At 39.6% G+C, this 144,179-nt stretch overlaps 1 protein-coding gene across 3 annotated transcripts; it reads left to right on the top strand.

The window, feature by feature from the left end:
- The first annotated feature begins 34,345 nt into the window (after positions 1-34,345).
- On the top strand, positions 34,346-139,631 carry PRDM1 (PR/SET domain 1). Of its 3 annotated transcripts, XM_060753105.2 has the most exons (8): positions 34,346-34,425; positions 35,958-35,996; positions 109,597-109,845; positions 121,611-121,730; positions 125,287-125,539; positions 132,007-133,058; positions 134,359-134,487; positions 135,799-139,631. In XM_060753105.2, exons 3-8 carry the CDS (start codon positions 109,663-109,665, stop codon positions 136,372-136,374), a joined length of 2,313 nt encoding a protein of 770 aa, XP_060609088.2. In that variant the 5' UTR covers positions 34,346-34,425; positions 35,958-35,996; positions 109,597-109,662; the 3' UTR covers positions 136,375-139,631. The 3 variants fall into 3 exon arrangements, with proteins under 3 accessions (XP_060609088.2, XP_060609089.2, XP_060609087.2); XM_060753106.2 differs by lacking the exons at positions 34,346-34,425; positions 35,958-35,996 and adding an exon at positions 96,789-96,859; XM_060753104.2 differs by lacking the exons at positions 34,346-34,425; positions 35,958-35,996 and adding an exon at positions 107,655-107,964.
- The last annotated feature ends 4,548 nt before the right edge of the window (positions 139,632-144,179 follow it).

The following is a 144,179-nucleotide window of genomic DNA, read 5'->3' as shown; positions in this document are numbered from 1 at the left end:
TACTCTTCCCCAAGAATGCAAGGCGTTTCTTCTTGTTAAGATATTAAGACACTGCAAACAACAACACTTTAATCGATTTTGTTACTTTATACACAATTTCTTAATAAGGCTAAGAAGTTTCAACTTGTTGCAGAAGGAAGTATCTACTATATGCAAGGGAATTTTGTTAATATTCTTATGCATTGTTATGTCTCAGCCAATGGAAGTGGATATAATTTCTGTTTTTATTTTTGGCTTTTGTTTGACCAGATCCAAGAGAAACTTTGGTGGTATTTTACTGAAATTTACTGGATTTCTATACTCCGTTATTAGGGCTTTTAAAGACACCAAATAGTTTAAAAGAAAGTCATTGCAGTTTAATCCTGTATAAAAGGCTCCTTATCTCTTCAGGATGGCTCCAGATCTTTAAGAAATGGTCTTTATTTGAACCATAATGAAATGTGATTCACAAGTGCTGAAACCCCCTGATCTTCCTCCTCTCTCATCATCATCACCTGTTATAGCCTTAAGCATTTGTAACATTCACTAGGATATTTTCCACTGCCAATTACTTATATCCCAGGCCAGTTTAATAAGTACCTGAAAAGAGAAGTGGCCTGCCAGAGGGCCAGTAACCTTTCACCTGCAATGCCCTTGTTCCCCTGTCCACCTCAAACCATTAACTGTCCTTAGGAGAACAAAACACAGGGGCATATTGTATTCATCTGAACAGATTCATCACAGGCAGGGAAGAGTCTCTTCTGAGTAGTGGAGCAATCTATGGCTTTTCATTGTAACTGTAGGAACCTTGGTTATTACAGCTATGCAATAACTAAACTGAAGTTATATGGGTTGGAACTCTGTTTCCCTGCAATTTTTTTTCCTTCTGAGTCTTCGACACAGACTAAGTGATTAAATGCAAGTATCCTAAATATATGTATATGCATATCTCTAGCTTTTTCAACTGCCCAGGAGCCCCCAGTGGCACAATGGGTTAAGCCAGTGGTTCTCAACCTGTGATCCCCAGGTGTTTTGGCCTACAACTCCCAGAAATCCTAGCCAGTTTACCAGCTGTTGAAAGCCAAAACATCTGGGGACCCACAGGTTGAGAACCACTGGGTTAAACCTTTTTGCTGACAGGACTGATTACCAACAAGTCAGCGGTTCAAATCTGGGGAGAGCAGGTTGAGTTCCCTCTGTCAACTCCAGCTCCCCATGTGGAGACATGAGAGAAGCCTCTCACAATGGTAAAACACCAAAACATCCGGACGTCCCTTGGGCAACATCCTTGCAGACGGCCAATTCTGGCCAATTCTCTCACATGAGAAGCCACGACGTGCAGTTTCTGAAGTCACTCCTGACAAGAAAAGAAAGGGGCTCACAATTATTAGAAAGAAATCTCTCATCTGTTTCTTTCTTTCTTTTTTGTGCATCTGTTCTCTGATTGTGCTGCTGTTTGGTCATGCTGAATATAATTGTCTAGTATCCTAAATGCACAGGAATCTGTCTGATCTTGGAAGCTAAGCAGGGTTGTCTCTGGTTAGTACTTGGATGGGGGAAGCTATCAATAAGTTCCAGTTCTGTGAGTTATATTTCAAAGGGAGCAACTGCAAAACCATCTCAGAGTCCTCCTTGCTAAAGAAAACCCTATGAAATGAATGGGGTCGCCCCAAGTTGGCTGGTGACTCAGAGGTAGCTGGTATAAAGATATTTCTGCACAGTGGGGTGCAGTGTGCTGAAATCAGTAGAATCAACTAGAGTAGACTGATTAAATCAGTGGGATTTGAATGACTGTTGACTTTCCATTCAACAATAGATTGAATGGATAGAATTCTAGTTAGGGCTACCAGCAGGAGTTAAGTCATCTACCGCCTACGACTCCCTGTTGCATTTCCTCCCTCTGTCTATGAGCTTGCTAAACATTTTAAACATTTTATCAATCACCCATTTCTTCTATTCAATTGATTAGCTTTCATTTATAGCATTATACAATGAGCCCTTGGTATCTCTGCTGGAATTTGATTTCCAGGAGCCCCGCTTCCCCATGGAAACCAAAACGCTCTGTACAATGACCTAATAAACTGGTGTGCCTTATATAAAATGGAAAAATTAAGGTTTGCTTTTTGGATTTCTTGGGCAGGGAGGGTATTTTCAAGCTGTGGATAACTGAATTTGTGGATAGACAATCTGAGGATACAGAGGGCTAAACCATATTCCTCAAATGAGTGATAATTCAAAGAGGGCTAAAACCAGCAACTCAGAAACACAACCCTCATTTGGGAAACTGCCCATCTGCTTAGTGTTTATTGCATTTTGAACACTGAAAAGCCTAGGATTTTAAATGTTAATGATTTTGTGACAGAAGTGCACAAATTCATTATGGCCCACAAATGTGACGATGTGCATTAAGAGTGGTCTGGTAATTATTTGGCAGGGCACACACTAGAAAATGTGTATTCATCCAGCATCTTCAGTGATGTTCTTCTCATCTTACACATTTTTTGTAGAGGATATATTACCCCAATTTGTTTCTGTCTCATACTTTTCAAATGCAAACATCATGACCAGGGATGCTTCTTTTAATACTGAGTTTATCAACCTGGGGGGGAGTCACGGGGCGGTGTCAGAGAGGTCACCGAAGACCATCAGAAAAAACAGTATTTTCTGTTGGTCATGGGGGCCGTGAGGGAAGTCTGGCCCAATTCTATCATTGGTGGGGTTCTGAATGCTCTTTGATTGTAGGTGAACTATAAATCCCAGCAACTACAACTCCCAAATCTCAAGGTCAATTTACACCAAACTCCACCAGTGTTCACATTTGAGCATATTGAGTATTTGTGCCAAGTTTGGTCAAGGTTCATCATTGTTTGAGTCCACAGTGTTCTCTGGATGTAGGTGAACTGCAACTCCCAAACTCAAGGTCAATTGCCCACCAAACCCTTGCAGTATTTTCTGTTGGTTGTGGGAGTTCTGTGCGCCAAGTTGGGTTCAATTCTATCATTGGTGGAGTTCAGAATGCTCTTTGTAGGTGAACTATAAATCCCAGCAACCACAACTCCCAAATGACAAAAACAGCCCCCCTCCCAACTCCATCACTATTCAAATTTGGATGTATTGTGTTTTTGTGCCAAATTTGGTCCAGTGAAGGAAAATACATCCTACATATCAGATAGCAAAATTACAGTTATGAAGTAGCAATGAAAAGAATGTTATGGTTGGGGGTCACCACAACATGAGGAACAGTATTAAGGTATCAGTATTAAGGTATCGCAGCATTAGGAAGGCTGAGAACCACTGTCCTAATAGCTTTTTTTTATCATATAATGGAAAATGAGATTGGTCCAAAGGTTGTGTATTTCATTATGTCAAATGTGTGTTGAAGACAAATCATGCTGGTGCCATAAAGAGATGTATGAATGAGATGTGACAGTCAGTGTCTGGATCCAACACCAGATTTAACTTTGGCTGTTGATTTAGGAGGAATATACACAATTTTCTAAGTGGTAATTTACCATAGTGTACCTATAACTACATGCTAAGCTGTTTATCTGTCAGGCTGTGAAGAAAATGTTATCACACTTTAGCCTGAAATCAAAACTCTGGTTCTATAAGACATTGTAATTGTAGAACCAAACAGCTATAGATACACTTGGTAAATGAAAGGTTTGTTTTGTTTAGTTTTATTGTGCATATGCAGTCAACAGACTGCAAGCTGCAAGGCCATTCAGTGCTAATCAATGTGGCCAGTTGCAATATTCACACTTGCTTCATAGAATCATAGAGTTGGAAGAGACCTCATGGGCCATCCAGTCCAACCCTCTGCCAAGAAGCAGGAAAATCGCATTCAAAGCACCCCCAACAGATAGCCATCCAGCCTCTGCTTAAAAGCCTCCAAAGAAGGAATCTCCACTACCCTAAGGGGCAGAGAGTTCCACTGCTGAACAGCTCTCACAGTTAGGAAGTTCTTCCTAATGTTCAGGTGGAATCTTCTTTCCTGTAGTTTGAAGCCATGGTTCTATGTTCTAGTCTCCAGGGCAGCAGAAAACAAGCTTGCTCCCTCCTCACTGTGATTTCCTCTCACATATTTATACATGGCCCTCATCATGTCTCCTCTCAGCCTTCTCTTCTTCAGGCTAAACATGCCCAGTTCTTTAAGCAGCTCCTCATAGGGTCTCATAGGGCTTGTTCTCCAGACCCCTGATCATTTTAGTCGCCTTCCTCTGGACACATTCCAGCTTGTCGACATCTCTCTTTAACCAAGTCAGAATAGAGTGGTAGCATGACTTCACTGTATCTAGACATTGATGCAGGCCAAAATCCCATTGGCTTTTTTTGCCACCACATGACATTGTTGGCTCATGTTTAACTTGTCCACAAAGACTCCAATATCTTTTTCACACATACTCCTCTCAAGCCATGTGTCCCCCATTCTGTATCTTTGCATTTCATTTCTTTCTGCCTAAGTGGAGTATCTTGCATTTGTCCCTGTTGAACTTCATTTAGTTAGTTTTGACCCATCTCTCTAATCTGTTGAGATCATTTTGAATTCTGCTCCTGTCTTCTGGAGTATTGGCTATCACTCCCAATTTGGTGTTGTCTGCAAACTTGATGATCATGCCTTCTAACCCTTCATTTAAGTCATTAATAAAGATGTTGAACAGGACCAGTCCCAGGACACAACCCTGCGGCACTCCACTCGTCACTTCTTTCCAGGATAAAGAGGAGGCATTGGGGAGAATCGCCCTCTGGGTTCGTCCATTTAACCAATTCCAGATCCACCTCACCGTAGTTTTGCCTAGCCCACATTGGACTAGTTTCCTTGCCAGAAGGTCATGGGGGACCTTGTTGAAGGCCTTACTGAAATCCAGGTATGCTACATCCATGACATTATCGGCATCTATCCAGCTTGTAACTCTATCGAAAAAAGAGATCAGATTAGTCTGGCATGACTTGCTTTTGATAAATCTGTGTTGACTATTAGCGATGACCGCATACATTTCTAAGTGATTGCAGACCACTTCCTTAATTATCTCAGACAAGAGTTCTTTCTCCCACCCTGGACATTCCACAGATACATAAACCTTACTTGCCTCGTTTCAAACAGACTGCATAACCTCTGAGGATGCCTGCCATAGATGTGAGCAAAACATCAGGAAAGAATGCTTTCTGGAATGTGGCCATACAGCCCAGAAAACTCACAGCAACCCAATAGATTGCCAGTTTGAGTGTTCTGCTGCACCATGGGTTTCTAATGAATCCCAAAAGTCTACGCATCCATGCAAGTTAACAATAACATATCTATATAAAATTTCATGTGCTTGAGTTGCTGCTAAATGTGACAGAAATAAGGTTGAACACTGTGAAAGCCACCCACTACATGGCTTCCAGCCTCCTCCCAGTAGACTCAAATCAAGGAAAAGCTTTATGAGAACTACCACTCCTCTTGGTGTCCCTGCAACAACAGCAAGGGTATCCCTCTGGGCAGCTAAATCAGAAAATCCCAACTGGATGCCCCCCCCCCCCCCCATGAGGGTCTTCCTCCAAGAATGGGCAACCTGAAAGTCCCTGAATAGACTCAGAAGCAGAGTGGGCAGATCAAAAGACAACCTGGCAAAATGGCATTACCTAAAAGAATCCCATATCTTGTGTGACTGTGGAGCAGAACAGGCAACTCTGCATCTGTATGCTTGTCCATTGTCATGTACAGAGGAGGAATTGTTGGAGGCTACAGACAATAAGGTTCCTGTTGCCTGGTTTTGGTCAAAAGATCCGCCTGCACACCTTCTATTTTTGTCAGTTTTATGTTAATTTATGCAATACTTTTGATACAAAATAAAGTTGCCTGTGTGTTGTGGTGGGAAACTTCTTTATGTTCAAAAATGGTAAATAGCAATTTGTGTGCAGCTAGTCCCAAAGTTTCCAGTGTCACTCTGGGAACCCCTGGTGGCACAGCGGGTTAAACCGCTGAGCTGCTAAACTTGCTGACTGAAAGGTTGGTGGTTTGAACTTGGGGAGTGGAGTGAGCTCTCGCTGTTAGGCCCAGCTCCTGCCAACCTAGCAGTTTGAAAACATGCAAATGTGAGCAGATCAATAGCTACCACGCCAGTGAGAAAGTAAAGGCGCTCCATGCAGCCATGCCGGCCACATGACCTTGGAGGTGCCTATGGACAACTCCAGCTCTTCTTTGGCTTAGAAATGGAGATGAGCACCACTGTCCCTCTGGGTGCATCTACAGTTTGACACTACTTTAACTGCCAGTGCTCAATGGTATTATGTAGTTTTCCAGCCTCACTTCACTATAAAGGTCCACGCTTCCATAGCCTTAAGCTTTGGCAGTTCAAGTGGCCTCAAACTGCATTCATTCACGAATGTAGACGCACCCTCTACTGCCGCAAAAGCAACCAAGTGCCTCGTGGCACTTCAGCCAAGGCTGGCACCTTTGTTGTGGTGTAAATTTCGTGGGGGGGGGGGGCAGGCTCCATTCGTTGGAGGCAGCTTCTTCCTCAGCAGGAAGTCGCGGCCATATGCCTGGGGAAAGTAAACAACCCTCCTCCCTTGCCTTTCATCCCGCTCCTCTCCCTTGTAAATTCCAGGGGCCGGGGCAGCGCCAGGAGCCAGTCCGGCACGAAGCTGAGTCTTTCGTCTGACACCTGAGCATGTATGTGGCCCGCCCATTTCTTCACCTGGCGCGCCTGAGAGGTGTGGAGACGCGCGCGGGGAAAGCCATGGTCGAGAGAGGGAGGGAGAGAGGGGGAAGGCCTCCCCCACCCCAGGGCCGCTTTCCGAGGTTCCTCCCTCCGCGGGTCTGGATTGGCTGCCTCCCGCCTCCCCTTCGTGGAGTGGCTGCTCGCCTCGCGCGCGAAGCGGAACGAGCCTCTCAACTCCTTGGCGGGGAAAGCGGCCTCTCTCGATCAGCGAGGCCAATGCCATCCCATCCGCCGAAAGGGAAGCTGCCTCCGTCAGGAACCGCTTTTCGGTTTCGCTGAGTCCAAGCACGCTCCCTTTCGTTTCAATACCGTCCCAAAGAGCAAAAAATAATATTCTCCATAATTATTGTAAAGGTAAAGGTTTCCCCCTGCCATGAAGTCCAGTCGTGTCCGACTCTGCTAGCTTGTGGCGCAGGCATGGGCGAACTTCGGCCTTCTACGTGTTTTGGACTTTAATTCCCACAATTCCTAACAGCTGGTAGGTTGGAAGAAATTGTGGGAGTTGAAGTACAGAACACTTGGAGGGCTGAAGTTGGCGCATGTCTGCTGTAGAGTCTATCCACAGGTGTAGGTTTAAGACATCCTGGGATTATTCTACCTGTCTCATGTAGTGCTATATTCTCCTGCTTTGCGTGGACATAATATCCCCAAGAGGAAGAAAGACCAAGTTCGGTGCCACCTTGAAGACTATTTGCCACTCTTGATGACCTCTCCTAGGATATCACTCCACTGCAGTTTGACATGATGTTAACTGCCAGGACTCAACTCGATGATAATCTTGGGAGTTTCTAGTGTGGTGAATCACCAGCACTGTTGGGCAGAGAAGGCTACAGACCTTGTAAAATTGCAATTCCCATGAATCCATAGCCTTGAGCTATGGCAGACAAAGTTGATGCATGTAGTGATATAAATCATATAGGAGAAAACTATTGTCTGTCCAAATTATATAGTAATATCTATAATGCTCCAAAAAGGAAGGAGAGGTAGAGACAGCTTTCCTTATCCACGGATTGTGCATCCATGGATTGAACCACCCATGCCTGGGCAAACTTGGGCCCTCCCTTCCGGTGTTTTGGACTTCAACTCCCACCATGCCTAAGAGCCCCAGGCCCTTTCCTTTTCCCGCTCGGTCGCTTAAGCCTCCAGGAAAGGTTTGTGCGTGTGGCGAAGTGATTGCACCATAATGGCTTGGTTTGGACGCCCTCTGTCCAGATGGGAAAGTTTGGGGGGACCAATAAAGACATCAATGTTTAAAATCCCCAGCTGTGACGCAGGGAGGAACCCATAGGATTGTGGGAATACGCCAAACGCCGTGGCATTCCGACTACACTTCCGCAGGGAGGGAGCCTTCAAAAACCCTGCAAAGAACACTTTAAGGCAGGTTTGGGCCAACTTGGGCCCTCCCTCCAGGAGTTTTGGACCTCAACTCCCACCTTTCTTAACAGCCTCCGCTTAAGCGGCTGAGGGGGGAAAGGAAGGGTCCTGAGGCTGTTAGGAATGGTGGGAGTGGAAGTCTAAAACACCTGGAGGGAGGGCCCAAGTTGGCCCAGCCCTGGCTTATAAACACTCTGAGAGGTCTTTCAGGCACCTGAAAAAGTGGACTTGGGGGGTTTCTGCACTGTTGTGAATGTCCCACAGGAGTGTGTTGTTTTTGCAGTCACTGGCTGTTCTCTTGGATTTCTTCTGAAAGAAACTGAGGGTGAGGACACCAAAAACAGCTTCATAGCGAATGAGGTTCCAAGAAAGCCACTTTTAGTCCGATGTGTGTGTGTGTTTGTGTGCGTCCCCGCAGCCATGAATCCCTTCGGAGCCCCGCCAACGAGGCTTCCTTCCGCCCGCTTCTCCGGGGAGAGAGTCTGGCCGAAGAAGTCTATATAACCTCTCTGTATAATTAGACTGGAGACAGTCGGGGGCTCTTTCCGAAGGGGGGGGGGGGGAGGAGGAGCCCAAGGTGGCAAAACGGAGGAGGAAGAGGAAGAAGAAGGCTTTTCGTCCAAGCACTCCCTGCGCTTCTTCCACTAAAACAGAGCAAACCCAGGTTTTCCTGCGAGTATCCCCCCCCCCCCAGCATGGGCAGAGTGAAAACTAGAGAAGGTTCCTATAGATCTCATGGTTGTGTAGAAACAAATGTCAAGCAGACTCCTTCAACCAGTGAAGTCAGCCATAACAGAGCACCTGATGAACCAACCTGGACACAACATATTATTTGAGAACACAGAAATAGTGGACCACTCCAACAACCACCATGTCAGGCTACACAGAGAAGCCAGGGAAACCCTCAAGCATGTGGACAATTTCAACAGAGGGGAAGAAACCATGAAAATGAACAAAATCTGGCTTGCCAGTATTAAAAAAAATCTAAAATTATAACAGTAAATAAAGAGAAACACTCAAATGCAGGGGAATTCCAGACAAGAAACAATCAGGGACAGCTAATCACCTCTCAACAAAAAAATCCCCCAGGCAGTAACAAGGCACACCTAAAAACTGTCAGGCCATCAAATGCTAATCAAGGTGGCCAACTGAAACATTCACACCTAGCTCCAACAGGCAAGAGTTCTTTCTCCCACCCTGGACCTTCCACAAATATATAACCCCAATTTTCCTAGTTTCCAACAGACTTCACAACCTCTGAGGATGCCTGCCATAGATGTAGGCGAAACGTCAGGAGAGAATGCTTCTAGAACATGGCCATATTAGCCCGGAAAACCTAAACAACCTAGTGATGCCGGCCATGAAAGCATTCGACAATACAACTGCCAAGCAACCAAGCCGCTGGTTCCCTCTTCCGAAGGAGAAATAAGGATATTTGAATTGAACGGGAACGACTCGGGTCTTTGAGGAGTCGTTTTGCCAGCGCTTCTTTTGGAGAGGATGCCTCCAATCAGGCATGTAGCCCGGGGGGGGGGGGGCTTGAGGGGCTTCAGCCTCCCCCCCCCCCGAAATTCTCATGGTGGTTCGCGAAAAGGCCTTACTGGTGCATTATTTAAACTGTTATGTTTATTAATATCATGATCTGATCACCATACTCAATATATCCCCCCCCCGAAACCCTCCCTGAAAAAAAATTAACCCCCCCCCCCAGGCCCGTAGCCAGGATTTCGTTTCGGGGGGGGGCTGAGTCTGAGTGAAAGAGGGTCTAGCCTAGCAAACCTTTTGTATCATTACCCCAATACCCCCATACATATGGGATATATTGAGAATGGTGATCAAATCATGATATTAATAAACATAACAGTTTAAATAATGCACCAGTAAGGCCTTTTCGCGAACCACCATGAGAATTTCGGGGGGGGGGCTGAAGCCCCCCAAGCCCCCCCCCCCCCCGGCTACATGCCTGCCCCCCCCCAAACGAAATCCTGGCTACGGGCCTGCCTCCAATGAACTCGCCAATATTGTGACTTTTGTAATTGGAAAGGGACCTTTTTCTGGATGGGCAGGAAAGGGCATCGTCTAAAATACGGGGGAGTATTGAACTCTCGTGAAGTTAGTGCCTTCCTTCCCCGTCCCCCAGACTTCAACGCAGCCCATTCCTCCCAGCAGGTGCCTTCCCTCTTCCACTAGGAAGGATGTCTTCTGCTTTGTTTTAACAAACTTTTGTGTGTGTGGGGGGGGGGGGGGTCGTTCTGGAAGCTGAATTTTACTTTGAGTGATGGGTGGTTAAACTCCTCCCGTCTCTCCCCCCCCCCCCCAAAAAAAGGTTTCTAAAACTGTATGCCACTCACACATATTTCCGTGTATATGCGTGTGATTGTGTGTGTTTCAAACCCTCTTCCTTGGCGGTGGAGAGGCAATGATCCACTGAATAAAGTGAAATTCATCTTCAGAAATGTAACCCCAACTACAGAATTTCCCTTCAAAAAAATATCTCCACCCCTTGGTACGTCCTAGGGTCCTTCCACACAGCCACACAACCCAGAATATCAAGTCAGAAAATCCCACAAAGTCTGCTTTGAACTGGATTATCTGAGTCCACACTCAGATAATGTGGGATTGATATTCTGCCTTGATATTCTGGGATATAGAGCTGTGTGGGAGGACCCTCAGTCCACACAGTCATATATTCCAGATCAAAGCAGATCTTGTAGGATTTCCTGCCTTGATATTCTGGGTTATATGGCTGTGTGGAGGGGCCCTTAGAGGTGCATCTACGCTGTAGAATTGATGCAGTTTGACACCATTTTACCTGCCATGGTTCAGTATGGAATCCTGGGAGTTGCAGTTTGGTGAGGCAACAGAACTCTTGAGCAGAGAAGACTAAAGACCTCGTAAAACTGGCATGAGTATCGTGATACCACAGCATTGTGACAGAGCAGGGTGTCAAACTGCGTTAATTTCACAGTGTAGATGCACCCCAATACTAACAGTACCTTTGGATCTAGTGGTCTAGTGAGGCCCCTTCCACACAGCTGAATAAAATCCCACATTTTCTGCTTTGAACTGGGACATATGGCAGTGTGGACTCAGATAACCCAGTTCAAAGCAGATATTGTGGGATCTTCTGCCTTGATATTCTGGGTTTCATGGCTGTGTAGAAGCTGCTTTTTCAATGACATGTCTTTTATTCCTTCTGTTTCTCAACTGATTTTCTTTCCCGTAATAATAAAAAAGACATTAAGTGGAGGGAAAAGGCGGCAGTGCTGCAAATCCCAGGGAGATTCTGTCTCTTCCAGGCAAGGTCTGTGCGCGAGGCGAAGGGATTGCGCCACAGAGGCTTGGTCTGGACGCCCTGCTGTCCAGATGGAAAGGATTGGGGCGATCAATTAAGACATCCATTTATATATATATATTAAAAGAAACACCAGCTGTGACGCAGGAGGAAAGCCATAGGGTGGGGTTTTTGTTCGTTTTTGTTTTGGTTTTTGTGGTCCTGTCAGGAACGACTTGAGAAACTGCAAGTCGCTTCTGGTGTGGTGAGAGAATTGGCCGTCTGCAAGGACGTTGCCCAGGGGACGCCAGGATGTTTTGGTGTTTTTACCATCCTTGTGGGAGGCTTCTCTCATGCCCCCGCACGAGGAGCTGGAGCTGACAGAGGGAGCTCATCCGCGCTCTCCCCGGATTCGAACCTGCGATCTGTCGGTCTTCAGTCCTGCCAAACTTCTTCATATTCCGGCTACACTTCCGCGGGGAGGGAGCCTTCAAGAACCTTGCAAAGTTCATGTTTCCACTGAAGCTCTTTAGGAAGGGGAACATGCCTGGCCATTTCCATGGAAGGCGAGGCTATACTTGTTTATAGTGATTTAAACCATGTGTAAACATATAGATTCTCTCAGTGCTAGAGGACATATAGCAATGCAAAAGAGGCAGCGTTTCTGCATGTCTATTAGATGAGGGGTGAACCCGTGCCTCTGTTCATTCTCCCAAAAATAAAAAACAACTGCAAGAAAGTGAGGACGCATTTCTTTGGGAAGCAAACCGCCCGGAAGGGAAGGGAGGAAAATTGAGGAGATGGAGATCTTGGTTGGAAAGGGGGAAACAGGTGCGTTCAGTGACCTTCTATGATTGAGTATAGCGCCATTTATTTTTCCTGCATCCTTAAGGTAGTCTTCTTTTGAGGTGCTCCATTTCTGAGGTCAAGATGTATCGCTAAGGGAAAGATCTGCAACAAGAAAAGAAAAAGACACTAGCGTCGCTTTTTCAGGCGTCTTGAGGGAAAACCCCAGCTGTTGCTTCTGCCATATTATCCAGTGTGTTTACTTCTGTTTCTCTGGGTGCGTCGCATTGTATGCATGAATGCAGTTGACACCACTTTAAGTGGCTCAAAAGAGTTGGAGAGGACTCTAGAGACCCGGGTTGGAATCCCCACTCAGCCAAGGGGAGGAACTCACGGGGGGGGGGGGGGGGCTTGGGCGAGTCAGTCACACTCTCTCGGGCCCCAGCAATAATAATAATAAACACCCGTGTCATAATAATAATAATAATAATAATAATAATAATAATAAACACCCGTGTCTGCTTTGCAATCCCACATTGCCTACAGACTTGTTGGCAAGGAATTGATTCAACTGGCGTTAACTTTCTCAGAATAATAATAATAATAATAATATGATTGTTATCATTTACTTTATTATTATAATTATATGATTATTATTCACTTTATTATTATATTACAATATTTACTATATTATATTATATTATTTACGTTATTATATTATTATTTATTACATTATTGTTGTTGTTATGCGAATGATAACAACCCAGTTGTGACGTGAAAGTTAAAAGCACCCTTAAGCAGCACAGTTTGTAGAAACGACTTTTTGGTCTGAAGGGTGATCGAGGGAGGGATAAACCAAAGGTGCATCTACACTATAAAATTAATGCGGTTTGACACCACTTTAATTGCCATGGCTCAATGCCATGGAATCCTGGAAGCTTTGGGAGTTGTGATTTGGTAAGATGCCAGCACTCTTGGGCAGTGAAAGCTAAAGGCCTTGTAAAACTACAACTCCGTAGCATTGAGCCCTGGCAGTTAAAGCAGTGTCAAACTCCGTTTGGATGTAGCCAGGGAGAGGGAGGTCCCATGGCGTTGAAGCTTAAGGGAGAACTTGGGACATCCCAGTCATAAAGGCTCCTTCCTTCCTTCCTTCCTTCCTTCCTTCCTTCCTTCCTTCCTTCTTTTCATTTCTTTCTCTTCCTTCCTTTGTTCCTCCTTCCTTCCTTTTTTCTTTCTTTCTTCCGTTCTTCCTTCCTCCATTCCTTTTTTCTTCCTTCCTTCCTTTCTCTTCTTTCTCTTTCTTCTTTGTTCCTTTTGTCTTCCTTCCTTCCTTTTTCTTCCTTCCTTCTTTCCTCCCTTACTTTTTTCTTCCTTCTTCCGTTTTCCTTCCTACCTTTCTTCAGTTCTTACTCTTCTTTCTCTTCCTTCCTTTGTTCCTTTCCTCCTTCCTATTTTCTTCCTTCCCTCCTTTTTTTCTTTCTTTCTTCCGTTCTTCCTTTTTTTCTTCCTTCCTTTCTCTTCTTTCTCTTTGTTCCTTTGTTCCTTCCTTCCTTCCTTTCTTTCCCTTCCTTCCGTCCTTCATTTCTTTCTCTTCCTTCCTTTGTTCCTTCCTTCCTTTCTTCAGTTCTTTCTCTTCTTTCTCTTCCTTCCCTTGTTCCTTCCCTCCATCCCCTTTTCTTCCTTCATTTTTTCTTTCTTTCTTTCTTTCTTTCTTTCTTTCTTCCTTACTTTCTTTCCCTTCCTTCCTTCCTTCCTTCCTTCCTTCCTTCCTTCCTTCCTTCCTTCCTTCCTTCCTTCCTTCCTTCCTTCCTTCCTTCCTTCCTTCCTGTCTTTTTCCCTGGCTCGCCCATTGACTGGAAGAGGGGAGAGCGGCTTCCCTGTGACATGAGCCCCTTCCACGCAGCTGATTAAATTTTCTGCTTTGAGCTGGAATCTATGGCAGTGTGGACTAGATAACTGCCTTGATATTCTGGGCTAGATGGCTGTGTGGAAGGGCCCCGTGGCTTCCCGCTTTTCTTGCCCGGGAATGGCCTCCCACCGCAAGGAAACTTCCCTCTCTGTGGGGATCGGGTTGGGGAATCGAGCAGCTCCGGTCCCTGAAAGGAACCAACGGGGGGACGGCTGCCGGGAACAAGAAGCAGGAGGGATCGCTTGTGCTTTTCCCCGCTCGGAAGTTTTTTTTAAAAAAAAATCCCTTTAAAGTATTCCCGAATGTGAGCGACTTACCAAAAATTGAGGAGGGGGGTGGGAGAGGGGGGAGGATGCGATTCAAGCAAACCATCTCTATTCAGGGCAAGTATTCAGGGCTAGTCAGGAAAATGAATGAAGTTCTCTATTGAATAAGGAAAAGAACTCGCTGAAATACTGAAGGAGAGAACATTTATTTCCTGGCTCCTGGTGGATTTTATGAAGTAAAACCACTTTCGAACCCTTCTGTGGGTTGCAAACCCCAAAAGGCCATCGGTTTGTTGTTGTTTTTGTTAAAAAAAACCCGATGTTGTGTCTTGACTCCTCACCCCTTTTAGGGCAAGCCTGGTAACCTTCACACAGCAAGCAAGGTCCACTCCTTTGCCTTTCTTTGGTGAAGAGCATCACCATTTGCTTCAGATGTTCTGTGCCATTCTTATAAAATAGTTGCAATAATTAGGGTCGCTTTGTTTAATTTGAGACCCCCCTGAAAACATTCCATGAATATGGGTTGTTGTAGGTTTTTTCGGGCTGTATGGCCATGGTCTAGAGGCATTCTCTCCTGACGTTTTGCCTGCATCTATGGCAAGCATCCTCAGAGGTAGTGAGGTCTGTTGGAACTAGGAAAAATGGTTTATATATCTGTGGAATGACCAGGGTGAGACAAAGGACTCTTGTCTGCTGGAGCTAGGTGTGAATGTTTCAACTGACCACCTTGATTAGCATACAATGGGCTGATATATAAAGATATATACAGATATATAAACCCTTTTTCCTAGTTCCAACAGATTCCAGCCATGAAAGCCTTCCGACAATACATTGCATGAATAGCTTTGAAGAGAGGAGACAGAGGGGCCTTCCACACAGCCATATAACCCAGAATATCAAGGTAAAAAAAATCCCACAATATCTGCTTTGAACTGGGTTATATGTGTCCACTTTGCGACATATCTCAGTTCAAAGTGGGATTTTATTCAGCTGTGCTAAAGGGGCCAGAATAACATTCCTGTATGGAAACCATCCAGCAGTTCACTTGGGAACTCATTTGTTTCCTTGCAATCAATGGGATGGTTGGATCCCATTTTAGCCATGCTCAAGGATGATAGAAATTGAAATAAAATGGAATATGCCCAATCTAAAGGTGCAGTTATATTGTAGACTGTGTTGGGGAATCAGAGCTGTTAGGCTCAAAAATAACCCTCCCTTGGGGTGATTCCATCATAAATATAACAGAGCATCAGAAGTAAACTTCATAATCAGCAGAAACATATATGTGATGATCTGGGATAAGCTTCTATTCCTTAGAATGGCAACAGGATGGCAGAGTCAGAACTTTAGGCTCAAAATATTTATTGAAGGAAAATAAATATATTATTGATAGAAAAGGTCTGGGAGTTAACTAGCATACTAAATCTCTTCTAAAGGAGGTAAAAGGTAAAAAGTGCATGCAGCTACATTTTGCCTAGAGAGAGGCAAAATGCGTCCTTACTGGAAGGAAGAAAAGGCAAAAAAGTCTGGAAAAATGGTGGAGACAACATGGTCAACCCTGGGCAGTTTCAACTTAAAGAGAAAGTTATCTCACAGAATTCCATTGCTACATCAAAAAAGGGGGAGGAGACGGTGGCTAGCAGGAAGAGTAAAGACAAAGCCCTTTTTGGGAAAGGAATCCCTCAGTTTAGCCCTGTCTCTAGCCTGGCTACTCATCGAGAACTGGGAACGTGATGGCACTAGAGGGATGAAACCCAACAGACGGAGTGCAGTTTGATGCCACTTTGCCTGCCATGGCTCAATATATGAAATCATGGAAGCTGTAGTTTTCCAAGGCCTTTAGCCTTCCTGGTGCCTCATCAATCTACTAAATCCAGGATTCCATAGCATTGAGCCATGATAGTTAAAGTGGTGCCAAATTGCATTCATTCTACAGTGTAGATGCAACCTTTTTCCTATTGTTTTCAGCTCCTGGACTTAAAAGTGCTTATCCAACCCAGTGGATTCAGGCCTAAATCCCATTGTTACTCCTGAATACAGTAAAGCCACAAATCAGTAGGGGTTACCTTCATGGGAGTGGGTTGAGCTCCCTCTGTCAGCTCCAGCTCACCATGCGGGGACATGAGAGAAGCCTCCCACAAGGATGGTAAAACATCAAAACATTGGGTGTCCCCTAGGCAATGTTCTTGCAGACAGCCAATTCTCTCACACCAGAAGTGACTTGCAGTTCTTGCAGTTTCTCAAGTCGCTCCTGACACACACACATACCTTCATGTTCAACAGTAGGATTTATGTTCACTGTTCAATGATGATGACAACAACAATAATAATTCAAGTAAAATTCAGGCCTTCACTTCCAACTAGATTTAAGCAGAACCTTGCTATGAGTTAACTTTTAAGTCGTTTGTGAATCACATTCATAGTTGCTTAGCAGTCCTTGAAAACAGACCTGGTGTTTATACAGTTCCAAGCCTCTTCTCAGACTTTCCCTTAAATTATACAGAACCACCAGAGCTTCATTTATCACTCCTGAAAATGCCATCATGCTTGCCATAAACCCTAAGGGAAGTGTTAAAACAGCAAGTGTGTTTCCTCAGAGTTAAGGTACATGACCTTCGGAGCGGCAAGGCTACAATGACCCCCTTTGACAAAGCAAGATGAAACTTGTTTTGTTCTTTTTGAAATACCTGCTAGTTCAGAGATGCCGGAACCACAATTCCTGAGAGCTCTGCCTTTTTTCCCTTGCTACATTCACACTGCTTTGCAGGGTTTTAACTGCTATAATAATAAGTGTACACTCAAGACAAATGCTCACTCCCTTAAGAGATGCTTACTGGGAGATCCAGCTTTTTTGGAGAGCAGGTGAGATGTCTGTCTTCTTTATTTCTCCAGATGGAACAAATGCTTTATAATAATTGTGAGAACCATTTCCTGTCTTCCTTTACAAAAAAAGAATATTTTATAACCACTTCACCGCATATTTTCCCTACTGCTTGGACACGGTGTGTGTCAGCCCAACACCTTAAATCTTGGAAACAGATAACCCACTCGCCTTGATTACTTTATTGGAAAGATTTCCATTTGGCCTTCCTTGGTCTGTACTCCATTCTCAGCAAAATCATGCTTCTTCTCCCTCTTTCCCCCCTGTTTTTAACAAGCTGCCAGGTCTTACACTAACAGTTCAGCACTTCATTGGAAACACAGTATTTATTTAAAATCACATCATCTTTATGGCTGATTTTTTTTTACTAGCCTGTAAACAATGTTTCTCACTTTAATAGTAATCCAGAAGGAATAGTGTCTCCTTGGCTTGTATAAGGAAATCCAAACACAAGGACTGTTTCGGGTTAATTTTTTAAAAAATCAACTTCAAATGACAATAAATAAATAAATAATAAATTTCAGAGGGTTGAATTCTGATTTTGTTCTACACAAACTAAACCCACTGACATCATTACTAACTTCAGTTCCATGGAGCCCCCAGTGGCACAGCAGGTTAAACCACTGAGCTGCTGAACTTGCTGACCAAAAAATCAGCAGTTCGAATCTAGGGAGCAGGGTGAGCTCCCACTGTTAGCCCCAGCTTCTGCAGTTTGAAAACATGCAAATGTGAGTAGGTCAATCAGTATTGCTCCAGCAATAAGGCAACAGTGCTCTATACATGACCTAGGAGGTGACTATGGACAATACTGGCTTTTCAGATTAGAAATGGAGATAAGCACCACCCCCCAGAGTCAGACACAGCTAGACTTAATGTCAAGGGGAAACCTTTCCTTTACTTTTTCCTTTAAATAAGAGTATGGCAGGGAGTCTGCTTTGCATCCATGCAAAGCAGAACCAATAAATTGATTTATTTCTATTTTAATGAATTTTCTGAATTTTTCTGAATTCTAAATTTTATGTTACTGTAGCATATAATTCTAGACATATTGCTTCTAAAGAAGTTGATTTATATCCATGAAAGTGCATGCTAAAACAAATACTAGGTAGTCTTAAGGTGCTGCTGCATTCCTTTTTGCCCTTCCCTCAATTCTTCCTTTTTATCATGCAAGAGACTAACATGGGTACTCCTTTGAAAACTTAGCTATGATGTGTGCAACCTTGGTTGTATCCTATGTGCACTTTCCTGAGAGGGAAACCCATTGAATTCATTGGGCTTTCATTCAGAGCAAACATGCAAAGTTTTTCATAGTAAGTCTATGCATTTGCCACACATCATAGACCACTTGTCTGGATGGATTTAGATTCATACATTGCAGGTGTTTTGGTTTTTTTAACAATATATTTTATTCTTGCTTGATTATTGTGACTCTCTAATGGTGTCCCACACAATAGTAAAGGTAGAATTGCTGTAATGTAAACAGAAGATTAGAATCAGAAAAAACAAGAAAGGTTTTCAGGAAGCTCAAACTCAGTGAAGATAGAACTACTTCACACAACACAGGGATTAGCCCAAATGCACCACTAACTATATATTCAACAGATAGCTGTCACATAGCCTCGGTTCCTGGTGAATCTACCTGCAAGTATACACATTTTGCTATGAGTCTTTGTCTTTGCTAGTTATACTTTGAGGATTACACTTAAAATATCATACATCTAAAATAGAAATTTTAAGTTACACTTTGAAATATGTTTTTTATGTGTTAGTAATGCTCACAAGAATATTGAATTGTCTTATTCCACTTCCCATTCCAAGTATATATGTCATAAGACCCCCATAAACACAGAGCCTATATCTATGGTTTCACAGATATGTATTCCTACCTAGGGAAATTAATAGGTAACTTAATGATGGACCTGCACTTTCACATAACTGTAATCTGGCCAGAAATGCATCTCTTGGAGATACAGTAGGCCTCACTGCGTATAGAAACATTATGTCAGAGATACTTATCTGTGTGTCGAGAAAACAGGAACTGGACCTCACTATGATCTGGGAACAAAACTCGGAGGACTTTTCTTGGGAAATTGTAATATGATTTTCAGTGGTTAATGAGAGTGCTACATTAATTTCAGCCTAAAAACGTTGAATCATTGAAATGCTGTTTCTTTTTAAAAAGAAGCCCCTGTGGTTTTCTTGCATTCAGAAGTGTACAGCTAAAGGAAGATGTTAGGATTCCAGGACCATAGGAGACCAATCGCTTCCACAGTTTCTTGTGCAGCCAGCAATGGAAATGACTCAACATCTTTCTCTTCCTGTTACTCAAAATTCTGAAACTCTCACATAATCCAATGTAATCTATTGTCGGGAATGTTTGTTCATGTACAGCGATAGTTATAATGATAATTATAAAGTTCCAAGTTACTAATTGTTATCAGTATTTGTCTAAGTCAGAGGGAATTAATCCTATTGTGCATGGACAAACTAAGACTTTTTTTTAACTTATGTGGCCATTTTGCTCCCTGAAGCAGATATATAGAAAGTTTTTTATATGCCAGAATAGCATATCAGAGGGCCCTTCCACACAGGCCCTATATCCCAGGATCTGATCCCAGGTTTTCTGATTATCCCAGATTATTTGTCAATGTAGACTCATATAATTGGGTTTAAAGCAAAAAACCTGGGATCGGGTCCTGGGAAATAGGGCCTGTCTGGAAGGGCCCAGAGAAGGAGAAACTAAGACAGAATTAATGCAGTTTGAAACCACTTTAACTACCATGGCACAATGCTATGGAACCATAGGAGTTGTAGTTCTACAAAGTCTTTAGCCTTCCCTGTCAAGTAGTGCTGGTGCTTTCCAAACTACAACTCTCATAATCTCATAGCACTGATCCATGTCAGTTAAAGTAGTGTCAAATGGCATTAATTTTACAGTATAGATGTAGCCAATAACGTAATACTTACAATACTAAGAATGTGTAGCCTACTCCGGATGGGCTCACAGACATATTTTCACTAATCCAAAAATTTGTACAAAGAAGAAAAATTACATTGAGGAGTAAGTGTATATATTGAAATTACCAGCTTCGTTAACTGGATTCTTATACCCTACATTAAGAGGAGAATGTCTTATCTTTCAATTGTCATTCAAGCTGACCATACTGTAATTTACATAGAATGTAACAACTCCTCTATCACTGTGCTAATGCAACACAAAGAGAATGTAGAAGTCCATATGAATGTAAAGAATTACTTATACTGAGACAAACCCTTGATCCCAGAAGGCCCTTCCACACAGCCATACAACCCAGAATATCAAGGCAGAAAATCCCACAATATCTGCTTTGAACTGGGTTATCTGAGTCCACACCGCCATATATTCCAGTTCAAAGCAGAAAATGTGGGATTTTATTCAGTTGCGAGAAAGAGGCACGAGTGTGTTTGAGGGATAGGATTCAGGACCTTGGATATCTCCTTTGAAGCTTAGACTAAAGCCTGGAACAGATTCTCCTCTATATCACACTGGATCTCACAGTTCTCTAGACATCCACATAGTATATTTATTTATTTACCCTATTTATACCAAGCCTCTCTCAACCCTGAAGGGAACTCAAGGCGGATTACACACAGGCAATTATTCAATGCCTTAGACTCTTAGAGCATATCCATGGATACAGATTCAACCACTTGTGGTTTGAACATATTTTTTAACAATCCAAAAAAAATAAAGCTTGATTTTGCTATTGGATATAAGGGACACTATCATACTGTACTATTGTGTTTAATGGGACTCCACAGATTTTGGACAAAAGCAGATACCAAAGGCCCACTGGAGTGAGTTTAAGAGTGATTATAGTTTTGTAGATGAAATCCTTAGAACTTTATGAATCAAAACAACAGTTTAGAATGATGTTCCTCATCTGAGGAACAGAAGTTTATTGTTGCAAGGGCCAGAGCACATGCAGGTGCAATTGCATTGTGACGGAGTTTTGTACAGTACCATATCAATAGTAAAAGACAAAAACAAGAAAATACACAAATAAACACCAACCACTGTCCTAAAACTCCTGTAATAGTGAACATACATTAAAACATAATTAAAACTTGATTAAGTTAAAAGTTAAAAGTTTTAACTTGGCACTATCATCATTAAAGTGCCAAGGTAAAACTTCATACCACAGGAGAATTTTGTACAGTGTTTCTGGGTATGTACAATGAAAGTGATTCCTTAAAAAAAAGCTCTGCCAAAATAGAAGTTTTGGACTTTTAGTATCATGTGTTGAGTTTTGTGGTATTGTAATACATGATTATGCCTTGGGAACAGGGAAAGGAAAAACCTCTTGATACCATCATGAAGAGCTTATTTTTGCCATATTTGTGCTGGGCTGTTATATATGGGATATTTCTTTAAAATCTCAGTGGGAATTCTCCATATGGAAACAGTTACTGTTTCCTTTTTCACAAAAGGTAATGAGGAGTGACTTTCAGAAGAACTGACACCTGGTTAAAACAATAGAGAATTCTGGTTTACATTATTTGATAACACAGCCTGTAAGAGTTGTCTTGGCACAGTCAACAAGGCAAACACAGAACACTTATCTTTGCCCCATTTAGAGACAGGAAAACATCGAACACTTATCTTTGTCCCATTTTGTAAATGTAGTTCCCAAACCCAAGCACTGATAAAAACAGCAGGATTATGCTACAATTCAGCTAGGAAATATTATCTCAGACAAATTTCCATTTTCTTCTTTTTTGTACAATTCAAAAACATTAAATTAGTACTAGATTGAAGAAGATGCTTTTCAGAGATTGTCTTATTCCATCCTTCCCCATTCTCAGCTTGCATCTAGGTTACAATTCTCACCAGCGCATTCCCATATGTCTAATGATCAGGAATGGGAAACTGTATTCAAAAACATCTGGAAGACACCAGGTCAGGGAAGGTGGCTCATCCTGTCTTTCAACCCTGTGTATTATTCACACACAAGTTGTGTATTATTGAAAACATTACAAGTAAACATGTGGATGCAGAGGCTTTTGAATGAACAAGTTTGCTGCACAATCAATGTGAATTTTAACTGAAATTAGTGCAATTTATGTGCAGAAGTATATTGAATGGGACTTATTCCCATCCATAATACTCCCACATCAATATATTGTTTTTCACTTGTTTGCTGCCTTTATCAGTGGCTCTCAACCTGTGGGTCCCCAGATGTTATGGCCTTCAACTCCTAGAAATCCTAACATCTGGTAAACTGGCTGGGATTTCTGGGAGTTGTAGGCCAAAACACCTGGGGACCCATAGGTTGAGAACCACTGCTTTACATCCTGCCTTTCCTCCATTCCACTCAAGTACAGGGTTCTCCCCTTCACGCTTTTTTATTTTATAAGAGACCAACGAGGGAGGTCAGACTGACACTAACTGGCCAAATTTCCTCCAGTGGGGTTTCTGGCTCAATGGGGACTTGAAGCCAGATCCCCCAGTTTACAATTTAACAGAGCAGTACATGACATTGCTTTCAAACACCATTACAATATTAAATCCAGATTTTCTTGTCTCTTTTGTCTTTGTCTTTAACTTAATTTGTTATAAACTGGCTTGAGATCAACTCAGCAGAAAAGCAGAACAGAAGTGTATGCATGTGTGTGTGTGTGAGAGAGAGAGAGAGAGAGAGAACATATAAATATCTTCAGACAGTTCCTGAAATCATTTTTGAAATACATGATAGGACAAATGGGCTACTTGAGTCTCCAGAATCAAACCAGTCTCTAGAGCTTAAAATTTTTATTTGAAAACATATTTTTGTCAATAACTTTATATAACTATGGAACACAGTGTTTTAACCCAGCAGTTTAATGGAAAATCACCCTGCAGCCATCACAGTCTTTGACACAGACTCCGGGGGCGCCATGAAAACTAACAATTGTATTATCACTTTCATGGGCTGTAACCCACTTTTCCAAATACACATCGTGTTATCTAGAAATTGAAGTACATATACAATGTAGTACACACTTGTCTTGGACTGGGCCTAAAGTCATGTGTACTATTAAGAAGAATTAAATGCAGAATAATATTGACAGTGACAACTGAAGTAATACTGGCCATTTATGCCTACTGCTATGATTGGGACACTTATTTGCTCACAACCCAGTTGAAGTTCTGTGTCATATAAATTTCATTTGGCTTTCTTTCTTTCACACTGCACTCTGGCACCACAAGGTGCAGAACCAATCTTCAGATATGGGGTGAAAATGTGGAGTCCATGACATACGTGTGGAAAAGAGCAAACAACAGACCACCTGCTACAATGCAGCCTGAGCCCTGCCACATGCACAATGGAGAACCTCCTTACAGCAACCCCAGAGGCACTTCAAGTGGCCAACTTCTGGTCAAAGGACATTTAGTATAATGTCAAGTTTGTAACTTTGTTTGTGTTTTGAAATACATAACTGTACCCTCAATTTGCTTCTGACACAATAAATAAATACCAGCATGACTTTTCTAAAATTTTGTATTTAAAACTATTTGCCATGCTTGTCTCCTTTTGTACAGTAAGGTTTGTTTTAACTGCTTAATTGTCAGTGATTTTTAAAATTTGTAATTTATATTAGAAGTGCCTTTGATTACTAATCTAGTAAATTGAAAAGTTGGATATAAATTATTCTAATGCATATAAGTATGTGTATATTTACATAGATACACATAAGACAAAGGGTCTGTAAGTGTTTAAAAACAAGATATTGATTTATTAAAGAAAGAAACAAAGCATGTGCTTACATTTCTTCCACTAAAATGCCGAAAGCTGAAAGTGTTTATCTTTGTTTTGTTCAAAGAATAATGTATGCTCAAACCCGGAAATCCACGGATCTCCCCACAAAGAGGAATGGATTTTGAAGATCTTTGAAATGGTTGAAATGGACAAATTATCTAACTTGATCTGAGGGAAGTTGGTGGACCAATTTTTAAAAGACTGGAAGCTGTTTTTGATTTCTAGAAAGAACAAAGAAGGAATGATTATGCTCAGAGCATTTGGAATGATATATCTGGAAACATTTTTTGCTTTAGTCAGAAGAAAAGTAGTTTAAGTCTGATATTAAAGAGATGTTTAAGAATATTATAGATTTAGACTTTAAGGTTGGAGGATGGGAAGTCAACTTTTATGTACAGTATCTTTTTGTGGCAGTAGTAATGTGTTGGTTTGGTGTTTGGTTATTTTTTATTTGGGATATTATATTATTCTTTTTTTAATGTAGCAGTATTGGTATAAAGGAGCCCCCGATGGTGCAGTCGGCTAAACCACTGAGCTGCTGAACTTGATGACCAAAAGGTCGCTGGTTCAAATCTGAGGAGTGGGGTGAGCCCACGCTGTTAGCCCCAGCTTCTACCAACCTAGCAGCTAAAAACATACAAATGTGAGTAGATCAATAGGTAACGCTCTGGTAGGAAGATAGCAATGTTCCATGCAGCCATGCTGGCCACATGACCTTGGAGGTGTCTACAGACAACACAGGCTCTTCGGCTTAGAAATGGAGATGAGCACCAACCTCCAGAGTCGGACACAACTGGACTTAATATCAACCTATACATTTACTTTATTGGTATACAATATAGGGATTTTGCATGTGTTTGTAGAATGTTTTTTAAATTAAATAATAATTATGTGAATAAAAACCCTTTGTCTCATTCAAGGCCTTCCTGTATTAAATGTGAGGAAAATAAGGTAGTTATAAGGGCACAATGCACACTATAAAACAGGCCTACAGGGTGCTGGTACTTAAAGTGCTTTTATATAACAAAAGAGCATTAGAGAATGCTTGAATTAATGGGAAAATTAACAGTTTAGAGGAAATTCTTGTCATGCAAGACATAATTATTGCACGGCACTCCCTGCCACAGGAGACTGTAGATGTATTATAGAATCAGAAAGAAATTAAACATTTATGAGCAGGACTTTTAACTGCAGTTTCAATAACTACAGGATATAATTGAAGGCTATCAAGCCTCAGCGCTCCAAGCTCCAACCTGGTTACAAAAATAATTATTCTTTTACTAAAGCATTACATGTTGTTGGGCTCCTCCTCCTCCTCTTCTTCCTTTCCTTCCTTACCAGAAGTAGTGTTACTGGCAGTGATCATAGAAAGGAGTGACTTTTAAATACTATCTTTTCTTGAAAGCCCAGACTTTTATGGTCTTTGTGTGCCCAAACCACGCTTTCATGTAACATAATGTTTGTGGAACCTCAGAGACTGTCTCATTCATTAGCCTTGCCTCCTGTTACTTTAAAAAGAAGGGGAGGGGATGTGAGCCAGCCATCCTTTCTGATGCATCATCCCCTTGTTGTTTTGCAACATTCATATGCCACACTCAGCAAGACATGACGCAGGCTATGCTGACTATAACTGCTGTTTTTATGATGGGATCCGGAGGGAATATATGTAGCTGCATGTAACTGCATTCAAGGACGCAAGAAATGGGATTCCTGGCCTGTGTTGACGAAGGCCCAGGTGGCCTGCTAACATGATTCATGCTACCATTTTTAATGCAACTATGCTGTTCTGGAACTAGAAAGTTCCTCCTGGCAAACACGCCTCAGTAAGTAAGAAAGAAAGTGTTGTCGAAAGCTTTCACAGCCGGAATCATTGGATTGTATGGCCATGTTCCAGAAGGATTCTCTCCTGATGTTTTGCCCACATCTATGGCAGGTATCCTCAGATGTTGTGAGGTCTGTTTGAAGTAAGAAAGGCTGCATCACTGTCCCCATATTATAGGTAGGAGATACTGGCTATGAGAGCTCATCAATGTAATCCTTTTGTCCACACAGAAAAGAGCTACAGGAAAAGTCTTCCTGGGACAGAAGCACAGATTACTAACAACATTAATTGCCATTTATTGGTTTTCTGCTATCTACATTTCTTTGTTAACATTCATCAAGATAATTTTAGCATGCTTCTTTGCACTGGGCAACTATTTGGAGTTCAGGATTTTTTTCAGAGAGAAGAGTATTTGACACATAGGTATGCATTTCCTAAGTAGATATGTTCTTCAAACCTATTTTTCCTGTGCTTGAAATACTGTTTTCTTTGCAAAAAAGACACGTTAAAAACCCACATTCATTTTCAACAGAGAATATGTCCTCATTAGAATCATTGTCCTGTATTTGCCATTATATAATTTAATATCATTTCGGTTGCTGTGAGTTTTTTGGGCTGTATGGCCATGTTCCAGAAGCATTCTCTCCTGACGTTTCACTCACATCTATGGCAGGCATCCTCAGAGGTTGAGAGGTCTGTTGGAAACTAACAGCTCTCAACCTCTGAGGATACCTGCCATAGATGTGGGCGAAACGTCAGGAGATAATGCTTCTGCAACATGGCCATACAGCCTGGAAAACTCACAGCAACCCAGTGATTCCGGCCATGAAAGCCTTCGACAATACATTAATATTCTTTCCCTTGTTCCTTTAATATTTCTTCACTACCTTTTATTTAAACACAATTATTTTCATAGTTCTTGAACACCATTTATTTTTACTAACACCCAGAGAAAGAAAGACATATTGATAGACCAAAGTACAAACATTTTATGATGGGAAAGAAATATATATTTTACTGCCAAATGTATATAGTTTGTTGTTGTACCTATATGCCTTTCCAATTTATGGTGACTCTCAAGATGGCCTATCACAGTTGGAGGATATGAATTGGAGGAAAAAAATATCTCAGTTTGGGGAATCATCTGAAACCCTGAAAGGGGATCTACACTCCTTTCTATGGCCCTTGGAGTATTTTGAGGGACAAGGGCTACGCCTTAGAATTTAAAAGATCCTTCCTTAATCTATAATCCCAGTGTTTCAGAAAGTGAGAATGGCAGAAGATAAGAAATGATATGAAAACTGGGGAAATAAAAGGCTTGAATGCCATCAGTCAATCAAATCGGCTGGATGACAGTGGATAAGATTATAGTCAAACAGAGTTACGAGTATTTGAAGAGTTCAGGGTTTGTGACCCTAAATTAATTTCTTATGCCATCCCAACATGAGTGTTGTCCCGTAATCACCAAGTCTGGATCCGAAAATTTGTTATAATTTTGTAATAAACACATCTCAGGATTTGAAAAAAAAACATGAACTGCACAGATGTATACTGACTCTACATAGGAATTGTGCAATTTTGTGGAAATGCTTCAGGGAGGAAGGAGCTAGGAATTCTTTCAGAACATAGTCACCTGAGTGCTTCTCTGTAGTGACATTTCAAGGAGTATCCCAGATATTATTATATGAGTATCCCATATTATATTTGATCATTATATTATATTATATTTGCAGCAGAGTCTTGCTTATCCCATCATAAACATGTGGCAGAACATTGGATAAGTGAAAATGTTGGATAATAAGGAGGGATTAAGGAAAAGCTTTTAAAATTTCAAATTATGTTATGATTTTACAAATTATGCACCAAAACATCATGTTTTACCAACAAATCCACAGAAAAAGCAGTTCAACACACAGTAATGTTCTATAGTAATTACTGTATTTACGAATTTAGCACCAAAACATTGCAATGTATTGAAACAGCAGTGGATCCGGGCAGGAATCAGACTACGTTGGATAATACAGAACGCTGGATGAGCGAAGGTTGGATAAGCGAGACTCTACTGTATGTATACACACACACACACACACACACACACACATATGCATATATATGTATGTATGTATGTATTATATGAGTATCCCAGATATTATTATATGAGTATCCCACCTTTCTTCCTGAGGAGAGCCAAGGCAGCGAAGAGCTACACACTTTGATCAACTTAAAACATGGCATACAAAAAAAATTAAACAGTACTGTGTGTGTTAGGTTAAAATACAGCTAAAATACAATAAATACAATAAAATGCATTTTAAAAGACCCAATTATTTTTAATTACAAACTAAAAACAGCACCAGAGTTCAAGGTAGCTCCAGAACCTTCATGCCTTCTGAGGATGGGCAGAAATATTTGTTCACATTATAGACCACAGATGAGATGCTGATAACATTCAAGGAGTGAGCAGGGATTGAAATTTCTTCCTGTAGATGTTCTCAGCTATAAGCACTTATAATTCCATAAAAAAGGGTGCAATTTTAGGGAAAGCTAGCCAAAACAGGCATATTTCAGTGGCTGCTTCCACTGTCTGGAACGCCTTATCATGGGATACATAGTCTGGCCTCCTCCGTATTGTCTTTCCAAGACCTTTCAGGAATATGTATTGTCAAAGGCTTTCGGGCCATATAGCCCTAAAAAAAACCTACAACAACCCTTTCAGGAATACTTTTAGTAATGTGAACTACATTGTGTCCAATTTTAGTAAGAAAAAAGATAGAAAACCAACAAATACATACATGAACACGCATACCTACTCATCAACCAAGATGAACTAGAGAAAATGAAGGCAACTGGTAATTAAATAACATCCTTGTTCCCAACACTCCGCTCTCCTTAACTCTATGTCACTTGTTGCATTTCAACAATGTGGTGGAGACATCTTCTCTGGAAGTTTTTAAGCAGGGGCTGGGTGGCCATCTGTTGGGGGTGCTTTGTTTGTCTCTGCATAGCAGAATGGGGTCAGATTGGATGGCCCTTGTAGCAGCCCCTGACTCTTATGATTCTAAGCTGTTCAGACTCACAATTATCACAGCCTACCCTCAAAGGACTCTTTATTACAATATATTATAAGGCAAGTACTTTGGCCATATATCCCTTTTATTTGCAATAAAACAAGTTGGGATACAGCGGCCAAAACTTCATTTTTGCTGGCTGGTTATAACCCCATTCTGACAACAAAAGTTGTCCTTTATTTGTTTAAAGCTGCTAAAAGGAGATCTGATTACATAGATCAGATTGGGGTGCAGTGTAGGGGAGACGAGGATAGTTGATGCATATATCTATGGCTACCTGTATATTTGTATTTTATTTTAAGAGGACTAGATGTATGTTGTATGTTGTGTCTGCATTGTTTGTTTTTGATAAGGCCAACTGGCTAATCAATAAAAATTGTTGTTGTACTTTGGCCATATAATGAGAAGTCAGGAAAGCTTGGAGAAGATAATGATGCTGGGGAAAATGGAAGGGAAAAAGAAGAGGGGCTGACCAAGGGCAAGATGGATGGATGGTATCCTTGAAGTGACTGGCTTGACCTTAAAGGAGCGGGGGGGGGGGGGGGGTCATGGCCAACAGGGAACTCTGGCGTGAACTGGACCATGAAGTCACAAAGTCACAAAGACTTCCAATACTTTCTTCAAGAACTGAAATGGGAGTCCAGTGCTCGGGCCACTGGATTCAATCAAGACTAATACATAAGGTGACAATAAAGGTTCTGGGAACCCATTAGGTCCATTGTTTTTCTCATGCCAGGGATAATTAATCCCATTACAAGTAATTTCCTGCACCTATTGTTCAGGGGCCCACCAACCCCTCCTTCATCATTGGACAGAGCGAAACCTACATCAGAGGCAGGTGGCTCTCTCCCCTTGGCTGGACGTGTTGGGCTCCTGCCTCTGCAGGGAGACCTCATTGGCATAGGCAAACTTGGGCACTTCTGGTGTTTTGGACTTCAACTCCCACCATTCCTAACAGCATCAAGCCTCTTCCTCCCCCCCCCCCCCCCCTTAGCTGCTTAAGCTGAGACTGTTGGGAATGGTGAGAGTTGAAGCCCAAAACACCCAGAGGGCCCAAGTTTGTCCAAGCCTGCTATAGAATCATGATAGGTGTAGCTCTGCAATTTGTCCTTTCTGCCCAAGAGTGCTCTGCCTCCCCAAACTGCAATTCCCACGATTCCTTAGCACTGAGCCATAGCCAGTTCCAAATGAAGTCAGTGCATTCATTCTTACAGGGCAGATGCAGCCCAAGAGAACATAGCTGGAAGCATGAGCAGCTTTGAACTGGGTTATCCAAGGGTCCTTTCACACAGCCTTATATTCCAGAATATCAAGCTGGGAAATCCCACATTATCTGAGTGTGGACTCAGATAATCCAGTTCAAAGCAAATATTGTGGGATTTTCTGCCTTGATATTCTGGAATATAGGGCCCTGAGACCACACTGCTATGTATCCCAGTTCAAAGCAGATAATGTGGGATTTTATTCAGCTGTGTGGAAGGAGCCTAAGAGCACTTCCACACAGCCTTATATCCTAGAATATCAAGGCAGAAAATCCCATAATATGTGCTTTGAACTGGAAAAACTGGCAGTGCAGACTCAGGTAACCCAGAGCCCTTCCACACAGCCCTCTATCCCAGAATATCAAGGCAGAAAATCCCATATTATCTGAGTGTGGATTTTCTGCCTTGATATTCTGGGATAGAGGGCTGTGTGGAAGGGCCTTCAGATATCCCAATTCAAGGCAGATATTTTGGGATTTTCCGCCTTGATATTCTGGTGGACTATCAAGGCAGATGAAGGGCCCTGAGTCTTCCAACCCAGGAGCATGTGGCGTCTTCCTTGAAGCCCTTCAGCCCACCCACCCGTTTCCCAAGGAAGTGAAGCATCCCTTGGCCAAGGCCAAAGAGCGGGAAGGAAGTTCCCTCGCTTTCTCCCCCCCCCCCCCCCCCCGCCTCCCTCCCTCCCTCCCTCCTGGCTCAAGCCTGCCTTTCTCCATCCATCCCCTCCAGAGGGCTCAAAGTGAAAGTGAATGAATCCGGAGCCTTTTTTTGGGGGGGGGGGGGGCAGAGTGGGTAGAAGGAGGCACGTGACAGCTCGGAAAACTATCCAATCAGAAAATGAAGAAAAAAAAGTGGGGGGAGGTTGAGATTTTTAAAACTTTCTTTTAAAAAAAAGGTTGTCAGTGAGTGTGAAGTGGCCAGAGAGCTGGGAAAACTCTGCGCGTTGGGCCGGAGTCTTTTGGTGTTGCCCCCCATGCATTGAAAGGAAAAGGCGAGGAGGGGAGTGTGTGCGCGTGTCGTCCCCTCCCATCTTGCGCGTGAGCGGACCTCCCCCCCCCCCTTTCTCTCTCTCTCTGTCTGTCTGTCTCTGAAGGCGAAGGGGAGCGAGGGGCCGAGATTGAGAGGGAAGGAAACTCCCCCGAGAAGCCAAGGCGCCGGAGGGGAAGGGCCCACAGCCCCAGCGCCCACTGGGGAGGGGGAGGCACCGGAGCCCCTCCTGCCCCGCCAACGCCTCTGCCCAGCTCTTCTTCCCCTCGGCCTCCCTCCGCCCCGAACCCGGAGAGGGCAATGCCTGGACGGTAGTCTTGGGGGGGTCTTCCTCCTCCTCCTCCTCCTTCCTCCTCCTGAGCGCCTCTTCCCTCTGCCATGCCGCAGCCGCTGGATGGGATGGAGCCGGAGCCTTCCTGCGCTTGGGACACGGCTTAGGCGGGGAGGAGGCGGCAGGTAAGCCTCCCCCCCCTCCCTTGCTCCCTCTCCGAGGATGCCTTCTCCTCAAATGAACCCCGCGCGCTGTTGTGGAGTTCCCTCTGTCAGCTCCAGCTCCCCATGCGGGGACAGGAGAGAAGCCTCCCACGAGGATGGTAGAACATCAAACATCCGGGCGTCCCCTAGGCAACGACCTTGCAGGCGGCCAATTCTCTCACACCGGCAGCGACTTGCAGATTCCCAAGTCGCGCCTGACTCGAAAAGGAAAAAAAAACTGCAGTTGCCTTTCGCCTTCTCTGAACCGAACTACAACTCCCTGGATGCCACAACATTGAGCCTCCGAGCGTCAAACCGACCTCAAGCTATATTGATTCTTGGAAGGGGGTTGGACTGGATGGCCCACGAGGTCTCTTCCAACTCAATGATTCCCGAAGGCTTTCATGGCCGGAATCACTGGGTTGTTGTAGGTTTTTCGGGCTATATGGCCATGTTGGGAGATCTGTTGGAAACTAGGAGGATGCTTGTTATAGATGCAGGCGAAACGTCAGGAGAGAATGCTTCTAGAACATGGCCATATAACCCGAAAAACCTACAACAACCCAGTGATGATTCCAACTCAATCTCTTCCAACTCAACTGTAGAAGCACCCTGCTGTGAGTGTTTTAAGCCGCGAATCGAAACACTGGATCCAGGAGGCATGCACAGGATGGGGATGCGTGTCCCATTGAATGCGATTTTTTCCCCGTGTCAGGAGCGACTTGAGAAACTGCAAGTCGCTTCTGGTGTGGGAGAATTGACCGTCTGCAAGGACGTTGCCCAGGGGACGCCCGGAGGTGTTACCATCTTGTGAGAGGCTTCCCTCACGAGAAGCTGGAGCTGACAGACGGGAGCTCACCCCGCTCCCCGCATTCGAACCGCCGACCTTTTGGTCAGCAGTCCTGCCGGCACAAGGGTTGAACCCACTACGACACCGGTGCGGTGAGGAGGAAACATTGACCTTCATTCTCAAGTCTTCCAGTCCAAAGGAGGATTTGGAATACACAACATAACGTTGGAAGGGATCACAAGGACCATCCATATCCGAGTTACAAGACCAATTATGTTTCTCTGGACAATTTCGTCATAGGATTTTGTCCCCTTAGCAATTACTTCAGTTCTGTGTGATTTTGTTGGAAGCTTAATTCCGAGAGAGAGAGACAAATAGATAGATAGATCTTTATCTTTAGGTGATAATCTGTGAAACGCTATTCCTACTCATTTTAAAAAAAAACCTTGAGGAATAATTAAGCATGAATGGCTGAAAATACATCTCCTTGAATGTGATTTCTTTATCTTGCACACTCAAGTATTTATTTATTTATTTACCTAGTTACCATATTTATATAACTCCTTTCTCAGCCCAAAGGTGGCAGTTCGATGCCCCCTAACATATAAAATACAGTTAAAAACATTATGGACCAATGTTTTATATGCTAATGTTTTAACTGGTATTTTATATATTTGGGGGCATCAAATTGTGCTGATTGTAAACTGCCTTGAGTCACCTTTGGGCTGAGAAAGGCGGTATATAAATATGGTAAATAAGTAAATAAATAAATACATAAATAGAAGATAGCATTTCTATTGTGCACAAAAAAGAATGTCTTTGTTTACAGGCTGAACAGGTAGAAGTAGCAATTAACACAAAATAATCTCAGTTTGTAAATGGCAATTCCAAGACTTGACAGGAAATCTAAAGCCTCAAAGCACTTGTGATCCATGTCTTTTCAAACATAAAAACTGGCTTGTGAAAAAAAATATAGAAACTATTATTGCCAGTTCTATACCTATGGACATATATATAATTCACTGGTTCTACAATAGGAGGAAACTTAACTTCCTAATCCAAAACCGTGACCACGTTGCATTACCAAGGGAATGGATGGATGGATGCTAAAAAAACCTATTCTCATTTGAACAATTGAAACTTTTCTATGGTCCCTTCCACACAGCCCTATATCCCAGAATATCAAGGCAGAAAATCCCACAATATCTGCTTTGAACAGGGGCCCCTTCCACACAGCCCTATAACCCAGAATATCAAGGAAGGTAATCCACAATATTTGCTTTGAACTGGGTTATCTGAGTCCACACTGCCATATAATGCAGTTCAAAGCACATAATGCTGGATTTTATAGCTGTGTGGAAGGGACCTGGGTCCACACTCAGATATTGTGAGATTTTCTGCCTTGATATTCTGGGATATAAGGCTGTGTGGAAGGGCCTCGGACTACAAGAAAACAGATCTGCAAAGACCAGCAAGTTTTGTGGCTTACTAGTTGAGGCTTCACCTGTAGAGATACATGTTTGTGTTTGGTACATGTCAAGTTGTATGTACTTTAAATAAAGGATCTGACTTAAAAAAAATCTGTCAAGGTGAAATTCTGCAGGAAAGCACAGATTTTACTTTATTTAAGCATGTCTTATTCACAGAGGGATGAATAGTGGGTACACACACAGCACTCCTGTTGAATCCTCTTGACTGGAAGATTTACCTATGGAAGTTCACTTGTCCCTCCAGGTCCAAAACACCTGGAGGGCTGAAGTTTGCCAAGGCCTGATCGATCCTAGTATTTTAATTCCGGTCCCAAAGTAACCCCCCCCCCCCAAAAAAAACCCTGAATGAAGATGTGTTTGTGTAACTAGACACTGAGACTTGCTGTCTGATGGAGGATTCTCTCAGAACCAGAGTTTCCTTTGAATTCAATAGAGGTGTTTGTTTGTTTTTCAGGTTTGAAACTCCAGACTGAAGAGAAAGGAGTGAAAGAAACCACCTGAGAAACAACCACCAGGAAGAGGGTTTAAAAAAATTCTTTCCAGGGTTTTGGAGCAGGTGGGACGTACCGGACTGGAGGTAGGAACAAGGGAGAGGGGATCATGATCAACACAACCGAGAATATCCCAGTTATTCATTTTCTCACCAGGAACATTAAAACACACATCTTAAAATATACATCCCCAAAGTGAAGTTAGTTAGTTCTGTTGGTTTGAAAAAAATTCCCCTCTCTCAAGGATGAGTATTTTAAAATGTGGTGATGAGGTCTGAGTAACTGCTCTTGCACAACCTGTAAATAAAAGTGGCTGCGATGACAGTTTTGCCTGGCCTCAGGGCAAAAAAAGAGAACAAAAACATTCAATTCCTTCCAGGGAGCATCCATTCTTTGTGGGAGGGGGGCTTGGAGTATGTGGAAGAGGCAAGGAGCTTAACTATTAACTTTTATTGTTAACTTAATAGAGTCTGAAACTTCTCTTATCTTTTTTCTTCCAAGGAAGTGATTGGACTTTTTAAAAAATAAATTGCTTTTGATGGTACTCATTCCAAAATTAGGGAAGGTTATTGTGGTTATTGTGTTTAGGCATGAGAAGCTTATATGTTAGGGAGGAAAGCAACATATAAATTGAAATTTATTATTATTATTATTATTATTATTATTATTATTATATAAATACAATATATTCTAACATATACAATAATCTTATAATAATATTATAACATATAAATACAATATATATCATAATAGAATAATATATAATTATAATAACAAAATAATATTATAACATATATTAATATATAATAAATACTAATATTAAATCGTGCTGTTTATCAGTGGATTTTAATATAAATGTTATTATATTATCGATGTTTGATTTTTTAAGCTTTATGTCTAAATGTTCTTTTATATTTATGTTTTAATTTGGTTAGGTTAATTTATACTTATATGTTATTGTCTTGCTATTATCTTTTGGTTTTCACATGTATGTAAGGCATTGAATTTTGCCTTTATAATGTTGGAAACTGCTTTGAGTTCCCTTAGGGGGAGAAAACTGGTATATAAATGTAGTAAATAAATAAATAAAATTTTAATAAATATTATAACACACATATATAAATATTCTATTATAACACAATATAATCATAATATAAAATTATAATATTATACTATTATAACATTAATATAATATATAATATTATAACACATATATAAATAAAATATATTCTATTATCATATATATAATATAATAATATACAGTATATTACTATGGACTATGTTTTTGGGACTATGTGCTTTATTTTGAACTGCTTTTTAAAATGTATTTAAATGCACAATGTATTTTGTATGTTTTTTAATGTCTTAGTGCAGTATTGAATTATTGCCAATTTGGAAGCCGCTCTGAATCCTCCTCAGGGATGAGATAGAGCAGAGTAAAATACAGTAATAAATAAATAAAATATTAATGATCGGTAACATTCTTAATGTGGCAACAAGATACTTCCTGTTTACATAGTTCAAACAGTGGGGAGCTAACTTGCTTGTGTTGGGGGCACTGGGAAGGAACGTGGTATGAATTATGGTCTATTACAAGTCTGTTTGCTTTCCCTTTTAGATCATTTGTCCGAAAGCACTAAAAGAAGGTTTGGGAAACGTAAGTAAGATGTTCCAACAAAAGATTAAAAATCAAGGCCATGTCTTGTGTCTGCTTAGTTTATCTCTGCAAACTTTCTCTATTTGTTTAGCTCATCCTCTGGGTGAGACTGTACGTGTTGCAAGAACAAATTATCTATAATGCACGCAAGCAAAAATACATTAAAAAAACAAACCTCTAACATTTTAAACAAATAGCTCTTTAGAAATATATGCTTAATAACTGCAATAAAATTATTAAATTAATTTTGTATGGAAATAACTCTGTTTTGACTTCTTAAAGGAAGCCACGTTATCTTAGCTGGGTAGACAGCATTGTCAGTATCAGAACTATTGAAAGTATTACAATTATTCTATATTGAATTAATATTTTCATATTTAATATTTACAAAATGATTGTACTTTGAATTGTTGCATCCAAGGGCTATTTAAAAGCTGAAATCCTATGCATTGATAATTTTCTAGAGTCTAGAGAGACTTGCATTTAAAAAAAAACAACAACGTGTCTGCGTAATAATTTATGGTGAAAGTTTCATTGTGCTCGAGTGTGGCAAACTATAATAAATGGCAATGTTTATACATTGCTGTACTGCCAAGATAATCTGTTACATTTTGTTCAGCTACAGTTAAGTCTCATTCATTTTTTATTCTTTCACGTGGTTGTCTGCCAGCAGCAAGTGAACTCATATAGTGAGCTCAAAGAATTTGGGCATGAAGCCAATGTAAGCACTGTAATATGACATGGATAATATTATCTCTCTAGCCTTTATCATACAGTAGGCTTTAATAAGCTGACGTTGCATTTTTTTTCCACACTGATTTGGAAGTTAGTTGGCTCAGGCACAGAAAGACTTAACTTGGGAATAAATACGCACCAGATCCGATTGTATGTGCTTTCAAATGACAAATGAACTAATTCTGGGTTGCCTGCTCAAGACAATTTTGCTATAGACGAGGAAAAGGAGGTTTAAATATACCACAATAAGGGATTGTTAACATGCTTAAGGGAAGTTTTTAAATACAGTGTGGTTTTCCAAATTGTTTTTATATTTGATTGATAATATGTATAGAACAACTGTCATTTTTGGGAAAGTCTAAAATATAGGAATGCTTGTATTTAAATAATATTGTCCCTAACTTTCTGCATAGTTGATTCTGAAAAGATCTCTCCTTCCTCAAAGGCAATATAAGGAGTAGGAGAAAAACCCATAAAACAAACAATGGAATATACATAGTATTCAAAGTCATAGCTGTGTTACTGTACCATTGTACCAAAGGATCTTTGAGACTAACAACAGCTTTGAGACTAACAAACTTCTTTCAGTTACGTTCAAAGGTGCTGCAAGAGCTCTCTCTCTCTCTCACACACACACACACAATTTAGACAAATGGAGAAAACCAGGAAGTTAGTTTTATTTGCGATGTTAAAACAATATAGTTTCATTTTTTTAATCGTGTCAGAACCGACTTGAGAAACTGCAAGTCGCTTCTGGTGTGAGAGAATTGGCCATCTGCAGAGACATTGCCCAGGGGATGCCTGGATGTGTTACTATCTTGTGGGAGGCTTCTCTCGTGTACCTCCATGGGAAGCTGGAGCTGACACACGGGAACTCAGCCCATCTTGCGGTTTCAAACAGCTGACTTTTAGGTCAGCAGCTCAACCAGCACAAGGTTTTAACCCATTGTGCCACCGCGGATCCTCATATAGTTTCATGACTGTTATCTAAAAAATTATGTACCAGTTGCACATAAGTTAAATATTATAAGCAAGACGTAGACTAGGTACAGTATTTTTCTTCTGTAAAGATCAGCATGATCCATGGATTTTAAAAATATTTCTGGATACACACCATAATATTTAATATATGACTTGATACCAGTGCCATTAAGTGTATAAATATGCATTAACTAGTAGCTTATTAACCACATTGTCATTATAATGCTATACTGAAAGTATCCATTATTAATTGGTGAATAAGAGTTAGTCCCTTCATGTACCTTCATGGGGGACTTCAGCTTGACAGTCTTTATCTTAATGACAAAGGGTGAAAATTCTCAAAAAAGTATTTATAAATGAATGCAAATAGTATTTTAAAGATTCTCCATACCATAACAATATATATGGAAATTAAATTTCAAGAAAATCATACATAGTGCATGAAATAACTTGGACTGGTGCAAAACCATGTAATTACTTAGGCAAACAACAATGACAAAATCATACAGAGAAATGTAATTGGGTCTTGTATATCCAAAGTATTCATTTCAGCCCCTGGTGCTATAGATTAAGAGGTGCAATCCATCTAATTTTGACGGGACTTCTGCATAAACTCCTTTGAAATAAATGGAGTTTGTGGTTGGTAGACTTCTCCCTAAGTGATCCCATCTGATATAAATATAAATATCTGATAACTGTTAGTGTAAGCACTTTAAGTCAACAACATTTATTTTCTTGGCACTGGAGCGTTTAAATTGCATGTCAATTGCTTTATATCCTTTTCACTACTTTAAGTAAACTGTGTGGTAAATAGCTATCATTGATCTTTGGCTTTAAAAGTTGAGCAGTGATTCGCACCCTATATTTCCCCTTCTTCATTGCTGGCAGACAACTCAGCTCAACATTGTTTTGAATGTTAGGAAAATGTTCTCTTCTCTAATAATTCAATATGTGAATGAGCATGAAACCAGATAGGTAATTTAAGCATTTCCTCTGCTATTTCTGTGTGACATGTCTAATCACTTATTACATTGGGGGGGGAGGGGGAGGAAATGCAGTTATGTTAGCCGTAAGAAAAGAAAGTTAATGTTAGTGTAATTCCTTGATTAAAACATGTGAAGGGGAGGGGGGGAGTAGACATGCTCAAGACCTCCAGATCTCTTCATAGGGCAGGTTGCTACTGAAAGTGTGGGGAGGGGAGGGGAGGGGAGGGGGGGATTAAAGTTGTAGCTCTATTGCCATCAATATATCTTGAGACACAACACATTCTTGTATTACTTGAAGCCATTTACTCCACACTACCTTTTCCCAAGGAAGTGGAGCAGCATTTTGCCACAGCAAATGTTGTTGTTAGTGGGGGTGGGATGGGAGGGGGAGAATAAAAAAAATCTCATTGCTTTCAAAATGTCTTGAGACAGAACATGTTCCTGTATATTGTGGCTTATTTCTTGGGAGAATTAACCAACTATGCTTCCAAATAAGTGTGCCAATGAGCACTGCTCCAACAACTTTGCTTTATGGCACGTCTTACAAGGTTATTTTTGTAACAAAACTTAAATTTCAGACTCCACACTTGAGTTTTAAGTTGTACATAGAGCTCTTAGACAGCCCCAATGGATATTTGTTTGTGTGTTTGTTTGATGAGGCACTTCGTTCAAACAAGTTACATTTAATATGTTGTCAAGGCTTTCATGGCCGGAATCACTGGGTTGCTGTGAGTTTTTCTGGGCTCTATGGCTATGTTCCAGAAGCATTCTCTCCTGATGTTTTGCCCACAAGCATCCTCAGAGGTTGCTGAGGATGCCTGCCATAAATGTGGGTGAAACATCAGGAAAGAATGCTCCTGGAACATGGCCATACAGCCCAGAAAACTTACAGCAACCAAGCTACATTTATTTGAAGAGGCCCCACTAACTACTTTTGAAACTCATATGGATTTCAATAGGAATTTGCTATAGATCAGGTGCCATATTAAGAACATTTTAGGAACTTTTCTTTCTTTTTGCACAGACAAAATCTGAATTCTTTTCGCATTCTGTTTTGCCCATTAAAGCATTCTCAGTTAATTGTTCATGGAGCACTTATCCGCCAGTAATCTTTATTTCCTGGAGGATGGACTGGTTGGATCTTCTCGCAGTCCAAGGCACTCTCAGAACTTTCCTCCAACACCACAGCTCAAAAGCATCTATCTTCCTTTGCTCAGCCTTCCCTAAGGTCCAGCTCTCACATCCGTAGGTTACTACAGGGAATACCATGGCTTTGACTATGCGGATCTTGGTTGCCAGTGTGATGTCTCCACTCTTCACTATCTTATCGAGATTGGACATTGCTCTCCTCCCAAGAAGCAATCGCCTTCTGATTTCCTGGCCACAGTCTGCATCTGAAGTAATCTTTGCACCTAGAAATACAAAGTCTGTCACGGCCTCCACGATTTCTCCCTCTATTTTCCAGTTGTCAATCATTCTTGTTGCCATGATCTTGGTTTTTTTGATGTTTAGCTGCAATCATGTATATACAGCCTGTATATTTTACATTTATTTGGCTAATTAGTTAGAATCACCATTTAACAACTGAGGGTCCTTTCACACAGCCATAGAACCCAGAATATCAAGGCAGAAACTCCCACAGTATCTATTTTGAACTGGGTTATCTGAGTCCACACTGATAATGTGGGATTTTATTCAGCTGTGTGGAAGGGGCCTGAGAGAATACTTAAGTAATATTCTTGCTGCCAATTGGAGATGATTAGAAATGACAGAATTAAAAAAAAAAAACCTCTTGTCTCTCAGTAAACTACTTGACAAAGGTTTACCTAGACTTCAATTGAAATTGTGATCTATAAATGATCCATAATTGGTGTTGCTCATTGTGGAAACGTTGGGCCTAATCTTTGGTTAGTATCAATTTCCTTCATTTCATTTGAAGCAATGGATGTTGAGAGATTAATTTGTTTTCTTTTAATGTATTTGCCAGTACATTAAAGTTCTGCTATGATCTTTATATCCACATTTCAGAGGCAAACAAGGATAAAAGGAAGATTTTAACCCCCACCCCACAGGTTCGCCCCAGACTTTCATTGACTTTTGTTTTAGACCAGGGTTTATGTTTCATTAATCATATCTTCTGTAATCCCTTTAAAAGCGGTTCAAAGTTTTATCCCCCCTTAAAAGTTAGTCAGTTTTAATCACACCTGAACGATGGCTTCTGTATATTTAGAAGCTCCCAGCCTTGTCTAGCTTACCAGATGTAGGCGTGTTATAAGTGGCTTCCTGATAATACTGCTTGTGATTAAAGGTTCCTAAACAGTCATGTTGGCAACCCTCTTATTATCAGGCTGTTTGATGTAAAGGGAGTTTATGGACTGCTCTGTAAATGAAAGTCTAGCTGTGCAAAAGGTGTCTGCTCCATTCCTTTTTGGAAAGCATCCTTGATTCCTGACCACTAGTACCCCTGCCATCTTTAGTTACTATAATTCATGACTTTCAGTTTGTAAATTTTCTGTACAAAATACACTGTGTGTAAGGAGCGACTTGAGAAACTGCAAGTCGCTTCTGGTGTGAGAGAATTGGTCACCTGCAAGGATGTTTTGATGTTTTACCATCCTTGTGGGAGGCTTCTCTCATGTCCCCGCATGGGAAGCTGAAGCTGACAGAGGGAGCTCATCCACACTCCTCAGATTCGAACCTCCAACCTGTTGGTCTTCAGTCTTGCCAGCACAAGGGTTTAACCCACTGCGCCACCGGGGGCTCCTGAAATACACTCCTGAAAACAAATGACATATACGATTGCTCAGCAGTTGTGAAGTGTACAACTGAAATAGCTTCAGATATTTAGGAATAGTATATTTGTTGTTGTTTTTAATTGAAAAAGTGTTGCCATGTAATCTTGCTGAAAGGTAACCCAACTTCGTTTACTCCCAGGTCAGTGCAAAGAAGGGTGGTTCCCTAGTTAGGGTATACTAATATCAATATTTATATCATAGATCAGGCATCCTCAAACTGCGGCCCTCCAGCTGTTTGGGCCTCCAACTCCCAGAAGCCCTAATGAGCTTTTTCAATTGTCACGAATTCTGGGAGTTGAAGGCCCAAACAGCCGTAGGGCCGCAGACTGAAGATGCCTGTCATAGATGTTGTGAATGCGCTTTCAAGAGCCTTAGAGAAGGGATCTATTGTATGTAGTGTAGTTATATAATCTCAAAAACAAAATTCTATGATGATGATTATGATGATTATGATTTCTATCCCATTTTATCTCCCTAAAAATGACCCAAAGTGGCTAATAATAAAAGCAATACAATATATAATTTAAAACCTAAGACACACACAAACATTAAAATAGTAGACTCAAACATAAAATATTTTTTAAAAATACATAGTGGAAAAGCAATAAAACCATCAAACAAATATATTAAAACATATAAAACACTGTTTAATTCATCCATTTACCTAATGGAAGGAAACAATATTTTACTGTGAAAGTGGGAGAAAAAAAGCAAATGAATTATTTGAGTATTTAAAATCTGCTTGTTTATCAGAATGCTTTTGAAAATGCTTTTTTGACCATTTGTTCTCAGGGCCCTTCCGCACAGCCCTCTATCCCAGAATATCAAGGTGGAAAATCCCACATTATCTGAGTGTAGACTCAGATAACCCAGTTTAAAGCAGAAAATGTGGGATTTTATTCAGCTGTGTGGAAGGGGCCTTAGATGTTCATAATAAAGAGCTTAGTTTTACTTTTGAATATGTAATGCAATATAGGGTTTATCCAGAATTAATTGAGTTTTCATATTGAAAAGGAGGAACTCCTTACTTGCACAGTATTTGCTCAAATGAACACCAGGATTTTTTTCCTCTAGCAAACAACAATATATGTATAAGTAATGTTATATACTGCTGGAACCATAATTGGTGTCAGAGCTCCTGAAGCTCATGGGGAAATTAGCTTTTAATGCCTTCCTAACTGGAAGTCAGATTTCTGGATTCTAGTTGAAATATGTGGTGCTAGATAATAGTTATTTTAGTTTCACTTTCTGCTTGCCTCCATTCCAAACAGTTTGGGTTTAATGAAAGGTAGGAAGAATTTACTTTCCAAGTGGGTGAAGAGCCTAAGTGAATGTTATACATTTTATGCCGATTTCATAAATCTGTGACCACTTAAAATCTGTGCTAGAGCTAACATGTTGGATTTATATTCGGAGTATCTTCAGTGAATAGTAATGTTTTAATAGAGTAAGGGGAGTTTTACCATTTGTGGAGTTTGCTTCCAAAAGGTACAAAAACAGAGTTATAGGTGGCAGCACATTGTTGGTTTGGAGTAGAATATTATGTACAGATAAAAACTAGTGAATATATCTAATCACTTCAATACGTGACTTTGATAATTGAATTTTATAGCACATGTTTTCAATTTCTGTAAAATTTGTTCAAATGGATTTGGTACCTTTTGGAAACATGTTTCACCTTTTTGTTGCATTAATGATTTCTTCCTTTCTTCAGCCTGTTTCACTTTTTATCTATCTATCTATCTATCTATCTATCTATCTCTCCATCTATCCAAACAAGAAAATGCAAGTATGATTTTAGATAAATGACATACATTTATATTAAATTATGTTAATCCCCCAAACGAACATTACATTTTTATTTATATAGATTTATGATTTTACTCTATTATTACTGTTATTATTACATTTAGGATTTTACTCAATCATTATTGTTAATATTACATTTATGATTTTACTCTATTATTATTGGAAGGATATGTACACTAAAGAAAGTTAGAATAATGGTTTAATCAGAGTGGAAAAATTACAGTTATATGTACATGCCTCAATTAATGTAATTTTATTGGCATTATTATTATTATTATTATTATTATTATTATTATTATTATTTACAGTATTTATATTCACCTTTCTCACCCCTGGGGGGACTCAAAGCAGTTTACACATAAATAATGGCAAAATTAAATGCCTTACATTGGGCACTGATACGATACTAATACAAACAATTACAATAGTAAAACCACAATTAAACATATCTATTTTTATTTTGAAATCTACCAGTAGCTGCTGCATTTCCCACCCCTAGCTTATACTCGAATCAATATGTTATCCCTGTTTTTTGGCTTATGTTTGGGCCAGCTTATACTCGAGTATATATGGTAATAGTCCTTGAGTAGCTTTGAACACATCTAAAATTATATATATTGTCAAACATTATTTTTGGCTTAGAGAATAATCACATACACATAAGAAAGATTATGAGTTAGCTTATATAAATTGTACTTTCCCACATGTACTCTTGGTCAAATGCACATGGAAAGCAACCAGACTTTGTTTGTGGAACTTCAGCTGGATTAGGAACTGAATATTTGAAATAGTTTTGCTCCCGTAGTTCTCATGACAGAATTCCAAATACACCCTTTGGCTCAGTAAATATAGTTTTTAATGTTAGGTTATATGCACAAATCTGCACAGATAGTCATTACTGTGGTTTTGATAAAAACCAATCACTTTGTTTAGGAAATTTGGGGTCAGTTCTGCCCTCAATAAATTATGATCAGCTCTGAAATCTATTGGGTGATCCTATGTAGGTGGAACATTATGTGTCATAGTATGTGAGCATGCTGCTACTTGAAATGTTCTCTAAATGAGGAGCAGGGGTGGACCCAGTGAAAATGGTTTGTGAAAATAAAAATTTACCACATTGAATCAGTATTGCAGACATAAATGACAGGAGAACAAGCCCTATGAGGAGCGGCTTAAAGAGCTGGGCATGTTTAGCCTGAAGAAGAGAAGACTGAGAGGAGACATGATAGCCATGTATAAATATGTGAGAGGAAGTCATAAGGAGGAGGGAGGAAGCTTGTTTTCTGCTGTCCTGGAGACTAGGACGCGGAACAATGGCTTCAAACTACAGGAAAGGAGATTCCATCTGAACATTAGGAAGAACTTCCTGACTGTGAGAGCTGTTCATCAGTGGAACTCCCTGCCCCTGAGTGTGGTGGAGGCTCCTTCTTTGGAGGCTTTTAAACAGAGGATGGATGGCCATCTGTTGGGGTGTTTTGAATGTGATTTTCTTGCTTCTTGGCAGGGTGTTGGACTGGATGGCCCATGAGGTCTCTTCCAACTCTTATGATTCTATTCTGTGATTCTACATTCTTCTTTTTCTAAGACATTAATTTACACAAAACCAAAGAAATAAAACTCCAAGACTATGTAGTAAAGAGAAATATTTAATAGTGATATAATCACCTTGTAAAAAAATCTGATATACAGTGAACCTCATCTTAAGAACATCCCAACTTAAGAGCATTTTGAGTTCTGAGCTGTTGCTTGGCTTAGGTTTCATTTGACATAAGAGCAGCATTTTGAGTTAAGAGCTAGTGCCAAAGAGAGCACTAGCGCCAGAGTACAGGCCTTTAAGGCTTAGAGGGAGCAGCCTCTGTCCCTCATGCTCTTGTCTGCTTTGGGAGATTACTGTCTGCTTTGCTCTTGTCCGCTTTGAAGAACTTTGGGTTAGTTGATTTTGTGTGGTTTTTATTCCCGGTATGTTTGGTTTCATGAAGAGAGAGGCAGAGAGGCTGGAATGAGAACAGAATGAAGAAAGGAGCCTATATAACATATGCGTCTGCTTCACATAACCCCAATCAGAATGATTTTTTAAAAGTAAAGTATCCTTAAAAATTAAATTAATTAATAGCAATAAATGTAAATTTTAGTTGTATACAGTAATAGTAATGGAAGTTAGACTGTATTTTCAAGCTTGTTGATGTTTATTTCTTCAGTCGCTTCCGACTCTTTGTGACCTATTGGACCAGCCCATGCTTTTCAAGTTACTAAGAGGTTATTAACATCTTTAACGTATTGTCTAATCACTGGGGCCCGCTGGCCAAGCAGACCTTCTGGCTGGTCCACCACAATGTATGTACACGTGCATGCACACACACATAGGCGTACACTCAAAAACTTTTTTTCCCCAAATGAGAGGGTTTTCCTAACCAGTTTTGGTATAGAAATGTTTCCCCCAAGCAGGGAAGAATTTTTTAAAAAGATATCCTACTGGGCACACTTCATTTCTAAAGTAGCTCTGTGGATACTAGCCAGCAATGTTTCCCCCCTCCTTTTAAGACAGCGTTAAGAAAAAGAATGTTAAAACCTGGAGTGAATTTAAGTCTAATTTTTTGAATCTACAAATATGTCTTTTAAAATCTGTTTTAACTAGAGTGGAAATTGAGTTTGCATTCCCACTTGTGCTCTCTGTGTGTGTGTGTGTGTGTGTGCATAATGCTATAAAGGTTAGCTGATTTCAAATCAAGTGAGCATTCACAAATTAAATCCAGGTAATAGCTTTCTGCCCTGCTTTTGTCATTCAAAGTGGAAGGAAACAATATGTGCTGTTTGGAATTAAGAGATAGAAATTGCCCTTCCAACCTCTGTGTTTCTTCAAATGTCCTTGAATTATTTGTTGATTTGTGTTTGTTTTTTTGAAGGAATGGCACAAAATATGGGGCTGCTTTGGACATAATAATCAGGACATAATAAGGACAGCTTTGGCAAAATAATAATAAGGATCTTATTTTTGTTATTCTAGCCTCAAATGTGAACATACATCTTGACGGTTTACATTAATAAAATGAGAGTTCTAGTTCCTCTCTCTTATTTTTTTTTCTGTTCTGTAATTTAACTTTGTTAGATGCATTTTGTCTTAGGAGGAGGAGGGCGAAAAGACTATGCCGAAGCCATTAAAGAAAAGTTTTATTTACCCCCCAACCGCCGGCCTATTGCATGAATGTTGGAAAAAGCACTGGCATTCCCCCCCCCCCCCAACAGTTTGCTTTTTATGATGATCTAGAAATTGAATTTTTCTGAATAATCCTTGCAACCACTTCTGTAGGCAGTATATCATTTTTACTGTAAAAGAAAATTGAGATTTTAATTATACATTTTAGCTTCTATTAAAGTGGGTTTTTTAAAAAAATCAATGTATATATATAGTTCAAAATTATATTTTCCTCTGGAAAGTGAAAGATTGACAAAGGCTTTTTGTTGGTATTGTAGTCATTGTATGCCTTTATTGTTGCGTTGTTATCATTGTTGTGTGTCGTGTCTGACCAATGGCAATCTTAATGTGAACCTATCACAGGGGTTTCTTGGCAGAATTTGTTCAGAGTGTGTTTCCCTTTACCTTCTTTTGAGGGTGAGAGAGTATGATTAGAGGTTTCAAATTAGAAATCTGTGAGCATTCCTTATTGAATTACTGTCTACTGATAAATGAGTATTGACTGAAGTATGTTTTATTATAGTGTTGATTTTATTGTTGTTGACATTTTATATTGTATATTGTATCTGTGTTTTTGGTGACATTGAATTTTTGCCTTATAAACTGCCTCAAGTCGCCGAAAGACTGAGAGGGGCGGTATACAAATATACTAAATAAATAAATAAATGCCTTGCACCATTACCCTGAGTAGTTTCTAAACAGTAACAAAATGACAATGAGCAAAATATGGCCTTACTTTAGACAAGGGGAAGATTTTTTTTTAGATTTGGAAATCCACATGTAGGCATATAAATCTAGAGTACCCTGGTTTAAATAAGAACACAAACCATCTCTTTTAAAAAGATATAAATATTTGGAAATTGATCTTGGAATAGAGAGATTAACATGTATGGTATTAAAGAGATGTGAGGGAGAGGGAATGTAAAATCTATTATTAGTCTGCTACTATCTTAGTACCCGGTGATTCCCAGGTTAGGGATTTTGTAGTGCCATTTATTAGAAATAATCAGTTTGTTCTAATGGTCCCATAAGAAAATGCATCATCACCTGTCATTAACTACTGGAGGCAAATTTGGTCATGATAGGTATGTGTGCCAAGTTTAATCCTGATCTATCACTGGTGGGGTTCACAATGCACTTTGCATATGGGTGAATTATAATTCCCTTCATCCTCTCTCATTGCCTCCCAAACCGCACTAGTATTTAAACTTGATCGGGGGGGGGGGGGGTGTCTGGGTGTCACATTTGGTCCAGATCCGTTGTTGGCGGGAATCACAGGGCTCTCAGGTTGTGGGAACCATCTTGGAAAATACATACAAAGATAGGTAGGTAGATAGATAGATCCATCCCTCCATCCTTTAATTTGTATTATATACATAGGTGTAAATAATGAAGGAATGGGATTCATCTCTCCTTTTAGATGCTATTGGTTTGCAACTCCGGGATTTATCACCATTGGCTATGCTGGATACAGCTGTTGTCAATTGCAGTACAGGTACATAAACTGTATGGGGGGGGGGGAAGTGCGGGGTAAAAGTGCATGAAATAAATAAATAATAAATACATAATTTCCACCTCTGCTATAATGCATGGAAATATTTATATCTAGAATGGGACATCATAATGTTATTTCTGGCCTGTGGTTTTTAGAGTGTCAAACAGATAGATCATCTTTAAGGATATTCCATTCAGTTTCTCAAAGACTCCTGATCCCTGCCTCTTGTGTACGCATGCTCTTGCTGTTTTTGCTACAGAGGTCATCCATAACTTCAGGCTTTGGCTATATGTTCCACACTCAAACAAACACTAAGTCTGGTTGTAGTGGATCCCCAAATGTGGTTGACCTACAGCTCCCAGAATGCCCACTTTCGTCCATGTTTACTGAACCTAGATTATACTTTCAGTTAATGTTATACAATATAAATTACCTATTGCTCTGGCATCCAGATCTATTTTCAGTGCAGTTGTAAGTACTGGCTGAATGTACCCATATTAGAAATGGTTATCCGAGGCAGGTATTTGTGATTTTTTTTAACTTCCAGAAATAAGTTTTGAAATGCAGAGAAAGTGCTGCTGCTACATTTATGGTGGAGAAGGAGAAAGGGACAAAGCAGCTTATCTACCTGACCTTTCAACTTTACGCATTGTTAGCAAGTTTTCACTAAAAGGTGGTCATATAACCAGTTGCACAACAAACCCACCCCATTGTTGTGAGAGAGTCTATTATCTAGTGTGTGTTTAATCAATTCAGGATGTAGCAAACTGAAGTGTGATAAGGGGGAAGGAGAGAAAAAAAAGCTGGAAATGAGCCTTTTAAAATCAAATCTGAAGCTGGCTAATGGTTCAACAGCACATACCCATTTGAAACATTTAAAAGTCTGATGAGCTAAACTAATTTACATTAAGAGGCTTTACAAAAATAAAAGTAAACCTAAAACAGCAGCAGCAAAACAACATAACCCTGTAAAAAAACACAAACCTACTCAAACTATCACATCTCCTCTTTATTATACGCAGCAAAAGAGCATATGGGAATGTTGAAGCTTTTAGCACTCTGTTCAAAATACTTTTAATTAATCACAGTGTTCAGTTTAAATATATGGCTGTATACTTTGTGGCTGGATGTGAGGAATGCCACTAAACACAAGTCTAGCTCAAGTCTCACCTCTTAATGTAACCATGGTTACATTAATGGTTTTGGTAGGCTTCCTTGTTGCAAATGGCTTTAAGATCACTTTAGGTTTCCACAGAACTAACCAGGAATATAGTATGATGTCTTCTAAAATGAGACCAACCTTCTCTTCATTTCATGTGTTTGTTCACAGTGATTCATTTTCCATAAGCAGTTTTCCATAGGCATTTCATTGGTGATTCTTTGCTATTTTCTGTTGCTTTCTCCATGTAGGAAAAAGCACTGAGGCATTTTTAAGCAGAAGTTCTTCCTTATTACTGAATAACATTACTGTGTTTAATGGAAAAATATACAGTTCAAGGCTATAAGAAACTGCTCATCAAAGTTCAAGACATCAACAAATATTTATAACCAAGCAATAGTTGATCAGTATTCCAATTACTACCACTATTGGATAATCAAAAATATATTTCCTGCTTGTCATTCGGAAATAAAATCGGCAACATGATTTGTATCTGTACAGAATCTGTTAACAGCTTATTTTCCTCCCCTATTGAGCCAGGATGATTTTTTTAAATTTCTTTAGTTTGTTTTCAAAAAAAAAATTGGATCGATAATATATAATATAGAATGCATGCAATATAAAACAATATTTACAACTAAAAATAGCAATACAAATCTCGAGCCTAAACACTTTAAACCACTGTTTCTCAATCTTCCTAATGCCATGACCACTTAATATAATTCTTTATGTTTTGATGACCCCCAACCATAAAATTATTTTCATTGCTACTTCATAACTGTAATTTTGCTACTGTTATGAATTGTAATGTAAATATCTGATATGCAGGATGTATTTTCATTCACTGGACTAATTTTGGCACAAATAACCAATACACCCAAATTTGAATATTGGTGGGGTTAGGAGGGATTGATATTGTCATTTGGGAGTTGTAGTTGCTGGGATTTATAGTTCACTTACAATTAAAGAGCATTCTGAATTCCACCAAGGATGGAATTGAACCAAACTTGGCACACAGAACTCCCACAACTGACAGAAAATACTGGAAGGGGTTGGTGGCCATTGATCTTGAGTTTTGGAGTTTTAGTTCACCTACATCCAGAGAGCACTGTGGACTCAAACAATGTTGGATCTGGATCAAACTTGGTACAAATACTCAATATGCCCAAATATGAACACTAGTGGAGTTTGGGGAGAATAGACCTTGACATTTGGGAGTTGTTGTTGCTGGGATTTATAGTTCACCTACAACCAAAGAGCATTCTGAACCCCACCAATGACAGAATTAGGCCGAACTCCCACACACAACCCACAAGATTAACAGAAAATACTGTTTTCTGATGGTCTTTGGTGACCCCTCAGACACTTCCTCATGACCCCCCCCCCCCCCGCCCCGGGTTGCCAGCCCCCAGGTTGAGATACTCTGCTCTAGACACTAAATCCCATCTGATCTTAGTTGCATTGGAATAATAAATACATTGTGACTTGCAGAGTGCAATAGTAGCTTTTTAGTTATTTTTTATATAATTCTAGCTATAGTTTAGCATTTTAGGAACAACTTAGAGCAACCAAGTTTTAAATAACAAAAACATCAACTGACGACTTTTGAGAAATGAGCAATGAATAACTATAGCAGTCAGTAACTGCTGAAGTAACTGCTACAATATTAAATGCAAGTGAACCGTGCCCCCTTGCAATGAAGGGGGACATATCACCCTGCCTTTCAGGTGACTCCTCCATCAAGATTGTTTCTAATTTTTTTAAAAAAAACTAACTTCCAAACCCTTAAAATTCTCCAGACAAACGGGATCAACCAATGTATTGTCGAAGGCTTCCATAGCTGAAATCACTGGGTTGTTGTAGGGTTTTTTTTTTTTGGCTGTATGGCCATGTTCTAGAAGCATTCTCTCCTGACATTTCACCTGCATCTATGGCAGGCATCCTCAGAGATTGTGAGACCTCACAACCTTTGAGGATGCCTGCCATAAATGCAGACGAAACAGCAGGAGAGAATGCTTCTAGAACATGGCCATACAGCCAAAAAACCCTACAACAACCCAGGGATCAACCAATCTCATTTTTTCTTCTTTAGTGTGATGTATTTGTTTATTTATGCTAGCCTGTTTCAGTTGTATATTTTCACCATACTAGAGCCCAATATAGTTGGTGGCCACGGGGCTGCTTTTCCAGTATGAACATTTGTTGCTTGCTGCTGGTACTGAAAAAAAAATGAAATACATTCTTGAACACATTTTAGTAGACAATTGTGCTTTTATGTCCTTTCATTATTTATTATTATTATTATTATTATTATTATTATTATTATTATTATTATTTTGCCTACAGAATGACTTGGTTGTGTGAGGTCTCCCCTGCCACTGTCTTATCATAGCTTGGTTTTCCCTTTACTTCTTGGCTTAATGATACTTTTTGAAAAAGGATATCTCTTCCCCCCCCCCCCCAAATTTTCTCCCCTATGTGTGTATATTGCATTGTGAACATTGAACCATTTTGCAAGGAGTATAGTTGAGAATATTAGAACTAAAATGGGGATTTCTCAAATTAACTAGGTGGGAAAGTCCCCAGTGGAAAATAAGTAGCTCTGGTTTTAGGGAAAAGTCTGATGTTTGCTTTAACATGTATACATAATCCTCTCCAAAAAATTTTTTTTATAAAACCTGTGATAATGTTCAAAAGTCAATGAATACCTCATACACTGTAAGCATTTTCCCTCTGTATCTTTTTCACTAATCAAGACCGACATCGTTTAATAAGTCTTTCTGCCAATTTTCAGCAGGCCATCCTATCAAAGCTCTGTTTCAGTGAATGATGGATCTTCACTCTTGATGGAAGCGTGAAGTGTTCAATTACCTTGTGTTCATGTGCTAATGAAGCAGAAAGTTACTTAAGGGGTTTTCCTTTTCACTAGAGGTGCCTGTTTGGTTATGCACATGCTGCTTTCTTATGTTTTCTCTATGTCTCCATCTACACTCAAATAATGGAGAACAGTGGCAAATCTGTCTGCTTGACAACCAGCCTATCTGCCTTCTTCAGCTCAGCAGGAGCAGCTCGTGGCCTGTAATTAGTGGAGCCATCAAACTAAGTCCTTGGTTCAAACTGATTTTTCTCTTTCTTCCTGTGACTCTTCTCAGGAAGATTTCATACTCGAAAACTTACAATGTATTTTCCCACATCCATTTAACTGACTTTGTTACCATTATTGGTGCCAAACATTATAGTATGTGCTTAAGAAAGATATTTTAAGGATCTGCCACAAAATACCATGAATGATAAATAAATTAGATTTTTAGCTTCTCTGTGCTTTGTAAGCAGTTGCTAGAACAACAAATATTCCTACTGTAAGTTGTGGCTTTGAAACATGTAGTTATTTTTCTATATGTTATGGGAAGTACTACCATTTATATACTAAATACAATACCTTATATAAAGAATGATTTCTTTATAGTGTTAGTACATAAAATAACAGTATTGGGGAGTTTTTTGCTTAACAAAAATAGTTTTAGAAGAGTTGTGTAGTCATGCATACTGTAAAAAAAATGGTTAGGGCAAGTGTTTACGATAACACTTAGAATTGTAGAAGCATCTTGTGACGAAAAATATAGTATAGGCCCCATATCCAAGAAGAAACATTCCCAGACTTGTAGATATGTAAAACTGCAAATAATAGCAAACTGGAATGAAATGAAGGATTTCTGGCCTAAGAATATTATAGAGCAGAGTTTAGCAAGCTGTGCTCCTCCAGATGTTTTAGACTTCAGCTCCCACAATTCCTAACAGCTGGTAAAATGGCTGGATTTCTAGGAGCTAAATACCGAAACACCTGGAGGAGTACAATTTGAGAAAGTGCTATAGAGTTGTGCAGGACTTGGGAAATGCCTCGAGATAACGTATGTTGTCAGGCGTGGTTAAATGAGACTCCTGATACTGGTCTTGTATATACTTGGGCCATAGTGTAGTTAGAGATTTAGGACAGATAAAAGGAAGTGGGTCATCCAACAGAGAATGTGGAATTTACTTCTACAAAATATAGTGATGACCACCAACTTGGTTAGCTTTAAAAGGGGAATTGTCAAAGACTTTAAAGGGCAAGGCAATCAGTGCTCAAGATAACTGAATATTACTGACAGCAACCTGTCCCAGTGTGGCAGCTACCACCATTCCTAGCCAGCATGGCTATGGTAGGGATAATTCATCAGTTGCTGGAAGATATAAGCACTAGTAAGTCTGATCTTGGGTATCAGCTACTATATGTTGTTCCTCTCCTGGAGAGTCCTGCAGTGACCTGGACAGACTCAAAGGCTGGGGAACAGAGGAAGAATAATGGCTCCCATACTTGAGTACTACTGCAGAACTAGGGACTTTTATGCTTTGACAAAGAGAGTACCACTACTGCCCCTCTTTAGCATTGGGCTGGCATGTCCATCTTGAAGAGCTCCACAAATCAATTTATTGATAGTGGTTCCAAGCCTGAGCTCTTGAGAGGTAGTGCTATGTGTTACCATGATACTTTCCACTTAGCAGGAAGGGTCGTGTCTGGGAACAGGGCTCTAGGTTGATGCTTGAAAGGCACCAGTCATTTCCCAGTCTTTGTTGGAAATTGTTGCTCTTTGATAAACTCTCTTTTCTGAAGGGAGTCTTTGCCCTGTCTACCCAGTTTCAGGTCACTAAATGCCATTGGATACCCATTACTAAAGAACATGTACAAAGGTGTGATGTTTCCCCCACATTCTGCTATGGGAGCCAAGTACTTGATTGGGTAGAGGTTTGATCTGATCCAGTGTGTTTTTAAATGATCTTCCTATTCCTTCTGTTTGGATCCAGATTTTCCTCTTTTAAGCAGGGGTTTACTCAGGTGTCTCCAGCTGATATGAACTGTATGTGGGGAAGGGGCATGAAGCCATATATTGACATGGGGAGATGGGAAAGAACTCTTCCATTCTACCTATAGCAATACTTCAGTGAGTAAGAATGATTTTCTATGGATGGAAAGGGTGCTTTCATTTGTGGGCGGCTTATGCTGGATCCAATCCAAGTAGATATTTCTGTCTCCCTTTTGTGTCTGTGTCTCTTCCTCACTTTCCCAACTCTTCCAAATCCTCCACCCAGATTTCTCATTTTTTCTCATCTCAACATTATGTCAGTATAACCTATCTAATTACCGCAATGGTTTTTTCGGGGTTCCTGTCTACCACACATCCTATGGTACTTTCCTTCCTAATTCTTCTTCTTCTGAAAATCTCAGGGAATTTGTGAATCTGGCTGAGACCACTCAGTTGTGTCTGGATGCTGCTTATTTGGTTATATAAGTAATGACACTAAAAACTAAACTGAATTAGAATAGGTGCTTATTTATATAGTCTAACCATGATCTTTCATACCACCGTGATTGCAGATAAAGATCATTTTGGAAATAAACTCACCCCAGGAGGAAATCCCCAGTGGTGGGCTAGAAGGGAGCCACTTAATCAAAAATGTAATTTTAGATTCACTTCTCACAAGGTAAACTGTCAAATTCTTCTTTGTGCCTGAAAATCCTTTCATCTCTTCAGAGGAAGGTGAGAACATAATTGCATCTTTCTTCATGTGAAAGTGCAGGTAATAGAAACAACATTAGTTAGACTCCAAGCATCTCAAAATATGACAGCTCTAACATAAATCTTCTCTTCTGGGGGAAAGCAAATTTGCACTTAAATCCTTCAGAATGAGATGAGATAGGGCATGACAAAATGTTCATAGGCAGTGTAAATGTAACAGCAGTGAACTAGAGGTCAGAGTTGATGTAGTTGCCATTTGTAGCATGATCACTCATCAAAGTATTAGGTGTATTTGTGCTGGCAAGCTAATTTAAAATGTACATACTTGCTAAGGAGTGTTTTTGGTGAGCAGCTGTTTAAAAATATGTTAAGGAGTATGTTAAATCCTTGTTTGTAGAAAGCTTCTATCTGTGAATATGTTTTTGGGTATCTACAGCATCCATGTGAATAGAAGGCACTAGAAGGAATCACTGGCTGAGAATACTGGGACTGCAAGAAATATTCCATATTTCTTTCTCGTTCCCTTTGTCACTTTTCAGGAAAATGTGTGGAAAGTTCTGGTCAGTTCTCCAAAAGCCAAAAGAGAAAATTTTGAAGATAGGAGTACGTAACAAGATATAAGTGATGCTGAAAATGTAGGAAGACTTTCAGGTCCCTTCCAGACAGGCCCTATATCCCAGGATCTGATCTCAGGTTTTCTGCTTATTCCAGATTATCTGGCAGTGTGGATGCATATAATCCAGTTTAAAGCAGAAAACATGGGACCACATCCTGGGATATAGGGCCTGTCTGGAAGAGCCCTCAGGACCGGGAAGAAGGATGAGGAAAAGGCAGAACAAATAAATGTATGGAGCTTGTAAACTTCAGATTTGTTTTTTGTTTTTTGCACTAAGTCTGCTGTAACTGCTAAGTCTGCAATAAGCTATAGAACTTGTATTTCTTTGTGAACACAGATAATTCCTTTTTGTATTCTTCCCCAGTAATGTCCCTGGCTTCATTCAAGAGTTTTTATGGTTCCAAGACAGTTAGACTTAGGGTCCTTCCAGACAGAGCAAAAATCCAAGAGAAAATGGGATTTTAAATCCCACTTTCTCTTAGGATGGAGGCCACACAGCTGGCCTAAAGTCCACACTTTTGCAGGGGTAGTGTCCAGATACTCACCCCTGCTGATTTTGGATCAGCAGGGGTGGGCATCATAGGCACTGCCAGCCTCCCCCTCCCTTCCCCCCCATTTTCCCCTGCACTTACCAGGAGAAGACTCCATTCCAACAAGGCCTACAGTCTTTCTCACTCCTCCCCTCCCTCTCGTGCAAGAACCAAAGGAGGACTTTGGGGAGGGTAAGGGGGATTTCTCCTCTAAGGCCCTCTGTTGGTTTTCCCAGACAGGAGAAAGAGAAGCAAAGACTCTGGGCCTGCATCTAATGAAGGCTCTGGTAAGTTGAGAGGGAAATGGGAGCCAGGGAGGGAGTCCAGACAAGGGGGAGGGAAGGAAAACACATTTTCCCATGCCTGCAGGGAGACACAGGCACAAAAAATGCATTTCTCAGAAAGACTGGGTTTAGAGGACAACTTTTAAGCGTGTGTTTCACCCAATTCTTCCTGCATTTTGGCTAAACTTCATTTAGCCCCCTCCCTTTTAACCCGGTTCAACCTGGGCTATAATGTGTGTAGAAGGACCTTTAGTAGTGCAAATCTGGGGGGTTTTTTTAGTTTATATTTTGGCACTATAGTTGCTTTTGTGTACTTTTTAAATATTTATTTTAATTTTTGCAGTAAGTAGTTCATGTTACAATCTGCTCCAGGTCTTGTTTTTGCAAAAATAATGGAGCTTCTCTGCCTCTGCTTTCAATTAGGTCACCTATTTGATTTCTTGACTGGCTGTCCATGATGTCCATATATACAGTTTTCTTCAATTGTCTGCAAAATATATTTGTAGTAAATGAACTGTTGACCTCACTTTAAACCACTCATCTGATTAATTTCCTGGTTCTAGACTACTTCTCTTTCAGTTATTTTATTCTGCTCAGTTTCCTTCTTTGACATTCCAATTGCCAATGATTATCCTTGTTTTTGTACATGGGCTATTTCTGCCTGGACTCCAACACATAATTTTTCTTTTTCTTTTCTTTTTCATTTTTGTATTTAGAGAATAAGGTTGAACCATAGCAATACTGTAGATGTATTGATGTATTGATATTGTTTAGTTTGTATTTGCATTATACCCGCTGTCTGTTTTAGCTACATCCACCTCACTATTAGTGCTACATTGTTTCTTGTTATTTCCAGAATATAATACTATGTAATTAACTGGATGAAAATATCTAATTCCTATCCCATTTACATCACTCCTCCCAAAGTAATGCAATATTTATACATTCCACTGCCTGATTTACAACGCCTGATTCATGCTTCTCTCATTCCATGTCCTTATTTTGCATAGCTTTGGATTATTTTTACATATGAGCATATTAGCAACTGACTGCCCTGGCAGTTCGATTCAAATAGTATCATTAGACACAGTGCTACTCATACCGGCCTCCTTTTTCTCCTCAGAGCTGGTTGAGTGTTGTCTAACCTTGAAATCTCATCTTTTAGCACTATTTCTTTTTCACTATTTAGCACTATTTGGATTGTTTCACTATAGGTAAACAATCCAAAGGTAAGGTAAAAAAAGAAATACATTCTGCATGGCATAACAAAAATTATTTAAAGTGCTGCTTCTGGTGCTCCTGTCCGTTGAGAGATCCCTCAAGCACAACACCCTCTTCCCACAGAATTGCTGCTCCTAGTACTTCCCTCTCACCATGTCAGTCTGGCTCTTCGGTAAAAATCTGTGTGACTTACAATTTCCAATATGGATGTTATGAATGTATTAGTGTCTAACTGTCTTTTGATTTAATGGAATTTCTGATGAAATTGACAAATATAGATTAGACAACCAGTCTAAGACACTATCTTTCCATATAAATGCCTGAGGAACATGAATCTGATGCCACAATTGTGTTCATGTCCTGCTTATATGCTTCCCTGAGGCATCTGCTTAGCCGTTGTGTGAAAAAGACAGTGGATTGAGAGGATTTTTGATCTAATCGAGCACAAGTCTTCTTTTGTTCTTATGCTGGAAGGCAGAACTATATGTGTTGCATCGGCCCAATAAGGCCTCTTTACACATGTGTGCTATCCCCTGATCATGGGAAGGCTGTTGTTGTTAATTGCCATCAAATCAGCTTCCAAATATGGTCAATCTATGAATGGGAGGGCTCCAAGAAACACTGTAATTAAAAGCTCTAGTAAGCTTTTGCAAATTAACAAACATGGCTTACTTGATTGAATCTAGCTACCTGTAATGAGTCTAGCCACTTTTTTACCTATTCCCTTCCACATTTCAAAGTCTTTTATAATGAGTCATGTAATGTTATCATGCCCTTAAAACAAGATTCAAGATAGTTAATTCAATATCTACATTTGATGAGGTAGGAGAAACATCTTTTCCTTTGTCTCTGTCATAAGCCAATCATATTTTATAATGATGTGCTTGGACATAAAACTAAAGCAAATAATGTGAGCATAGCGTACCATTGCTGGTGAAAGAAAGTGAATGCTTATCTGACTCCTATTCTTCGCTGCATTGAGCTATCTAATACTCGTATGATTATATTTCTTAAGCTAGTCCTCTCAACTGGACATCTTACAAAATTCCTCTTGTAAAGATTCTAATCCTCAGCTGTGCTAGAAACTGTGGGGTTGCAATCCCAACTATAGCAACCCAAATAATATTTTTGAAAACCTATAGCCCTACCCTCCAAGTCTCTGAACAGAGATCTAAAAAGTGTCTGATTAACAACACAAATGAAGGATGAGATCCTACAGCAGCTATATCTGACCTGTAACTACATTTTGAGTAGCATAGTCCCCAGCACTTCCCCCAACACAACCCTGCCATGCTGCTGAAGACAGCGAGGATGAGTAGCTACTGGAAAAAGACCCAGGCATGTTTCCATCTTCCCTGGGTTCATTTCCCTGAAATGGCTCTGTTGGAGAGAACTGCTCTGCTTAAAAGGTAATTTTTGGGAGACTTTTGGTCATTGTTTGGTTGGAAAACAGTTATGCATGAACAGAATTCAAGATAAAACTTTATGCAAGCCAAATATGTGAGGGTTTTTTTTTTTTGCCTTAAATACCACTTATCACCCAAGTAATTTTTCAATGTATCCCTTTCTAAAGTGGCACAAACAAGATAAGTTCCCCATGCTCACCCTCTTGAAGTAGTATTAATTAAGGAACTGGCTTAGAAAATATACCCTCTTTCAGGAGAAGATGTTGAACCAGCTCGAGCAAACTAGAGACAGCTATCTTGGGATAGGTTGTGGTGGCAAGGCAACGAAGGACAGAGCTATGTGCACCCTAAAGTAGCCTGCTTCCCTGATGTGGAAAATATTGTCTTGTTTGTGGCATTTAACAATGGGGAGTTCATAACAGTTCATAAAATTCAACTGTTGGAAGAAGACCATCATTTCCTTTATCTCAAAAGACAGAATATCTCAAGCTTCTCCTGAATTCAACAATTTGGGTCTATTTTCTCTCTCTTATTCTGAGTTTTTGTGTAGATGTACAACAGCAGTGGTTCTCAACCTGTGGGTCCCCAAGTGTTTTGGTCTACAACTCCCAGAAACCCCAGCAAGTTTATCAGTTGTTGGATTTCTGGGAGTTGAAGGCCAAAACATCTGGGGACTCATAAGTTGAGAACCACGGTACTAGAGAGTTCTCCATATAACACGCCTACTTCATCTAGTAATAGCAAATTTTCTTTCACAAAATCTATTCGTATCCAATTTCCCATCGAATTTGACCTGTCATCTTTTTTCACAGCATTTGGATACCTTCAATTAACTGTGTTTTTGTCCTTATATATTTAGTTTAAATGAGAAATATAAAATACTTCAGCACTGAAAGCAGCTCTGGCGTAATTTGTTTAGAGCTTGTTTTCAAATTAAGAAATAATATTTCCCCCTCCTGCTTTTTCTCTCTAGATGAATAGAAATGCTTCCTACTTGGCTGTTTCCAAAACAAAATATCAAAAGTGAAAGATAATACTGGTTGAACATCCCTTTTCCAGAATTTCAAAGCCTCAAATATTTTAAAATTCAAAATTGTCCACATGGATGGTTGAGAAAGTGACACTTGTGCTTTATGATAACTCAGCATATATAAACTTTGTTTCCTACTCAAAAATGATTTGAAACATGATATAAAATTATACTTAGGCTACATGTATAAGATGTAAATGGAAAATAAATTAGTTTTGTATTTAGACTGGGGGGGGGGGGTTCCTAAAAATGACTGTTACCAAGCATTTCAGATAGGAGATACTTCAACCTGCATTCATTATAACCCAAGCTAACAAAGATCATTAATTTCCTGGTGTGTAGGTTCATTCGTTCAGTTTCATTATAACAATTGCGACCTCATTTTGTCCAACAAAATTAATCATTTTAAGAAGCTGCCTATGTTTAGACCAAAGGGGACAGGGAAGTTCATAGATTTTTGCCATGTGGACCCTGTGTGACAATTCTCTCAGACCAGAGTGATGAATGGTGCAGCAGTTCAGCTTGAACCACTTTTGAACTCTGAAGGTCATCTGAAAGTACACATCCTTTCTGCAGAATGAGACCCTGAAGCCATGTTGATTTAGTGACATCTTGTCAGGACTGACCCTGCTGATCCAAACTGAGAATATTCTAGCATGACTGAAATTAGTATAGGGTCACCGGATTTAAATGAGAGAAAGCAAATGTTTGAACTTTATAAATTATCCTTTAGCTAGGAATGATGAGGGCTCCTGGCAGGTGTTTATGAGATATTTTGGGATATGCATGTCATGTCTATAGCAATCTTTGAAGTATTTTCATATACTTAAAAAAAAAACCACTGCAAAGTTCTCAATTAGGTTAACAGCAAACTATTGAATTCTGGTACAAAATTGGTTCACTGAAAATGTTTTGAAGGATGAAGTGGTTGTTTAACAAAAAATTTTTACATGCATTATCAAGCATTTAGCCTTATGACGTGTTGCAGAATTACCCCACATTCAAGATGGCAACAATGCTGTGTTTTGCATCTGCATGATTATTTTAATTGCTTACATTCTTTAAATTACACTACTAAAAATAGAAGAGAATGTTTACATGCTTGTGGCAGCCATAACTCACTGGGACATCATGCTACATGTCTCAGCATTTGAAAGAGCATATTTGGCTGCCATCTAAGTTGCTGGGTTAAGTTTCAAGTCAAAATTCCAAATTTGGGGTGGGGAGGAGAGAAGCTTAAAGAACCTCTAGAAACAAAAAGGGAAACCAGCCACAAAGAGATCTAGGATATAAGATAGATAGATAGATAGATAGATAGAGATAGATAGACACACACACACATATACATACATACATACATACATACATACATACACATACTATATTTGTATCCCACCCTTCTCAACCCCGAGGGGAACTCACGAGTGGCTTCATATAATGACAAGAATCTGATACCTTAAAAACATACAATTGGAAAAAACACATTAAAAACAGAGAAAACAAATAAAAACAGTTATATCAATTATTAAATCACACCATCCAGAGTCATAGTCCAGATGCAATGTTGGCAGCTATAAACGCTTTTTCTGCTGCCTTCATTGCCGCAGAATAGGCTCTTAAATAAGCTCTAGATCATGTTCGGTGAGACTTGCTGCGACTTTTACGCCAACACAACTCCAGTTTCCATTTCACTTACTTCATCGCCACCAACCCCCTGGAAAACCATCTGCATGATTATTTTTAAACCAGCTGGAAAACCAGGGAGCTGACTTGGATCTGCTTTGAGATTGTGTCAGCAGCAATGGTGTTAACTGCCCTGGTCATCTCCATGTTGTAAAGGTCGGCCAGGGCTTCCAACAGAATCACCTAATGAAGTGGCAGGAATATCCCCAAGAGCCATCTGGATCCATAAGCCTACTGGGGTGGACCTTCCTACTTGGTCCTCCACCCCTGCAGAACTTTAGAGCCCCAGTGAGTCTAAACCTTACCAGGTAGTGATCGGTCCATGAGGCATGCTGCTGAGATTCCCTAGACAAGGAAAAGTGAGAAAAGTGCTATAACCTTATACCATTTCACAGATCCTCAGGCTCTCTGTCACACTTATTCATCTATTTATATATGGGGAGCCATTTTACTACAGCATCATAAATATGGAAGCTTCAGCATCCATGGGTTCTTGGGATCTATAGAGGGTATTGAAGCTAAACCCTTGCGAATACCAAGGGCCCACTGTAATGAAAAAAGCATGAGGAAATTAATGAATAATATACCTGGACTGTACATGTATATTATTTTGTTTTAAACGAGTGGTAGATGTTCAATAGTGCAACTTCTTCTTTGCATGTAGCAGTCTTGAGTTCAATCCTTGCCATCTTCAAATAGGGCTAGGAAAGGATCTTGCCTGAAGTGTAGAGAGCTGCAATAAGTCAAAAACATTAAGCCAAAGAAGGACCTAGTCTGATACAGTTTCCCACATCCTTAGGCTCTTCCTTCAAGTGTGGCTTAGACACAACTTTTTAAAAACAGATAACCATTTGTTATTTTTAACTATTTGTGACTTAGATAGGCAAATCTATGTGATTCAGCTGTAATAAATGGAAAAATATGAAAAACAAGGATGTAAAGTAAGAAGTCAGTCATGAACGGAGAAGCACTGAATCATGAAACTGTAGGAAGACCAGGCTGATTAAGCTGAACAAGGCACATCTCTGAACTGCAGTAATTTCAAATGCAATGCTCCCAACAGACCCGCATCTCATCTAAACTACAAATTATTCATCAGTACCACTTCCACAGTTTTTCAAGGTACTAATCTTACTCCATTGATAAAACTCACATGCCCACCTCATACGGACTTCCTAAAATTGTTTCAGTTCTCATTAAACTGATTTACTGGACTTGCTGACTCTGTTCAGCTTCAGTTTATTCCTACTTTGTTTAAAATTCGGGAAGTGCTGGGGAGGAGGGGACAGGACACTAATGGCTGCACTTGTACAAATGGAGTGACAGCTGATTTATTACAAAGGTTATAAAGGAGAAGTATTAAGTGTGTTCCATTCAGCTTGGCAAAAGACATCCTGCACAATGTCCAACAAAACCCCGAGAGCACTGTTTTGTGAAAAAAGAAAAGAAAAAATAGAAAACGATGAAGGAGGGGGACCCATCAAAGACGTGATCTTCTTCTTTTAAGCCGTAATTAAGATTGTAAATCACAGACAACATGAAACGACTGTATCCAACAGAACATGGACAGTTCTGGAATTTAGTTGTGCTTGTGTGATCAGTTTGAATACCTACACTGGAGCACTAATGGGAGGGCAACTTCAAAGAGGTTTTTTTGGCATGGAGGAGAGGCCTGTTAGAGCATTACATGGAGAAAGCTGTAAAATAGACTACTCCATGCAAATTGGTTGGGGAGGGGGAATGAAAGCTTGAAAGCTTTATGGTAACCAAGATAAGTTTTTGTTTTTTAAAAGGATACAGCATGTAGTATGTTCTATATTAATTCTTTATAGCAACATAATCTCGAACTGCTTTTATTGGTTGGAGAAAAAAAAACACGAGTTAAGAAGAAAAACTTTGTAGTCAACTTTACAAGTAAGTAGCTTGACAAATATTTCATGTTTTACAAACTACTAGATTATTTTGGCTCAACCGAGTTGCTCCGCAGGGGGTATAACCTGTTCGATTTAAAAATAATTAGTCAAGAATCACTCACCGTGTTGTTGTTTTTGAAAAATATGACAGCAAAACTATATATGTATTATGCTGTTGACAAGTAATTAATTCAGAGGCAATGTGTTTCCAGAATAACATATTTCTAACATTCGAAATACTCTTCTCACCAGGTTTCCCTTTGCTTTTAATTCCTTCCAACACTCACAGTCTGCCCCAAGACATAATGGATAATATTGATGTTGAGGTTAGGTTTGCTTCATGGGGAACACACCATTATAACAGATATGTTCTCTTCTTTGTTAATATACCGAATGTTAAGAGGCAGGAAAAACGGAGGAGGAAGGAATTATAAAAGCAAATAACTTCTTAAAAATCTGGATTAATTTATGCTTACAGCATAGAATCTGTGAGTTGTTCACCACATGCGCACATAGATGTACATAAAACTCTTGTTTGAAATATAGCAGTGATTCCCACTGTGCCTTTTTCTTTTTAAAAGGAGTGTGTTTCTTCCTTTAGTCTCCAAGGTAAAGCAGGTAGAGTCTCGCTTATCCAACCTTCGCTCATCCAACATTCTGTATTATCCAACGCACTTCTGCCTCCTGCCCGGAACCACAGCTGTTTCAATGCATTGCGATGTTTTAGTGCTAAATTTGTAAATACAGTAATTACTACAGAATATTACCGTGTATTGAACTGCTTTTTCTGTTGAGTTCTTGTAAAACATGATGTTTTGGTGCCTAATTTGTAAAAGCATAACGTAATTTGACATTTAATAAGCTTTTCCTTAATCCCTCCTTATTATCCAACATTTTCGCATATCTAGTGTTCTGCTCACCTGTTTATGTTGGCTAAGCAAGACTCTACTGTAGCTTACAAAGCATACAGTGACTTTTGAGAATCTGGAATGTAATAATAATAATAATAATAATAATAATAATAATAATAATAATAATAATCCTTTATTTGTAGACTGCCGTATCTCCCTGAAGGGGACTCAGGACGGTTTCCAACACACATGGCAAACATTCAATGCCTTAAAAAAGAACATATAAACAAATTACTCCAAACAAAATACATCAAACAATACAAGCAACCTAACTATAAACTTAAAAGGTAAAGTAAAGGTTTCCCCTGTCATTAAGTCTAATCGTGTTGGACTCTGGGGGTGATGCTCATCTTCAATTCTAAGCCAAAGAGCCGGTATTGTCTGTAGATGCCTCCTAGGTCATGTGGCCGGCATGACTGCATGAAATGCCGTAGTTTTCCCACAGAAGCGGTATCTATTGATCTACTCACATTTGCATGTTTTTGAACTGCTAGGTTGGCAGAAGCTGGGCCTGACAGCAGGAGCTCACCCCGTTCCCTGGATTTGAACTGCCGGCCTTTTGATCAGCAAGTTCAGCAGCTCAGTGGTTTAACCTGCTGTGCCACCGGGGGCTCCTTTAAAACAAAATCCATGGATACTACAACCCTATTATATATAGTGGTGTAGTAAAAAAGATATTCCTTAATTAAAATGGCAAAAGCAAGGCTTGCTGTGGGCGGGAACTTGGGGGAGGAGTTTCATGCTGAGGATGCTGGAATCTGTGGATACAGAATTTGTGGATACAGAGGGCCAATTGTATGTGTGTGAGTGTGAAAAAACAGTTTGCCCGAACCAGGTGTTTTTAACCAACTATGGCTAAAGTAAAATAGGATAGATCTGATTCCCAAAAGAGAGAAGGAGGAGTAAAAAGAGATTGTGAGTCACACAGTGCTTCCTGTTCCTCCAAAGAGGGACCTTCCTCATGTTCTAGTTTGAGGGAGCTTTCAGCAGGGCTGCCTTGGTCTACTGCAAACTTACCATATCAAGCAAAGCACAGCTCTGTTTTCCGAAGAAAGGTGAGGAGAAGGGGTAGTTGCAGGCACACACACCACCATCAACAGAACTTTGGAATTCGAGGCAATAACAAACAGTCCTTTGCAGGCTGTGGCCTATCTACCTTACTGTGAGCTGCTGACACAGGATCTGTTATTCCGAGCAATGGGTTGGAAGACTAAACTGGGATCCCTGCATTTAGTCAGTGCATGTGTGTAAGAAATAAAATGAATATAACACAAATCAATGTGAAGTCTTGCCACTACTATAATGAGGTTGTCATTTTGTACATTCTGTTTCCTTCTCTACAATCATACAAAAAGGGGGCAACATATTTATGTTAAGATACAGAGAATAAATTATTGTGATTCTTAGTATCTTTTTAAAGTGGGAAATCAATTTGGTGGTCTTTGTTTGGTTTTCCAACAGTTTGCAAAAAAGCCAATGAGACATTGTTCATTTATATTGGTTATTTATTATTATTGGTTATTTATTATTCATTTATATTGGTTATTTATTAATCCTAATATAATTTAACAGGAGACACTGAATGTCCTTGACCTTAAGCCCATTTAAAGACCCAGCACAATTTTGGATAATGTCTCATTTCAGCTTTATCAGTGAACCAATTATAATATGTTATCCAGTTTTGCAGACTGATTTTAGGTTAAAAACAGGAAGCAGATATATCTGTTTCTAGGAGCCCCTGGTGGTGCAGCGAGTTAAACCTCTGAGCTGCTGAACTTGCTGACCGAAAGATTGGCAGTTCAAATCTGGGGGGTGGATTGAGCTCCCACTGTTAGCCCCAGCTTCTGCTGACCTAGCAGTTCGAAAATGTGCAAATGTGAGTAGATCAATAGGTACTGCTCCGACAGGAAAGTAACGGCACTCCATGCAGTCATGCTGGCCACATGACCTTGGAGGCGTCTGTGGACAGCACTGGCTCTTTGGCTTAGAAATGGAGATGAGCACCAACCACCTAGAGTTGGACATGATTGGACTTAATGTCAGGGGAAAACCTTTACCTAGCTGTAAGAAAGATGGCACAGAGGAGTGACATGTATCTTAATAAGCATTCAGATACATGAATGAGGAAGAAAAAGTTCCAGATTTTATACTTATAAGAATAATTATGGTTGCCAGGCCTATAGAACCACATTGCTGCTTCTACAGCTGCTACTCCTTGCAATATACAATGTGCCATCTTTAGTAGCTTTGCAGTGGACTCTCAGCACACAGCCTTCAGGCTACAGTTCCTCACATATAAAGTCAAGGAAACTGGTGAAATTGGTGAACGTGGCCCATCTTTTGTCACCTGAACAATGCCTGATTGAAAGCCCAGCAAACATTCTTTGCATGGCTGTGGTCACAGAGAAAGGTGTGCTAAGCCCATTTGGTAAAAGCTGGAACAACAAGTCCCATGCTGTGTTGCATAATAGAAATAATATAGGTTCACTTCCTTGGTCATTTATTATCATCTGTTTGCTAGAAGTTTACCAACCTTATGCTTAACCTGTTTGCTTAATGAAGGTTTTAAAATGTTTTGTTTATCTGTTGACAATCCCCTTGCCCATGAAATTCCTATGCTACTAATTCTGAATCTCAATACTTGCAGTACTCAGTCGAGCTTTTTTCCCCCTTCCCTATTCCCTCGCTTAGCCTCAAGGCATCTAAAGCATTCCCTGTATGTTTAGGCAGCAGCAAGAAATGATTAAGCAGCTGAATGTTTAAAATCCAACTAAATGCACTGATTATTATCTGCTTAAGGCTTTCTTATCTTGCACTGCATGGTGCTTAATGGCAGGCCCATTGTCTTCAGCTCAAATGTATTAATGAAGGAATCAGGGCAGCAGCCTGATGTCATAGGTGGCGGAAAGGTGACCTGTTCGGACTGATTTCCCTCACTCCATCCCTTTCTAAGACTTTTCCAACTAGTTCAGTGGGAGGTTTAGTATTTTAAGTAGTTAAAAAAAGTTCTCGGTTGCATTTGTGTGTCTGGTAAAAGGATTGAGGAGGCTCATAAGTATGCTGCTTAAAAGATGTACTCTCTGCTCCTGTTCTACTTTCTCGCTAGATAATGACTCTCATCCGCTCAGAAACAGCTCAGTGTGAAAGCAGCCTGCCCTTATTCACACCTGTAGTAGCTGTTGGCCACTTATACGCAGCAGCCTATGTCTTGACCCGTGTAGAAGGTGATGTTTGTGGGTGGTGTTCCTTCTGTAGGCCTGTCCTGGTTCACCTGGGTCCAATCCCCAATGATTGCAGTAGAGTTTATTTTTGAGTAGTTGGGCAGTGGGCTGTACTATTACTATCCATGTCAGGTATTTGCAGTGGAACAACTTTCAGGTTGCTCAATATATGTTTACTGCATTTATACAATATGTGAAATTTAAAATGGTGTTTGTATATTGGTGGGGTGTAAAAAACCATTACAGAAAGCCTGAGTTTAAAAACTGGTGTGAGAGAATTGGCAGTGTGCAGAGACGTTGCCCAGGGAATGCCCAGATGTGTTACCATCCTGTGGGAGGCTTCTCTCATGTCCCCACATGAGAAGTTGGAACTGACAGATGGGAACTCACCCCATCTCATAGATTTGAACCGCCAGCCTTCAGGTCAGCAGTTCAGCTGGCACAAGGATTTAAGCCCTTGTGCCGTTATTTATTCCAAGGGTTTAACCTATTGCACTATTATTTATTCCAGTGTTCATAAATGTATTATAACAATGAAGATGTTGTTTGCACAAATGCATTTTGAATCTGTACTGTGGCCTAAATGAGTATTTTTCTATTTTATTAAATGAAAGTTGTTCTGTAGCTTAAATCTTAACTATATTTATATTGATTTGCACATCTTTCTGATTCAAATAGTTTTCAACACATGCCATCAAACGTTGCTTCATTGCACATTTGGATTTTTGAAAAAGTATTTAATGTAGTACAAATGAAATGAAACCATTAAGTCAAAACCTCAAAGAAACGGGTATCACAGCCATTTTTGTCTTTCATTGAGGCAATTTCCTGCAACATTCTCTTTGATTTTAATTAATATATGTTAATGCATTTTCTTAAACTCATCTTCCAAAGTGGATGAAAACTTATTTTATAATCTCCCTTTTAACAAAAACTTTTAAGTCTTTAATAACTATTTATAGTTTCATTATATGATTTCATTTGTAACACCTGCATCCCCATTTCTCATTAGATGATGATAAGATTGATTCTCTAATTTAGTGCTTTCCATACAAAAGAGAATTCTTACATGCTATAGTAAAGGTAAAGGTGGTGCTCTTCTCTATTTCTAAGCCAAAGAGCCAATGTTGTCCGTAGACACCTCCAAGGTCATGTGGTCGGCATGACTGCATGGAGCGCCATTACCCTCCTGCAGAAGCTGTACTTAATGATTTATTGATACCTGCATGTTTTCGAACCTCTAGATTGGCAGAAGATGGGTCTAACAGTGGGAGCTTACCCTGCTCCCCAGATTCAAACCACCAACCTTTCGGTCAGCAAGTTCAACAACTCAGCGGTTTAACCTGCTGTATCATCAGAGGGCTTACATGCAATAAATGTCTCCCTAAGAGTCAGTCTTACTGCATGCTCTGGGATTTCTTCTAAAACAATAATAATAATAATAATAATAATAATAATAATAATAATAGTTTTATTTCTTGCCCACCTCTTCTCACGGCTCAAGGTGCGTCACAGCATTACCAAAACATAAACACATAATCATTTTAAAACACTCCATAAAATACATATATTAAAACATACTTCCATAAAATATATATTAAAATACACAAAACAAAAATTAGCCACACAGAGGAAGTTTAAAATTGATAATTAAAACTGTCTGGGTAGGCAACACTAATCAACTGAATGTTGTTGCATGAACACAGTGGGCTGTATTCTGACATATGTTGACTTGCATTGTTAAAGTAACTTATGAACGTGTTGGGTTTTTGTAGAGGAGACTCCCATTCAAATTCCTGGTTTACCATAACGTTCAACACCATTTCATATTGTGAGTCAGTGACTAGACATCACTGCAGTTGAGTGATATACAGCTAGTTAATATAGAACTCTATTCACGTAAATATAGCCATTTGCCACCGGGGGTTGGAGGTTCGAAGCCAGGTACAGCACAGATGAGCTCCCTCTATCAGCTCCAGCTTCGCTTGTGGGGACATGAGAGAAGCCTCCTGCAAGGATGGTAAAACATTAAAACATCTGGGTGTTCCCTGGACAACATCCCTGCAGACAGCCAATTCTCTCACACCAGATGCGACTTGCAGTTTCTCAAGTTGCTCCTGACACACACAAAACCCCCAAAGAGGATTATGAAGAAAGAAAAATGGACTGAAGTATCACTTGAGCACTGAAGACCAGTCCACAAACACAAGAAAAAATGAAGTGGAATATAAGGTTTCAAATAGTGCAAACTACTTAAGCTGGCTCTGGCACTTTCCTTTCCTTTCCTCTCCTCTCTATGGTGCAACCTTCAGGTTGACTTAGCTTCTCTTAAGTTAACATTTATTTACTTGCCATTCAGAATGAAAGGAAGATAGCACTAATCAAATCATGTGATAATTTGAAGGGAAAAGTGCTAAGCTACCGCTACCATCACCCCTTCCTCATTTGTCCTGATGTTGATTGTGAGTTAAATAAAGAGTGTTGACACTGAAATTACTTTCAAGTCTGGAAAATTTAATCAGCAAAGACCTTGGTAGCTATAAATTTGCAGTAGCAGTCCCTAATTCATCTTGTAATTCTGTGACAGGCCCTGAATTGCCTGTATTTTGCCAGATCACACCAGTAGACAGTTAATGAAAGAGGAGAGGGAACATGAAGGTCAAACACACCAAAATCTTTTTCAACTCCCCCTTTTTTATTTAATATATATCAAATTTTGATTTATGTGGGCTTGGATCAAAAGATCTTTTCTGCCACCAGTGAAAGCCATTTCTTCTACAGGAACAATTCCTGCCTATTTTCTCCTGTTCCTGTCCCAAGATTGTGGACCACCGTGCCACAATGAATGTCATTTGTAAGGTCCTTGACCCTGACAGAAGCCTCTTGTGCCAATAACTGAATCACAATATTTATTTAGATTCCTTTCATACACAGCAGGATTCTATTATCTTTTTGTTTTTCTTTCCATCCTACTTATTCACAACCACACCAGCATTTTGACTAGATGTCAATATAGCTAAATAAATATAGCTTCCAAAGCATAGCTTGGAAACATTGCTTAAACTTTTCCAATTGCCAGAGTCAGTTGTTTCTTTAATATTTGTAGAGTGTGTTAACTTTCCTAATTATTTTTAGGTTTTAAATAAATTCCTTAAAAATTAAAAAGAGCTTGTTTAACCCTTAAAAACAACGGTTGTGAAATACTGTCTAAACCTTATATCAGTGGTTCTCAACCATCCAAATGCCGTAACCCCTTAATACAGTTCCTCATGTTTGGTGACCCCCAACCATAACATTATTTTCGTTGCTACTTCATCACTGTCATTTTGCTCCTGTTATGAATCGTAATGTAAATATATGATATGCAGCATGGATTTTCAGTCACTGGACCAAATTTGGCACAAATACCTGATACGCCCAAATTTGAATACTGATGGGGTTGGGCAGGGATTGATTTTGTCATATGGGAGTTGTAGTTGCTGGGATTTATAGTTAATCTACAATCAAAGAGCATTGTAAACTCCACCAACGATGGAATTGAATCAAATTTGGCACACAGAACTCCCATGACCAATAGAAAATACTGGAAGGATTTGCTGGGCATTGACCTTGAGTTTTGGAGTTGTAGGTCACTTACATCCAGAGAGCATTGTGGACTCAAACAATGATAGTGGACTAAACTTGACACAAATACTCAATACGCCAACATGTGAACACTGGTGGCGCTTGTGGAAAATAGACATTGACATTTGGAGTTGTAGTTGCTGGGATTTATAGTTCACCTACAATCAAAGAACACTATGAACCTGGCTCACAATGGATCTGCACCAAACTTGACACACTACCCACATGGCCAACATTGAATACTGGTGGGGTTAGGGTGGATTATTTTTGAATTCTGGGAGTTGTAGTTCACCAACACCAAAAAGGAAGAGAAGGACAGGAAGAGAGATCTTCTCTGCCAAAAGGGTTCCTAAGACCATCAGAAATATGTGTTTTCTGATGGTCTGTGGTGACCCCTCTGAAACCCCCTCGCAACACCCCCCAGGTGTCCCGACCCCCAGGTTGAGAAACACTACTCAATATAGTCATGCACACAGTCCACTAACTTTAAAATATTTTAACAACAATATTTTTTTTAAAAACGAGTTTGCAATTTTTATAAGAGACGCCATTTCATTATTCAACTGTATATAAGCTACATATTTTGGTACACAAATGGGATCCTGGAACCAAGCTCTTGCAGATGCCAGGTGCCCACTCTATTCCCAAACCCATAACACATTATCATTAAACTGTCAAATAACATTGTTGCATTTAATGCATTATTTTGAGGCTCAGCAATATCTTAAGTAAGATATTGTTTCTTTGCTTTGTAATAAAGCAACAATGTCCATTTAAGACGAATGATGTAAACAACAACCAAACATGCTATGCTCTGCTTTTTTAAAAAACGTGTCAGGAGCAACTTGAGAAATTGCAAGTCGCTTCTGGTATGAGATAATTGGCAGTCTGTAAGGACGTTGCCCAGGGGACGCCCAGATGTTTTGCCATCCTGTGGGAGGCTTCTCTCATGTCTCCACATGAGAAGCTGGAGCTGACAAACGGGAGCTCACCCCCTCCCCAGATTTGAATAATCGACCTTTCAGTCAGCAGTCCTGCTGGCACAAGGATTTAACCCATTGCACCACCGGGGGCTCTTATTCTCTACTGATTAATAGTTATTTAAAACAAAGCACTTAAAGTATAAATCTAATGTCTACAAGTTTGCCATCTGTGAACATTTTGTTATGGTACTTAGTCATGCTGCATGGATGCTAGAACTAATATTTTTCAAGTAGGATAAACAGGACTGGCTATAGTTAGAATTAGTTGAATGCCTAGGCTTTTATAGAAAATGTCAAATGTGGGGAAGCAGCAAATAATTATTATAATAATTGAGGTGTGTTGTAGTGTGATGCATTTGAGACTTTCTGCCTCTTGCTAAAATAATTTTTTCTGGCTTTGATTCGTGTGAGTAACAGGAGCCAATGACTGTTCCACCTCAGGTAGCAAAATGACTTGAGCTAACCCTGAAGATCAAAACAATTTTCATTGCTTGGTATTTTGAAAGTGAACCAAACTCTCATGAGAGTGAACCAAATACACAACAATTGAGAAATCTGTTTGTGCTTAATGTTTCTTTTCCTTGCTTACCTTAGCCTGATAGTGTTTAAAGATGCACTGGGCCTTTGGCGTCAATTGAGGTTTGGCCCCAGGACCCCAAATGGATACCAAAATACATGAATGCTTAAGTCCCATGATATGCAATGGCATATTAAAATAGTATCACTGATTCGTAACCCTTTTTGTACTAATGTTGGAGTGTGATCCCTGGTCAAACTAGTCCTTGGTCAAGTAGTCCCTGGTCAAAAAATGTTGGGAATGACTGATTTAACCAGTCTGGAGTAATTTTGTTGAAAGAAAGTAAAGTTAATGTATACCTTTCCATTCCACAAATGTATTTTTTTTAAAATCTGAATTAAATAAATCCTTAATTAAGTGCAGTCTTATTTGCTGAATCCAAAGTAATGACTAAGGTACATTTCGGGGATCCTACTTGGAACCAGCTTCAGTTTCATGGTTGGTTCCTCCCATTTCTCTTCCCTCGTGTGCTCATCCCATGCCTTTTCAGCTCATTTAATATGAGCTGCTGGCAAAAATGAGAATATTTCTAACATTTTACACATTCAGAGTTCCTCCCTCCCTCCCCCCCCCCCCCCCCCCCCCGCTCCCTAACTTCCCCCGTTTTATGATAGTTTCAGCTCAGCTGATATGGATATCCTTGAAGCAGTCAAGGTGTCTTTGGTTTAAACAGTGAACCCATCTGTAAAAGGGCATGTTTGGTCAGTATAAAAATTTATCTCTGGAGAAGCAGGTTTTATTGAATGTACAAGGGTCAGAAGAACAGAGCAAGAGAAAAATATATGAAAACAAGGATATTACAGTCTTGTCTTTGAGAGGGTACTTGGGAAGTAGAGCATAGTGGTTCTCTTCGTTCTTGTTATAGAAGACTTCTTTTGGATAATTTTCAATCAGAAATTTTGCTTCTTCTGAGCCATTGATGGAACAATTTTTATGCATGTATAGAATTTCATTAATATTAAAAAGATACACATTTACTAAACATTGTATCTGCTTTCACTTCTCAGCTTCTTTGGCTCATTTCCTATCACATCTTGAGGACTTAGCTTGCAATCTTTCATGGTGTCCAGTCTTCGGTCATTTATTTCAATATTACTTACACTGGGTGACATTTGGTACTTAAGAATTCAGTATGGGATCCTTCCCATCCATCCCTAGAGGTGCCAGGAGTTAAACCTGATAGCTTTTACAAATGAAACAAGTACTTTTCTGTATCCCTTCTTTGATTCATCATGATCTGTGGATAATATCTGACATATGGTCTATGATAAGAAGCCAAAACTTGATTGGGAAATCTAATCACAGCAACTTGCAGTATGGGACTTAGGCCTCTGTCCAACACCACTCAGTTATGATCTGTCTCAAACATATGCCAAAGTTCTTTAAAAATAACACAGAAACAATTGTTCCCTATGAACAACCATACCATAGGGATGTTTTTGTATATTATTCATGAACAAACTCTTTCATTCCTTGTAAATATATAAAACACCGCACAATGTGTAAGAGGGCCTGTACATATACTGTAATCACATTTGAAATCAATAGCATTTCAACACTTCCTGTCCTGTTAATGTAATTTTCAAAGTGTTATGTGTATTGGATGTAGTCCAGGTCCCTGAGAACCATAGGGGTTTGACTTAAAAGGATATAGTTATATGCTTACTAATTCCTGTGTCTTGGCATACATTGAATTGGGACTATTCCTCAGTATAGCAGTAGGTACCCATTAGATTTAATAGCTAGAGAGGTAATCAGAGACAAACTGATGGCCATCACAATCCTCTGTCATTTGCTTTTATTATAACTCAAGTTAAACTGGTAGCATTGCAACTATAAGCCCCTCAATGAGAGAATGAGTAAGAGTGGTAAATGGTAACAGTGAAGCTGCACAGGACTTTGAAAACACGCAAACATTTTATGTATTGCAAATGAAATTTGATCCTCAAGAAGCCTAGTTAGCAGTTAACGTTTTCTGTTGAACCTGCACTCCAAAAGCAAACATTGCTGGTGTCCGCTGGACTGGGCTGTGCTGTCCCTTGCAGATAGGGCAGGTTGTTCAGCTGCCATCTTTTGAAAGAGAAATGAGAAGCCTTGTTTCAGGGGGTCTTTCACTGTCCCTTCAAACACATATAACAGGCATCATATTACTAAAACTTGCTGTTTCCAAATAAAGAAGGAAGAATAGTGTGGTGAGGTCCCCAGTGTATGTGTCCTGGAAGTTCATAGGGTTGGTGACCTGACTTTCCCAGCTGTTGTTTTGCTTGTTTAACTGACTGTTGCCTGAGCAGGTGCTGATGCTGTATCAGGCTGCTTGGGATAGCTTACATACCTTTGTTTTCACACTTCAAGGGCGGAAAAGGTGAACAAAGATGCCCAAATACATAGTTTATGTAGGGAGTGACTGTTGATGTCAGTGACTGAAGAGACAATAGGGTGTTGGAATGCTACTTTCTTTATAGAAGATTATAAATCACATGGGTTGAGTAAATTCAAGTTCTTCAGAGCATGTTTGAAAGCAATTATTTCATCAGGTTAAAATAGATAACGATCTGATATATTTATTGCAACTTGATATTATATCAAGGTGCTGGCTTTAGCCTATAAATCCCTAAATAGTTCCAACCCAGTGTACCTGTCCAAACATATCTCCCTCTGTGAGCCTGCAAGAATATTAGGATTTTCTGGGGAGGCCCTGCTCTCGATCCCACCTCCTTCGTAGGCGCACTTGGTGGGAACGAAAGACAGGGCCTTCTCAGTGGTGGCCCCTCGGCTATGGAACTCCCTCCCGAGTGAAATTAGATCTGTCCCCTCCCTCCTGACTTTTAGGAAAAGGCATGAAAACATGTTTGGCCAAGCATTCAGTGAGTAGTCCATCAATGCAATAAGAAACATGAAACAGTTGAACGACAAATTGGAATGGCCACGAACGTTGATATTGGATTGCATGATTTTAAATAATTGTTTTAAAGGTTTTGTTATGTTGTAATGACTGTTTTAATGCTTATGTGTTTATTATGTGTGTTTTTGGCATCTAATTGTTCCCTATGTATGCAGACCACCTTGAGTCCCCTAAAGGGCTGCGAAAGGTGGGATATAAATGCAGCAAATAAATAAATAAATATTTATGAGAATGCATCTCAGGGTACTTTCAGACAGCAGAAAATTGCAGGTTTTAATCAGGGGAAAAATCCTGGGGCTTCAGAAGAGGTCCAAATACAGACCTGTTGGTCCCTGGATTTCTCCCTCTGTCATCCACACTTGCTGCTTTGCTGTGGAATTTAGAGGCTCTCAAGATGGCTGCTGGGGGATGTCCATTTAAAAAAAAAAAAAAAAGAAACTCAAGATGTAAAGATGTGAATCGTTGTATAAGTTCTGTTCCTGCGTTACATAAGCTTCAGCACCATCTGTGTAAACAGAGTGCTGTGCCTGGGTTATACATGTATGTTTCAGATTGCTCATATTGTGAAAAGAAGTACAACATTTACTAGGGGGCCACAACTTTGTCCTGGCCAGAGAAAATGTGCCCTACACACATTTCATGATGTTTCTGGCACACAAACAAAGTTTTCGCTTTCTACTCAGCTGTCACCTTCATTTTAGAAACCGACTAATCAGGAACAAATATCTAAAACCCAGGAACAAACCTAGATTTTAAAAATCCCGTGATTTCCGAGGTACATACAGACATTCGAAGATGCAGAATTTTGGCTCAGATCTGTGATATTCCTGCACCTGAAAATCTCACTTTTTTTTCTGTTTGTTGCTATTGCTTCCGTGTTTAAGGGAATGGTGTCTGGCCACCCTTCTGTTTGCTGCAGAAGCTCCTGGGAGAAAGGTACTGTCTGGCTAGGACCTCAGGATAATTATAAGGATAATTGGTTAAGTATACAGTACATAACAAAAATATCCAGACAGAAATTTATAGATTATGCAGATTAACATTCTGAGGATGGCTAAAAAGTTGTGTTGTATTATAGTTTATAAATCTGAAAGCTAAAAAAAAACCTACAACAGTCACAGTTATTCATATAATTAGTAGAGATCCACACTATGCCAGATTTAAGAATACTAGAACTAACAGTACTTAAAAGTGAGGAAAAGCAGGGTTTTTTGCTGGCTTTCATCTAAATGACAATAGCTTTGAGGTGCTCAGCAAACTTCCTTGAAAAGGGGTATTCTAAAAGTGAGGACCACCACATGAAACACTTGCTGCTGAGGTACTGTCCACCATCACAACATAGATTTTGTAGGGAGCGAAACCCTAACAAACTTCACTCCTAATAAGGTGGAAGCCTTTTAGGAAAGTGGATGGCAAATTAATGGATTCAGTTTCTTGTATAAAGTATATTTTAATGTATTCTAGAAAAACAATGCTAGGAATAAATATGGGATTGGATTCTAAACGTTTACCACAGTCAATTTCTTTTATAAAGAAGTGTCACATTTATAGGAGGGATCATCCCATTAACGGGAAAAGCCCCTCCACATGGAAAGTCATCATGACACCTGTAGAAGTTGCTTGCTTCACTGTGCAAAATTCATTGGACTACTTCGGTGGTCATGTGGCATTGGCAAGGACAGGGAAACAAAATCTGCCAGCATCAATGAGAAGCCTTGTGCCTTAATTCCTTCACAGCCAGTGCACCAATGGGCTTTTCCCTCTTGCCACCACAACCTATGCCAGCGTTTCTCAACCTGGGGATCGGGACCACTGGGGAGGGGATCGCAAAGGGGTTTCAGAAGGGTCACCAAAGACCATTAGAAAACATCTCTTTTGGGTGGTCTTAGGAACCCCTCTAAGGGTCACCAAAGACCATTAGAAAACATCTCTTTTGGGTGGTCTTAGGAACCCCTTAAGCAGAGAAGGTTGAAGATCTCTCCACCTGTCCTTCTCTTCCTTTTTGGAAACAGACGGTGAATTCTCCCAACAAAAGCCCTCCTCTGCTGTGATTGGCCGGCCTCTCAGTCAAGGAGAGGGCTGTTTCTGAGACTCCAAGCAGGGAGGGGAGAGCAGACGTGCTTGGCACATGGCAACACAGTGCACATATGTGGGTGAGGGAGAGCATGTGAGGCTGGAGGGAGGTTTACGCCACTGAGTCCCTTCAAGGCATGGGAGTTCTGTGTGGGAAGTTTGGCCCAATTTTATCATTGGTGGGGTTCAGAATGCTCTTTGATTATAGGTGAACTATACATCCCAGCAACTACAACTCCCAAATACCAAGGTCTGTTTCCTCCAAACTCCACCAGTGATCACATTTAGGCATATTGAGTATTTATGCCAAGTTTAGTCCCGATCTATCATTCTTTGAATGCACAGTGCTCTCTGGATATAGCTGAACTACAACTCCAAACCTCAAGGTCAGTACCCACCAAATCCTTCCAGTATTTTCCGTTGGTCATGGGAGTTCTGTGTGCCAAGTTTGGTTCAATCCCATTGTTGGTGGAGTTCAGAATGCTCATTGATTGGAGGTTAAATATAAATCCCAGCAACTACAACTCCCAAATGGCAGAATCAACCCCCCCCCCAATCCCAGTAGTATTCAAATTTTGGGCACTATACTGTAGTTTTAAAATATTGGAACATTTATTATGTCTTCCTGTCTTAATGGTTTTTTGTTGTTGCTGCTGTTGCGTTGGAAACCAGTTCGGACACAGAAGGATTTTATAGAAATGTAAAAAATAAATTACCAAAAAGGAGTCCCAACCTTGGGAAAGACTCAAAGATGATAGACAGTATAATTCATCTGACATAATTAGACCTTGATTCATCTCTCCACTACAGTCCCTGTTATCTTTTCCTACAAGTGGGGTTCCTGGGAGTCATTTGATCCTCACTAATAGTATTCAGTGTGGCATTGGGGGATTGCAAAAAGAGGGAAATCAGGATACTTTGGCAACCTTGTATAGATGAAAGAGCCTTTCAGCTTCAGCAAATATGTCTTTTTTGGCTGAAACTACTTTAGGCAGGTTCCAAAGACCAGCTTTTAAATATGCCTAGTGGAATTTTTGCCTGTTTGCCCACAATACTCTTTTGCGTAAGAACCATCGTCCTTTTGCTTGCAAGGAACAAAGTTTAGATTATCAATGATAATCATTTGGGGTGAAAACAAGTTTCTTTTCTAACACTTTTATGACAATTTTATCAGTTTCAGTGTACTTCCAAATATTTACAATGCTGTGCTGGGTGGAAAGTACACACAAAATCTTAAACTCTCCTAGCTGGAGAATTAATGTCAAAGACTGTCTGGAGTACAAAGGTTATGAATTATAGCAGGCATCCTCAAATGGTGGCCTTCCAGCTATTTGGGCCTCCAGCACCCAGAAATCGTGACCATTGACCAAGCTGGCCAGGGCTTCTGGGAGTTAGAGACCCAAACAGCTGGAGGGCCACAGTTTGAGGATTCCTGAATTATAGGTTTTGAATTATAGAAGGCCAGGGCATTTCTTTTGAAATAAAGCTTCTGCACCCTGGTTGGGAGAGCCAGTGTAACACAGTGATATGAGTATTAGACCAAAGGCCCTTCCACACAGTCATATAACCCAGAGTATCAAGGCAGAATAACCCACAATACCTGCTTTCAACAGGATTATCTGAGTCCACACTGCCATATATTCAAGTTCAAAGCAGATAATGTGGGATTTTATTCAGCTGTGTGGAAGGGGCCTAGGACACTTGAAACCAAGGTTTAATCCCTGCTCAGTCATGGAAACCCATTGAGTGACCTTCAGTGAGTCATTCTTTCACAGCCTCAGAGGAAAGCAAGGACAAGCCCCCTCTATAGAAATCTTGCCAAGAACATCCAATGACAGAGTTGCCTTAGTATTACCATGAATTGGAAATTATTTGAAGACACACAGGGAAGAGATTTAGAAGGCAATTGATTTCCCTGTGAATATTGTGTTAGATAAGGCTCCCCTGGTGGTGCAGCAGGTTAGACCACTGAGCTGCTAAATTTGCTGACCGAAACAGCGTTTCAAATCCAGGGAGCGAGCTGAGCTCCCACTGTTAGCTCCGACTTCTGCCAACCTAGCAGTTTGAAAACATGCCAATGTGAGCAGATCAATAAGCACCGCTTCTGCGGGAAGGTAACAGTGCTCCATCCAGTCATGCTGGTCACATTACCTTGGAGGTGTCTACGGATAACACCCATTCTTTGGCTTAGAAATTGAGATGAGCACCATCCCCCAGAGTTGGACATGACTAGACAATGTCAGGGGAAACTTTTACCTTTTTATTGTGTTAGAGAGGATACATAAGCCGACATAGGATAAACTGGATTTATACTCTTTGGACAGCAAATGTGCCATATAAATTGAAGGTAATTCTAAGAAATTTATTTTTACTGTCATTATAAATTACTAAAATATATATTTTGCACCTCATCAACTTTATTGGACTGATTCTAGGCAGATTTTGTATTGAGGCAACTCAGGCGAAAAACACTGTGTCCAGATGGAAAACCCATGTGGTTGTTGAAGAAAAAGGGTTGTGTTGCTGTTGGAAGGAAACTTTAGCTTGTTTTCAGTTTTATTGAATTTTTTCCTCCGTTTCAAATTCTGAGGAAAGTAGACTGGCTAACTAAAAGCTAATTCTTCAGGAGCCGCCTCATATCTCCCAAAGACTGCCAATATCTGTTTGTTGAGTGATGCAACAGTTTGCTGATTAAACAGTTTGCTGTAGAGTTTGAAGCAAAAAACAGTGGACATTTAAGCAATTGAACAATTTATTGCTGTAATTGAAGGGTTCAGTTGGTGTTTATTAACTAACCTTCCTGCTCTGTTTGCTAACCTATCATGAGAATAACCCTTGGGCCCTGACTTTAATTTGTAGATACTGCATAGGTGGTATTGATATTTCAGTTGTCAATGGTCAAGGTCAGGACTTTACTTAATCCTGGTGCCCCCCCTCCCCCCAATTCATCATAAACTGTAGGCTTTTCTTCTTTCAGTGGGTGTCCAAAAGAGTGATTTCCCCTTAGCAGTGGAGGACTGTGAATTGAAAAGTAATATAAATCACACTGTCTTTTTGTTGGTGTCATTTTGTTTTTACATAGGGTTTGTCAATGTTTCTGTCCCAATCATTACTAACATTATTGCTATGCCATACAGCAGGGGATTGTGTGTTGCCTGAGATGGATAACACTTGTAGCACAGATCTATTCAGTGTAACATTGAGTGCTGGTGACAATACCAAGTCCCTTCCCCCAGCTGTTTAACTAAGACTAATTGGCCATTCCTAAAGAGCAATTAGCAGGGTTATTAATCTATTCTTGAGAAGTGTGAAATTGCTTTCTTCTTGTTCATTCAGTAGACACCTAAGCCCAAACAACCATAGAGAAGTCTACATAGTTTCCCCTTTAAACTCCCAATCCATGTGTTATAAACTGAAAAGCCAATGCGTGCCTACCCTTTACCCATAGAATGTTGAACCCTCCCCCCAAATTGAAGACACCATCATCAGATGATGAAGGATGAAGACCATTATTGTTTAGTTTGTTGTTTATTGATGCACTACAATGGGAGAGCAAATGGACAGTTGTTGACTGGGCAGTACCCCATCCACAGGGGAATTGAGAGATGGGGGGCACGAACAGATGGGATACATGTTCATTCCAGCCTGGTTCTTATATCATGGGGAAAATCTTTTTGAAACCTGCCAATACTAATTAATTATATTGTATGTTGAAGAAATCCATTTCAGCTGACAAAGCCAGTGTTATTTTAATGATGTTTCTGGGTGGATAAGTTTTAAACAGAATAGCGTATGTTCAGCCATGTAGTCCAGTGAATATGGTGGTCCTAAAGACTGAAGTGTGTTATGCTATACAGCAAACCATTTCTTCACCTGACCATTCAGCAGCTTTATGGAGAATCCATGGGGTTTGTGGTAAGTTAACCAAATGTCAGCTATCTCGTTTCGAACACATCCAAGATACCAAAAATACACAAGCAAGTGTTCTTGTGATAGAACTTTACAGACAGATGGACAAAGCTTAGTCTACTGTCTATACATAGGCCCTGACTTCTCAAAGATGCCTGGATTCAGAAGCCAACTTCAACCCTGGTTTCAGACTCATAAGAGTAAGTTTAATCTCCCTCTTTGTTGTTATTTATTCATTCAGTTGCTTTAGACTCTTCATGACCTCATGGACCAGTCCATTCCAGAGCTCCCTGTCTGCCGTCACCACCCCCAGCTCCTTCAATGTCAAGCCAGTAACTTCAAGGATACCATACATACATCTTGCCCTTAGTCGGCCCCTCTTCCTTTTTCCTTCCATTTTCCCCACCATCATTATCATCTCCCAAGCTTTTCTGTCTTCTCATAATGTGGCCAAAATACTTCATATTTGCCTCTTAATATCATTCCCTCCAATGAGCAGTCAGGCTTTATTTCCTGAAGTATGGACTGGTTGAATATTCTTGCTATCCAAGGCACTCTCCCTCTACCCTGTTCTATACTGACATTTGATTGATTTAGGGAGTACCACTTGTAAGTGGAGCCAATTAGTCATCCATGTACATTGTTAGTAACTTGGTGAAATGTAATGGCAATTTGTAAGTTTAAATTGAATACCATTATTAATTTTGAACACTGCTTCAATAGGTATTTACTCTTCGGGTTTTGTTTTCATTATTTCCAATGTTTCCTCCTCAGAAGAAAAAGATACTCCCCACTTTTCCTTCCCCTGGCAAGTCTCCACATTGCTAGGGTTTATCCTTAGAACTAGACAAGGAAATGTGTATTTCCTCCTTTAATTACAAGGAACTTTCACAGTGTTTGAATAAAACACAAAGCCTACCCCAAAGACATACATCTGTTTTACATAAGATGAATGCATTTAGGAGTGTGAGAAATTGCTTGAAGATTATCTTGATACTGGGAATATGTAGTTTATTTACTTTATAATTATCTAGGGTTTGCTTTTGAGAACCTCTCTATAATTTTCACTGCTCAGTCAAAGAACGCTGCAAAGACATCAATTGCTTCAAGCACCCACGCTAGAAAGAAGAAAGGAGATAGATTAGGGTGGACTATACTAGGGCAAAACATAATTAAACATCCGCAACAAAGGTCCACAAAATATCCTAACTTCCTATCCTTGTTGCCGTTGTCTGTCTTCAAGTCTTTTCAGAGATATGGCAATCCTGTCATGGACAATCCTGTCTTGACAATATTTTCATGATTGAGATTTGAACTTTGGTCTCCAGAGTCATAGTCCCACATTTATGCTCTAATGTAGGTCAACCTCAGAGAAGCACAATGCTCTTCTGAAGTACTTCCACTTGTAATGTATGATACTTCACCTAGGCTCTAGAGTGAAGATAGAGTGAGATAGCAGCCCCCATTCTGTTTACTTGAACTCCTATTGTTTGTAAACTGCTGTCCCCGAGAACTTTAAGACTGTCCGAGGTTCCTGTGAGGTTTCTCTGGTAATTTCCTCTATGTGTACACACCTCAAGGTGCTCATCACTATCCTACCATGCATATAAATTTGGATACCCCTCCCAGAGTTTGTGAAGATTCATTTTTGTATTACAACTCCCAGAAACACATTGAGAACCCCAAAATAACTTTACCAAGCTCTCTACTGGCATAGTAACAACAACCTCCATAGTATGAGTTCTTTTCAAAATGTAACATGTTTTTATAAGGAATTAGTGAACTGCATAACAACACAGTATATGCTGTGTACTGGTTGACATGCTGCTACATGTCCACATCCCATGTGAAACCCCAACACATGAGCTTCCAGCACTCCAACATTTTGTACAATATCACATCCAGAAGAGCCAAGTGATTGTGGCCAATAATAGATGCAGTTGCCTATGGCCTTCAATACTGCTTTTTAGCATTGTGAAGGGGCCAAGTCATTACCCTTCTTTACTATAGGCTATTGCTTTTCTGTTTTGTTTGCTTTGTTTGCCTTTGGTCATCTCTTTGTTTTTTCACTTTTTTGATCTGTTTCTGTTCTCCCTTTTCCTCTCTGTGTCTGGGATCGACTTTCCCTTGTTGTCTACCTCTGCTTTATTTCTCCTAAATTGGTTAGACTTTTCTCTTAAGCTTTGTTGCTTTGATCTTTTAAAGTTGTGTGTGTGTGTGTGTGTGTGTGTGTGTATCTAACACACAAACACACACTGTTTTGGTCCTTCTTTCCATTTTTTTGAGCCTATTTAGATTGTAAATTTTTGGATGCAAAGAGGTTAGCAATATATGATGATCATCATGATCATTATAATCAAGCATCATCATTATGATCATGGTTTAGAAAGAAACATAAGCACTTTATGATCACAGCTAGTCCAAGTTAGTTGCCTGTTGGAGATGCATGAGATCTGGTTTTTCTGCATCAAACAGGAGCTGGATTAGACAGTCTGTAAATTTCTTCTAAATTTATTTCTTTTATCAGGGAAAATCTGCCAGGATGTTAGACTGTAATAGGCTTTTTTTGCGCAACTAGAGGGAAGTAGTGATTTGCTCCAAAAGTCGGGAGAACAGAAGAGGGAAATTAGAATTCCTCTGTGCTGTAGAGGAAATGACAAGAAGGAAAAGCAAATGAAGATGGATGAAATGTTAAAAGGGTGAAGAGGGTTCTTCTGCACGGGGATGGAGTATTGACTCCCGAAGGGTCACTTCAGCTGCTGCAGTTCTTCGTGGTGTTTTTTCAAAGGACATTTCCAGAAGATCAGCTTCCTGGAGGTGATTGTGTCATGGCCGGAGAGTCTTTTTAAAACTTTGCCTGTGGGTCAGCCAGAGGTCATTGAAAAGTGAACTCCGGATTTTTGACTGGGATGAAGGAACAGCAAAATTGCAGGGAATCTGAGTATATTGTGAATCTTTTTCTTCTTTTTTTGTAAAATTAGCTGTGGTATAACAGAAAAGCCTTTGTTGGGTAGTAGTATGAGTCCCTGTATCAGGAGAAAGGCAGGTTAGAAACAACGTAAATAGATAAATTAATTGTGTGTGATTAATTTCAAAGTAAATTGTTAGTTATCTATGAAAGAGATGTAACAACACCTAGCTCTTGAACAATCATGATGGAGTAGAATGTATAGGATGTGTGGAGTACATACTTAGCATAAGAAATAGTGGCATAATTGGGGAAAATGTTGGAAAATAGTGAAGGAAATGTGAACTCTTTGGGTTCCTTATTGAGAGAAAGGCAGGATTAAAATAAAATAAATCTTTCTTAAATCTTTCCCATTTATCATACAGGAGATATCAAATTAACACTCCTATATATATTACTAAAAATTAAGTATGTGTATTTCAATAAGCTATATTTTCATCAGGATGCTGCTGACTGCATCAAAACAGTCTTGCCTTCCCCAGCAGCCCTATATGGTGCCAAAAGCTTATTCCACGGTGCTTTTAGTCACTCCAACCAATAGAAAAAGAGATTTCTCCCACATACCCACTTCTACTGACAGAAATATCTTTGGTTAACAGAAGATGAAAGTACACTATTGGATACTATCCAATGGAAATGCACCATAGTCCATTGAATATAATCATGTATTTCATTTCAGTTCTGGCTTAGATGTGTGAAAGCAAGGGTTTGGTTCTGAAATGGAGAAGGTGATTACCCTGCCCTATGAATATGTGTAAAGCTATGTGATCATGATAGGAATATGATATTCCATGGCAGTTCCATTTCAAATATTTTTAATGTGAAAGAATTTGTAATCTCAAATATTTCTTGAGGAGACCCCGGTGGTGCAACAGATTAAATCACTGAGCTGCTGAACTTGCTGACCAAAAGGTCAGCGGTAAAATCTGGGGAGCTGGGTGAGCTCCCACTGTTAGCCCCAGCTTCTGCAACCTAGCAGTTTGAAAACATGCAAATATGAGTAGATCAATAGGTACTGCTCCGGCAGGAAGGTAACTACGCTCCATGCAGTCATGTTGGCCACATGACCTAGGAGGCATCTACAGACAGCTCTTTGGCTTAGAAATAGAGATGAGCCACACCTCCCAGAGTAAGACACAACTAGAAAGGTAAAGGTAAAGGGAAAACCTTTACCTTTACCTTTCTTGAATTTTCACATTAATTCAGTTAACGTAATCCCACATCTTCTGACTAAACAATCAGTAATGGAAAGACAGTGTAGGTTTACAGTATTATTTAACAAAAAGCTATAAGAAATTGTTTTAGCCTTATAAATTAAAATTTAAAATGGTAATTTTATTTGAATAAAGAAAAAAATCCATGGCTCTTTTTATTTTAATTTTTTTTTCAGGTGTAGTCATTTTTTAGTTCCAAGAGGTTTACAAAAGTCATGACTCCAAGGCCAACATTTCTAATTTTTCCTATGCAAAGTATACACTGGTTTGGTAATACTGAGAAAATCAATGAAAGAATAGAGGATTGACTATTCTGACAAAAAAAAAAGCAAGGTTTCAAAGATTATTTAACATCAGCTGGCAGCTTGTTTAAAAGGAATAGCCCAGAAAAAGACAATTTGTGTGATTGTTTTCTCTCCGGAAGCCATGCCCAGGTGGTGAAAGTTAAGTATTGTTGCTTAGATAAGGCCTGAAAGCAGTTTTCCTGGATGTCTTCCCTGCCCTTCTGTCAAATGTCCTCTGCGAATACCAACCTGTGGACAGACATAGACCAGGCCTATTGACAGCTTTTGGAGATGGAGCAGTGAGGACTCTGCAGCTGTATTTTGGATGCAAGCTGTTTCACGTCTCTGGCTGGAAATCTAAACTAGTGATCCAGGGGTCACAAGAGGGAGATGTGGTTTGCATTAGGAAGTGACATTTACGTCTATAACAGGGAGGGCTCAACTATTCACCAAAGGATGTGATTTCTTCCAAACGATTACCTGCAGAATTAACACCTAAAGAGAACAAAACACAAAATTTCATAGGAAGCCTCTTTTAAGAAAAAGAAGAGGGAAAACATGTATATCTGGGCCCATTTCAATTGGGCTTTCATTTATGATGTAGACTGACACAATCAGGATCACCTTGGTGGACAAGCAGACTGCTACACAGCCACTCCAACCACAATACTTTGCCCTGAAGATGAAGGCATTTGTGACCTGTTAAGAGAAAGCTACGAAATAAGCAGGTGTTTGCCTTTCTATTTCACTTTTCCCTTTCCTTCCAGGCTGTGGCATATTTCACAGTCAGGCATGAGACACTCCCAAGTGTGGCAACAGAGAGTTTCTCACTAAGGTGGTTTTCTTTCACCTCATTCTTCCTCTTGGGACAACTTGGCCCAAGTGTTTTGCCTCATTATCCTTTACTAGGAACCACCTTTAGAAAGCCTTGCAAATTTGTTGCTATCACACATCAATATTTTATAGCATTACAAAGTGTCCATTGCAAATTCTTTACACAGCAGTACTAGAGGGTTCTTTACCTGATTCATGCTTTTTATAGTGTGCAGCATAGTATGGCATTTTCTGCTTACACCATTTTGTTCTAGCTGTCATATACATGCACACACATACATATACATACACACACACACATACATACATGCATCCACACAACGTATATATAATATACACACACATACACAGTAGTCACACTTATCCCACATAAATGGGCCGACAGAACGTTGGATAAGAGAAAATGTTGGATAAGAAGGCGGGATTAAGGAAAAGCCTATTAAATCTCAAATTGATTTTACAAATTAAGCACCAAAACATCATGTTTTGTAACAAATCGACAGAAAAAGCATTTCAATACATGGTAACATTATGTAGTAATTACTGTATTTACAAATTTAGCACCGAAACATCACAATGTATTGAAACAGCTGTGGATCTGAGTGGTAGGCAGACTGCGTTGGATAATACAGAACATTGGATGAGCAAAGGTTGGATAAGCAAGACTTTATTGTGCATATACACACACATGCACATGCATCTCCACATGTTTATTATATTAATGTGTGTTTTTAATTACATAGATAATAGTATTCACAAAGATGAAGAGCTGTGAACTAATTTTAAGTAACAGATCCTGGCAGATATTGCAGACAGTAATCTCCTGCAAATATTATTGAATTGTGTATAATGTCATGCCATATTATATATCTGTTTATGAAATCAGTCAATAAGCCTTCATTTAAGGGGTTAAAGTAGAGATTGAAATAGTTCACTGCTCCAGTGTTTTTGAGTCCGTGATTTCCAAAATCAAAGGCCTGCCCCAATAATCCTAATGGATTGACTTCCAAAATTCCTTGGATTTGTAATACTGGACTTGTTTCTCCCTGAGGCTTAGCTGGATTCCCTGCAGATAGATTTTCAGGTTTATAAACTGTAATACCACTTAGTCCAGCTGTAAAATTGTGGATAACTAATACAAACATTATTGGAAGGGAGCCGTTTAGCTAGGAAATCCGTACCTAGGAAAGTCCTGTGTATCAAATACCAGGGGAGTAGAGATGGGGAGTGGAGTTTTCAATTAGTTGGCTGTGTGGCCTGATTGAGCAACTGCCCTGTGGCTAACAAAGCTTTGTCTGTGGTATCAGCTTGCTCTTCATCCAACAGGGCAAATAGAGTGATTCTGTGGTTGGTCATTAATGGCCTAGTCATCGGGTGGGGGTTTTGTTCTTAAAAGGGGGCTTTGTCTTATCCCTGCTGTTTAAGCCCCCTCCAAGCGCTCCTCACCTGTCATATCTGTCATACATTTAATTCATCACGCTCTGTGGTCAAAAGCTACACTGATAGTATCAAAAGGAAAGGAGGGGGCTTCTTATAACTTTAGCGATCAAAGGAGATTACCAAGCAAATAAGATTTTAATGAAGAAGGAAGGTTTGTGGAAGGACAATTTACTGCATTGTGATTCCATAGCTTCCATATTTTTTTTTAAAAAAAAACCTCAATTTATATTCCTGGTGATTTTAGCGAAAGCATGTTTTTTGTTGTTCTCACAGATATAAACAGTTTGTGGTAAATGTGATCATTTCATTGAGGAAATTAAAGTACGTGGATTTTGTTTTCTTCTTTAAAAAGAGATCCTTATAAACATTTCAAATGCTGGTTTGGATTTTTGCCATATTCTGAATATTTGTTTTACTTCTAGGATTGAATAAACTTCGCCATCTTAAATTATTTGAATGCTCGCACAACCATAAAAATTACAAACATTTTGGGTGCAAAGTAGATACGATTTTGTTTGGTACAGGTTTGATACTAAGAACATAAAATTATAATTATATTTTTAATGCTGTATGTCTTCTTGGTGTGTAATACATATTCATATAGTCAGGACATTAGATTTGCTACTTGGTTATTTTGTTTACAGTAGTCCCGTTCCTCTATGTGCTTGTGACTTGTTCTAAAACAAAACATGTTGACTTTGCATTGACTTAGTCATTAATTTCAATTTTTACAAAAGCACCAATCTGGCTATCAGAAGGGTAAGTATTCTTTTTAATTTCAATTTTTTCCTTTGGTTTTTCATCTGACGACTTAAAAACCATTGATGGATTATCTACAACAGATGCTAATGCTGCTGAAGGTTGAGTGCAGCCTTGAACATCCAGAGTCATTGGGGGGAGAGAATCAATTAACTGCAGAAAAAAATATTGAACTGAAAACATACATAAGAAAACCAGCAATTATTTAATCTTGCTGTACTCTCCTGCCAAATGGATAGGTCAACAGTACTTTTTGTCTTAAGGACTTGCTTTCCAGGGGGCTGGGTAAGGATCAGGAATGAAGTTGATTGTAAGTATCCAGGAAAGCAAATGAATGTTATTAATTCAAAATTGTGCATGTTGTTTAATAACAAGAGAAGGTATAAGTACATTGTAAGCAGAACTAATACTGAATAGTCAAAATTTCCAGATCCTGTAGCAGGCATCAGCCAATGTTTTGTCACTTTTTGGCAGTATTGTCACAAGTTCTGTGGATGCATATATGTGTCTTCAAGTCACCTGTCAAATTATGGTAACCCCAAAATTTTCATATGTTTTTTTTCTTTTAAAAGTAATATTCAGAAGCAGTTTTGCCAGTTTCTTCCTCTAAAATATAGCACACACTGCCTAGTATTCATTGGTGGCCTTTCAGACAAGTACAAACCAGGTCTGATCCTGCTTAGTTTCCAAGGCCAGGCAGGATCTGTTACATTCGGGTATTTAGGCTCCTTGCAAAATTCTGTATATAGTTACCCTAAAAGTTAAACTAAACTTCACTTGTGTGTCAGGGAGTTACAAATGAAGTCTCACCTCACTCAATGTGATATGTTTATGCAAAATGTTTTATACCAAAGCTACATCATAGCTGTAATCATCTTTGGATTTAATGCAGGATGATGGGAGCCCCCGGTGGCGCAGTGGGTTAAACCCCTGTGCCAGCAGGACTGAAGACTGACAGGTCGTAGGTTCGAATCCGGGGAGAGGCGGATGAGCTCCCTCTATCAGCTCCAGCTCCTCATGCGGGGTCATAAGAGAAGCCTCCCACAAGGATGATAAAAACATCAAATCATCCGGGCGTCCCCTGGGCAACGTCCTTGCAGACGGCCAATTCTCTCACAGCAGAAACGACTTGCAGTTTTTCCAGCTGCTCCTGACGCGACAAAAAAAATGCAGGATGATGTTCAGTGATAGTTGATACTGCATGCATGTGTACAAATTCCAAAATACATTCGAAATACAATCTATCTGACAAACCTAGGAGTGTCAGAACCACAGCATTGAGTGCCATCCCTGAGACACTGTGATAAGGTTGAAAGAATTGTGGTACATTGTAAAAGCCCATGGCATGGCTCTTTTGCACAAGACCTTCACTTCCATCTGAATGCATCATTAGAAACAGCTCAGGCATGAGTAGAATAACTTCTGTAGCCAGTTTTCAGACAATATAGAAGACTGTGGGAATAGGGGACAGAAAGTTTGTTCATCCTAACAGCTAATAGGTATCTTCCTGCACAGCATTGGCTGTAGGTCCTGATCTAGAGGTGGTTGAGAAGGGAATGCAGCTGTAGATATAGTCAAGTTTTTAATTCTTTTCTCTACCAACACCTTTACTAATCACTTGCAAACGTATTGTACAGGAGAGGAGGAGGAGAAGCAGGCAATCACATAAAAACCACTTGTTGTGCCATCCTGTCCTTTTCCATCACTCACACCAACAGGAAGGTATCAAGTGTAAATATGCTGGTCTTGGTCTATAAAGCCCTATACAGTTCTGGCCCAGCTTACTTGTCTGAATGTATCTCCCTCTACAATCCTCCTTGGAGTTTAAGATTGTCCAGGGAGGCCCTGCTCTCAATCCCACCTCCTTCGCAAGCACGATTGGCGGGGACGAGAGACAGGGCCTTCTCGGTGGTGCCTTCTCCCCCCCCCCCCCCCCTGTCTATGGAACACACTCCCCAGAGACATTAGATCGGCTCAATCCACCTATCCTTTCCTTTAGGAAAAAGCTCAAATCATAGTTCTGGGACCAGGCATTTGAATAGCAGGTCAACAAGTAATCGCAATCACTTGTTATAACTGATAAGGGACAGGCTATGGAGTGGAACTATGGATGCTGAACTGGACTTGAATGTGATTATATTGCTGTTAAAAATGTTTTTAATTGGATATTTATAACTTATTGTTTTAATTAATGTCAAATTTGTATTATATTGTTTTGTTGTGTGATTTGGCATCAAATTGCTTCTGGATGTAAGCTGCCCTGAGTCCCCCCTCGGGGGTTGAGAAGGATGGGATACAAATGTTTGAAATAAATAAATAAATTCAAGAAAGATATATATGTTGGGCTGCATTAAATGTAGCTGGTTAGACATTCTCCTTCATAATGCTGACAAAGCCTTCCTTTATCTTTGTACAATATGAAATGCGGCACCATCTGTTGAAGTAGTAAAACATTGTCCTCACTTCTCAAATTAAGAGTTCATTGGCCAAGGAACAGGCTGCACGAACTAATAGTCTTCCTTTAAAGTCTTTCCCTATTATTTGCCAATATAAATAAGATAAGTCCGGTCAAGAAGTTGGGAAATCATAAGAACAACAAAGGAAAGCCCACATAAACACACTGAAGTCACAGGACAGAACAATCCACTTGTTTATATGCACAGTACTAAGTTTAGTATATTAACGTCTGCTGGGAATACAGTCTTAAAAGGACTAGCTCCTCCATGGCAAGAATCGTTCCATAAAAAGATTATCCCCTTTAAAAAACACACACACACACACACAAGTTTGTGTTAAACGCAAGGAGATCAAGACTCTCTCCGGTTATTTCTAGATTTAAAGATTTTATTTTGAAAGCAATGTTTGCCTCCCACGGAACGGTGTCACTGTGCCAAGACCCAAGGAATGCATCAGCATCTCTTTAACAGTTTGTGATTCTTCACTATAGCCAATATTTGATGAAAGGAAGGAGTGGGATAGGGAGGGGGAGAGAGAAAGAAAGAAAGAAACAAGCTCTCCAGCGACACGTGCCAAACACGTGGAAGGTAAATCCCCTAATTCATTCTATTCTTCCAGCATTCCTTGGCGAGTGGCCAAGCTAAATATTTCAGCTGGATAAAAAATGTGCTTGCTGTATACGGCCCTTTCTTGACAGAATAGCTGGCTATAGCAGAGGGGGCTTCTCCAAGCAGATAAAGAGGTGACATGTGTGTGTTCCCTTAACTATTTATTTATTTTATTAAAAGGGAGCTTTATGGGCTGTGATTGGATTAACAGTGAACCCGGGAGAAAGAGGAAAAACAAATTGGGAAACGGGTTTAGCACCCCCACCTTTTTTGTCATCTTCTTTTAGGATTTCCTGGCTGGCTGCCACCTTGAGTCTGTTGAATGTTCTTTAGATAAATCAATTAAAAAGGCTTTAATATTTGGGTGATTGGAGCACAACATATGGGCTGTGGTGCTGGTGTCATGTGGTGCTTGCTGTTAATTGAAATGATTAATGGAGGTGTTATTTTCCTTAATACTAATTGACAAATATAATGTAATTGAAAGCTTGGCAGGCTTTTGAAAATGCAGTTGAATTCTCCCAGATGCTGGCATTATTTCACCATCTCCTAAAACTAGCAATTAATAACATTTTGAAAATCATCATATAATAACTGTTGTTGTTGACTAGATTTTATAAATTAGTCTTAAAATGCAGCGTGTCATGTCCTACTTCAGCCTTTTAATAAACTTGATAATCAACTCTGTAGAGAGCCAGTACAGTGTCGTATATTCACGGAATGGACTGCTAGTGACAGTGTGGAGACGTTGGCTACCATTCCACTTCAGTTCCTAGAGGAGGGATGGAGTGTAGTTGGGGAATTTCAACTGCATATCCCATAGAAAGAGCCAAGCCCTCCTCTCAGTCAACAAACACACATACACTGCATATTTTATTTTAGTGTTTGCAATGGATAGATTGCATGAATGGGACTACATGTAAAGCATGTGTATGAGTTCCAGTTTGTGTTTATTGGTAGCTTTTCAGGTAGTGTCCTGCCAGCTACTCAGTGGAGGAGTTCTCCAAGTTACAAACACACAAAACATGCATACGACTCCTACAGTCTCGTCACATTCGCCCCCAAATTGCCCATGCTGGACACAGATCATGTCGAATCCAGGAGGACCCAACTGGGAGAACCCGTCACTCCGTGCCCTGCATCACCCGCCTTGCCACTCATCCCATCCCATGGAGGGAAGCATCGCCGCCTGACTTCCTCATGTTGTTTCTTATGCAACACGGGAAGCTTCTTGTGTTGCTGCCTCCTGCAATGCTTGGCACAGTTGAGGCACAGAGTCCTCTAGAAGCTCATCTATATTGTGTGATGGAAGCTGGCGGGCTCTGTGCCTCAACTGAAGTCCAAGTGTCCTAGCATGAGCAATTTTGCCCATCTAATGAGGTCCCTAGTTACAAACAGGAATGAGACAATAAGAAGTGGGAGGAAATCTACCACTAGGAAGGAGTTACTATGAAGAAAAGGTGTCTCCACTGAAGTCAATCCTTGTTCCTACAACAACCCAAAATTATCAAAATACAATTGTCACAGGGACAGAAAGTGAGGTGAAACCTTCTGAACAGGGGCATAGACAACAAAACAAATGTTACAGGAGTGTTAATCCTTCCCTGTGCTACCCAAAACAAAACAAAATGTTACTGTAATTACATTTTTAAAATGGACCCATTCAACTTACATACAAAAGAACAAACCTATAGAACCTATCTTGTTTTTCACCCAGGGCCTGCCTGTATAGTACTGAACTACATGAACATAACTTTTCTTATATTAACAGATGGCAATACAAGTTGTTCTTTTCCAATCTTATGCCTCAAAAAGTAAGGATGAAGCCACTTGTTCTATTTTATTACTCTTGTTCTTACTGGCATCTTATTGTGACACACGCAGGTATCATTTGTATGCACTTTTAAAGACTAAGTCCTTTGTTCAACAAGGCCCTACCTCAGTGTGCTGAAGCACCTGGGCTGTGAGTCTATCAGGCACTAACTGTCTTCCCAGCAACTGATCTGGCCAAAAAGGTGTTCCACTGCCTCTTCCATACCAAACTTGCTCCTCTTTCTCTCTGTGCTCAAGAATAGTCAAAACAAACTTGGGCACATACTCTGTCAAGCAGTGACTAAGTAGATAATGCTCCATAGTAAAGGTAAAGGTTTTCTCCTGACGTTAAGTCCAGTTGTGTCCAACTCTGGGGGTTGGTGCTCATCTCCATTTCTAAGTCAAAGAGCCAGCATTGTCCGCAGACACCTCCAAGGTCATGTGGCCAGCATGACTGCATGGAGCGCCGTTACCTTCCCACCGGAGCGGTACCTATTGATCTACTCACATTTGCATGTTTTCGAAATGATAGGTTGGCAGACGCTGGGGCTGACAGTGGAAGCTCATGCTACTCCCTGGATTCGAACTTGTGACCTTTTGGTCAACAAGTTAGCAGCTCAGTTGTTTAACCCACTGCGCCACTGGGGGCTGCATACCCCATATCTCCATGCCCCGTACCACTCCCAATTGCTTTGGTGTACTAGAAAGCAATCTCTGCTGTCATCCATAAGTACATTGACTGGTACTTAAGTCCACAAGCCTGATGTATGATTACTGTCCTATTTGTAGCACACTTTCAGTTAATTAATCTGTTGTTGAGTACTATTTATTTTTTCCGTTTTTTAAAAAAAAAATCAGTCAGATGTGGCCTTGATCCTTTTTTGACCGATAACAGTAAGTTACTTCTTGGTCCTTTCTATTGGAAACTACTCTAAAGCTTGAGTCATCTAAAGAGGATGGCTTTCAGGTACCACAGAATCAGCCCAAAGCAATCCTTTGCTATGGCGCCTGGGTATCTGTGTGGTTTGCTAATGTGCTTTGTAGAGGATGGCATCAATTTTGCAGTCTTCCCACACACTTCCAGTCATTCTTCTTAGTTAAAAAAACCTTTTCTATCAGGAAAGACTAACCCATTGGGATGGAGGGTGTGGAGTGTGGCCTGTTTGAAATGATTGAAGTGGACTTTGGAAGGGAAGTGGCTGACTTCAGGATAGTGGGCGTTCAGAGTAATTAATTTAGCACTACACTTCCTTGCTCCCACTTACCTAGCTTAAGAGAGAATATGTTTGGAACTGTTTTAGTAGTATTGTATTCACAAAGAAAGGGAAAATGACCCCGAAATAGTAAATTATGCCACTTCCAAAAACTTACCTTATGCCTAACAACAAAGAAACATGATATAACACAAATGAAGAGCAAGGACATCCTAGAGTCGCCCACAAACATTTCCAGGGGAATATTTTTGGGGGTCTGCGTTACTCAAATTGTAGATAATGAATCCATGGGTAAGACAGCTGTACTGTGTCAAAGAAAAAGGGAAAAGGTTGTAGCCAGTGGGCACAAATACAATGCCAGTTCCTAGCACATAAGGAGGGGGGAGTTCTTCTCTCCCATGTCAGATTGCTTGAGGTACACTAGCTTCATCTACAAACATAATGCAGATGAATTACTGAACAGTTGCTCAGACATTCATTCTATACTTTTCATTTACTTTTAAATGTTATGCGTACAAACATTATTTACTGCAACTCTGTCTCATGAGTCAGTCCAAAGTACAGATGTAATAGTATACTGTGGGTACACATAAGGTTAAAAGTTTCTTCTGTACTGTCTCCCAGTTGTATAATCTGAAAAGCGCATGTCTACCTCCACATATCAAGTATCTCCCTTTCCCTGTCCTGGCATCTCTGATGGTGTTAATTATCTGCTGTGGTATTCATGAGGAAGGAAAACAAACCATCTATTTACTTCCTTCACCAGTCATCAAACCTAGAAAGGTAACTACAGATGTTCTGGAGATGGATAAAGTAATGTTTATTTCTGCTAGTGTAAATATAACTTTTTTTAAAAAAAAGATCATTGTGTGAATATACTAAAAAATCACATATATTACTATGCATGTTTAACAGTGTGCATACTACTTTATACTGTGATATTTCTGTGGATTGGGACTATTGTGTTTTAGGTAGAATGTGATACAGAAAATCTGTGAGTATACATAAATAGCTTTTGTGATATAATGGTAAGACTAATTTAAGCACAATATTTTGTTGCAAATGTTGGGGCTCTTTGAAGGCTCTTTGAAATATCTGTCATAATCTCAAAGTGGTCCAGCAGCGAGCAAGCAAATAAATTACAAATTTTATTCTAGCAATACACATTTTACATAATGTATAATAGTTACTAGGTAAAAAATAAATATACTTTTAAATATCTAAATCCATGTTTATATTTCATAGTGTTTGTATAATGGAAGGTTTAAATCTGATGGAAAGATAGTCATAGTTTGTCTTCCAATTTTCTGTTAAGATAAATATTTTTGCTTATTTTTCAAACATTTGGGTAATCGGAATTATCAGACCACCAGTCTAAGCGGAGTTTATTTTGTTAATTGCTCTTGTTAAGCCTAATTACTGAATGGGGTGGAGTAGAAGGAAAGGGGAGGGGGAGGTTCTCAGAGGAGAAAATTCTAAAATCCCAGGCTCACTTCCAGGAGGGGTTAGAGGAGAGTGTCAGGGCGAGCGGCAGAAAGCATGTGTGGTGTGTGTCCGTGGGTGCGAGGGGTGTGCATGGGCGAGTGGGGTGAGTGAGTGAGTGACAACGGGCAGACATATGGACTACAACCTGGGGATGTGTGAACGAAGACCAAAAATCTTTCCTATATGGCCAATCAAAGGTAAAGTTAACTATCATAATGCAATAGATTCATATTTGTCCATGGCAGTTATTTCTGATGTGCCATTGAAGTGTTTTGTATGTTACAATACTTATTGCTTTTATGTATTACCCTCACAATTATCCTTAAAACAATCCTCGTGCAAGTATCAATCAGTTTCTTCAGTCACTTTGGCACTTCATGTTTGTCTATTTTTTATTTTTACAAAAATTACCTTCATTTGTAGCAGACAGAGCAAGTTAGTATTTAAAACTTATATGTGTTCAATAAGCATTTACTTATTTGTATTTTTGAGCCTTGAGTGTTATTTCTCAGCTTGTGATATTCTGATATTTTCACAGGCTGCTCTTCCAGGTAGCACTGTATGGTTCCCCCCTTTTTTGGCATCATGCTATAAACTCATTTCTTCCTGGTATCCTTCCTGGTATTGATAAAGAAAACTCTGCAACATAGATGGAGTTTTAATAGGTGTTATCTTGTGTGTTTATGACCAGAGGGTTTTATTGCTTAGACACTAACATGACTTTGCATTGAGATTGGTTGAATTACACTTCTTTCTGTGTTGCTTCAAGCTGTTCAGTGCTGTGCATCAAATGAAATGACACAATGGACAAAATACTACAGTTCTCTAACAAATGAGTGTTTGGGTGGCACGGGCAAGTGAGTTACGTGAGTGACTTCCTGGCTAGTTGAAGATACTGCCCAGTAAATGTGTTTACTCCCCCTCTTTAGTATTTATACTAGTTAATGTGTTGCTCCAGATAATTCTGTTTCCTGAGTCCATCTTTCAGCTCGCTCCCTTGCTTCCCAGTTGACAAATGGTTTGAGTTTTGACACAGTTTTATCAGCTGGGCCCCTGCTGGGTGTTGCTTGCCTTTGCTTTTATCATGGAGAGTAAATTATTTGCAATATTCTAACTAGCAGTTGGCAGGTCCAATTTAGTATGAACTGCCCTGTTGTCTTTTCTTTGCAAAGCCCAGTTGTTATCCTAAATGGAAACAAAAGATCCAGGGCATTCTTTACAGCAATCTGTTCCCTCCTTTTTTATGACAAAGCACTTCTCCCATTTATTTTGTGAGCTAAGGCTCCATATGCTGAAATACAAGCTGAGTTGTCAATTGGAGTGTCCTCATTGCACTCCAGAATGTCGAGCCTTGTTAAAAAGAAATGTGCTATTAGTGGGGTGGGGAGATTACACTGATATGAAACTGTAAGAATTTTTTTAAAGATACTTAGAATGACCTTTTTCCTCATAGAAGCACTTTGCGGAAATGAGGCTCCATTGGCTTATTGTTTCAAAAGTTATTTTTAAAAATGGAAATTAGTAAAAACATTAGTGGAAGAATGATGCTCTCCAACCACTCAAGACAGACAATCGGAATCGTAACAACAGGAAAAAAATCAGAAAACAGCATGATTGGGAACATGGCTGTGAGTGGGTGTTGTAACCGTTTAGCTTTGGTACACTGCAGTGTAGAGAAGTTTGTGTTTATAAGGGGTCCCAAAAATGTTGGGTAGTGGTAGTACATATTAAAAATAATAATACATGTTTTGAAAATGATTTTTCCTGGCTTCCAAAGATATGCCATAATGGGACATAGTGTCATTCCAATAACAATTGAGAAAAAAATACTACTAATTGCAAAACAGACAGTAATTATGTATTTGTTGTTCAAGAAAAATTAAGAAAGAAAAAATTTTAATAGATTTTTCTAAAGCCAGAAGGCATTGTTATGATCATCTTCTCTGATCTCCTATGTTGCCAACTCAAGCATCCTGAAATTATTAATCAGTCTCTACAAGAGGATTATATTCTGTTTTGAATCTGGTTAAACCCAGATATTCAAAGTTTCCAGTCTTTATTACTCACATTAACAGACATAAATAATGGCCTATTTATAAAAGCTAGAAGTGAATGGCATGGGATTTAAAGGTGCTGATTTGCAGACCACACAAGTTGAAATTCGGACAATTAACTTTTTTTTTAAGTAGGGGGAGTATTATCTGTATGGGTTTGTTGTTTTTGTGTTCCTTCAAGCCAATTTCAATTTATGGAGATCCTAAGGCAAACCTACCCTAGGGTTTCCTTAGCAAGATTTGTTCATAAACAGTCTGCCTTTGCCTTCCTTTGACAGTGAGAGAGTGTGACATGCCCAAGGTCACCCAATGGATTTCTAAGGCTAAGTGAGGATTTAAACCCTGATCTTTAGAATCATAGTCCAATGATCAAACCACTGGTTCTCCATCAAGTTGAGTGTGTGCATGTGTGTTTGTTATATGTTCAAAAAGTGTGTGTGTGTGTGTATTCATGTCAGGAGCGACTTGAGAAACTACAAGTCGCTTCTGGTGTGAGAGAATTGGCCATCTGCAAGGACGTTGCTCAGGGGATGCCCGGGTGTTTCAGTGTTCTAACATCCTTGTGGGAGGCTTCTTTCATGTCCCCGCATGGGAAGCTGGAGCTGACAAAGGAGCTCATCCACACTTCCCCAGATTCGAACCTCTGACCTGTCGATCTTCAGTCCTACCAGCACAAGGGTTTAACCCATTGCACCACTGGGGGCTCCTTAATAAAAAAGTAAATAGCCTACTTGAAAAACTAGTGAGAAAATAAAAACAACAAACATCTGAAAACGTTACACATCCTGTGTGCACTGGTGCCTGGTTGTACAAGTATACATATGTGTGTTTACATGAGCAGATGAGAGTCCAATATGCCAGTTGGTCAGCCAGTAACCAATAATGCCCTTTGACTTATCGCTGCCTATAGGTTCTACGACTTGAGTACTTAATGATGAAAAAGTGCTGTTTAATCTCTAGTGTTGGCTATGATTAGCAGTTATTTGCAGAGCAGTGTATACTTTGGAGCTCAAGAAATATTGATCAAGGCACTGAGTTCTTATATTTTCTCTTCTCCTTTTAATGCTAGCTGCCCTTGTTGCTTTGGCGGAAGGTGGAGGTGGCGGCAGGGGAGGGGGAGAGAGAGAAAAGAGGTCCAGATGGGAAGAAGACAGGTCCTGAAAAGACCACGTAGTAACTAGGTCAGGTACTCCAGAGATTAAGGAAGCATGCTTCATCCCTGTGTGCAGGAGGCAGGGCAAGCAGCACACAATTACAAGGAATTAGAACAGCAACAAGTAGTTCAGATTTATCAGCTTTAATTGTCTATTGTCAGGACGAGCTGGTGCCAGTGCCTTAATACCTCTAATGGACTCTCCATTGTGGGATTATCTCTTCCAGGGTACAGTGTCTTTCTTTAAAAGTTATTGTTTTGAGGCGTGCAAGGAGTAAAAGCAACAAAAAAGAAAAGCAGATTCAATTGTTAGATATTTTCTAACAGAGTCACATAATGCTCCCTTCCCCCCCCCCCCTTGACGTATTATTGTCTTTCTAAGGAAGTAGCTCAAGACTCTGATGGTTTTCTGTCAGCAACCTGTATACCTTTAGTGGAGCGAAAAACACCTATTTGAACATTAACCTCCTCCTCAGTCAGGCCCATTGGCAGAACAATAGCCTGTTGATAAAGAAGAAGATAAGAAAGAATGCATAGTTCTGGGGGGAATCTCCTACCTCTCTTTGTTTAAAAACCTTTCCTGGATTTAGCAAAATAAACATTTACAACATTTGGAAAAGAGGACAAAGTGCCAGCTCTTTAAAGAGGACAGATTAATCTATCATATTTATTCATTTAACTTCACCAGCTGGAAAAAAATGCCACTATCACTGCCAGAAATTTAGATCTGCCTCCCCGAGGAGGTGAGAAAAAGTCCCTGCGATATGTGGATATGATGACAGGAAATTAAGCCAAAGTAGACATTTTCTAAATGTGGCTTCATTTTATTCTTCTTAAAGTCAAGAATCAGATTTTGGAATTAATCATGATAATGAGGAGAGTACAGCGTGGGCATTATAGCATTTTCCCCCAATGGCATTTACTTAAAAACAAATACCAATTGCAAAACCTTGTTTCTCAAGGACAGTTCTTATTCTAATCCAACTTCGGTTCTAAGAAACCTTGGTGTCCTCCTGCCTGCTTCTCTCACACACGCATACCTTGTTTTCAAATCACAGTGAAGGCGTAAAGCACTGAACTGAAAGATGATACAATGGACAGAAACACTGAGTTTGACTTGGGTTTAAATTAAAGCTTGTGCACTGACTTGGAAAGCGGCATTGACAAAACTGCTGAAGCCAAAAAAGATTCTTCATGAAGTTTGCAGAATTATTGATCATTTTTTAAAAGCCTCAAAGACCTTGAGGAACTTTGTGTTATTAATACTAATTATGTAGCTGAGATATTGGTATCCCCAATGTGCCCGGTGGTGCAATGGGTTAAACCCTTGTGCTGGCAGGACTGCTGATCGACAGGTCAGAGGTTCGAATCGGGAGAGAGCGCAGATGAGCTTCCTCTGTTAGCTCCAGCTTTTCATGCAGGGACATGAGAGAAGCCTCCCACAGGATCATAAAACATCCAGGCATCCCCTGGGCAGCCTCCTTGAAGACAGCCAATTATCTCACACCAGAAGCAAATTGCAGTTTCTCAAGTCACTCCTGACACAAGAAAAAAAAGTGCCATATAAACTGCTTGGCAAAAGGAAATAGAAGCACTGTCAGTGATAGATTTTATTTATTAACACAGAGGTAACTAATCTAGCTGAGGACTTACAGTGAGAAATTTATAGTTATCCTTGCAGAACTAATGTTACTTTCCAGGTTTCCTTGAAAAATAGGAATGAGTGTTTAAAGTCATATAAGTCTATAGTGTACATTCAGGTGGGAAAAACACCACTGCTAGCATAAAGCTTCTAAATTAGTGCTCAAAGCAGATATTTAGACATGGGCATTCATAAACTGGGCCGGAAAAGGATCTATTTCCCTTCTCAATGCCAAATAGTTCAATAGGTATTATATAGCTTTTTCATAATAGAATTTTGAAAAAAAATGTAATAAATAGCATCTATGCATGTCAGAACTATGTATCATCCTGGATTGTTACTCCTGATGGATATGGTAACAAGTATTGGATGCACTGAACATGATAACCTCTTACATTGTTCCACAAACATTTTTACATTGTATGATTTAGGTACGCTCTTGTACTGCCTTATTCTTGGTAAGGAGTTCCACTGAATTGAATATTACACTCTTCTCAGCAGATATGTATAAAATTGCATTGCCGCTAATTCAGAGAACACTTGTTACAAAATATTTTCAAAGCCTCTCAGAGACTGGAATGGTCTTTTGATTCCTACCCATGAAGTGAATGAATGTGGCACGATGCATTTTTTAATAACTTGGGCGTCAGGTAATTTTGTTGTTTGATGCTGTTTGAGAATATTCTCATAGCTGCACTTAGTGTAGCATAACATATCCAAAATAAAGTTGGAAGTTGTATGATCAAGTTATCCAGTATGCTCTATGAGAAGATACTGAAAGTTGGATAAGTTATTTTCCAGGGATTTTAGTTAAGAGATTTTATAAGCTCCAATCGTTGTATTGTTCAAGCAGTTTGTACATTGTATTGTCGAAGGCTTTCAAGCCAGAATCACTGGTTGTTGTAGGTTTTTTGGACTGAATGGTCATGTTCTAGAAGCATTCTCTCCTGTCGTTTCTCCTGCATCTATGGCAGGCATCCTCAGAGGTTGTGAGACCTCGCAACCTCTGAAGATGCCTGCCATAGATGCAGGCAAAACATCAGGAGAGAATGCTTCTAGAACATGGCCATTCAGCCCAAAAAACCTACAACAACCGAGTTTGTACATTTCTGGTAAATTTGAAATGCATTGTTATTTTTCCTCTAGAAAGGAAATGTCTATCACATGCTGTCATTTTGGAGTAATAGCATTCTTAAAATGACATTTGAAATCTGTAGGATAGCTTGTTTTTGTGAGACTGAATGAGGCCTTTACACTTTTCTTTCATCCCATCAGACATCTACCAAGATTTGTAATAATGACAATGTATCATGAATTTAAAATGAAGGCAAATGTAAGCCTGGCTCTTCAGTGCTGAGATCATGACCAGAGCTGCTCTCCAAATGTTTATAACCATAAAGACGCCTCTATGGAGGAAGTGGGTGAAAAATGAAGGGATTTGTTTCTGCTATTGATGTGGTCCGGCTATCCTGGCATTGTTTGTATAAGGAAGAGGAGTATGTGAAAATAGCTGTGCTTTAATCTCTTTTGCACTTTAACACCCCAACAAAATCTTAATGAAACTTTCATCAGTTGAAGCCAGTTTTATTGCACCGTGCCTCCTTTTCTGTCCATATATATATATATATATATATATAGAGAGAGAGAGAGAGAGAGATCTCTAGAGAGAGAGAGAGAGAGAGAGAGAGAGAGAGAGAGAGAGAGACTTATATGCACGGGGAGCTGCTGCCGAAGCTGATGGTTGAGCCGAAGTGATGATAGCATCAAAGGAAGTGGGGTTGGGGTGGGGAGAGAGTTTCTGACATCACAGCCCTGTTATTGCCATTCATGCTTTGCTGCAAAGAAAGAAACGCTGACTAATAAAGTAGTTGAGGTTTTCTGTGAGCTGAGAGGGAAAAATGAAAACATGATTAAAAAGTCCTCTTTCTGAAATGAGCCACAGTGAGACTGCAAATTTGTGAGCAAATCCTATTCAAAAAACAACAAACTGCAAATCAGTTAACACTTTTCTAAAGACATAGGACAAGAGAAAAGAATGAGTGTAAAAATATGCAGAACACTTGGGAAATGAATGGTTACACAGGTGTGTAAAGGGCAAAATTCTCATGGTATTTGCAACCATAGTGCTAACCTAATTATGATGTGTACGTGCAAGTCTTTGTTTTTAGTTATCAAGGCACAGGGATTTTGCATTCTAAAACTTTGACTGGGTACAACTTAACATAGCAATAAATGATCACTAATGATATTGGAGAAATATCATTAGGACACTTTTTTGCCTTCTGAACAGCCTCAGTGTTTTCATATAATTTTTGCAAATTGGGAATGATGTTATAACATAATCACATCTCAGTTCTTGTGGGGTTTTTTGGGCTATATGGCCATGTTCTAGAGGCATTTCTCCTGACGTTTCGCCTGCATCTATGGCAAGCATCCTCAGAGGTGAGGTCTGCTGGAATCAGCAGACCTCACCTCTGAGGATGCTTGCCATAGATGCAGGCGAAACTTCAGGAGAAATGCCTCTAGAACATGGCCATATAGCCCAAAAAACCCCACAAGAACTGAGTGATTCCAGCCATGAAAGCCTTCGACAATAATCACATCTGTTATAAAATTTCAGGAACAAATGCACCTCTGGGACCTATTCATGTCAAAATGAGACTTACATCTCAGTACATGTGTGGGGAGAAAGAGGTGGCTTCAATATGACTAACTGCATTGCTGTTCTGTCTCACGGGGGCCCTTTCCTGTTACCTTAATATATTCACTGCCTCTATAGGTCAGCCTCCCATGCTTTGCAACAATATAGGGAGCATGTTGAGTAGCAAGGTTGGTTTCAGCGTTCTGAATATTGTCCTGCCACAGGAGATCGGTAACTCTGCTGTAGGAAGCAGCGAATCCAGGCAGACAGTCTGTGTGATCTGTTCACACAGGTGTTAGTGGAGCAATGCATAGTAGCACCTCCTTGGCCATCCTGATTTCTGGGGATGAATTCAGACAGTCGCTAACTCCATGGTTAGTACTTTAATTTACTGCATATACTCATTTATAAGTCCACCTCATGTATAAGTTGACGACAGGTTAGGGGGCCAAAATTATTTAATAGGACCCAAGGGTCATTTTGCAGAGAGGGGGAAGTACTAATGTTCACTGAGAGTGCCAGATACCACTGTTATTTCCCCACCAAGGCATTCTACTCTTACTGCCATAGTGCTGTGCCTGGCCTTTTTGAATGCCTTGGTGGGGAAATAACAGTGGTATCTGGCACTCTCAGTGAACATTAGTACTTCCCCAAGTCAATGCTTATTTTAGGTTCTCCTGGGAAGGACTAAGCTCTTGCCTTTCATTGCTATAATCAAAGAAAGGATTTTTTAAAAATAAAAGTTGAGATACAGTTGCCACGTTGATCCATGAATAAGTTGGTCTGTGTTTTCTGGAGCTGATATTTAAATTTTCTAGCCTTATTAATATGTAGGATAATCTGATGGAAAAATAGAATAATTGAGTTGGAAGAGTCCTTGTGGGCCATCCAGTCCAATCCCCTGCCAAGAAGCAGGAAAAATGCATTCAAAGCACCCTCGACAGATGGCCATCCAGCCATGTTTAAAAGTCTCCAAAGAAGGAACCTCCACTACACTCTGCGGCAAAGAGTTCCACCCCTGAACAGCTCTCATAGTAAGGTCTTCATCATGTTCATGTAGAATCTCCTTTCCTGTAGTTTGAAGCCATTGTTCTGCATCTTGTCTCCAGGCAGCAGAAAACAAGCTTGCTTCCTCCTCCCTGTAACTTCCCCTCACATATTTATACATGGCCATCATGTCTCCTCTCAGCCTTCTCTTCTGCAGGCTAAACATGCCCAGCTCTTTAAGCTGCTCCTCATAGGGCTTGTTCTCCAGACACTTGTTCATTTTATTCATCCTCCTCTGGACAGATTCCAGCTTGTTGACATAACCTATAACGTATGGTGCCCAGAATTGGACACAGTGTGATTCCAGTTGTGTTGTCTGACCAAGGCAGAATAGAGGGGTAGCGTGACTTCCCTGGATCTAGACACTAGATTCCTATTTATGGAGGCGAAGAGGTCATGGGTTGCTTTGAGCGGTGTGATAAAACTGAACTTAACCAAGCTCCTCCCCACCACCACTATGCCCCCCATTTCTGGGTGGCTACAGAGAGTAACTTTTTAAGAAGCTATTCTGTGGCTGGTAGTCATGCAATTCTCTGTCAGCATCAGTTAATTGCCCAGCATCAGAGTCAAGGTGGCTGGGTTTCTTTGCTTTAAACGAATGTTTCTTCCTACTGCATATCCAATTACCTTTATACCCGTCAACGTGATGCCCTTACCACCTTTCTTGTGGAATTATGTACCAGTAACAGTTAAGCCAGGACACTTGTTTGGCGCTGTTGTCCTACTTATGTCCAATGGTATGAGTACTTCTCTATTAGAAGATGCCAAAGGTCTTTACACAGATATGTACTATTTTCAGTAGCATGTCACCTAGAATGACAAATAATCCCTTTCACCTTCTTCTGTAAGAACTTAGGCGGGCGATGGAGTGGTAACTGTGTCGGGGTGAATGTTCTTTAACTACAAAGAATAAAAGTGCCGATGATTTCTCTGAGTAATATAAATTCTCGCATAAACAGGTACTTGTATTATTGTGTTTTTATAGCAAGTCAAAACAAGTTTCTGTCTACGTAAGAGGAAAGGCACGATAAAAACATGTCTGCAGATGTGATGTAAAAAGGAAAAGTAGGAGACTTGTCCTCCGGTGAACTGACTGGTGTTTGTAATATTGTGAGTGACTATAAATGGAGCTATGCATCCTTATAACTTGCTGTAAGCTGAAGGATGTCTCAGTAAAGAGCCAGGACCACTGAAGGAAGTTAGAGATTTGATTTGTTTGGTAATGAGAAGTAGGAATGCAAGGTCTATGTGCTTCACAACAAACAAAATAGGACATTGTATGCCATCATCACAGGATGTCCTTCCTTCAAGACGGCATACTAACATGAACAGGAGGAAAAAGAAATGGCCAGAGCACATATACCTATAATTACTATCCACCAATCCTTTTGTCATTAACACTGAGTGCTTTAAGCGATCATGTTTAATACACTTGGTAATAATTGAGCTTTTCTTTTTTACTGTTTAATATATGAATCCTTCTTTGCAAAAATTTCAAATTATGTCAGTTTAAATAGCACAGTGGTTCTCAACCTGTGGGTCCCCACATGTTTTTGGCTTAAAATTCCCAGAAATCTCAGCCAGTTTACCAGTTGTTAGGATTTCTGGGAGTTAAAGGCCAAAACATCTGGGGACCCACAGGTTGAGAACCACTGAAATAGCACATAATTTTTTTCTTTTATACTAAGGGTGCTTCTACACTGCAGTTTGATATCACTTTTAACTGTCATGCCTCAATGCTATGGAATCCTTGGATCTGTAGTCTGGTGAAGTACCAACACTCTTAGGCCAGGAAAGCTAAAGATCTTGTAAAATTACAACTCCCATGATTCTATAGCATTGACCCACAGCAGTTAAAGTATATCAAACTGCACTAATTCTACAGTGTGGATGCACCCTCTGTTTCCTAGAAATAGTCCCATTGAATTTTGACTGTTTCTAAGTAGACATGTATAGGATTACATTATAAAATGGAGAAATGACATGGAGAGGGGGTGGGCATGCAGAAAAGATCCCCCCCCCCCAATAAAAAGCCAAACTGGGTGAAACTGAATAACAATCTTATCTTAGAATTAAGATTAGTACTGTTAAAAAACTTACATTTGTTTTTTAAAGAACTACTCCGGAGATAGAAAAAAGACAGATACAATAATTGTGTTGCTTTCTACTTACTCCAGTAGTTCTGTGAAACAAGTGACAGATTTCTAAGAAGACGCATGATTATATAGTAATTTAAACCACCAACTTTTTTCCCCCTTGAGACTGAGACGACGCTAGCTGCAAGCGAATGTGAGCAAAGGGGTGTGCGTAAGTGCAAGATCTGCATTGGGTTGATCTGTAGAAAGGAAAAATTCCTTCTGACTGGATCAGAGTTTCATTGGATAAGTGAGTTACAGACAGGTATAGATAGCCACACCCCCGGGGCTGTTGGCAGCCTGACTATTAGTAAATCAGAGATGAGTGGCTAATAAGAAACCTGAAACAGGGAGGAGAAAGGAAGAGTCTGTTTGGTTAACACAGACTGAGAGTATTGTAACAGTGTTCAAAGAAGTCAAAGCAGCAGCACCTGTCTGACAGTAGAGAAGAGAGAGGCCGGCGGAGAGAGAGAGGCCAGCGCAAGGAAAAGAGTGAAGTCTCGAGGTGTGAGTCAGTATTACTTGAACCGAACAAGTGGAAGGCAGGAGAAATGTTTACGCTGTAGATATGTTTGAGACTTACCTGAAACGCCGTGCTGCCAGCTGGAAATATTTGTGGACTGTACCTTGGTAAGCAACTTTCTTCCTCCTTATTGAATCCAGGAGACAGAGCCTCTGGTCAGTTCTCTGAATGAATACTGCATCCAAGGTGTTGACAGTGGGAAGCATTTTTTTCTTGGAGGCTCTCTCTCTCTCTCTCTCTCTCAAGTTTAAGGGACCTTTGTCTTTTTGATGAGTAATTCTTTTCACTGGTAGTAGTAACTGCCAGTTCACTGAGTTTCAGTATTACTTCTTTCTCCCAGCTTACTAAAGTGTTAAGCCTTGTTCACATAGTTCCTGAGTACGAGGAATCAGTTTCATCAAGCTTGTAAGTTCACTGTGTGAGGAGCAATGGGAGCTGCCAAAGTGACAAGCTGTGAAGTGTGGAACTGAACTAACTTTGTACTTTGAAACATTGAAACGTTTGAATTATTTCTTTCAGTTGTAAATGTGACCTGAACCTTATTTCAATCCAAACAAAAATCTTGAACAGTATTAGTAATGTAATGCTGGAGTTTGAAGCTTTGTGTTGTCTTTAAATTTGGTAACTTTATACCAAGGAAAACAAAAGTATTTTTCTAATGGGTAAATTGGTTTGCTGACACTTGGATGAGCGAACTATAACCCTGAACGTCGTGTGTTATTTTTTAATGGAATGCTACTACACTGCTCTATTTTAGCCCCTGCCCCCCCCCCAAATAATACTACAATGATGCTTTCTTTAAATGATAGTGTTTTCATTTCAAAGTGGGAGAGGAACAGGAATAATATGTAGTAACATTTACAGCAACCCTGTAAATCCTTGTTTGTGACACTTTTCTGAGAGCTTTTCCTGAGATTCTCTAGCACACAGAAGACTTATTTAGGAAAGATCCTAGAAGAAAGACTGAGGCTGAGAAATAGTTGTTTGGCTTCTGATATTTAGTGTATTTCCCTAGCTTGCTTTGAACCAAGGGGCCATTCTCAGAACTTGTCACCAAACAGAGCTTCAGATCTAGAACAAGTCCCTTATTTAAGTACTTTATCTTTCATTCTCTTTGTGGTGATGGTGGTGGTGTTTTCCCCTGGTGAATGTTTCAGAGGTTGCTTCTGGAACGATGCTGCCAGGATGTAGTCTCCCCTAGCTTTCCATGCCAGAGGATAAGAGGATGTCAATACAGCGGGGGGGGGGGGGGGGGTTGTTGTTTTTGAAAGTTGTTTGTGTGTTGGAAGCTGGTGGGAAAGTTCAGCCTTCCTCATTTGGAAAAGACTAGGCTGGGTTCCGCTCTTCCAGGCTGCACTTTCCATTTTTAGCTCATTCAGACGCAGACAGCAGTTCCTTCCTTTTCCTTTCCTTGTTTGTGACACTTTTCCGAGAGGTTTTCCTGAGATTCTCTAGCACACAGAAGTCTTTGAGTTTTCAGTTTTCTTGCCATTCAGTTATTTAGGAAATATCCTGTGCACAAGTGCAGACATGTAAAATGTTGGCATTATTTTGGTCATTATTATTATTATCCTAATTGCCATTCCCCTAAGTCTTGAAGCTATTACTTCGGAGAAGGCACGTTGGTTTATACAGCAATTCAGGCTCTTCTTTCCTCGATCCCAGCAGTGCCCTCTGAGTGACACACTGCTAGAGATACTGAGAAGAGAATGAGAAGTAAATGTGATTTTCTTTTCCAGGCTGCCACACTGTGTAACTCATATATTGTGAATCACGGAGCACTGAGAAAAGGAACAAAGTTGATAATGAAAATGGACATGAAGGATGCTGATATGACTCTATGGACAGAGGCTGAATTTGAAGACAAGTGTACATACATTGTAAACGATCACCTCACGGAGCCCGGAACAGAAGGAACCCCCATAACCCAGGCTGAGTCTTCCTTGCCAAGGAACTTGATTTTCAAATATGCTGAAAATGACAAAGAGGTAAGTAAGAGTGTGTTCACTAAGGAAGAGCACAAATTGGCAGCAGATCGCATTGACCTTGGAAGTGGGAATGTCCTTTTGATTTGTTCATTCATACTTGGACAGTACCAATCTTTAAGTCAGGAAGCATCATACCAGAAACTTGGGGAAAATTCTTGTAATTGACAGTTTTAATTTCTAGCATCCAGCAAGTTAAAATACTTTGCAACTGTCACATGGTGCCGATCTTTAATATTTGTGTTGTCCCTAAATTACCTTAAATGGTGTTGATTAAAAAAAATGCATCCCAAACTAGTTTAGAATTCATCCTTTCAATAAGGGACCCAAGCATTCATACCTGAATGATGATCTTACATATGTATGTACTTCTTAGTTGGTGGGTTAGACAGTGAACTAGCATAGTTCACTCTATTCTGCTGTAAAGGTATGAAGCATAAACACGGACGGGCAAGTTGTTCTTAAATGGTTAAACTGAGGTTTTTCGTTGGTTTTTATATCATTTTGGTTTTATGAGGTGATGAACCTTTGGTCAGATCACTCAACCAGTATCTGGTGTTTATGTGACTTGTTTATCTAGGGTAGTACACCTTTATCTGTAGCTGGACACACAAGTATATTTCAGTCCTTGTCTCTAGAGTGGCTGCATTCTTTGTTGTTGTTTCAAAAGGGCTGAAGAAAAATTATCCTGGATGAGCAATTGGTTGCCTGTTTATTCCTTCCTTCATATAGAGTAGCTATTATAGTTAGGCGTGATGTTCAGCTGGCTAATAATGGTAGGGACAGCCCAGCATTTTTGTCCCTGTCCTACAACTTGTGGTGGAACTGCTATAACCTGTGCTTCTACTGTGGTTAAATAAACTGACCGCAGTGCTAAGGAAAGGTGTGCATTCATACCTTTCTTGTAGTTATTAAAATATTATAAAGCAAATAACATGGAAAGGCTCACATGGAGAATTAGGGCCAGACCTTCTGCTGATAGAAATCAGTACCCTGTTATCACTGTGGTTGGAGTGCCTCGGGAATTCGTAGCAGGCTTGTTATCCCGCTAACAGGCTAAGGGAAAGAGATGCTTTAGAAGTGTTCCAAGCATATTATGATGAAGCTGTAACAGGTGATGAAGTTGTAATACTATGTGAAGTACACTTGGCACTTGACTGATTAGCCTCAGCACGAACTCAGATGAAGCAACTTGATGGTTTAATATGAAGTGTGTGTGTGTTTGTGTTTATCTCTGTGTGTGCGCGCACCTGTTTCTGCGTGCCTTTGTTTGGTTTAAACTTCACTGCTACATCACAAGCAGAGTTAATTAAAAGAAGCCTGCTTGCACCATGTTGCCAAATTTTGGCATCTTCTTACATTATAGCCTCATGTCACAACAGTTGGCAAAATGGTTTCATACAGTGACTTTGGGTTTGCAACAGCACAGATTGAGCGGTCCTTTTCTGGTGTTCTGAAATGGTCCAATGGGTGGCTAAAATAGTGATACCTTTGTTTTCTGATGGCTCAGTGTACTTTTCGTGCACAAAATTATTTTAAAATATTGTATAAAATTATATTCAGGCAATGTGTATAAGTGGGTTGTTGTAAGTTTTTTCGGGCTGTATGGCCATGTTCTAGAAGCATTCTCTCCTGATGTTTTGCCTGCATCTATGGCAAGCATCCTCAGAGGTTGTGAGGTCTGTTGGAACTAGGAAAATTGGGTTTATATATCTGTGGAATGACCGAGGTGTACAAGATTTAGATGAGACGTAAATGCAGTTCATGTTTGGACTATGCTCCCATTTTCAAGATATCCCATGATACATATATATAGGCTAATACGGGTATTTCTCCCAAACATTTTGGATAAGGAAAACTCAACCTGTAGCTGATGTTTCTCATAAGTGGTTGAATATGTGAAGTCTCTGGGTAGATAGACAGTGCTTTTCATATCCTTTTCTTTCTAACCACCTTTGCAATTATTTGTTCCTGCTTTATTCTGTATCTTTTATCTTCAGAATCAGAACATATGTGTTCATTGAATGCTGCCTCAAATTTAGCTATGCTTTGTGAGTAGTACCAATATTTGATGGAGGGAGAGTGAATGGACAGAAGGATTGTGAGCTGTTCAATCTGTAGCTCATGGCTAGATACTGAACTTCAAACCCTTATGTTAGAAACTATTTTTTTGTTGATTAACACTGGCTCTTCCCACTAATAGGGAAGCAACTGGGTGAAATTTTCTTTGTTTTCCTATGTAGCATGATGCTAGTATAACTCCAGAGTGCTCATGCTTGCTTACAAATCAATTCTAAGTTTATGTGACCCTGAATAATTCAGTAAATTCTGACAGCTGAACCCTTTTTTAAAAAAAGATTACTCAAATCACCTCACATGTAATGAATGACACAAGCAATGCGCTGTTTTTACGGAGGAAAACATGCTTGTGAAATATGATTGATGTCATTAAGCACTGTATTTAGAGTGATGTTTCAAAAGCCTGAAGATCTTCCTTGTGTTTTATATGTGCCTGGATTTGGGGGTTGTTGTTTTTTTTAAAAGGTGGGGTTTTTTTTGCTTTACTAAGTGTACAGCCCCACCTTTTATTGAAAAAGAAAGGCATACCACAGAATGTCAAGTGGATTACTTTTGTTGGTGATTATCCTAGGAAGCTGTCTTTAGCTAGGTAGTTACAAAATGAGTTGGCATGATTTTAAAGCTGCTTATTCCAGTTCTTATTGTTTGGTGCTTTGTTTATTGTGGGCATTCATTGTATGGTATGTTCAGCTCTTTGATTTGGTTTTCACTGCTAAACCATCTCTCTCAACTGAAATAAGTACAAACCACAAATAGGCAACTGATCAGTACTATAAATAGATCACATAATATCAATTTATTTGAATGTTACTATTCAGTAATTTGGGCCCCCTGGTGGTGCAGTTGGTTAAAGCTGTTGAACTTGCTGACCAAAAGGTCAGCAGGTCGAATCCGGGGAGCAGGTTGAGCTCCCGCTGTTAGGCCCAGCTTCTACCAACCTAGCAGTTCGAAAACATGCAGATGTTAGTAGATCAATAGGTACTGCTTCTGTGGGAAGGTAACAGTGCTCCATGCAGTCATGCTGGCCACATGACCTTGGAAGTGTCTACGGACAACACCGACTCTTTGGCTTAGAAATAGAGATGAGCACCCCCCCCCCGAGTCTGACACGACTAGACTTAATGTCAAGGCAAAACCTTTACCTTTACTTTTTTATGCAGTTATTTAGGTGAAGCTCGAAAACTACACTACTTTCCATTTAAAATCATAGTCCTCAATAATTTTCAAAGAAATAGCAGGATGAAAAAAGACAGGAAGGGGGGAAAGGAGTATAGTAGCACCTCTAAGACTAACTGGTTTTTATTTTTGCATGAGCTTTTGTGGATTCAAATTCACTTCCTTGGATGTATTACAGAGTATTATATGTAGTAAACATTAAAACAGAATAAGAGCCAGATATATAAATCAAAGCCAAAGGAATAAAAGGATGATGTATGTAGGGGGGGAAAGATACTACAGAAGACTTGGCCTCTAGCAAGTGCAAATACAAGCTTCCATGACAGGAAAAGTCTATCTAGGATCATCATGAGGAGCCTACAGAATGGTTTCTATTGAAGATTATTGGAAAATACAGCCTTTGAAATAGCATTGTTCCAACTATTTAAGACTTTTAAAGTGCCTTGAATTTAGCCTGGGAACCCATGTGGTTATTTTATGGTTGGTGAGATGTGCAAAGCCACAGTTACTATAACCTAACTGTCATATTTTTGTCCAAAGTGCAGTTGAACATTGTCTTCAAAGACAACCCACATACAATAATACTGCTTGCGTATTAGAGCTACACTTAAGGAGGGCTGGTATTATTTCAAATGTTTGCCATTTTTAATAATGCATACACCATCCTTCCTCTCAAAAGGAAGATCAACATAATCAGTGCAGGCATTCATACAAAATAATAAGTTGACCCATGGGCTAAACACTTATGTATCTTCCCTGTGCATAAATGCCAGCTGTTATTTCTGTTCCTGCTTCTATGTATGACGGAAACAATATGAAAACATTTCCTCTCGCTCCACCCTTTTAGAAAGAATAAATTATAGGATGTAAGACTTCTTTTCATCCTTTCATTCAGTGTTGCTTGAAAACAAAGGAATGAAAGTGTGTATTGTTCAAAAGAAAGAGCTCAGAACAAGGCATCATAGCAACAGCAGGGAAGTGAAGGTTAGATTAACAGGGGGCTAAAATTAAATCATTTTTACTCCCAACACCTGGCCGTGAAAATCCAGTTCCTACTTGTTTGAGTGTTTACTTTGTTTAGTGTTATGTCAGTGCCCACTAAAAAAAACAACCGTGTGTGAATTAATTGACCTCCATCCTGTGCTTGTTTGTCCTTCTAATAAGGAAGATATTAAATAAGATATCAGGATAGACATAGTCTGTTTTCTGAAGAAAATACTAAATATAGAAAACTAGAATACTACTTCTCATCTAGAAGCTGCAGCATGTCAGGATGTGCTCTGTGGCACAGTCTAGTGACAGAGACAAATGTGGTGAAATAGCTAAAAGGTCAGTGATGCTCATAAAGCATCTAGAAAAGTAGCTTCTGTAGGGACAGCTGACACATGACAGCATTGAATCTTTTCAACTGTGCAGTGACATGTTTATAGAAGGCCTACAGTAGCTATGCTCCAGCAATAATTCATTAGGACTCTAGGTTAGTTCCAGCAGTTGTCTTCCTCTTGGCTTTGGTCAGTGTGCTCTTTCTAAAGTTAACTTCATTTGTTCCTTTAGGTATTTATTTACAAACCCCTCAACCAACCCATGGGCTCTCAAGGTGATAAGTTAGATAAAAACAACAACCACAATAATGTAAAAAAACATAAATACATCAAAACAATGAACTGAAAATAGAAATATTCTTTGGAATGAATCAGAGTGAGCACTGAAATAAAAGCTTAACATAGTAATGCAGGCTTTGCTCACTAAGTGTCTGGGGCATGGTAAAGAAGAGACTGATGTGACCTCCCGAAGAGGTATGTTCAACCATCAGGTTGCAGCTGTAGGAAATGTCATCTTTCTTTGGCTTACCAGTCTAACTTTTCTAGGTGATCAGCATTCCTGGGTGATAGGGAAATTCATAAAGTAGGAGGCAGTCTTTCTGATAACCTGATCCCAAACCAGTGAGGACCTCAAAAATCACCAGCCTCAGAAATGTAAGGAAGCTGATTCATGGCTGGCATCATGTGAAATATAACACACACACACATACATGCAAAATCCCTGCTTTTTGCATTTTGTGCTTGCTATCATTTTGAATAACTTTCAGGGGTAGTCCCATTTAGACCATGTTTTGGTAGTCTAGATGAGAGATTATTATGGCATAGATTGCACATGAGGACCTGGGCTAGATGTTTTCCTTGAAAGAGTACAGCTGGCATCGCAAACAAAAAGGGACAAAGACAGTCCTGTCTACTGCCATCACCTCATCTTGGAACAGCTATCAGCTCCAGCTCCTCATGCGGGGACATGAGAGAAGCCTCCCACAAGGATGATAAAACATCAAATCATCCGGGCGTCCCCTGGGCAACGTCCTTGCAGACGGCCAATTCTCTCACACCAGAAGCGACTTGCAGTTTCTCAGGTCGCTCCTGACACGACAAACAAATAATAATCTTGGAACATCAGTGTTAGATCCACAGACCTGATCCTTTAGAGCAGTGGTTCTCAGCCTGTGGGTCCCCAGATGTTTTGGCCTTCTGGTAGTTGTAGGCCACAGCACCTGGGGATCCACAGGTTGAGAACCACTGCTTTAGAGGAAATGGGAACAGGTTGTAGAGTACTTTCATTTAGGGATGTATTTGCTGAGTGAATCACTGGTAACTCTGGAAAGGGTCTTGAATAATCCATTTCATCAAAGACAGGAGTGCAGGCACAACTTGAGGCCAGTGTAAGAGCAGAAGAGTAATCCATACGTTTAGCAGAGAAGAGGTTTTTTTACTTCCACACTCAAAACACCTATAGAAAACTGCTACATTCTGTTAGTAAAGAAAACAACATCCTCCCTTCATTCTTTATATGCTGCTGGTTGGCTTTTCAGCAAGTTGAAGATGGAATGAAGGCAGTGTCATTAGTTCATGCCAAGTGAAAATGCACCTCACTTACAAAGGAACAGAAAATAATGCCCTCCAGTGGCTTTGTATACTTCAGGTATGCCAGTTTTATGCATGAATGGGAAATTACTGTAGGATCCAATCTGATAATTCGATGGAAAGAAAAAGGATACACTTGTATTATGAATTCTGCATTGGTGTAACTTGAAATGTGGAAATGGATTGTTACGCTTATAATATCACCTATAAGAACTATTTCAAAAGCCCGAAAGATCCTGATGTGAAATTCTTAAAAGATAAGAAGCTAAAGCAGCAGTCTTAACATCCATAATAGTGCCTATTCATTTTTAAAGAGTTTTTGGTGTGTTTGCTAGACATTATAACTTGCTACAGCTTCATTACAAAGCAGGTGTTCTTAATGACACCTTGTGGACAAGTCTGAAATTTCAATTTTTGCTTGCATTTCGGTGATCAATCATAATTGTGTTTTTGAGATTTGCAAGAAATTCTCCTGAATTGTATGTAATACTAATGGCCATTAGGATTACTTTTAAAAATAGCAATAAAATAATACCTATTTATCATGATATGAATAGTAACATTTGATTGCAAATCCTAAATAGTCTCTTTCTAGTTTGAACAAAATCTCAAGATTCTATAACACTTTTGTAATATTTTAGGATTTTTTCTGTTTCAGTGCTGCTTGGTTTTACCTCATAGATAATTCACTGGAAGCATAATGTAGATGTAACCAGTTTATACATATGCTGAAGCATCCACTTAATTACTGTTTATGAAGTACAGGAATATATTTCATGTTGTGACCGAGTTGTGTGATGTTTACAGTGTTAGAACAGTACAGCCGGTCAAGTAAGTCCCTTTCTGGACAAGAAGCTTTTAATGTCTGGTGTGTGTGATCTGAACGTCTTACATCAAGATTGCACATTCAGTGTACATCTTCTCAGGCACCTGAATGTAAGATCGCCCCCTCCCCCATACAAATATAACTTTTCCCCTCTTAAACCACATTCCAGTATTACAAAACAAGTAACCCAGAATAACATTTAATGCATCTGATGATTAGATCCCTTAAAATATGCCATAATACATCACTAAGGTGCCACTGGGCTCTTAATTGTTTTCATTTCAACAGAATATGATGGATGTTCCATGGAAACGCAGTGTTGATGTCCTTCCCTGTATTATTCTCTGATGCATTCATTGGTTGTTGCCTGTCTGTGAAATTACTGACAACAAGCAACCCAGGCTTTGCTTTATTTCCCACCAGTTCAACTTGTGTTTGGCTTTCAAATAACAATACTCTTAGTGGTTCTCAACCTGTGGGTCACCAGATGTTTTGGCCTTCAACTCCCAGAAATCCTAACAGCTGGTAAACTGGCTGAGATTTATGGGAGTTATAGGCCAAAACACCTGGGGACCCACAGGTTGACAACCGCTGGTCTAAGAAGTGAAATTTGTGTGCTATTTTTAAAAACTGGGAAGATGGTACACTTTCTCTAACAACCTTGAAAGTATATTCATCAGGCACAACAGAATGAGAGAGAGAGAGAGAGAGAGAGAGCAAGTCAAGCCACATGTTTCATGCTGGAAGGGAAACAGAGCAAGAGAGCTGGATGTTGCATCCTATCAATCCTCTTTGGTTCTGCAATATGTTGGCATATCTATTGGACACCTATTATCACCTTCCCACTCATGCATACACTGTACTTTATGGGACTAGCATATTACATTGTAATCTTTTAAGGTACTTTGTTCAGAAGACAAAATACAGTTGAAAAACACTTTGAATGATTGTACAAAAATCCCCTAGTTGTTTCTATTTGACAAGTTCCAAGTAATACTGATTCCTAGATGTTCTGTAAACTTACACATACATTTGAATTAAGAGTGAAATATTGTGCTCTCTCGTTCAATCCCTTTCTCTCCCTGCTTAAAACTATGTAAGAGCAAAAACTTTCTTTGCACGTACACTTCATATACTAGTTGTGGACTTTTCTTGAAAGTTGAACAACATGTAAATGAAGTTAGATGGGGAAAGCTAGAAGAACATCTGCTTTTTTCACCTCTATGAAAAATGCACAGAAGTGACAAAAATAAACACAACCATTGGACATGCTCCTATTTGTTCAGTACTTGCTTCTGAAAGTCCCTCTTCTATGTAGATTCACTACTGTTTCCTTCTATATTAAAAAAAGATTTCAAGTGCATATTTGCAACAATTGTATGTGATTCATCACTTATCCTCGAGGGAAGCAGAATCCTTGATTTCAGTATTAACCTGTGTTCCATTAGAAATTCCTCCACTTTATTGACTTAAACTTGTTTGACAGACAAGTCTTATCCCCAAAGAATATTGGAAGTTGTAGATTGGGGAAGTGAATGCCTGTTTAACAGAGAAAAACAGAATGCAGCAACAATTCACCAGTTTCTTTGGGAAACATCATAGTGATGAGTTTGCACTAGAGAGATAACGTCTCAAGTGTTTTGTCTGTTGGAGTTTGTGAGTGTTATGTAGCTCAAAAGAATTGCAACAGGAGGACCATCTAGAATTCAGTGAGTCCAGTCAAACTGACTGCAAATTTAGACAAGCTAGATGTCTTTTTAAATCGGTGGTTCCCAACCCCTTTTTTTAAAACCAGGGACCACTTGACCAGGCACCACTCTCCAACACTAGTACCAAAAGGGTTCTGAATTGGTTTTTGGTCAACTTTAGATTTGGTTTGGTTATTTCAGGTGCTGATTTAGAAAATTGCATTGGATAGACGACATTAGCTCTAGTTTCTGATACAGAACATGTGCCATCCAATAGTCACCATCTGCTCTCCTACAGAAAACCGTATTTAATAATCTAGAGCTGATGTGATAGTAATAATGTTTCAAAGGTAGTTAGTCTCCCCCCGACATCCCCGTTGCCTCGGCACTATAAGAGGGTCACTCTCATTGCCACATAGTTTCGAGGCAACCGTATAGTAATGGTGAGGCCACAAATGATATTTTCATTCTTGCAGACCACTGGTTGGAAACCAGTGTTTTAAATAATGGACACCACACTTGGCCTACCTGGAGCTTTGCGGTGCACATCTTCCTAAAGAAGTTTTCCAAAGCTGGCAAAGGATAGTTAAAACAGTGACAAGGATGTGTATAGTTAAATGCCACCAAATCCCACCATTCTTGCTTGCAAAGCAATAATACTTTCCACAAATGAAATGGAAGAGTTGCCTCTTGCACTCATATTTTATAACTGGTTCAATTGCACTTTATCTAGTTCTTTTTGTCAAAATAAATCTACATTTTGTTCACTGATAATTGAGGTCTACAGTATGATAAATAGACTTAAGTGAAAGGAGGAGGTGGTCTGTGACCATTTTAGTTAATACACTTATTTTCAGACTTATGTGGAATGGTTCCATAATGCAGTTGTATCCTCTCATCATTTTGGCAGGCGTAATGAAACCAGTCAGTAGTGTGAGAAGAACATGACTCATTAGCTTTAACATGAATGTTTACTAAGTCTGTGGAACAAAAGTCTTCTGTTCATCCCCCACTTTCCACTTAAACTGCAGACATCAGTTTTTAAAGCCCTTATTCATGTTTCCTGGTTTGCTAAGATACTCTGTTGTTTGTACAGTATTTAGAGCCAATTAAAATTTAGCTTATGTTTTGGCAGCAAAGGCAAAAGGTGGGGAAGGAAAACCCCATTTACTAGGCAGTATGTAAGGAGGCTGACAGGCCTGCCTTTCTGATAAATAGCCAACTGATTCCTGATTAGTGGCCCTTCTATATAATCAGTACAGTAGGAAGGAGGAAACTGAAGAGCCAGTGTTTTTACAGTTGGACATTCCAGAGTATTTATGAACATGTCTTGCATTTCCTTGAATAAATCCAGAATAAATGAAATACCACAGATATCTGTATCCAAAGATGACATTTGGCCATATGTCACTCACATATAATTGGGGTGGGGGGTGGGGGTTAGGAATTTGATTGTTAGTCATCAATGATTCTCCATATTCATCTTCTCCCATCATTCAAATTAATTTTTATAATATGACATCAGAGTTTTTTTTGCATGAGGGAGTGCTTGTATAATTCATAGTCTAATAGAATCCCAAACTGTTGTTCCCAAGTTTTTTTTTATAGGAACAGATTAACCAGAGCAAACTTTATTGAACATAGCATGCTATTTTCTGTCTATAGCATTTTGAAATACATGTCAATCTAGGCCCAAAGAAAAAGAGAACAGCTATTTTTTTATTTCCATGAATTCCCAGCAACATAGCACATGTCTAAAACACTAAGAATATTATTTATTTATTTATTTATTTTTATCCCACTTTTCTCCCATGGATGAGGCTCAAAGTAGCAACCAAATGGTTAAAAAGCAGAGATTACATAATAGAAAAGCACAACATCATCTACCCAACCAAAACAAATAAACAAGCAAAAACACATTCCATAAACCATATAAAATAAGCATAATAAATAACAACATTTATCATTAAAAATCCCTGGGCCTCAGGCTACTGAGATTGTTCTTAAAACATTATACTAAAAATCCTCGAAGCTCTGGATCTTTGGACGTGTGAACCTTGCCAGGCCAAGATAATCTTTCAGTGATGTGTCTTGGGAATAATCATAAGCTACATAGTCATTGCTTATTATGGGTTGTTGGGGAAGGCCTGCTTCTACAAAAAGGTTTTAACCTGGGAGTGAAAAACCAGTAACAAGGGGTCCATATGCAGCTCTTTGGTGAGGGAGTTCCAGAGCCGCGGAGCCACCACCAAGAAGGACCTCTCTCTCTCTTGTTCTCACCAACCATATTTGTGACGGTGGTGGGACCAAGAGAATGGCCTCTCTTAATGATCTCAGGGCTTATGTGGGCTGGTAGGAGGAAATGCAGTCCCTGAAGTAGGCTGGGCCCGAACTGTTTAGGTTTTTGTAGGCTAAAGCCAGCACCTTGAATTACGCCCAAAAAAGTTCCTTTTTGAATAACTATTTCATAGGGCTGGGCGGTTTCGTTTCGTTAATTCGTAATTCGTTAATAATTCGTTAATTTTTTCAATTACAAAACGATAACGAACCATTCTGGAGCAATTATTAAAAAAAACGAATTTTCAAAAACGTTTTGTAAATGCTTCGTATTTTGATATTGTATTCGTTTCGTTATTGTTTTGAGGTCGTTTCGTTATTATTTCCGCATGTCTGGGCCAGTTTTATGGTTTAATTAGTGAAAAAAAAAATATAATATCACACCAACAGTCAACAACAGAGGGAGAGGGAAGCTTCAGAAGGTTTTGGAGGTTTTTTAGCGTATTTCGCGGTCACGTCCGCCATTAACGAATCGATTCGTTATTGTTTCGGAAATCGATTCGTTAATTTTTTTACCATTTACGAAATTTCGTAAATATCGAACTTTTTAAAAGGAAAATTTTGTAATTATTTTAAATATCGAAACAAAAAAACCCCCCAAATACAAATCGATTTTAGAAACAATTTTTTCCGTTGTTACCCAGGCCTACTATTTCATCTGCAATGTTTAACCTGTGTATTTTTGATACATTTGTTTTTTTTTATGGTCTAACATCAAGCTCTTTCTCTCCCCCCCCCCCCCCTTTCCAGGTTATTGGTGTTATTAGCAAAGATATTATCCCCAAAGGAACACGCTTTGGACCCTTGGTTGGTGAAATCTATACCAATGACACAGTTCCTAAAGATGCAAACAGAAAATATTTTTGGCGGGTAAGTTTGGCGGGATTCCACTATAAAGGGTGTGATATAATTATATCAATGAATTAATAAAATAAAATGTGATAGCAAGGCTACTCACATCACATACGTTTCCATGTCAAAATGGAAATGCAGGTAAACACTGGATGGAGAATGGTAGAGGGAGCAATATCTTTATTCACTTATAATAAGCAATATAATAAATACTATTATTTTTATCTCATGGCACACACTTTTTGAAAAACACAATAAAGCTAAAAATAATGTTATACAGCTACAGCTTTTTATGTGAACTTTCACTTATTGCTGGATCAGATTTAAAACATCCTTCCCTGAGTAGTTTCTATTTTATACAATGTCAGTCATTTTTTCATCATGTACCATTTTGTTTGCTCCTGTTAGGATTTTTGCCCAAGCACAGTTCTAAAGCTAATTAGTAGCATTTCACAACCTCTTACTCGGCAGTTGATTAAATGACTAATTACTTTTTGAAATGCCACACTGTTGCAAAAGACTATTTACCTTGAGCCCATTTTCAATTACAGAAATTATTGAGGCCACTTCCTAAAATGCTGCCAAGCCTGCTGGCGCAGGGTGGCCCTTCACAATAATCGTGACAGGGGGAAATTGCACTTAATGCTGGGTTTGAGCACTCATTCGTAGGATAGTTACCTCTTAACTTAATTTGCCTTATGAATTTGTTGTGACTTGGAGATGTATTTAGTTTAAAGTACACATGTTTTACATGGATAAAATATCCAGGGATCTAAAGTAACATTACACTGCTTATGCTCTAATCCAGTGGTTCTCAACCTATGGCTCCCCAGATGTTTTGGTCTTCAACTCCCAGAAATCCTAATAGCTGGTAAACTGGCTGGGATTTTTGAGAGTTGAAGGCCAAAACATCTGGGAACCCACAGGTTGAGAACCATTACTCTTATCTATCATGGCATTATTTAAGTATTTCCCCATATAAATTCGAATAACTATAGGTACAAAGAAGATTCAAATATATTGTGAGCTATCCCATCTTAAAGGGTTTTCTGAACTGTGCCCCGATGAGGAGATATCTGTCTGTCAAATGCTAGTATGTCAAGGAGGATGCTGTCCCTTGTTCTTCTCTATTTTAATGTGTATTCCATAATAGTGTGTTCAAACACTCCAGTGCCTCTATTTTTTTTACAAATGCTGTAGCTGTGGTGTGTAAACCCTATTTTTGCTGGCAGTAACTGGTATTCTGAAGCTTCCTTGTTAAAACTAGGCAGCTCATATTAACTAGCCAGCATAATTTACTGTAACTCGTAGCTGGTTCAAATAAGCAGCAGGGAAACTAGTCATTAGATCACTGAAGTAATTCAGAAAATCTTGGACCATGACTTGTGACTACCTAACAGGATGTTGTTCCAGACTTTCAGTGCGAGAGCTGACATCATGCTTGTGAGGCTTGCCTCCTGAAATGCCTTAGTAAATGATAGTGTTGATTCTCTGGATTCAGACAGCCTCAAGTAAAGAAGGTTCTTTCCTTCAGGGCTCAAAAAAGAGTCCTGTACATGCAAAGGAAATTGGGGAGATAATTTCCCACATGTCATATGAAAGAGATCCTGGTGTGGCTGGCAGGAACAGGAACATCTGCTGTATGTAAGCATAAGGGCTACTTTCGGATTATACTTCTAAAAACAGAAGGCACAGATATGCTGTGCAAACTCCCAAGGTGATGTCATTTCTTGTAATTGCCACAGTGTGATTCAGCATATTTTTAATCTCCCTTACGATGCATGGAAACGTCTGGTGAGATGGCAAAACAAAGTTTTATGAGAGTTCATTGTAGTGCAGTATGTGTGTTCAGGAAAATGTACAGTAAGGCATATTAGCATTGAAAGGTGCCTGGAAGTCACTTGTTCTAACCTCAAAAAGTACCTTCTGTCTGCAACAGACCCGCACAGCAGTGGAACCTTTGAGTTCCTGGAAGTTTGCAAATCGAAGCTAACAAACTCCTCTTGCGAGCATGATTCTTCAGGCTTTGTTCCATCCTTCTCATAACAAAAACACCACAAAATTGTTCAAGCTTCTTTGATGAAGCCACATGTATTTCCTCAGCCTGAAATGACAGGAAGTATACGGCCTGTGTTAAAAGGCCAGCTTTGTTGCTATTCCCTTTTTTTTAATGACTTCTCGGTTGATCCTTACATCAAACAGCATTCCGATGAAACTGAATGCTCTTAAAACACACACATACACACATACATAGGGGAGAATGATTCAGTTTAGCATTTGGACATGGGAAAACTAAACCGAAATCCTTTCTCAGCTGTGACATTTAACTGGGTGGCCTTTTGGAAATCACCTAACTAACTGTTGAGACTAAAGTGAAACAAGGATGCATATTGCTATTTCTCCAAAGCCCTTGGAACAAGGCAGGAAATAGATCTAAATAAATGATTTTTATTTGACCATGATGATTTTGGGAACTACAAATTGCCTTTTGGGGTTCTGGCTATAACATGCCAGCCCACCTCCTATGGAGCACTTACTTGAGAAAACAACAAATGGCCCTTCAATGGATACAAAACTATGAAGAGTTATCTTTGCTCAGTTACGTTAATCCCCGAGGCACTTTGGAAAACAAAAGATACTCAAAGTCGCTACATTATTTGTTCTTCTGTTACAGTCCAACTTTTTGTAAACATACCTACTCATGGAGGGAAAGTATATTGCTTACTGTAAAGTCTGACCTGCCCTCAGATTTCTTTAGTTAACAACATACACACGTCACCTTACCACACCCAATCCTTCAACAAAAGACATACATTCCAAGCATGAACAAGTGTTACTTTAAGACATGGGGTGGGGGATATTTGCTTAAAACTTTAGAAGGCGGTGGTAGGAAATGGTGAGTGGAGAAGCTGTAGGAGACAACAAAGACTTGGTTGTGACATAACTAGACTAATTAGTCCTTGCCGAAGTGACTCACTGCATTATTGCTCGCACACAGTCAGACCTTAAGTCGATAATACCATCCACTTGTTGACCAGCAGTCCTAAATAGCCTCTTAAAGCAGAGTCACTGAATGTTCAGCTTCCAGCACTGTTTCCATTTGAATGCTGCAACAAAACAAAGCATTGCATAAATAAGCATCAAAGAGTGAAAAAACAATAATTTGGAACAACTATTTAAATTTCTGTTTTGTGAACAGTTGTGGAGTTTGTTTCCAAAAGGTACCAAATTCATCTGAACAAATTTTACAGAAATTGGAAAAAAAAAAAAAAACAGCACTAAGGATATGCATTCTTTTGCTATAAAATGTAATTTTCCATATCCCGTGCCAAAGTGATTTGATACATTTTGATAGTATTGATCAGCGCATAATATTCTACTCCTAGCCAACAATGTCCTGCTACTTTATAACTTCTTTGTCTTTTTTTTGGGGGGGGGGAATCTTTTGGAAACAAACTCCACAGTTGTAGGCTCCTGTTTAGAAAATAAAATGGACTTTTCTATATGTTACCATATTATACTGTCTTCAGCAACATTTGTTTTTCTAACACCTTTCATATCTTCTTTTCTACAGATCTATTCTGGGGGTGAGCTTCTGCACTTCATTGATGGATTTAATGAAGAAAAGAGCAATTGGATGCGTTATGTAAACCCTGCCCATTCTGTTCAGGAGCAGAACCTGGCAGCTTGTCAGAATGGAATGGACATCTACTTTTACACCATCAAGCCCATCCCGCCAGGCCAGGAGCTGCTTGTGTGGTATTGCCGGGACTTTGCAGAGAGGTTGCACTATCCTTCTACTGGAGACCTGATGAAGATGAATATTAGTAAGTAGATGTACAGCACGCTCACACTTGCTTTCTGACAATGGGGTCTTAACCATTTGCATAACCTTATGATTGAGTCATCTCTAATATCAACACAGATTTGTAATATTTTTAAAGTTTCTCATTTTAAAGCAACATAGCTTAGCATTAGAAACTTAGGTGTCTATACGAGTACAGTAGAGTCTTGCTTATCCAACCTTCGCTCATCCAATGTTCTGTATTATCCAACGCAGTCTGCCTCCTTCCCAGATCCACAGTTGTTTCCATACATTGCAATGTTTTGGTGCTAAATCCATAAATATAGTAATTATTACATAACGTTGCCATGTATTGAACTGCTTTTTCTATCGATTTGTTGTAAAACATGATGTTTTGCTGCTTAATTTGTAAAATCATAGCGTAATTTGACATTTTATAGGCTTTTCCTTAATTCCTCCTTATTATCCAACATTTTTGCTTATCCAGCATTCTGCCAGCCTGTTTATGTTGGATAAGCAAGACTCTACTGAATTAGGAAAAGTTAGAGGCAGGACATGCAGTTGTATAATTTTTGTGTTATTAGTTGTGTGAGGTTATAGGTATTTGGGGCTCCCATTAACAATGCAATTCTTATAGCACTGAGCTGTCCAAATTCTCAAGTGGTTACTGTCCTGCAGGTGTAGACCCTGTACTAACATTCATAGCCATTTTTAATAGTTCAGTAAAGGATACTGTATCCTTCGTATCTTGAAAGCAGAGTTCTGGAGCTGCTTGGGAAATATTGTACATCTATTCTGAGAACCTTTTGTAGCTACTTTCAATGGCCATGTAAAGTTTTTGCAATACAAAATGAAAAAGTGTTTGTTTTTTACAGTACTGTATAGAAAAGAAGTCATCTATTTTGCAAACAGAAAATAACTACACTACTTAATGTAGAGTTTTCTCAGGGCTTGAAAGGGCTGAACATAATAAGTGATTAAAAAATACACAGATATAATACTTTTATGAAGTAACTAATTTGTTAAGCAATTAAAGAAATTGTATAGGCAGGCTAAAAAAACCTTTCAATATATATAGATAAAGAGAGAGAAATTTAGGTTTAGAGGATGTCTCTAGGTGGGGAATGTTGCTCTGCAGGTGAAATGTGGCCTGCCAAGTCTCCTTGATTAACATGCCAGGGATTCCCTAAGCTACCTCCCTTCTTTGCCTTGTGCTATACCTTTTCTCAACCTCCAATGTGAGAGCTGATTTGGCTCGTGTAGGAAAACACTCTGTCCCGCTTTGCCAACCCAATTACCTTCTGCCATATAATAGGAATAATAGATCATTTCTTCTCCAGAGAGGACATCCTGGTAGTTTCTCCCAGTTAAACAGATAAAAATGCTGTCTCAGTCTGCTAGGCATGACTTTTGTATTTCTAAACATGTTTAGGAGAACAATCTGTTTTATACATTCAAGTGCATTTGTTACATTTTCCCCTTTCTTTGACACTTTAGCTTTGCTTGTCTAAATACTAGATAGGGAAATCCAGATGGTTTATTTGACCAGATCAGATAATCAAAAATAGATTATGACTTAGTGTTTGTTTTCATTCCCTTTTTCTTCCATTTCCCCTTTTTTATATTGCTTTATCCCTCACTCATTTTGTCCATCTGTCCTTTGTCCTACAGCTAAGATCATAAAACAAGTAGATACATAAAGTGCATTCTGTAGTTTTGTATATTTTCAGACCATATATATTCTCCCATTTTGTAATGGCTTGCTGTTAAATGATGTTACAACTTTCCAAAGACCCTCTCTTGTATTCGGCCACTGCAATAATCTCTGTGGTATCCATGTGGAATTCTGCTTACACAGTGAAAATGAGGGAAGATTTGATCTTTTAAAAATAGATCTGGGCAATGGAATGCAAGGGAAAGTGTGAAGGAAGCACTTCCTCCAGTGGTAGCCAGTTGTGCTGTGAGATCCCATACAAATTCCATTATGGCAAAATAACTGGACATCAGAATTTTAATGTAGGAACTCAGTTTTCCTAACTTCCCACAATAATACAGATGGTGTTATATACATCTGTGATGTAGAGAGACTTTGAAATACGTAATACATTGAAAATGTTGTCATAGATTAGATCAGTTGTATTATAAGAAAACATCTAAAGACTCCCATGGCAGTTACAAGAGTCTGGCAATTGTATCCATAAAAGGGAACCTACTAATAATTATGTTTGATGGAGATCTTGTTTTAGTTCAGTGATGTGTTTCTTAGGTTCCGATCTCTGCTTAACTATGAAGCTTACTAGTCATTATTGGGGAAATCACTGTCTTGGTAATGTATTTGATAAGGCTTTTGAGAGGTTTAAATGCCATCCTTGAGTTACTTAGAGAAAGGACCAGATATACATGTAGTCTCTGGTCTCTGCCAGCCACTGCAGCACCAATTAAAATTACAGACCTCTGCCATCTGATTGACTGTAATTCACTTTGGAATATCAAATTTCTAGCTGCCATAGTGGAGCTTTGCTTTCCCTTCAGCCAATAGTCTGCCACTCAAATAAACCATGGTTCCTCTGGATTGTGGCCAAGGGCTTCTGCAGAATTGGCCAAGAGCATTCGTGACCCACTTGAAAGTGTACTTTATGATCTCATGTATTGGTAACAATTAGTCTCCATCCCTAGCTTCTGTGGAAAATGTTTTACCTCAGAACTTCTAGGTTCTTTTTTCTTCTAGCAAAACAAGAATCTTATTTAGAACAAAAATGTGACTCAGCATTACTCAAATTCATCACTCAAGTGTTCAGCAGCATTTATTCTAGAAATGACTTTATACACCCACAGCTATTTTTTGTAGTCTCAGGGGAAAGAATTAAAACAACATCTCTCTTGCAGCTAAAAAGGAAGGTGTAAAGGGGACATTCTTTAACCTAGATTTGGATAATATTATCCTCTGTGTATGTTTTTGTGTGTTTCCTTAAACATTGTATTTGTGTCCTTGCACAGAAGATGTCATACAACTTGCCCACAAAAAGAGGTATAGATGGAACCTCTGGTCATACTTTTGGCTGAACGTACAACATATAATATACATAGGGCATATATCGACTGAAAGACTGCCATCTGTGCTTCACTGAAGTGTGCTTCAGTTACTATAACCTATACTTTAGTATTATTGTTACCTTTGGCATTTATCCTTTTTTAAAAAAAATAGCAAGGTCACAAGTGAAAATTTAAGTTCCTTATAGACTCTGCCAAAAGAATGATAGGACTGTGATAAAATTTAATGTATTTGTTCATCTAATGCAGTGGTTCCTAACCTGTGGGCCACGACCCACCAGTGGGCTGCGAGACCTGAAATGAGGTCCACGCTCTAGATTATTAAATATGGTTTTCTGTGGGAGAGCAGATAGCAACTCCTGGATGGCACATGTTCTGCATCAAAAACTAGAGCTCATATGGTCTACCCAATGCAGTTTTCTGAATCAGCATCCCAAATAACCATACCAAATGTAAAGTTGACCAAAAACTGATTTGTAACCCTTTTAGTACCAGTGTTGGAGAGTGGTCCCTGGTCAAAGTCCCTTGTATTAAAAAGGTTGGGAACAACTGATCTAATGGCAACATATCTATCCCATCCCAACCCATCTGATAATGTCTGTTTGGATCTTTGTTCTGGCTTGGCAGCCTTTGAAGAGCCAATTGATAGGGTACTTTTTCTTCAACTGCCTCCTGCCCAGAAGTATGAGACTAGCATGTTTGCTGAGTAACTTCAACATATACATTAAAGTAGGAATGAGTAACTGTATAGAGACAGGGGCCAATTCCTCAACCAACCTAAAGACTTCTCCCCCCCCCCCCAATCCACATGTGCCCTTGTACCCTCTCATCCCATTATTCAAAATGACAATCAGAATCAGAGCCTCTTCATGTCGCCATTTTGAAGTAGGAAAAGAAGGAAATGGAAGTATTTGAGAGGGGGCTGCCATGGCTCAAATGAGGTTCTGGCATGTTTTCATGAGTTTGGCTTGCTTTAGGAGTGTTTTTGGGTGATTTTCATTAAGAATTATTCCATTTTTTAAAAGCAGTTTAGGGGAGTTTGGGGGACTGATGAAGGATTTCAAGGGGAACAAAGGTTGATATGACACATGAGGCCACATGCAGCTGATTCATATATTACACAGAGATAAAACTGAGTTTGAAAGCAAGTACTGTACACAAATAGATAAAAAGCTGGAGCCAGTCACAGATCCTAGTGAGTTTACTTGCTATGATGCATTTGTTTTCAGACTTACTTTTCTTATGTGTGAAGTGACCCTAAGAACATTGAATGCTGTCAATCACCCATTTAACCCCCTCCATGTTAAAGAGCTTAAAGTTGCCATGCACACATCAATATTTAGTTCTTGCAACATCTTTGTGCCACACATGAGGCTAAAGGTAAAATTGCTTGCCTCGACGCAAAAACTTGGCCATGGAGCTTCTTGGCTGAGCAGGTCTCCCCAGACCCAGACATTCCACTTGGTTGTCCATTGCTCAGGTACTGAAAGGTTGTGTGCTATTTTTAGGTATCCTTGCTAGCAACAAGTAAGATGGCCCTAACAGGCAGCTATTAGAAGCACAAAATAAGAAAGGTTTGAAAGAATATTCCAAGATGTTAGATTCAGGACTTCAGAGAAATCCTTTGTGAGTCTTTTCCATAGTCCTGTTGTTCATATGTACCACCAGGGTAGCTGATTTTTAGAGTGATAGATGCTTCTTCATTAGAGGCACTCAATAGAGGAAAGACTACAAACCCGCTTTCATAGTAAGATATATAGGAAGTTGCCTGTCTATCTGCAGATCAGCACGTCAGATTCTATTGTGTTTTCATTAAATGGTTCCAGGATGCTGATAGCTTCTAGCATATTAGAAAAGCAGGTTGATGTTTTTGCCAAGGTTCAGAAAATACTTGCTAGCAATAACACAGATGCAGTTTACATGTGTACCATATATACTCAAGTGTAAGTCACCCTCATGTATAAGTTTAAAGCAGGTCTGAAATATGGTGTACATGAAGAGGCTGTGTGTCATGTTCTCTCACTACATATATACCACAGAAACTCACTCTGTGCAGTTGGGGCCAGTCATAATATCCCACAGTGTTTCATCAATGTGTATGCGGTAGGAAAGAATTATGTAGACATGACATATTACAGGATAGAAGCAGATACTTGCTGAATGTTTACATATGCCCATTTCTGTCATAATGCTTAGAACAAAAACATATTGGGTTTGGGATTTTGAGGTAGCAAAAGATAAGGGGAAAAAGGAGGGAGGAGGTATTCTACTTTCATGCCATGAATAAATACATCCAGTAAAAGCAGTGCTAAGTTTACTTTTGAAATTGTGTGTGTGTGTGTGTGTGAAAGTCTCATATACTGACTGGAGTAGTGAAAGAAGAAACTTCAGAGTTAAGAAGAAAAAAATAGAACATTCCTATAGAAACAAAAATAAAACACAAGCAGAAATATGAATAAATATTCATTTTATTCTAAGACTACAGGATTTTTAGTGTTTACACACATTGACATTGCTAATCAACCAAGATAATGACAAGTATTATAAGATAGTTGTTTGCATAACATAACTACCATGTGGTAGTGAGCAAATGTATTTTCCACAAATCTAAAAACCACTGAAATCCTCAATTAATAGTGCTATTATAAAAACTACCAAAGTATATTAGGAGTAAAAAAGACTACTCATGAGGAAAAAGTAGTCATCCAGGTACTTCAAAGTTACTCTTTCTTTGAAAATGATGTATTGAGAATACTGCATATGAATTCACATAACTGAAACAGAAGGAAAATTGAATGCAGTGCTTAATATTATTTAATAACTTCCCTGTCATATCTTCAAAGGCAGTACATCGAAGAACTGCTTCTTATGGAACTATGCTGGATGGATGATTCTGGGAATTATAATCCAAAAAAGTAATTGAACAGAGATTTGGTTACAGTATTGAGACCTAAAGTTCCTTCTCTGGGAAAATAATATTAGGGTCTGGAATAAATTGGGTTAGAAGCCAGGAAATGAGATGGTTGCTGTGAGAAGTGTTTCTGAGAATTTGCTTTTTCCAAAAGAATCCCCTTGTGACAAGATGCTATTTTGATCATTTCAAATAGATCAGGTTTTGTGTAAGCAATTGAATCTCATGTTCAAGGAAGCAAATATAGAAGTACACATGTCAGAACAAACATAGCAAGAGTATGCGAAGTAGCTCATTATGATCACCCATTATTTAATATTTAGCTGTGGTTAGATTCCTTTTAAGTTTATGCAAAGGTAGTCAGCCCACAGGATGCAAGTGTCTCTGTTTTTTAAAGACTTCAAAAGATTTCTCTTTGACAGGATTTGGTTTTCCTTACCCTGTTTTCATTTAATCTGTAAAGTGTCCAGAAATTCTTTTAGTTAAATATCTGTATTTATATATTTGTTGGTTTTTTTGTATTCCAGCACAAAGCAATGTTAATCCAAAGCAGCAAGCTAATGACAAAGATGAACTTTATCAGAAAAATGTTCCCCGGAGAGAACATAGTGTGAAGGAAATCCTGAAAACTGATTCCAGTAATCCTAGAGGAAGGGACTTGTTCTACACTCACCTTTCTCCACATACTCAAGAAAAAGACTTGGAGAGCTTGAGAAAAAATTGTAGCCCCGAGAGGCCTTTCTACCCTCGTATTGTCTACCCAATCCGACCTCACATTCCTGAAGATTACCTGAAGGCTTCAATTTATGGGATTGAGAGGCCTAGTTACATTGCCCATTCACCTATCCAGTCTTCCACCACACCAAGCCCTTCGGCCAGGAGTAGCCCAGACCAAAGTTTGAAAAGCTCAAGCCCTCACAGCAGCCCGGGAGTTACAGTATCCCCCCTCACTTCTATGACTCAAGAGCACAGAGAACCTTATCCATACTTGAATGGACTCTACAACTCAGAAGGATTGGGGTCATATCCTGGATATGCTCCTTCAAGCCATCTTCCACAAGCCTTCCCTTATCCCAAATTCCTCTTACCTCCATATGGCATGAGCATCAACAATTTCAACCTGTTTCCAAGGATGTATCCTTTCTACAGCAGTCTACTCAGTGGAGGAAGCATTTCTAATCATATGCTGAACCCATCTGCCCTTCCAAGTTCCTTGCCATCGGATGGGAGCCGCCAGCTCTTGCAACCTGACCATCCACGAGACTTCCTCATCCCCGCACATAACAGTGCCTTCTCCATCACGGGAGCCGCTGCCAGCATGAAGGACAAGCCATGTAGTCCAACCAGTGGGTCGCCCACGGCAGGCACCGCAGCCACTTCGGAGCATATCATGCAACCTAAACCTACCTCAGCAGTATTGGCTGCCACCAGCAGCGAAGAAGCCATGAATCTCATCAAGACCAAGAGAAACATGACTGGTTACAAAACCCTTCCATACCCACTGAAGAAACAGAATGGCAAAATCAAATATGAATGCAATGTCTGCTCCAAAACTTTTGGCCAGCTCTCTAACCTCAAGGTAGGTCTTTTGAGGAAACACCAATTTCTCATCAGCTCTTGTTTTTAGATACAACAGCAAAGGACTTGTGGTTTTCATAGAAAGGGCTATGTTTCCATAATTTGATAGATAGATTAACTTATTTTAGTGACTTTTATTACTGTATTTGGACAAAGACAAAATGCATTTTATTACTTTTATTACTGTATTTGGACAAAGACAAAATGCATTCTTCCTACATGTGCTATTTGTTTCTCTGTGCCATTAAAGCTTTGAAAACTCAGGTGTCAAAAAGCAGTTTTTTCATAGATGGCTTAAATAGTATTTCTGTGCAGCAGTTGAGTAAGTTGGGTATACTGTGAAGTGGCTGTCATCCTATCACTTTCACTCTTCAGGTGTTTCCTGTTCTGCTATGTGAGTTTTTGTTAAAAATGCTACAATGTGAACTTGAATCAAACCATTCAAATATAAAGCCAGATATGGCACGCTGAGGAGAAACTTCTGAACTAGTAGTGGTCCCAATTAATTTAGCATGTAGGAAGAAATTGGGACTCAGAAGGCAGAAGAGAAGCAGTGGGTGCTCACTTGTGTATATCGCAGAATGGGAGCTAGAACCAGTACCACCACATATGTGTTTCATTACCTGTATTACCATTGAACATTACACTCTAAGCAGCATGATTACTGAGGCAAGAATCTCTAAGCCAACATGGTGCACAGGTTCTCTTCAGTCACTTAAGAAACATATCATTCTCGCCTGAAAATCTAAAGAACAAGAGAAGAGGAATATAGCTGTTGCGTTGTCAAAGATTTTCATGGCTGGAATCACTGGGTTGCTGGGAGTTTTCCAGGCTGTATGGTCATGTTCCAGAGGCATCCTCAGAGGTTGAGGATCATAATTTATTATGCCTGCCCTAGATGTGGGCGAAACGTCAGAAGAGAATGCTTCCGGAACATGGCCATAGATCCCGGAAAACTCACAGCAACCCAATATAGCTATTGACTAATGTATTCTAGTCATCATCATGGTATGATTAGTAAAGTGATTATTCTCCTCAGGTTAAAACCAGCTTCTGCGTAAATCAACAATGAAGTGCTTAATTTCTACAGGTTAATTTCTAGAATACTGGCAAAGATTTGCATTAATTTACCACAACGAAAAATAAATGGGTGGAGACAGGAGAATTAAAGACTTTGTAATTTACATATCAATGTATTCCAGTGTCACCCTTTTACAATGCCTGGCATTTAAAGAGCAACACTTAACAAACTCTGTTTACTGCTGTTGTACGACTTCAATCACTGTTCTGTCTTATAACAGGTTCACCTTCGAGTACACAGTGGAGAAAGACCATTCAAATGTACTACTTGCAATAAAGGGTTTACTCAGCTGGCTCACCTCCAAAAGCACTATCTGGTACACACAGGAGAAAAGCCCCACGAGTGTCAGGTATGTCACCATTTGCATAGAATAAGACCCTGGCTTCAATACAAGGTGCATTTTGAGTACATGATACAAAATTGAGGGCATAACGAGTCCTGTTTGATTCCAGTTTCCAATGCGGAAGAGACAAACTCCTTTTCACTTTCAGAAAAGCTGGCAGACATAATGTTTCCATCAGTCATAGCCTACATTTTATTCATGCTGGATTTTCAAAAGCAATACAGGGATTGTTAGACTTTTAAAGGAGAAGATTAAGGGCTGAATGAGGATGGATTGTGTTTTTAGAGCTTTGGATTTAATGTATTTAAAAACCTGGTTTGTTAAAGTAGAAAAGAAATACTGAAGATCACTATGATTTATGAACACTGTAGCGAGAATTATTTAAAATGATTTAGGCCTAGGCACAGAAAGAATCAGACATCCCGAGGAAGATATGTAAATTAGTTGAGATGGACAATTTGACAGTGTTGATCAAGGAAAAAACTATGATTAAAGTTAAGAAGACTGGGATCCATTTATTATCCTTTTTTAAAAAAAACTAAGATGGAGACAATCTTTAATGATTGATTTTTTATTTAGGAAAGTAGAAGGGCAGAAGTAACATGATACTTAAAGGGACTAACAAATGGGTAGTTAAAATCAGCAGGCAACAAGTGGGATGGCTCATAGAGTAGATTTAGTAGTAGTTTTATCAGATACCGGCTTATAATGTGCATAGGTTATATGTTGTAGATAGAGGTGTGTTATGGGTTGTAGTTTAGTTTTTAGATAGAAGGAACATTGTTTGGTATCTTTTTTATGGTGGTGGTTTTTACTTCGCTGTTTTTGGTACTCATAATTTGCTTTTTCTTGTTTTGTAAGTCTGTACTCTTTCTTTTTTTCCTGTATATTTGAATAAAATAATAATAATAATAATAATAATAATAATAATAATAATAATAATATATAGCCTGCCCTTCCCACCCCGATGGTGGATTTAGGGCGGCTTACAGACCATGGCATACAATGCCGCATTATACATATATATATCAATTTTAAACATTATATAATATATATATATAATCATATAATCATTAAGCATAATATATCAATTTTAACAGTTAACACATCAATTTAAACAATTAAAATGTAAGTACAGTAAAATAGCTTAAAAGTAAACATTCAAATCCCAACTGAAATAGACTAATGGAATAAGCGGCCAAAAGCAGCAGGCAATGGGCGAGGAGGGGCAGCCCTGAAAACAAAGTTATCCATCTGAAATTATTTGAAAAAACAAAATATCAAATGCTGATGGTCTTATTTGTTCCTCATCCTTAGGTCTGCCATAAGCGGTTCAGCAGCACCAGCAACCTGAAGACCCACCTTCGGCTCCATTCAGGGGAGAAGCCTTACCAGTGCAAGCTGTGCACGGCTAAATTCACCCAGTTTGTGCACCTGAAGCTGCACAAACGGCTCCACACCAGGGAGCGTCCCCACAAGTGCATCCACTGCCACAAGAGCTACATCCACCTCTGTAGCCTCAAGGTCCATCTAAAGGGCAACTGTCCTGCCGTCCCGGCCTCCAACCTTTCTTTAGAGGACCTCAATCGCATCAATGAAGAGATTGAGAAATTTGACATTAGTGACAGTGCAGACAGATTGGATGATGTCGAGGACAATATAGACATGGCATCGGTGGTAGAGAAGGAAATACTTGCTGTGCTTAGAAGAGAGATAGAAGGAGCCACGCTGAAAGCCTCGCTGCAGAGGAACCTGGGAAATGGGCGAGTCTCCTCAGGATGCAGTCTTTACGAATCGTCCGATATGTCGCTTGTGAAGTTGCCTCATGGTCATCCACTACCTCGGGTACCTGTAAAGGTCAAGCAAGAAACCGTTGAACCAATGGACCCTTAATGCTGTGGGATGTGTATGAATTGAATGTGCACGGGTGAGAGTATGCATGTGTATATGTGCGCATGTGCATACGGATACATTTGTATGCGAGACAAAGAAGTAATTTTTTTTAATTTATGACTTGGCAAGTCAGGGTGCCTGTAGCAATTGCTTGTGCATAGTGTCAATGTTGCAAAGCAATCTTGGCTTACAGTAGTTTCCTCTAACTCCAGTTGTTAAGAAGGAACTCCAAAGTTGTTTTCTCAGGGCATGAAAGGAGGCAAGGACTGTTGATTGCCTCCCCTGCTTCCAAAAAAAGACAATCTTATATCCATAATCATTTTCCAGTAATGATACGTCATAATTTATTATGCAATTTACCATTCAAAGAGCAATAGTTAGAAAATATTTACAATGACTGAAGCGTCCATTGTAAATTTGAATATAAGTGTTCTTTTTTCCCCCTGTTGTCTTGTGGTCATTCTTTGTAGAATTTATTCCTGTATATCTGTTCGACAAAAGAACAACAACCAAAAGGCTGCAAGGGGTGGGTTAGGGTGGGGTACTATATACCTGTTTCAGAAATGAGGTTTTTGTTTTGCCAAAGGTAAATCCTGGAGGTCCCTGTAGTCATAGCAGTTCTTTGTAGTTCAATGAAGTGGTTAGAAATGTGAAATTGCCTAAAAATGTATGCAGCAGTTGGAGAGAATAAGTCATACCGGTATATAGATAAAGAGATTTGCATCTTTAGTACTTCACACTTCGGATGAAAAGAAAATTCTCTACCAAAAATAATGGGTAAAATAGAGTGGGAGGGGAGATGATTGTTGAAACAACTATTTCTCAGATTAGCAGTTGGGCATCAGAAGCTTTGAGAAAGTTTTACAACCAAATAACTTATTTTTTTTGTCCAAAAAATAACAGTATTGCTGCAGTTTTTGCCAGTGAAGTGCTATGAGCAAATATGATTATTTAAAAGATTCTCTGGGAAATAAATTTGGGACTTATTTTCTTCTCTCAACTCTCCCCAATTCTCTCCTCTCTTTCCTTAATATCAAAGCTTTTTCTTAGCATTCCTAATTGGTGTCTCTCCCCCCCCCTTTTTTTTTTTTTACATCTGTATGACTTAAGATTTCTCTCAGTGTTTGTAATTAGTACATTTTGTGGTTAATTTAATTAAAGATGAAGAGGGCATTGCAAAATTGCTGAACAACAGTTACCTCATTGAGTGTGTCCAGTGGTGCAGAAAATGCTGTTTTATCTAATGCTTTGCTACTTTAGAGAACAAACCAAAATGTGCAGAGGAAAAGATAGCATGCATTTTTGTTTTCTTTTTGTAAATTGTTTTATTGTGCTAAGCCCAAAGATACCATGTCGGAATACAAGGTATAGCAAATAATACATGTATATTTATGAATATTTATACCAATGTACCCTGTGTGTGTGCACACGCATTTATTTTTATACCACTTATGTTTGTGAGCCAAAACCATATAAGAAAGATCTGTTTTCCATAGCTTGCTTCACCTTCCCAAAGAGATAAATGATCAGCTTCAAACTATATTAGGCAATCGTTCATCTGTACACAGGCACAGTAATTTTTACTGACACCTGATTCCTGCATGCTGTTACATAAGAAAATTGATCCACATGTTGGCCAGAATCCTCTAGGACAGTTACGAATGTGTAAGCTGGCGTTATACACTCATGACTGTTACATATTCACAGTCCTTACATAGTCTCTAGTTTAGGGCTATGTAGGGACTATGAAAATCCTCCAGTCTCTGCTTCTCAGGAAGCAGGTGCTGCAAGTGACAGGGCTCTGTTCCCATATCAATTGGGAAGCATCTGACTGTTTGTGAGCCTTAGATGAGCCATCCTCGCTGCAGGGCGGGGGTGGTTCTCCCTGTTACTCTGGAGACAAGTCACAAGAAGGAGTAAGAACTGCAGGCAGCTGCCTCCTAAATAGAGAGGAGCCAGATCCCAGTCAATTGTAGTAGATGCTTCCCAGATAGTAGGGATAGGAATGGGGGACATCTGGGATTTACTGCATAACACTGTAACTACATTGCTTATGTATCTGTAAATCCCATACAGGATTCCAGCCATTAATTCTGTCATCCCCAAAGAATTCTGTGAAGATTCTTCATAGGTGTTCTATAGTTTACCCTATCTTTGCTGAAGACTTTTGCCTCTGACCTAAAAAAAATGAACAAGTCCTGAGTTTATTCATCTATGTGTGATATAGATGTGGAGCTTGTTTCCAAAAGATACCAAATCCACCTGAACAAATCTTCCAGGAATGGAAAAAAAATCTCTGCTGAGAATATGCATTCTTTTGCTATGAAATGCCATTTTCCAATTGTACCAAAGTGATGTTTCAAATTTTGATAGTTTTTTATCTGTACGTAATCTAATACCCAGAAACATACTGCCACCTATAAGTTTTTTTTAAAAAAAATGGTAACTTTTGGAAGCAAACTACACAAATGCACCCCATGGCAAAGAGTAGGATAAGTAATGTAAACTGTTCTGGGAAGCCTAGCATGATTTCCTCTGCTTTTGGAAAGCTTGCATGATCAGATGTAATGTGTCCTGTACCAGAAGAAAGGAGGAATATTCATAAAATAAGTTGCAAGAGAAAACGAGCCAGTGTTAATACACCCTTCTCCACTGTGTGTGTGTATATATTTGTATCACATAATAGTCTTAAAGAATTAGACTATTTCAGAAATGATACCATTCTTAAATGCCTTCTTATTTAAATCACCAAACGCATCTATGGTCTAAAAGAAGCCCAAGAAAAACTTTTAAATATAGCTTTTGAAGGAAGGATTACAGTTCATTACATTTCTGCTCCCGTAAAGTGTGAGGCAAATATATTTAAATGTAGCAATGTTTCATTAATGTAGGATTTTACTGTAGGAGAAACCAAAGTACCACTACCCTTATCACTGGACACACACTTGCTTTTAATAATTGCCTGTAGTGCTTTCTTGTATTTAATACAATTTTTACAAAGATTTATATGCATCAGCTTTAAAAAATTGCTTTTTCTCTGTCAAATCTTCTCTCCGTTTAGGAACTTCACATGTGAATGTAGCAACAATCAGTGTTTTTTTGTTTTTGTTTTTTTTTAAGAACAGGCTCTGACCAAAGTTAACAGGCTTTTTACTTTGCTAGAACAAACTATCCTATGTTTACGTACTGGTTTACATTGTTATTTATGTGCAAAAATGTCAAAATGTAAATTAAATATAAAAATGTTCATTGCTTTACTGATGACTCATGTCCATTTCTTAGATAATGACTGATATTTATTTCCCGTTTCTAGTTGCTCCCCGTGCCCCCCCACCACCACCACCAAATGAAATGTGTTTTCTCTTGCAGTCAAAATATAATATAAAAAAATAAAATGTATACACTTCATGGGTCCAGGCAGTGGGACTGAAGCGTAGTCTTTACCTGCAGATATTCTGTTTCTGCCAGAGTTTTCACCAAGTAAGTTTTAAACATATCCACCATTATATAATCCCATGAAATAATGAAACCACTCTAAATATTCGGGGAGGGGTTGAATTGTCCACAGATGGTGCATGCAATAAGATCTAAAGTGCTCCTGTCCAGAGAGGTGATCAACCAGGCTTTTCTCTAGGATACGTCATTCCAACATCCCCGCCCCTTCATCATATTTTGTTTTGCACACACTGGGTTCCCTTCTACATTGATGATGCCCTCAAAATAAGTTTTCTGTTAGTATATAACAGAGGTCAGCAACTGCACTAGGGAACAACGGCCATTCCCCCTCCACTGTTCGTACCTGGTAGATTTTACTGGTGTGTTTTGTCACACCCAGAATGATGCAATGCCACTTGCAGCCATTATTTTGAATTACTTTTGGATATTTTTTCTGTCTTGGGAACTCTAGGGGTCAGAAGAGGCAAATGGCTATATTTTCTGACAGTTTTGTTGGCAATAATAATAGCAATAATAGTAATAATTTTTATTTCTTGCCTGCCTCTCCTCAAGACAGGTTACAACATTGCTAAAATACACATTCACCTAAAACTTCCTTTAAAACATACACATTTTCACAAAATACATATTAAAATACACAAAACAGAAATTAAACATAAGATGCAAGTTTAAAATTTCTCATTAAAATTATCTGGGTAGGCCTGCTGGAAAAGTTAGGTCTTCACTTGTGTCTTAAATTGCGACAGCTAATCTAGGTGTTGGAGCTCTCCCGGCAGGTCATTCCACAGTCTTAGGGTGGCCAATGAGAAGGTCCACTGGGTGATGGCTGCCAATCAGGTTCTGGCAGACTGGAACAGACCCCCACCCCCACCCCACCCCCCGCCCAAGGACCTCAGTGTTCAGGGTGGATTGTGGAGGAGAAGGCGATCCTGTAGATAACCTGGATCTAAACCATATAGCATTTAAAGGTCAAACCCAGCACATTGTACTTTGCCCAGAACCTAACTGGCAGCCAGTTGTGTGACTTCAGGATAGGTGCAATATGCTCACTCCTAGATGTTCCTGTTCCTAGAGTTTCCAAACTTGGTACAAAGGTAGCCCAATATAAAGCACATTGCAGAAGTTCATCCTTGAGGTTACCAACACATGCACTACCATCTTAACACCCTCCAAATCTAGAAAGCTGGTGAATCGGCTAAAGCTGATAGTAAACATTCCTGACCATCAAATCTACTTGGGCTGACATTTGGAGAGACGGATCTCCATGCAGACCTCCCACCACACTTTGCCCACCTCTGCTATTAAAGAAGATGAGAATGTTACTGCTCCAACCTGCTTGAGATTCCATGGACTTCTCTGCATGTTTTGAGGGTCACTCTTGCATCATCATTGCAGTTGCCCATAGCTGAATTACAGGATGCAGTCTAGATAAAGATAAATGTATTTCTGTCCCACAACCATCAACAGACATTGTGTACCTCATGTACTTAAGACATTTAAATCCATATGTGTTTTAAGCATTCAAAACTTTCTGCTAATTCCATGTGCAGTAGATTTGGCCAACCTAATTTTGCATACCTTAAATTCTCCCTAAGCATTGCCTGATTAGTAATAACTATATCTGGGATGCAACAGACAACTCCTGATATTCTTTTAAGAAGGTAGATATTGCCTTAGGGTCACCATAAGTCAGAAACAACATGAAGGCACATGACAACAATACATGAATTAAGTGGGCCCTCCCTATCCACGGAATCTGTATCCCTGCTCTCAATAGTCCACAGCTCTTAAAACATTCCAAAAATATCAAAAGATTCCAAAAAATCAAACCTTGATTTCTGCCATTTTATATAAGGGATGCCATTGTTTATAATGAGATTCGAGCACCCATGATGCCATTGTATATAATGAGACTTGCGCACCCATGATGCCATTGTTTATAATGGGACTTGAACACTCATGATGTTTGGAACCAAACCCCAATGGATGCCAGTGGCCCAGTGTATTCCCAAATTCAGAAGAGTAATGACACTCTCCCCCCCCCCACCCACCCTTCTTTCTCTTTGCAGCAGCAAAAAGTAAAAAGTAAACAAGCCTTCTCTCAAAGCTATGTTCACCATTTGATATTTCTGTCATCTAATAATGGATCTAAAACAGGAGTAGGCCATGTGGCATCCTCTTCTATGTGAACTGATAGGGAAGAAGGGGATTCTTTTTATACTGATGCTCACAATCCCATATGATGTTTTAAAAGTATTTCTCTGTCCTCTTACATTCATCTAAACATCTGTCTCAAGAACTTGAAAAACTGCCAGCACAGAACTGTGGAGTTAAGAAAACCAGAACACCTTTGTCGTAAATGTGCCAAATGGTGCATTTTATACTTCTATATTTGAAGAGTGCTGATTTTATTTTATTTTTTAAAAAACATAGACACATGCGCGCACACATAACGCACACATCTTAGATGAAACATTACCATCATAAATTATTTCTCTTTACTTGGCAAGGAAATACTTTTGTGCTGGAAAGTTTATGATCCAAGGTCACTTGTGAGCTTTAGAAGATGTTTCATAAAACACATTACAGTCAGAAAGCAAAGCACATTAGAAGAACCGGCGATGTCCTCAAGCTGTGATGGGCCAAACAGCTGCTGCTTCTTTTGTTGTTTTGGCAAGAATGGAGCAAATCCTTTTCAAAGCACTGACAAACCTACTGGAGCGTTAAGATTAAAGAAGAACATTAATGGGATGTTAGACAGGGAAAGAAACACACAGTACAGGTCATAACTGCCTCAATAAAAGTGGAGCCCAGGCGTTACTGATAGTCTTTTAACATGGTCGAATGTTCTCTGTTAAAATACTACCTGACATGCTTTTAAAGAGGAAGACTCTCGAAGTGTCAGAAATGTCGCTACTGGTGGGGATATTTCCCCCCTCAAATTAGAATCCCCCCAATTAAATTTTCCTTTAGTCCCCAAATTTCTAGCATTGTAGAGAGTGAGGCATTCAAAATTATTCACACCTAGGCCTCTAATATTCACTATGTTTACATTCTCCTTGAAACTTTCCTCTTTACTTTGGGTGCATAAACTGTATTTCTAAATGTTGAGATGAAGTCTCACATTATCACAATATTAGAAATTTGGGGATTGAAGAAAAATGCATTGGGGTGGGCAATTTTTATCTGAGAAGGCAATGCCCTCATCCTTACTCCTGGGGATTGTGATGAGATAAAGAGTTTCCTTAGAAACAACATGGTGTAGTGATTTGAGCATTGAACTGAAATTCTCAAGACCAGGGTCTGAATCACTGCTCCACCATAGGAACCCATTGTGTAACTTTAGTTGAGTCATTCTCTCTTTGTTGTTGTTCATTCATTCAGTCGTCTCCGACTCTTCGTGACTTCATGGACCAGTCCACACCAGAGCTCCCTGTCGGCTGTCACCACCTCCAGCTCCTTCAAGGTCAGTCCAGTCACTTCAAGGATGCCATCCATCCATCTTGTCCTTGGTCGGCCCCTCTTCCTTTTGCCTTCCACTTTCCCCAGCATAATTGTCTTCTCTAGGCTTTGCTGTCTCCTCATGATGTGGCCAAAGTACTTCAACTTTGTCTCTAGTATCCTTCCCTCCAATGAGCAGCCGGGCTTTATTTCCTGGAGGATGGACTGGTTGGATCTTCTCGCAGTCCAAGGCACTCTCAGCACTTTCCTCCAGCACCACAGCTCAAAAGCATCGATCTTCCTTCGCTCAGCCTTCCCTAAGGTCCAGCTCTCACATCCATAGGTTACTACAGGGAATACCATGGCTTTGACTAGGCGGATCTTTGTTGCCAGTGTGATGTCTCTACTCTTTACTATTTTATCGAGACTGGACATTGCTCTCCTCCCAAGAAGTAAGCGTCATTCTCTCTTAGGTAAAGGTAAAGATTTTCCCCGGCATTAAGTCCAGTCATGTCCGACTCTGGGGGTTGTTGCTCATCTCCATTTCTAAGCCAAAGAAGAGCGGGCATTGTCCGTGGACACCTCCAAGGTCATGTGGCCGGCATGACTGCATGGAGCGTCATTACCTTCCTACCGGAGAGGTATCTATTGATCTACTCACATTTGCATGTATTCAAACTGCTAGGTTGGCAGAAGCCTGGGCTAACAGTGGGAGCTCCCCAGATTCAAACCTGCGACCTTTCAATCAACAAGTTCAGCAGCTAAGTGGTTTAACTCACTGCGCCACCGGGGCCTCTTCTCTCTTAGGCTCTTTTCTACACTGCCATATTATGCAGTTTGGAAGACCCATATAATGCAATTTAATTGCATTGAACCACATTATATAGGTCTACACTGACCATATAATG

The sequence above is a fragment of the Anolis sagrei genome, chromosome 1 (genome assembly GCF_037176765.1).
Source record: "Anolis sagrei isolate rAnoSag1 chromosome 1, rAnoSag1.mat, whole genome shotgun sequence".
Lineage (NCBI taxonomy): Eukaryota > Metazoa > Chordata > Lepidosauria > Squamata > Dactyloidae > Anolis > Anolis sagrei.
The sequence above is the reverse complement of the archived record's forward strand: the minus strand, read 5'-3'. Positions and strand labels throughout refer to the sequence as shown.

What these genes read in the sequence shown, in the direction of transcription:
- PRDM1 (XM_060753105.2), top strand. Translation starts at nt 109,663, where the DNA reads ATGAAAATGGACATGAAGGATGCTGATATGACTCTATGGACAGAGGCT. An exon ending in ATGCTGAAAATGACAAAGAG is followed by an intron (nt 109,846 to 121,610) that starts GTAAGTAAGAGT and finishes CCCCCTTTCCAG; the next exon opens with GTTATTGGTGTTATTAGCAA. An exon ending in ACAGAAAATATTTTTGGCGG is followed by an intron (nt 121,731 to 125,286) that starts GTAAGTTTGGCG and finishes TCTTTTCTACAG; the next exon opens with ATCTATTCTGGGGGTGAGCT.